This window comes from Melospiza melodia, chromosome 12 (assembly GCF_035770615.1).
Source record: "Melospiza melodia melodia isolate bMelMel2 chromosome 12, bMelMel2.pri, whole genome shotgun sequence".
Classification (NCBI taxonomy): domain Eukaryota; kingdom Metazoa; phylum Chordata; class Aves; order Passeriformes; family Passerellidae; genus Melospiza; species Melospiza melodia.
Window position 1 is genome coordinate 11,802,004 of NC_086205.1, and position 144,179 is coordinate 11,946,182.

At 43.8% G+C, this 144,179-nt stretch overlaps 3 protein-coding genes across 4 annotated transcripts in view; 1 reads left to right on the forward strand and 2 right to left on the reverse strand.

Annotated features, from left to right (window-relative positions):
- Positions 1-44,855: 44,855 nt before the first annotated feature.
- Positions 44,856-49,345, reverse strand: FAM124B (family with sequence similarity 124 member B). Its single transcript, XM_063167529.1, has 3 exons — positions 49,294-49,345; positions 47,069-48,370; positions 44,856-45,584 (listed from the first exon to the last, which is right to left on the reverse strand). Exons 2-3 carry the CDS (start codon positions 47,786-47,788, stop codon positions 44,856-44,858), a joined length of 1,449 nt encoding a protein of 482 aa, XP_063023599.1. The 5' UTR covers positions 47,789-48,370; positions 49,294-49,345.
- Positions 49,346-56,916: 7,571 nt separating this feature from the next.
- CUL3 (cullin 3) lies at positions 56,917-111,704 on the reverse strand. Its single transcript, XM_063166808.1, has 16 exons — positions 111,576-111,704; positions 92,922-93,119; positions 85,416-85,529; positions 78,597-78,757; positions 77,598-77,712; positions 76,108-76,336; positions 74,334-74,479; positions 71,311-71,487; positions 70,106-70,276; positions 68,616-68,723; positions 65,560-65,684; positions 65,106-65,202; positions 64,023-64,157; positions 58,916-59,102; positions 58,035-58,180; positions 56,917-57,397 (listed from the first exon to the last, which is right to left on the reverse strand). Exons 1-16 carry the CDS (start codon positions 111,639-111,641, stop codon positions 57,266-57,268), a joined length of 2,307 nt encoding a protein of 768 aa, XP_063022878.1. The 5' UTR covers positions 111,642-111,704; the 3' UTR covers positions 56,917-57,265.
- Positions 111,705-134,704: 23,000 nt separating this feature from the next.
- The window catches only part of LOC134423633 (guanylate cyclase soluble subunit beta-2-like), a 17,676-nt gene continuing 8,201 nt past the window's right edge, over positions 134,705-144,179 (forward strand). For both annotated transcript variants that reach the window (XR_010029158.1, XM_063166809.1), the window contains exons 1-9: positions 134,705-134,922; positions 135,867-135,961; positions 136,155-136,315; positions 136,731-136,830; positions 137,951-138,171; positions 138,259-138,364; positions 140,018-140,121; positions 141,621-141,837; positions 143,455-143,775. Coding sequence is in view for 1 of the 2 variants with exons in the window: in XM_063166809.1 (XP_063022879.1) it covers positions 134,720-134,922; positions 135,867-135,961; positions 136,155-136,315; positions 136,731-136,830; positions 137,951-138,171; positions 138,259-138,364; positions 140,018-140,121; positions 141,621-141,837; positions 143,455-143,775 (1,528 nt within the window). In the remaining variant the exon portion in view is untranslated. The remainder of the gene's footprint in view (positions 134,923-135,866; positions 135,962-136,154; positions 136,316-136,730; positions 136,831-137,950; positions 138,172-138,258; positions 138,365-140,017; positions 140,122-141,620; positions 141,838-143,454; positions 143,776-144,179) is intronic.

Below are 144,179 nucleotides of genomic sequence, written 5' to 3' on the forward strand. Positions count from 1 at the left end.
CTCTCACCCCTCTTTGGCAGGGGAACACAGGGCTGAGGCAAGCCAACATTTGCATTATTGGATGTGGGATTTTTGTTCTTCTTGGCCTATGAAAATGAGATGAGACAAAGCAGCAGGCAAGGAGGATTAGTTTTGTAATTCTATCTCAACCCACATCACACACAACAAAGAAAAGAGATACTTGCTCACCAAGCTGCTTCAAGGAAGGATAAAGTGCTCATGACCATGTGTGGGCTAAAGTAGCTTACATGTAACTTACCTTTCACAGAGAAGTTTAACTTCTTAACATGGTTATGCAGTCAGTAATTCATGGAAAACTGCATTATCTGGCATTCTACACCAGCCAAACTGATAGCCTGCTCTGTTTTATTAGTGCCAGCTTTCTTACTTCTAATTTATGGAGGAAAGCTTTTCAGGAAAGTCTAGAATTATGGTCCCTTCCAGCCCAGAGTGGCCTGGGTTGGAAGGGACCCTAAAGACCATCCAAATTCCAACCCCCTGGGTTTTTACACTTTTTACTAGCCCAGGTTGCTCAAAGAATATGGAGAGCATATTTCTTAGCTCACTTTATATCACTAGTAGCCTGACTTCTGCTAAGTATTTAGCTAAAATAGGTTTAATCAACTCATCAAAACAGAGGATTGTTCGAATCAAGACAGTTGGTGTGTCTCATAGACAAGCAGCATTCTCTTTTATTTAAACATGAGTGTGTGTAAGAATTTTTTTTTTTAATGCTGTGTTCTAAACAAATTTCAAGCAAGCAAAACCTACAGGAGACAGAAAAAATACCCTGTGGCTTGTTTCAATCTGAACCAAGAGAAATGCATTATGGCCTGAGTTTGTCAATGTGCTTATCCCAGGAAAGTCCATGTTTCATCCTAAGCTGCTCAGTGGAGGACAGCACTGAGATTGTGGACACAGGTGAAAGATAAAAGACGCAAAACCCCTGAACAATGGGCAGTGCTGGGGCAAACCCTGGTTCAGGGCTGGTGCTGAGCCACGGCTGCTCCACCAGCCTGGACGGGCTCCTGTGAGGCTGGAGGCAGGCAGCCCACTCATTTCCTGATGAGCAGGGCAGCATCTTCATCATCCCCATGCAACACAAGAGAGGGATGTCACAGACTAACCTGGAATGCAGAAACAATTTGTGCATCACTTAGCAGAGGGAAGGAAAGCAGTGCATGAGTGATGGCAGTCCTCGAGGAAGGGAAAACAGAGAGCAACGTTGTGAAAGCTTAAGTAAAACACAACTGAGAGTGTTTGTGTGTTCCCTGCTCTGCAGCCTCCGCTCTCCAGCCAGCTTACACAGGCTCACCCTCACCACGGCACAGAGACAGGAAAAATCATCTGCTCAGCTCAATATGCCATGATTTAATGCCCTAGAAATCAACTTAATTGTTAGTATTTTCTTTGTAGTTTGCAGTTTTAGTTGGACCCAGCTCACTTTTTCAAAAAGATCATCACAGTTTTACCTTTTCTAGTAACTGCAAAGTTATTATGGATGCAAATGATCACATTAGAGTCGTTGCCACGGAAATAAACTGCAGTGTTATAAGCACAAAATAAAGAGCCTGCTGCAAAAGAAGATGTGGCAGCCACTGCTTCAGGGAAGTGCTTTTTTGGTAGCAAATGACGAACCAATTGCTCCAAACCTCTTGAGCTACAGGAGGAAACACAGCAGCCCCATTTTGCAACTTTATAGGACTGTGCATAATGCCTCAAGTCATTTTAGAAACAGAGTGCCACCTACCTCATGGCTTGAGGTTAGTTTTGTCATACCAGGAACTCATGTGGGACCTTCTGAAGGGTTCTTGCACTACAGCCTGTTCCTCCCATGCTGAAACACAATCCCAGCAGCACAGGTGCCAATAAAAACAAGCCTCTTTTGCAGTGATAATGTCATTGGTGAGCATGACTAAGGCACCTTGAGCAAACCCAGCCTTTCAGGATTTCCCCTTAGGCAGGAAGATTTCTCCACTGGCATCTGCTTTGAGCCTGTAGCCATGTGACATCACAGAAATGTATAAGGGGGCCAGAGTCTGATGGGATTTAGGGACCCATTATAAAGGATGAAAGGAAAAACTCATTAAAATCAGCTCTACTTAGTTACTCTTGCATGTTGAAGGCAAAAAATGCATAGACAAAAGAACCTCACCACTAACTAAAGCTGGATTTTGAGAAGAGCCATCTCCTGATGCTGCTCAGAGGACCCAACAGAGCACTGGGAACACCAAGCCCCCCAGACAGGCTGAGTGTGGAGGCTGCTGTGGGGGCACAGGCCAGCTACTGGGGTGGGAAGCACAGGAGTGGGTGGGTGAGGAGAGCAACTCCCATTGCACAGAGTTCCTGGGTTGCATCTGTGGAGTCTGACTCCAGGGCACAGGGGGGAAGGAGCTGCTCTCTGCTCCCTGTTCACAGCCAGCAGCGGGTGCCTGGCATTTCCAAAGGGTGTGTCTGTGCCAGGGAGGGGACAGGGCACAGCAGAGTTAGACAGGACACAAGCCCACCGCTCTCACCACGAGCATCTTCCTTCAGTGAACACAAAGGTTTCTACAGAGACCCTCAATGTTTTATTTTCTAATCTGCTTTTCTAGCCCCAACAGAGGAATCTTGCAGTGTCTCCATGCCCATCCCTGCTTTCCCTGATGCCTACCCACCCTCTCCAGCTGGGGTTCTGCCTTGCCTGCTGCAAGCCACCGGCCCTGGCAGCTGTCTGTGCCCAACCTGCACGGTGCTGGGCTGCTGTTCAGCCCCACAGGCACCCTCCTGCAGGAGAACAGCCTCCCTGGGAGGCACAGGGCAGACCTGGCTCCTGGAACACCCAGGGGCTGTGCTGGCACTGCCAGAGCCCACCCGCTGCCCACGCTGTGTGCACACAAACTCTGCTGTGCCAGGCTCTGGCAGACTCATGCCACAAACAACAATTAGCTCTGTGAAGTTAAATAAACAAACAGAAAGGAGATTAAAACTGATTAACTGAAGGGTAGGAAACATGAGAAGCTGGTTTGCTAGAAAGAAAAGCTCTTGTGCTGAGATCTCCAGTAATTAGCAACAACAAGACCTACAGAAATTTATGAGGTAAAAAAAAAATCCGTGAACCCTTCCTGTTTAAATGTTCTCCTTGCACATGTTTTGCTTGGAAGGCGAACTTAAAACACAAACACAGACTGGGTCTCAAATATGGAACAGAGTCATGTTCTTCAGCAGTCATATACTTGGATTGCAAAGCAAATGAATGTGCATCAATGCAAGTCCTTTTTTTCCCCCTCCAAATGATGTATTTTGTTAACAACTATCACACTGACAGCTCTATCCCTCCCTCCCAGCACCTGGAAGGCAATTTGGTCACTGCTGGCAAATGCTGGAAGTGCTCCTTGGAGCACTGGAGAGCCCCTGGAGAGCCAAAGGCCTTTGTCAGGAGTGTACAGTGAGATTCAGCAATAATTCAGCAATTCCAGCTCAACAATAGCCTGTGTGAGCTGTTTGCAGTGGAGCTGCTGTTGGTTATGCAGGAGCCTACCTGCTTTCATCAGGCTCAGCAGTGTTGTACCCCTGCTCCTGGAGCAGCACAGTCAATGTAATGAAACCCCCAGGCAGGGCTGGAACCTTGACCTGCATTTCAATGGCACTCCAAGCTGTATTTATGCATCTTCAGCATGGCTGTGTTTACTCCCTTAAATAGCAGATTTAAAATGAAAGAGAGCCCTGCAGATCCATGTCTGCTTTGCTGTCCTGGCTTTGCCTTGCTCTGTTGGATAACTCAGAAGACAACTTGAATCAAGACTGAGACTTGCTCCAATTGGTTGCAAACCTCAGCATACACTCAGAAAAGCAGCATGAGCAGGGCACAGTAATTTCAATGGGAAGGGAGGTGGCAGGTCTGATCCTGGCTGAGAGCATGGAGCTCATTAGCATGCAGTCATTATCCTGCATTCTGGTGTGTCCCCAGTGCAATTACAGCTCCAGGATGCAGCTCTCTGCACATGGCTGAGGATGGTGATTACACTCCAATACAAAGGGGAAGGAAAGAACTAAAATACTATTCTATTTCCCTGACAGCAAATGGCAAAAAAACTCAAGATAAAGCTGTGTATCAATGTGAAGTTACATAAAGAAGCAGAGCTCTGTGGCCTGATAGCTCTGGATAGCCCATCAGCAACATTGCTGGGGTGTCCTGCCCCCCTTCCAGTACAGAGTTGCCCTTGGGTGTTTGGAGCTGGCTTCCAGAAATCACCAGCATCAGTCAGACACTTCCCAGTCAGGATAAGGCCACTGCAGAGGACTCTGAAAAACCTTCAAGCACAGGGCAGCCCTTCTTCCCCTGCCAAAAACAACCAACCACACATGTGGGGAAGAACCCACAGCCTGACCACGTTCCATTACACCATGTGATGGTTATTGCTGCTGGGGAGGTTTTACCACCCAGTAATATCTTGTGGGAAATGAGCAGAGCAGGGGGCTCCTACATTTCCTTTGCTAATTTGCCACTTTAGCAAGTGTGGAGCCCTTTTTCCAGGCTACAGCCACAGGAAGAGCTGTTTGACTCCTTGAGCAGTGATCTTGTAGCTGCTTAAAACCTGCCTGTGGACAAGCTGGAGGTCCCTGGGAGCTGGGGCTGCTCCAGGGCTGAGTGAATGTGGGTATCAATGTTCTTTGGAGCCTGCTAAAGGCTTGTTCACATTAAAAAGCAAATGAGTGGGTGTGTATTAAATGTACACAATTAAAGTGGTGTATATTTATATTTCTGTCTAAAAAGAGCTCTCCCACAATCCCACTCCACTTATTTCAGCAGAGTGCTGAACTGCCATTAATTTACAGCCACCAGAAGAGAGAAGAAATTAGAACATTTGACTTCTTTAAATAAATATTTTCTATTTTGGTGCCCAACACTGTGCACTTCCTCCACAACCCAGGCAAAAGGTAGCAGAGAAAGTTGACAGTACTTGCAATGGTAAAAATACATTTTGAGAAATCCCTGTCAATGGAGCTTCCCAGCACCCACCCTCATGGTGACACCAGTGGGAGGCTCAGATGCCACAGGTGTACATGAGAACTGGGCAAGAGCTCTGCCCTTCCCAGCCCATCAGTTTGCATTCACAATAATCTTGCTGACAAAAGGGCTGAAAGGTGGAGAAGAGTGACAAAATCAAGGCTCCTCCTGCACTTGGAGTCAGGCAGGGCTGGAGGAACTTTTAAGATGGAGAAGGGAATCCAAGTCAGGTTTGAATGCATGGGAAGGTGGAGGCAAAGTCTGAAGTTCCTTCTCACCTCTGGCTCTGTGTTTGTGAGGCACAGCTCTTCCCCAGGCTGCTCCTTGTGCACACCAATGGAGACCCCACTGAGCTCAGCTCAGCTCTGTGCTGTGCCCGGCACTAATCCTGGAATAAAGCCCTGCTCTGCTTTATGCAAAGTGAGAGAATGAGTGTTCAGCTGAGCAGGAGGTGCTGCTCCCCCCCTGCCCTGGGCTGCACCCTCAAAGCAGCCCCTTGGCCTCAGCAGGCCAGACTCTGCTCTCATTTGGCCAAAAGCCACCCCACAAAATGCTTTGGAGTGACACAGGGAGAGTGAGGGGAGCCAGCCCACCCTGCTCTACACAACAGCTCTGCCAGCCTGTGCAAAGCCCAAAGCTCCTCCTGCTGTGGGACAGGCTGTGAGCCTTTGCTGGAGCAGCCTCCTCTCCTCCTGGGCACGCCACTCCACAGCCAGCATCAGTCCAGCAGCCAGGCTGACACTGGCCAGGAGGAGCAGGGCTCTGTCCACCTGCTCCCAGAGGCAATGTTTGGGCAGTGGTCCCCCTAACAGGGGTTTTACCTTTCTGCTGTCCTGCAGAGCTTGTGAAAGGCAGGCACTGCCTGGCACAGCACTGCTGCAGCAGCTGGGGCCATTTCTGCTCTGGCCCTTCTCCCCACAGACACATTGATGAGATTACCTCTGCTCCAAGCCCATTGCTGGCCCTGCCTGTGCAGCCCAAACACCCAAACACTGCCCTGCTGTTTGCAGTCAGGGCTGTCAGTAACCCTTCTGCAGGATGAAGTCCCCATCTCTGAAGCACTGCCTCAGTGGCCTCTTCTGTTCATTGTTAATCTCCAGAGCATGACTGCACAATGATACAGTTGGTTAAATGAGGAAATCCATTTTTCCAGCCACCCTGATGGCACTTTCATGCTCTGCTGTGATTTGGCCTTACCTCACTGGTGTGACTTGCTGGTGGGGCTGTTTGCTGTGTCACCCACCCTGTCCCATGCCTCAGCTCCAGTTTGCTCCTCTGCTCCTCCATATGGCTCAAATGAGGGCTCTGATGCTGATTAAAAAGAGCTTTAAAATATATCTGGCTGAATTTACATCTTCAAAGGTCTCTGAGAAATGTTAGTCTGCATTTTGGAAAAAAGAAATAATTAAGAAGTACATTTTTGAAACAGCTCCTGTTTCAGCATATGTGATAAAAGGTGAGGAAATGGGACTGGAGAGATGAGTGAGGTGTGGGAACCCATTTTCCCTGGCTGGGGCAGGCACTGGGGGCTCAGGCATCTGTCCAGGCTTGGCCCTGCCTGCTGACCATGGGCAAGTCCAAATGTGGGGGAAGACACAGGATAAAAGTGAATTACAGGATGGGGGATGTGCCTGCAGAGCACCATGGCAGCACAGAGCAGCACACGGTGGCACAGAGAGGAACATACATGGTGGCACAGAGAGGGACATACATGGTGGCACAGAGAGGGACATACATGGTGGCACAGAGAGGGACATACATGGTGGCACAGAGCTGCACGTGTTGGCGCAGAGAGGAACACGGTGGCACAAATCAGCACAAAATGGCACAGAGAGGGACACGGTGGCACAGAGAGGGACACGGTGGCACAGAGAGGGACACGGTGGCACAGAGCAGCACACGGTGGCACAGAGCAGCTTGTCCCGGCAAGTCCACTGCTGGGGACTCAGCCTGCCCATCAGAGCTGCCTGAGAAAAGCAATATGAATGAACACCAAGTACCAACCAGCAGCACTTTGCAGGTGCCCCAAAGGTGATACAGGTTCTTTTATGCTCTCCTAAATTAGATTCATGGGAATTCATGTGGCAATGCCAATACTGCAGGCTCAGGAGCACTACATCATCCTTTATGGGCACATTAATGTGGGTTTCAGTCTCTGTCACATTTAGTATCAGCAATTATTTCACACACAGCTGTAGATCAGCTCCCTTTTGATCACAATCTGCCACCCTTTCCCACCATTCAAAATTACAGCAACATTAATAGTTCAAAAGTAATAGTGTTTACTGTGTACTGGGTTTCAATAAATGAGGGGGGAGCAACACTTCCTGAACAAAGACTCCAGAAAGCACCAGAGATGAACTGAATGTAAGCTTTTCACCCCCATTAACACATCCTTGTCTATTGGCAGAAAGTTTCATTGCAGCTGTGAGAAAGTAATTCCATGGATTATGTCACATCAATTCAAAGTGAAATTCAAAGCCAAAGAGAAAGCAGAAAAGTATTCCCTGTGTTCTTACAGAAAATATCACTGCTTCAATTAGGTGCTACAGATGCTTGGGGTAAACATATTTTCCAGTGGTTTTCTTAGAACCATACCCACTTAAATCTCCAAAATTCTTCTGCATGTTCATTTCTCATCCCAGTTTAATACCACGCCTCTGGGTGTTAGTGGTTAAGGGGATGCTGCCAAGCAATGGAAGCCAAGGAAAGCTGGGATAAGAAGGGAAAATATGGCCTTTGTATAGTAAATAAACTTTTCAGCCTTAATGTAATGGCTGCTGTCAGCATAACCCAGAGGAGAAAAAAATAACCCAGTGCCAGTTGTACTTTTCAGTTCTTGTTCCATGTGAATGTCCAGTTCTCCAGCTTTGAATCTGCTCCCAATCCAATGGAAATAATGCACACAACTGAGCATTCCAGCCTCTAATAAATCTCATCTTTGTGCAGAATCCCTGGGATTCAGAACAAAACCAAACTAGATAAGACTTCTCAATATGTCAGTAAACACCATCCCTCCAGTAAAATCTCGAATTGGAGGAAATCTATAGATCCTTTTGATATAAATATAAGGTTGGAATTGAAACACTGAGTAATTAGTACACATGAACTGCACATGAATACATGTCACACATCCATGGCTCTCTTCAAAACAACAACCACAGTTTGCAGCCTTGTTGCATCCAAAATATGAATGCTCTGAAGATACAAACCTCCTCTCCCACTAAAATCCTTCCCAGAAAATTTTCACCCCAAGTTACTGGCGTGTGTATCCTTCCCTTGTAGAAGCAGAGGAGAAGAGGGGAAGCGATCTCTGTTTATAGGTGTTAAACTGCAGCTTACTTTAGAGCTAAAACATCCTGGCAGATGGTACCCAGCATCTGGGAGAATGCAAATGCCCAGATATAAAACTTGTTTTCTTTATTCCTCTTTATTGGGACTCCATTTGGTTACAGTGTATTGTGCTAAGATCTATTTCCTATGCTTGTCTCTTAAATTTCAATCTCAAAGCAACGTTTATAAACATTACAACCTATCAGTTATTGCTCTAGTACAGAATCACTAATCTGAATTCAGATCAGCCACAGTGTGCATAAATATGTCACATAAAAATACATCTAACAACACTTTCCCAAACAAACATCTAAGATTTTTTTTTTAAAGAGATGGCTGAGGAAGAAGAAAAAATAGATTACATTAGCATACCTCATGAAAACAAATGGTTTGACCTTGTAGGAATAAAGGTAAGAACAGCTGCATTAGTCAAGTAAAACCCCCTAAAATGATAAAGGTGTGCTGTTTGGGGGGCAAGAACCATCCCTGCCCTTCCCTGTAATTAGCTGTGGGTAAGTGGGAAATCTGGGTTTACCTGCTCTGAGAGCTGCTGCAGCTCCCCCAGCCCCCAGGGATGCCATGCAGATTTTGCTTTTCATCAGTGGTGCTGGAAAACCACAGGACCTCTTTGAGCAGGATAGCAAGTCAAGGCTGCTCCCAGCTGAATACTGCAGGAGAAAACAACACTCAAATAAGACAGCTTCCTCCCAGCACCATGCTAAGAACCTTCTGTGCCAACCTTCCTGGGGCTGAGGGGAGTGAGCAGCTCTATTTTGCTTCTAAATTAGCAGCTAAGGGTATCAAGGGCTATCTGCAACAGCTGTACACCTGAAAAACCTAAAAAATATTCCCACCAGAGGCCTGGGAGTAAGAGACCCAGAGACATGTCTTTTAAAGGTTGGATCTCTCCTTAGCATTGCTCTCTTCTCCTGCCATAAACACAAGTGAGAGCAGACAGGCGACAGGAGGATGCTGCTAAACACAGCCTGCTGCAAAACCTGCAGACAATCCAGCTGTTACCAGAAATGTAGATGGAATGGGAATATTTTCTTCAAAATAAAGTAAAATCTATCCTAACAGCTTATTTCCACAGCCCAATCCCCTCTGCGGTGCATCAGCTCCAGCCCCTTCCCTCCCTCAGTGCCACATCCCTGTCCCGAGGTGTCTGTGAGGAGCAGCATCACTGCTGTGCACAGGCTGTCCCCTGCACAGGTTACAGGTCTCTCTCATGCACCTGAGGGCCTGTCCTCCCCTTCTCCTGCCTGCCTGGCCCAGCTGCCTGCTCCTGCCTCCCCCCTGCTCTGGCCAGCCCCCAGCTGCAGCTTTCACATCTGGGTGGCAATGCCAGTCCCACACAGCCAGACTCATGAGAACTCTTACCCATTCCAAAGCACGTGGAAATCAAGGTGCTGCACTATTTGTCTAATTCTGAGCACCTCAGTTATTAACTAGGTTATTTCCTTATTGCTGCCCTTGGTAGTAGCTGCAGATTTCCTTCCTGCCCCTCATAATGGGCTCTCTGCTCCCACAGTGGCATCTCTCTTGCCCATTGTCAGCTCCAACGCTGTGCTGGGGATGCCCAGCACCAGGCACAGAGACCCTGGGCCAGTGTGGAGGAGGAATCTGCAGCCCCCCAGGTGCTCCCTTGGGGCTGTCTCGGGGGTTTTGCTGTTCCCAAGGGTGTCACAAGCTGCAATATGCTAAAAGAGGGTTTTTTTCACTTCATACCCACAATTACTCTGCAGTGAGGTCAGGTGTTGTCCAAAAATTTTCCCTTATCTCTGGCCAAAGTAAATAGCTGCATGCATGGAAAAAAGAGAAGAGAGAAACTCCTTTTTGCAAGTGTTAGCGTGGTCTGCAAGAAATTCATAGGCTGACAAGATAAAATAAGAGTGTGCTTTTAATAGCAAAAATATGTTTTCTTTGGCCTGAATGCAACCCAGGGTTTTCCAGTGCTTCAGTGATATTAATTATTTAACAGGCACAAAAAGAGACGTGAGGAAATTATTCCTTCTTCCTCCTATTCAGTGTAAGGGCACAGCCAACCCTGGGTCTGGGATCACTGAGGGATTTTTCATCTGTTCTGAAAACACGATTCCTAATTTTCCCTTCATTTCCTTCCTGCTAATGACCTCCTTGTGCACAAAGCCTTGGAGTTGATCTATGCTCTGGGTGAGCCCAGTCTGGAGCCCATTGCCTGAAGATAAGCACTGACCCTCAGAGCTGCAGCTGGAGCCCACCAGAACCTGATGCCACAAGTTTCAGTTCTTTACCTGGTGTCAGGAGGGAGGTAGAATTTCTCTCTTCCCAATACCAGGTAAATGCCTGGAAGGGGCCACAAGGAGCAATGTCCATTGGGAATGATCTCCATCCCTGCTGTGTGCCCACACCCAGATCCTGGTGCTCATCCTCTCACACCTCTGGCCCTGCTGATTAGCAATACAGGCAATTCATCTCCTGCCTAAACTAACAGCAGATTCTTCCTGTCATGGCACAGGAACTGCTCCCAGGGATTGTCCTGGGAAATTAACAGCTGTAACAATTTCCAGAAGCCAGTGAGTGTACAGGCAGTTCCCAGGGCAGATGATTCAGTGGATTCATCTTGTGTTTTGTTCTCAGCCTCAGCCCCTGATACCAGAGCCCCCAGAAGAACCTTTTGCCCCAGCTTCTGCCCCACATTTTCCTGGCTTTACACCTGGCACGAGACAGACACACTGGGAACACACAGGGGAGTCACTGCACAGGGCAGGGAGCAGCACCCCTGAACAAACACCAACAGCAAACTGATGTAAACAGGATTTTACCATCACCACCATCAGCCTTGTGGATATTTGCTGACTGTGAAATTTAATGCTGCCTGCATTTTTTTCACAAGAGTTTGCACAAGCTGGGACTACTTTAACTCAATTCAAGAAACCAAAACCAAAACCCAAATGGTCAGAAATCATTCAGATGAGTCTTTTCTTATTCTCATTTCTCAGGCTGGGTTGAATAAGATTTTCTCCACACATAACTAGGATGGAAAAAATGCAGATTTGGGGAGGAGCCCTTAGATAAAGCTAAGATGTACTGCAAAAGACAGACTTTGCAGGAGAAAGGAGCTGAAGTAGGGCTGAATAATACAGGCAAAAGGGACAGGCTCTTCATCTATCCCATGATTTTATAGGATGCTGTAAGTGAAGTTAGTTTTAAGAGCTGTCTGCAGCTGGTCTTCCTGAGGAATTTTCAAGAGAAATCAGTAGGGCTTCAACTTGATGTTAACCCTCTATATGGGAACTTCATTTCTATTCATCCCTCCAAGTGGAATATGAGTGGGGTGATACTGGGGTCTTCTTTCCAGCCACTGGATCAAGTTTGTTATCTTTTATGACCCAGGTGTAGGATTACTACTAATGCAAAACAATCCAAATGTACCCTGTAGCCCAGCTCCTCTGGCTGCAGCAAACACCTCTGGGTTGTTTTGGAATACATCAGTGCTGCAAAGCCCCCAGTGAAACCTCACAACATTCACAGCCAACACAAGAGCAGCCCAGAAGAGCTACAGGGAAACAGTGAGGAGTCATTTTCTGCTTTTAGCCCTGGGCAGAGCAGCTCAGCGTTTTCCTACACCCAGCAGCAGCCCTGTCACACCCACAGCAAGGTGGGATGCCACTGCCTGACCCCTCACCTTCCCAAGCAAGTCAGTGATGTTCTGGTTCTGGTTCCGACACTCTTCCAAGGTTTAGCACGTGTTTCTCACCTGCCCCATCCCTGCTGCCCAGCCATGAGAGTGCAGGAGAGCAGGGCTGCACCAGCTGGAGCCCCAGGAAGGCCATGCTCGTGTTCAATACAGCTTTGTACTGCTCTGCAAGGGGGGAATGCTCTGCAGAGGAGAACCCAGAGCTGTGCTCTGTCCTTAGCCAGCACATTGAACTGCTCTGTCTCCCAGACCCTGTGTTTTCTCTTCATTTAAAATCACAGAGCTTCCTTTGAGGCAGGGCTGATGACAGAAGGAGAACAATCTGCCCTGGCCATTGCTGTTGCAACCCTTGGAAAATATTTTGGCTGTCTCTAGGGCCACTGTGTATCTGTGTAATTAAGGCTGACTTACAACACCTTAAGGTGGGCCACGGGTGATGGTTCAAGAATCCCTGGGTTTTCCCATCTGTGAAAACTCCATTTGGCTTTGTCCCAGATCAGAACATAAAAGGCCATGGTTTTGCAACCTCCCTTGAGGCGTGGGACCTCAGAACATTCTTGGCTTAAACTTTCCTTGTGGTGCACCAGCCCCATGTACCTGCTGAGATGGGCAGCTGTGGATTTGGCTCAGGGCAGAGCAGAGCACCTGCCCAGGGCAGGGAATCACTCCCAGGACACTGCTCAGCTCCTGGCCCAGAGCCACTGCTGGGAAAGCAGACAAGGACCAGCATTCCATCAGCATCTCCCAGAGGAAATGTCTCCTCCTGATTTCCTTGATAGAGAATTGAATTCCCCTGCTCCTCCAAATCAACTGCTGGACTTTTCTTTCTTAAAAAAAAAAAATAAAAATAAATCCCACTATGTGTTACTAAAACCACCTATTTATCTCAGGAAATAATGAGGGGTAGTGAGGGCAACCTCCCAGCCAGCTCAATGTTCTGTACAGCCTCTGCCACCAAGAGACACAGGCTTTCCAGTCAGGAGGTGCCTTTCCAGCCTGGTACACACCACACCACATCACACTGCCTGACTGTCAGCAGAGCCTCAGCTGGGAAAAACCATGGGGAACCAGCTACACAACCATGGGGGTATTTTTCTGTACCAAGGGAGGGCCATGACCACATTCAGAATATGAATGGTACAGAAGTTTCTCAGAATTTGTACAAAAACTTGTAAACAAAAAAACCCCCAAAAAATCCCAATCAACCAACCAAAAAAAAAAAAAACAAACCCCAAAAAACCAAAACACACCCTGAGTTTTGGTTCTTACTCAGTTTGGTCACAAGAGAGCAGATGTTTCAGGCTGATAGAGAACTCAATAGCAGGTTCAGGTCAGTGCTATGGACAAGACCACCTTGTATTTCTAGATTAGGTGATGGCTTGAACTCAATGGTTTTGCCACAGTTAAAAGCAGATCTTTTGGAAGAATGAAAGGCTAAAGCAAAGGGATATGGTGCTCATTCAGTTAGTACAGACTGTCCTTTTAATAAATTAACAGACCTAGATGAAAGATCTAATTAAAAGGCTCTGCACACAACAGCAGTTTAGGAAAAAACTTGAATGGAAAAAAACTTTGGGAAAGAACTTTTACTTGTGAGTTGAAAAACCCTTGACTGTTTGACAGGTATCATGATGACTTCCAGAGATCAGTGATGGATGCTGAATCATGGACACTTTGGCCAAAAAAGTGTTCTTACCAACAACTCTTCTGGGAAGCCAGGGCCTTTACACATCCACAAACCTGTTTTGTTCTGCTGCAGATATTGTCCTGCCACGTGCATAGACAGGTCTATGCCAAACCTCAACCACTCAGAACACAATGTGCCCTTTGAAAAAAGGTGATTTGAGGAGAAGTAACAAGGGAGATCATAGTTAGTATCTCCTTTGGAGCATATGGCACCAATGCCATAAAGCCTGGAAGCTGATCCTTGTACTGAGAGCAGGAGTTTTCATTGATAAAGGCAGAACAGAGCAGCAAAACAGAGCCTCACAGACTCGTACTCCTGGGAGTGATGTGTGTGAAACCTGTGCCTGCCCAAGCACAGCACATGCAGCCTGCTGAGCCAGACCCTCTAGGACATTCCTGTGACCTGTGCCTAAGAGCTGAACATGCAGAACATCGGTTTTGCAATATGTTAGTTGTGCTTATTAAATAACTTTCCGTAACGTGTACAGATATCTTCCGTCATGGCCTAAAAACACTTTAAACAACAGTTTCCTCAAAAATCAAACAGAAATTTATATCAAGCTGAGAGATGATGACAGACTTCTGTGGAATTAAGCAATTTCTCTCAGCATTTTTGTGGGCTTAACTAAACTGAGAGATTACAAGCAGAAAGGAAAGAACCACCCCCAGATTTTCCATTTAAAAAAATAGTGAGGAAACATTCTGAAAAAACTATAGAAAATAAACAACTGTTAGACATGACGTACCAGAGCCTTGACCTCCCATCAACAACTGTTATTGCCATTCAAATCAATTGCTGATATGGTTTTCTTCTCACCCAGCAGCTCCAGATGTTTCTTCCTGAACATTCCCGCTTGCCAAAGGAGAGCATTCACAGGGAGCAAAGGAGAACACAGTAAAAAAACCCAAAACCAGTAAAAGTTTGGCTCTCTGAGCACCAAGAGACAAACCACAAGTGCAGCATCCCGTCCAAGAGCTGCTCAGGGCCAAGGCTGGCCCAGGCCCATCTCCTGGGAGGGCTCAGCAGCTCACACCACTGCCTGTCCCTACAGCCAGGCTTAGGCCAAGCCAGGCAGGTACTGGCCCATCGCTCACCCTCTGAGAGGAACAAGCAGCACAGATAAGCAGGCTGCTGCTCCAGAGCACTTCAGGGAAGTTGCAGTGAGTCACTCCTAGTCACAGAGGGGGAAAAAACCCACACAGAGGTATTAAGAAGTCAGATGGATTGATTGCACCATCTTCATAGTGGGAATCTCAGATTAAAGCCCCTCACCTGCTGCTCCAGGAGCACTGTACAGCCCTGCAGACAGCAGAGTTGGTTATTTTGATGGCACAGATGTATGATTGATAGGAGAATAAACCTGAATCATGCTGGCTGCTGCTGTTAAAGCAGTTAGGATAAAGTGTAGTCCTCTGACAGAGAAAACCACATTGTAAAATTAGAGATGAAGTCTGCCAGGATGGGTTTAGCCGTATTTATGAAGTGCCCATAAGTGACGTGGGTACTATCCAAAAAAATTAAACAATGTGCTTGGTTTCTAGAGGAAGAACAAAGATCAGCTGAAGTTCACAGAGGAGCTTGTGCCTTTTCACACAGGCCACAGCCAAGGGGTTCATGGAATGCACACCCTGTACATAGGCTGAAACCTCTAATGGGGTTTTCTAACACATATGATTTTATCTTTTGAGGCATAAAAATGATGTAATAATTCACATTGCTGAGTGGAGCTGGGAATCCTCACCAGGTCTCCAGTTCTGACACAACTCCCTGGCTCCAGGTGCCCTCATCCCTCTGCCCTAGGATGCACAGGAGAGAAATGCTGCCCCAAGCCTGGACAGCCCAATCCCCCCTGCCATCCCCCAGCCTATTGGCAGACATGGCAGCACAGAGATGAGGGCACTTTTTAGCTTTTCTGTCACCTCTACTTGGTGACACAAGCCTGTGGATGTCTTTCATATTGCAGCAGGAGATCCTGTCAGCTGAGATAAATCTCACTGCAAATGCTGCTCACACACAACTCGTGATTCTGCAGGTTAATGCAGCAATTCTCCCAGCAAGTGTGTCCATGGCACAGTGTCTTCACACATCAATCCTTGCTAGGACCTGGAAACTGGTAACTCTCTAATGCAGCAAGCCATAATCTATTCATTCCAGGATATTTAAACTGAAATAGAGCAAAAAGAGGGAAGTAATCTTCTAATTAGGTACTGCATTAGGGCAGTACCTAACGCAGACAAGAAAAGATGTCTACACAGATTTTCTAGATGAGGCTGGGAAGGCTGATTTGACTTCTCTCTTAAGTCAGCAACAAAAGAGAAACATTCACATATTCACAGCTACGAGCTGCTTGTTCCATGATCACCAAAGAGTTAAGTACCCAAGGCCTGCAGTTTTTCCAGGGTGTTTTACATTTTTCAGGCCTTAGACTGAGAGCCATTGAGCAGTCACCACAGGCAAGCCTCTCTGCAAGCAGAGCTGGGAGGCTGGGGCACTGCTGGGCCTGCTCTGGAGAGCTGGGACAGCAGCCAAGGCACACAGAAAAGGACAAGTCAGGTAACTCCTTACAGCAGCACTTTTCTGCTCACTCCTGCTCTGCCTGCAAAGAGCACACGAACCCAAGGCAGCAGTGAGGCAAGGCTGGGTGTGTGGGAGGCCAGGCAGGGAGAGGGAATGGGCACAAGGAGCAGCCCCACAGAAGGAAGGGCTGAGTCACCTGGATTGGGGGCAGGGGGAAAGAGTGCAGGATGGGGTTGGGAAAGGCTTGGAACACAAATGCCCAGCCCTACTGCAGCCCAAGGACAAGGGGACAGCAAGGAGCTGCAAGGGACAATGCCCAAAGGAACACGGGGTCCCATCCACCTGGGCAGGCCTGGCCCTGCAGCAGCAGCAGTGTTCTGAGTTTCATCTGCAGAATGTTTGGTTGGTTATTTTCTATTAAAAATAAGGGAGCTGTACTCACTCTGTGCCCCTCAGACTGCTCTTCTGCACAGCACACTGAGCTGATTTAGAGGGCGAGAGAAACTGGGTTTGGAAACTCCAGCGTTCTGGGGTTTGGCAGCGTGACAGTTCCTGAGCAGAGGGATGCATGTGATGCCCTCTCCCTTGCTGCTCTCCTCAGCTCAGGCATCTGCAAGCACTTCTCCTCGATCAGCTGGAGTGACACATGGAAGAAGTTAGATATTAAATAGAGCTGACTCTGCTCAGGCGCAAGACTGTTGGTAGCCTGGATTAGAAGGGCCAGTTCTCTCTCTGTCCCCTGTGGAGGAATATTGAACAGATAAACTCTAATAGGTAACAAAAACACATGGGATTCACCAGCTTGGACAGTCCTTTACCCATCATCAACAACCTAATGCTACTCTGCTACTTCATCCTCTGCTACTACAGTTATGCTGAGTAACTGAAGAGAATAAATTGCTGTTGAAATACCTGTGCAAAAAAAGAACACATACCCAAAGACTGGATGTATTTTGCTACTAATAATGTATTTATCAACCTGATTTTGCACGGCTCTGATTTCCGATTATGCACAATCCAAGTGCCTAAACATATAATAGCAATTAGCAACTTGCACACAGCACAAAGGAAAGGTGCTCCCAGGGGCTTTGTGCCTGTCTCTGCTCTCTCTTTTAAGTGCTGAATGAGTTGCAAGTGGTGGCTGCTAAGAAAACAGGCAAACAGAGACCAGAACTCATCCAAACTGTGATCAGCATTGCACCACCCTGCCCTCGCCCTGTTTAGAGGAAAGGTTCATTATTCTCCCAAGGGAGCTATCCAGGCCAGCCCATGCCCCCCAGAGCAGGGCTGGGCAGTGAGGCAGGGGACAGGCTCTGAAATGCTAAAATCAAGGTTAAACCAGAGACTGAGTCCTGAACTGGACAGCTGGTGGCACACAGGCCTGACCATGCTGACTGCAGCAGAATCTCCTCTCTTTCCAGGCAAGTGCTCTGCTGTATTCAAAGATGCCTTTCCATTCCCCATCATCTCACTCTTTCCCAGGACAATGCTCTCCTGTCACACAGGCAGGACCCACCATGCCAAAGCAGGGAGCACAAAAAGCATCACTCTGCAGCCCCAGCACAGCAGTGACTCTCAGAGATGCCCAGACTGCACAGACCCAGCCATCTGCTGTGATATCTGCATGCACTGAAGGCTCTCTGCTCTGCCAAGGATTCCTGTGGCAAAGCCTTGGCAAGGCACAGAATATTCCCATTCATTTTCCTCTCTCCATAAATTGGCCAAAGCCCCCTCCTGCAGCTCAGGCTCAGCAGAGCTCCTGGGCACAGGGATTGTTTCTTCCCAGGATCCTACACACCCACAGCCCTCAGTGCTCTTTCCACTAACAAGGTTTAAAACCCCAAAAGCAAGCAAGGGTGAGAACCCAGCAGCAGCACATGATTGGGAATGCAGCCCTAGGCTCATGCCCATCTTTGTGTGCCTCTGTGCCAGTCCCACTGGAAGTTTGTGGGGTTTGCTCAGAAATGAAGTGCAGTCAGGCCTTGGCTCCTGCTTGAGTTGTTGAGGATGCAGAGGTACTTCTGCCTCATGGCACAGTCTTACCCCTTCCGCCTCTCCCTGAGTAATTTATACACTTATGCCCCAAAATACATGTTTTGGCATGAGAGTAAGAGCAGATATCAAAATACTGTTTAATAAAAGATTTTAAATGGTACTGCTGGCTGTCTACAGCTAATTCCCTGCCTGCATTTAAAATTTAACCTGAAGCAGAATAATTATAGCTTTCTTTTTAATGGTTTTGTGGAGAATTAAAGATATAGGTCAGCACCATGCAACTATGCAGGATGCCCCCTCAATCAGAAAGAGGAATTTAGACTCCATTTAACCCTGTGCTAGAGATTGCTGCGGCAAGGAGGAGGATGGCAAACTCACCACAGAGCAGCTGGGCAAGGGGGGGGGGACATGCAGACTCCTAAGGAGCTTCTCAGCATTTCAAAGCAGGGCTCTGAGGATGCAATAAAGCAAGGTGGGTGTTTCACATTCCCTGCTGGGTGAATTTTCTCACCATGAGAGCGTGAAGAAGCTCCAGCAGCAGCAGTGTCAAACACAGGCTTTCCTCAAACACAAGTTTTCCTTAAACACAAGTGTTCCAGGCTCACACACCATTACCCCTGGTGAAATACACCATGGACCTGGGCAGCAACTGAAACCTTCCTTCCCAAGTGCCCTGGCCACCCACAGGACTCCCAGAGACTGTGCTGAGGGCATTTGCACAGCACAGACAAGCCCTGACACGCTGAGCTTGAGGCTTGCTTATCTCCCTGGTGTCAGCAGCAGGACCCTCCCTGCTGGGCACTGAGAGTGCACTTTGCCAGCAAAAGGAGCACCTGGGAAGGAGCTCAGAGGCACTTTTCAAAGGCATTTCCTTGATATATTTTAAAGAAATTCAAGAGCTTCTTGCCCTCCAGAGGAACCCGAGAAGGGGATGTGCATGGGTGCCAGGGCATAACAAGCATTTATTTTTAAATACATTGCAGGTTTTGTCTGTGTTTGGAGGAGGAGGCATGCCTGGCAGACAGCAGAACAAGAACCACACTGGGGAAAGGGAATAATGTTCAAATTAGGTGGGAGGAGAGGGAGAGGAGGAAAAATAATTGATTTTCTGAAGTCTGAAGGTGCTTGGCCCAGAAACTACAAGCCTGAGAACAAGAAAACACTAATTACATTTTTAAATGCACATTTCAAAGTATTTGTCATTTCAACTCACCCAACATATTTATATTAAACTGCTTTTCTTTTCTTGGAGACTTGGACTTTAAAATGTTAATTGGTGACTAAAGAATACCCTTAAGGAAACAGATTTGCTGGCATTTCTGGCTGGGTATGTTCAGAATACAGCTTTGAAAGACTGGGGTCTTGGGGTGTTCGGTGTTTTTTCCTGTAAAAAGAAAGTAAAAAATAGCTTACAGTTTCATTGCTGAAACTGTTTCCTCTCAATACCTTCCCACCCCCATTATAAAGAAAAAGAGCAAGGTTTGAAAGTTTGAGAGTTGGGCTTTTCAGTGACCAAGGCTGGAAGGATTTCACAGGCTTCCAAGTTCAAACTGCAGTGGTTCCCAAATACCATATTAACATAAACTGCAGGTTTTGGCTTTCAGAAGAGTGGCTGCACTCCTGGTCCCTGTGCTGCAGGAAGCCACATTAATCCTTGTTATAAGGAGTGCCCCAAGAAATGAGGGTTTATGGAATAATCTCACCTGAAAAGCAGAAAGGACAGGTCTGACACACAAAGCTCTGTTGTGAGCTGCCCTTGGAGCTGCCCAGGGTGAGGTGCAGGAGCAACAGGGCAGGCAAAGGTCCTGCAGCAGAGGCTGCTTCACCAGCCACAGCCTGGAAAACTTCTATCTACAACTTTAATTTCCAGTTTGTTATGAGATCTGCTAAATGGCAGTTAGATTCATGCACACTGCAGCTCCTCATGCATTTTTGCAAGTGTAATTTACTCATTTTTCAGCTGACCTACTTCAAGTCAGGCCTGGTATTAAAGAAATCATTCAGAAGGCACTGCAAGCTATAAGTTAATGCTGTGATAATGGGCAATGCAGGCAGCCCAGGCAGGTGCAGAGGAGAGCCCTTCATTGCCAAAAACCTTTTGCAGCTTTTTAGCTGCTCATCAGTTCACACAACTGTAAGGCACAACAAGGCCAAGTCAACCAAGCACCAAACACCATGATGTGGACATGCAGCACCTCTTTCACATCTCTCCATCCCTATCCCAGCTCTCCCATAGCTCCCTTCTAAGCCTAAGCAACAGAACAGCCCCATGTTGCATGTTCCCTTCCCTTTTACAGCCTTGCCTGTTGGTAACAGCTGAACACTTACCTGTGAGTGCCCCCAAAAAGCAGGAATGCAAGCTCAGAATGACAGCATTCTGCTCTAATTCCTGATGGAGCTGCAGCCAAGCTGGCATGCAGGCAGCAGGTCTGGCTGGTGGCCCTGTGCTGGCCAGCTGCTCCCTCCCTGCTCTTCAGCCACAGCTGCCTCCTGCTTTCTGCCTCCCAACCTGCCCTTCCCAGGTGCCTCTAGAAGCTGCACAACTGAAATCAATCACCTTGGGATTTGTTTTTTTTTTTTCCCAAGCTAGATGTTTCCCTGAGGCTGAGCTTTTTCAAGATGTTAAGGGAAATGTTTGTGTCAGGAATAAGAGGGAAAAGGAAAAATCCTCATTTTGACTTAGTGAAAACCTGGCAGAAATTTATCCAGATGTGGAGCAATGCTTTGACATGATGGAAGGGTGGTGTCAGCGGCCTCCAGTGTCTTTGCTGCAGTTGGAGCATGTCCTGTGCCACTGCAGAGAGAACAACCATCCTGTGAGACAGGGGTGAGGAGGAGAAGTCAGGGATACAGAGATGAGCAGGAAAGAAGCACATCACAGCTGGGATGAGGGGTTTGAGAGGAGCCATCAGCACTGCAAATCTCCCCAAAGCCAGAGCCAGTTTTGGAAGTGGCTGTCTCACAGCACACAGCCCACCCTGCAGGAGAGCTCTGGGAGCCTGTGACTGCAGTCCTTGGAAGGATGGTGGGAAGAAACAAGATACACAGAGCACAGGAACTGCATTTCTGGCTGTGGGGTTGAGCTGTGCTGAGCAACACCCTGGGAAGGGAAGGAAGGGAAGGGAAGCGGAGCTGGGAGGCTCAGTGGAGCCTGGAGCTGGAGGAGAGCCTGCTGGACCCTGCTGTGGAAACTCAGCCCAGGCTCCTCAGAGGCACAGGCTCCCTCTGGCTCCTGTCCGGCCTGGCAGCTGCAGCAGAGCTGGGCTGGGGGAGCAGCCCAGAGCATGTGCTCAGTCCCTGCTGCAGTTTCCATCTGCCCTGCCCAGCTCTGCCTGGCACTGCCAGCAGCAGGGTCCAGCCAGGAGCTCTGGGGCAGGGAGGGCAGCTCTGTGCAGCCTGAGGGACGCTCCAAATCTGCAGGCAGGCAGCCCAGCAGCGAGTAGAGGGAGGGACCAGCCCTCTGCCATGGCTGTGCTCTCCTGCAAGCACAGCAAGGCCCTGCTGCCTGTGCCAGGCTTCACCATGAAGGTGATGGCAGCTCATGTTGGTACCCTCCTGCACTTTGTCCGTGCCCCTCAATCCTCAAGGCATTTACAGGAGAACAAAACCGCCAGTGGCATCCGAGGTCACAGCCTGCACGAGGTCCTAGGCTGCCTCTGATGCCCAAGTGTGCCCACAGCACTTCAGTGCTTTTATGCTGAGTGTGGAAATAATTCCAGTAACAGAGCTCCACACAGACTTACTGTGAGCACAGCTGCCTGCAAAAACACCTCCCTGAGCAGGACTGAATTGAGGGGATACCCCAGTCTAAACCTGGCAATCACTGGCCCTGAAGCATCAGGACAATTAGGGTCACATCAGCATCACAGCCCCGCTGGATGGCAGCTTGCCGGTCCCTCATTTCCTGGCTGCTGCTCTCAGGCTGGAGGGGGCTGTGTGCTGGACTGTGTCCCACAGGGAGAAGGAAGGGGAAGGCATGGCACAGCACAGCCCCCAGCACACCCACTGCAGCAGGGAGAGAACTGCAGCTCCTGCAGGCTGGGAGCCCTGGGACACACCAAGGGACACTGCAGAGAGCTGCTGGCCAGCTGCAAGGGCACAGGGACATCCCTTCCCTGCTGAGCTCTCCCAGGCAAAGCCACCAGCTGCCATTTGGACATTGGAAACCCTGTGCCTGCCAGCGATTCCCACCATCAGCTGCTGAGGGAGTGCAGGAGCACCTTGGCTGAGACAGCTCCCTGTGCCAGGCACAGCTCCTGCCATGTGCTGGTGGAGAGGTTTAAAATTTTTTCAACTCCTAGAAAAAGTATTTAAAAATCACAATATTCAGACTCACCTTTAGGAAAAAAAAAAAAAAAAAAAAAAAGTCTAAAAGGATTTTTGCAGCCCAGCATAAGTTAGGGCAATGGGTGTACTGCAACTTCACAGGCATGTATCAGCACTGTATTTCCAATAACTATTGTCCCAAAACCCTTTTAAAATGATAGGAGGTTTGCAATAACACTGTGACCCTGCTAACTGCAGGAGGGTTCCTCCCAGCTTCCCTTCAGAGAGCTGAGAAAGAAATTATCCTCACAGAAAGATCATTACTGTGAGCTCACATAATCCCAATTTTAATCAAATGATAATTTAAGTGTAAGTTCCACTTCATGCATTTAGAAAAACATTGGTGTAATAAACACTCCTATTAAATCCTCATCCTCAAAAAAGATCATTCCCACAGTTGCCATTTATAAGGCAGGAAAAAGAAACCAGTTCAGAATTTACACAGCTATTTCATCTCTTCCTCTGAAAGAGATGAGTTTCATATAACATTAGACTCTCATATAGTAGTTACAGAGCCCAAAAGGGAAACTATAGCAGATAAAGCTACACACAGATATTTAAGCCTGGCTTTTTTCCTTCTGCAAGATAAACCTACACCTGTTCTGGTAATAGCCTTCCTTGAGTAATGCATTAACAAAAAATTGCTTTGAAACCATAACTCCTGTGAAGTTTTAGGGACCTGATTTGCTCCTTACTGACAAAAATGTGAAAATTGGAATATTGAGAGGAACATCAAGAGAGCTGAGATTCATTAGCATGAAGCTCACATCAAAAGCAAGGAGCACAGTGAGATAAATGCCCTGGGAGGCCGAGCCATGGAAGGCACAGCTCACACAGGATGCGCTGGTGGCTGCAGAGGCCACTCCATCAGCTGGTGTGTCACAGCAGAGATGATGAGCTGGCTCCTTGTCCCTGCTAAATTATGCACACTGGATTGGGGAGGGAGGGGGGAGGGCTGGGTCAGGAGTGAAATCAGAAATCATTCCAGCTCATCGTGTGCCAGATCACTGGAAACGCCTCCATAGCTGCTGCTGGCAGCAGGGCAGGGCACAGGCAGTGCAGGCAGGCATTCCCACCACAGGAATTCCTTTCACCTGTGGCTGCCCTGCTGCTCAGCAGTAGGGATGGATCAGAATGATGCACCAGTGTCCTCTGCAGTGAGCTGGAGAAAGCCCTCTGTGCTATCCCACATTATCCCAGGGGTCCAGAATTCCTGGCTCAATCAGGAGCCAGCAAAGGCTCTGGGGCCCAGCAGAGCAGGAGCTCCCTCTGAGCAGCAGGAGTCTGCCTGCACCCAGCTGGGCACCAGGGGGAGGAGGACTCAATTCTCCTGTCATTTGGCATCCTCACATCAAAGTGAGTGAGGAAAAGGCACACGGGAAGGCTGGGCTGGCTCCTCCCTGCGCAGCCATAGTGCAGTGTTGGGAAAGCTTCAAAGCTGTGTGCTGCAGGGACAAACACAAACAACCCATACAGTTTATACATATATATGATGTTGCTCTGATTTATAAAAATGCACAAGTGTTCAAACCCTTGTAACAGCCTGACAGACAGGCTCTCACTCCCCATCCATCCCTAGCTTTGTGGTGAGGGATGCAGGGATTGCCATACTGAACTGGATATTCCAGTTCCTCTCAACAACAGCCCAATATAGATTTGAAGGCATTTGCTTGTTTTAATTCATATGCAAGTCCATCCCACAATGGAAATTCTTCCTTTTGGAGATGCTTATCTGGTGGCTGGCTGTTTAGTCTGAAAAGGACTGGTTCCCAGAGGAGCTGCTCCCAAATGTCTGGGATGCAGGGGCTCCCAGCAGCCCACCCACCCCAGTGCTGTGAGCAGGCTGGGTGGCAGGCACAGGAGCTGCTGGAAAGCCATTTGGTGATGTCCCATCCATTTTCCCAGCCCCACACGGTGCTGGCACACTCTGTTTGCCAGCAGGCCTGGGCAGCACAGCTGCAGAAGGTGCTGGCAGAGGTGGAGCCCCAGCCCTGGCAGAGCAGCCCATGGATCACTCACAGCAGGAGCTCACTCAGGCCCTGGGAACCCTGCCAGCAGCCCCAGGAGCTCTGCTCACCCCCGGGAATCTGTGACAGCAGCTGAGAGCTCCTTATCAGCGCTGGGAGATAGGGCAGGATGAGAGCAGAATAACAAAAGCCCTGGGACGTGATTTATGGAGGAAAAAATAAACTTAGTATTAGTTTCCAATGGCATTTAAGTTTGAGAGGCCAGCCAAAACTTCTTTTTTTTTACAAAAAAATCGACTTGACTGAAGTACTCTTTCCTACAGGGATTTCTGTGTGTTGTGCTTAGGCAGTGCTATAACAATAAACAGGCATCCTTGCCTTAAGGGACTGCAGATACTGCCAAAGCAGGCAACGTTTTAAACCTACAATAACCTTTCTCTAATTGCAGAAGTCAAGCCAGACAGCCCAAACAGGCACAGAGCTGGGAGAGCACTTCAAGGAAGAGTGACACAGCATGGGCTTTCACCCAGGCACTGCTGCCAACTGGCTTAGAGAGAAACTCTACATCACCCTAAAGCCCAGAAACTGCCTTCAAAAAACTAACTGGCTCCTCAAACGCCCATGCAGTGAATGCTCTGTGAACTGAAGGCAATGTGTCATTCCCAGCCTCCCCAACAAATGGTGGGGACCAAGGAGAACATGGAGATGCAGCCCCTGACATTGAGACAAATGTTTCTGCACTGAGCCCCAGGGAAAGCTGGGGGGAACCAGGGAAGGGGTTCCTCTGGCCCACAGCACACATGCTGAGAGCTGGTACCATAATGACAGGAAGGAAAAAGGTAAATATAATCAATAATAAACTCTAATCAATGCTCCCCTGAGAGCTGAGGTTAGCAGGGAACTGGGGTATGCTGGGGAGGCTGCTCAGCTTTGCTCCTTAGTTGCTTTTCACTGATAAAGATCCATGGTAGCTCACTGAGCACAGCCCTGTTGTGGGATAATAATGGTTCCAGTACAGCCACTGGAGTGTTTTAACTGGGCTGGAGAGGGATCAAAAGTCTCTAAGGAGGGTGATCCAAACAGTGGCACTGAATGCACTGAATGCTTTGCCAGAGCCCAGGACAAGGCCCTGTGGCTGGGAGGAGACCTGGGCTCCCTTCAGCTCCCCAGCAGCTCTGGGCTGAGACCAGGCACTAAATCCAAGCCTTCCTTCCCCAAAGCCTTCATGGGGCTATGAACCAAGGCCCTTTCCCCTGGCTCACACACCAGAGGGGCTCAGGCAGTTAACTGCAAACCAAGTCAATTTTTACTGTTATTGTTTATGAGCAAAGAGGATTTAATGTGAAATCCTACATTGTTGGGGGTTTTAAAATAAATTAAATTGAGAGCAGCCTCCCCCCAGCCTGGTCCACAGCACTTTCCTCAGTGATGCTCAGTTGGAAGGATCTGGAACTCATCACCACACCATCTGCTCCCTCTGCCAGGTGATCAATCATCCTGAAAGTTTAAACACCCACAGTGCCTACTCTATTATAGTGCTCAAATCCACCTATTTTAAACAGTGGAAGGGAGGACATGCTGTCCCCTCATGGCACAGCAGCCAAGCCCCAGATTCCACGTCTGCCAAGCTATAAAATCCCAATATTTCCTACTTTTCACAGTCAGCATTAAGACAGGGAATCTCCTTAGGATGGACAGGCAGACAGAGCTGTGTGTGACACCATCCTGTAACAGGGCTGCAGGAGCATCCCAACACAGCCCTGAGGAGGGAAGAGCACTCCCCAAAGCCACCTTCCCTCTGCCCACAGGCACAAACTTTGCTGGGAGTAAAGAGCAGAACCAATGCCTCATCCTGCTCTGGTGATCAGCTCTGGAGGTGCACAGAGGGCTCCTTCCCCATAGGACACAGGTAAATTCATAAACCAGGGAAACCAAACAGGCACTGATGGCTCCTTTCCCCTTTGCTAGGAGCAGGTACAAGGCTGGCCCAGACCTACCAGCTTTATCCATCCCAAAGGAACAGTGATCAATGTACAGAAAAAGCGTGTGGAAACTCATTTTCCTCGTGCTGTCTGCAGGAATTGCACAATGTGGGTGTTTTGGCCACATGCAATCACTGCCTGAGCACAGGAGTGGCCCCAGTGTCACTGAGGCTGGCTTTGCCCTGCCCTGCCTGGCTCAGGGCACAGGCTGGGTGCTGCCAAGGGAGGTGGCAGAGACCCCAGTTCTGGTCCCCTTGGGTGCCCTGTCCTGTGCAGCACTTTGTGCCTCAGAGGCATCACTGTCCTGTCAGGGTGGGGCTGCACAGAGCAGAGCCCAGCAGAGCTTGCCAGGAGAGCAGCAGCCAGCCCTGCAGTGCTGCTGGCTCCTCTGCCAACAGCAGCACAGGGCTCCCGTGCTCTGGGCTGGGGACACAGGGTGCAAGGCACCACTCTGCTGGGTGAAACTCCAGGGAAATGGCACACAGCATTTGCTGTCACGTCAGCTCCTAGCAGATCATTATACCCAGACTATTGACAGAGATCAATTGAATGCAGAGCTTCTTATAATGACCTCAGATGACACATGCTGTCAGCCCTGGCTTAGAACAAATCCTGATCAAAAAGTCTCTGTTTGTCCAGATTTGCAACAACTGTTTGTTTTCTTAAGCAAGAACACCAGGTAGTGCACAAGTTATGATTCATTCTTCACCACAAAGATCTCCACCCCAGGTTTGTATAACAGACAGCTACTTACTGACCTTCTAAAACCTTTTCCTTAGCTCACCTGGAGACACCAGCTTCACTGTGCTGATCTTCATCTACCAAGAAAAACAGCTGGAGCAGCTGAGGGCTCTGCTCATCACTTCACAGCTCCAGCTCCGGGATGTGGCTCTCCCATGCTAGAAATGAGCTGTAGCTGTGCAGGCTGCAAGTCCAGAGAACAGGTGGAGGTTCAAAAAAGCAACCCTGAATTGTCTCTATTGGCACTTGATAGGAAAGGAAGCAATTTATGGTACTGTTATGGAGTGCATGTGCAGAATTTCCAGGCACACTTACAGACAAACCTTCCCTAACTCCCTAACTGAATTAGGGAAGGCACAAAATAAGGAATAAAGGGATATCACAAGGGATTCCTTGTGATAGGGATAAAATAAGAAAATGGAGTGGCCAGGGGAGGAAGTAAAACAAAGTTGAAATATATGAGGATTTTCTAGATGAGTATGTGATTTATTTAGGGAATTCAGGGGAAAATTAGGTATTGAAGTTTTGTACTAAAACATCCTGGCTTTTCAGTGAAGATATCCAAGAGGCACCTGCACAGTGAACAATTGCCAAAGGGACACGGAGCCATACTGTCACTTCAGAGAGGCCACAGTAGGCACCACAGGATCCATGATAACAGAATAAATCTGACTGATGCACTACAGTTATGGATTGAAAGAGAAATTTCCCTGACAAACTCTGTACCCAAACCAGTTGTGCTGTGCTGCTGTGTGCTGACCACAGGGCAACCAAGGCATGAAATGCAGTGCCCAGCCCAGACCTTTAGAGCCTCCATGCAGCTGAGGTTCTCTCAGTCCTGGCCATTAGACAGAGCAGGACAGACCAGACCAGAACAGGGATGAATCCAAGCCTGGGTGTGAATCCCCTGCCAGAGCATTGCTGGGTAGGAAAGGACTTCCAGAAACACTCACCTGAGTAATAGCTCACTGTCACTGGGAGCCAAAGGTGGCAATTGTCCCTGTGCCACTGACCAGCCAGCCCTGCTATTCTCAGTTAGAATGACAAGGACAGCCCACAAGACCTGCTGCCCCTCAGGACTTTACCCACAGACCCAAGGAACTTGTCTTGAAGACAGGTTTCATGAAGAAAAAGGCTTTCTTGAGCTAACAAAGCCACATGAGGATAAGCCAAGACTGATAATTAAAAACTCTGGCAAATGATCCCAAAATTAAAAATACAGTTAAAGTGTGTGCTTTGGGAAAGAACACGAAGGGCCAGGATTTAATTTTCCTTAAGTCAGCACACAAAATAATTGGCTAATGACTGAGACACAGTGGTGCCCACTGAGATTTCTCTGGGATAGAGAGGAAGATAAATGTATTCAAGATATAAGTAGTGTGAGCTGAGGTGTTTTAATTCCCTCCTTCCCCATCCCCAGGTTTCACTCCAGTGTCACACACAATGCTGGGTCTTAGCAATGTCTACATCTGACACATTTTCAAAGCCCAGAAGTAAACAGCATTCACAACACAGTGCAAGCTGCTTGAAACAGCTTCCCAGCATTTATACAAACAACCTCGGGCCTTTGAAAACATCCCAAAGCCCCCGTGTCCCACAGAGACCCTCCCTCGGAGGAGGAGCTCTGCCTCTGGCCCTGAGCACAGGGAAAGGCTGAGCTGCTGCAGCAGAGGTTGGTCACATCTGCCTGAACATCTGGTGGCCATCAGCGCTCGGGGCGGGCGGGTGTATCCCGGCCTGGGCTGCTGCCATCTCTTACTAATGGACAACGCACAAACTCGTCATATGCCGGGCTGTTTGTTGGATCCTCCTCCTGTTTCCATGGGTTTCCTTTCCCAGCAGCCATGCTGCAGGAGGAGCAGTAATCACATCCAGCAGACACCCTGTGTGTACACGGCTCTGTCAGCAGCGGTGGCACTGCCACCCACCCTGCAGGGACAGCTCCACCTCGGCCTGGGAACACTCTGCTGCTGAGCCTGGGCCAGTGCAGGCTGTTCGCAGCACTCTAAATCAGCTCCAAGTTCCAATCACAGTGAAATGCTTATAGAGTTTGCAATTATAAAGAAAACATAGGCTGGCAATTGCATGTCCATCCCTGGCAGCAGAGACTCCCTCTCACCCTTGAAACCCAGACATTTTTGCCAGAAATGCCTTCTCTGAGGCAGCCACGCTGGAAAATCCTTGGCCAGAAATGTGTGAATTAGTCAGGAGCTCTGTGAGTAACAGGAAGGGAGGCTCAGACCAGATGAGTGCTGCCTCGTCACTCGGGCTCCACGGAAAATGGGAATGGCATTATTCATCCTGCCACTCACTGCAGGAGCACCTTTCCCCTGCAAGCCTGGGGCTGGTGTCACCTCAGGGACGTGTCTGGGCAGTGCCCAGCCTGGGGACACCACAGACACTGCCATGGGCCAAATGGGGAACAGGAGCTGTCCTTGTGCTGTGTCCCTGGGGACACCACGGACACTGCCATGGGCCAAATGGGGAACAGGAGCTGTCCTTGTGCTGTGTCACCACACTCACAATGCACGTGGGAACAGGAGATTTCTGTTCCTGAGAGACACAGAGACAGAGAGGAGATGATTTAGTGCAGCTGCATGGGGTGACAGCCCCAAAGCCAGCTGTTGTCAATAAGAGAGCAGCCCTGCCAGTGGACACTGTGTGCCTCATGGGCTGCCATGGGCTCCAGCAGCTCAGCCTGTGCCAGCACTGCTCCAGAGCCCAGAGCAGCACAGGGCACTGCTCCTCAGCTGTGAGAGCCTGCAGAGCCCAGAGCAGCACAGGACACTGCTCCTCAGCTGTGAGAGCCTGCAGAGCCCAGAGCAGCACAGGGCACTGCTCCTCAGCTGTGAGAGCCTGCAGAGCCCAGAGCAGCACAGGACACTGCTCCTCAGCTGTGAGAGTGAGAGCCTGCAGAGCCCAGAGCAGCACAGGGCACTGCTCCTCAGCTGTGAGAGCCTGCAGAGCCCAGAGCAGCACAGGACACTGCTCCTCAGCTGTGAGAGCCTGCAGAGCCCCATCACACCTCTGTGGGAGCTGCATGGTGCAGACCCCACCACCCCACAGAGAGCAGAAGAGCCAACCATGCCCAAACCCCTCAGAGAAGCACCTGAGGCTGAGCTGTGTCTCTGTGCACATCAGGCTCCCTCACAGCCTTTGTGCTGAGCCTGAAGGGATTCAGGGCAGAAATACTTGAGCACACACTTTCCTGAATCAAGGTCCCAGCTCCAGATTGTTTCTCTGTGCTCAAACAACCGGGTTAATAAATCAAAATAAGTTCTCAGAAGAGTCTTGTTCAAAAAGGATTAAAAACATCAGTGGTTTTGCCAGAAATAGATAGTAGGCTCAGCTACAGGGTTTGACCCCTCTTCTGCTGAACACACAGAAAACATCTGCTTTGTCAAGCAAAACTATGGAGTAAAACTGGATCAAGGTGATTCTGACCATGTTTGTGGTTTCTGAAATCCTTTCTTCAGATGGATAACAAGCTAATTCATATCCAAGTGTTATAAAGTCATGATATGCATCAATTTATGAGGGAGCTTTATGCTTCTAGGTAACAAAGCAATCTACAAAATGTTTAAAAGAGCACAAGACAGAATAGAAGCATTTCCACAGCACAGTGTGAGGCTCTCCATTGTTTGTTAGATTTAATGCACAAATAGAATAAAAAAAGGAAGTCATGCTGACAAACTAGCAAGTTTATGCCTGTTCAGCACTAGACACTAAAATTCCAGTATTCAGCCATCCCAGAGCAATATCACCAGCAAGTCACTGCCCCATTAAATGCAGAAACATGGCAGAACTGTGGGGCATAGCACTGCCCCACTAAATTCACAAACATAGCAGAAGACCCAGGTCTTGCCAAGAGAACTCACACTGATAAAAGCACATTGGGGCTTGGCTGATTTAGGCACAAAGGTCACCAATATCAAATTCCACTGAAACCAGGTACCTCCACTCAAGGTTCTCTTACCACTGCCTTTGCCCTAAATTGCCAAATATCCCATAAAATGTGATTTGGAGGTACTGACCTCAGTGGGCTAAGAGAAGCAGTATTTGTTTAGCTTCTCCCTGACCTGGATGAGGCTTTAGAAGGATGTCTGATGTCCCATTTCCCTGTGAGCTGCCTGCCTGGCCCACTGGGGCAGAGCCTGGGGCTCTCCATCAGCTCCTCTGCCCCAAAGGGAGAGCACAGCCTTCTGCAAGGATAAACTCACAGATGGTCACCACTGAGACTGTGCCACTAAGATCTTATCACCCTGGGAAACACTCTCAGAAGAGATTTAAACAATCACGGACACACCAAGCAGAGCAGAACATTGGGGCTAAAAGTGCATGGGTTGTTGGAGCAGCTCTGGCAATGCCCTTTGTGTACCTGGGCACAGCTTGTAGGATGAACCCTGCTCCTGAGCCCTGCAGAGCCCCAGCAATGCCCTGTGTGTCCCTGATCCTGCAGGATGAGCCCTGCTCCTGAGCCCCAGCAATGCCCTGTGTGTCCCTGATCCTGCAGGATGAGCCCTGCTCCTGAGCCCCAGCAATGCCCTGTGTGTCCCTGATCCTGCAGGATGAGCCCTGCTCCTGAGCCCTGCACAGCACAGCTGGCCTGGCTACACCAGCCAAGGGCGTGGGCAGGAGGGAAAGGGTGGCTTCAGGCTATCACTGACAGCTCCTAATTTCAGTGATTATTTACACAACCAGCCCTCTCCTGGACTCACCTTGCCTTCGGTACCGTGATGACAACAGCTAAGCCAGCTTGAAATGGTATGAGGTACTCCCATGTTTTAACTGGAACACTCTCATAACTGTTTAGCTCTTGGCTTCCCTCACTCAGTCAGGAGCACTTCTTACAGCACTGGGCCACCTTCCAGGCATAACATCTACCAAAGGTACTGAGTATGTCCCAGTTTTTCTCAGAAAACAGCCCAGAGCAAAGTGACTGCAATACAGCAAGTGCAGAAGAGAACCAGCAGTGAGGAGTCCAATACTAATTAAAACCAAACTGGGAAAAGAGCAAACCAAAACTGCCTAATCTCTGACCCCAGGAGAAAATTATTGCGAGCAACAAACAAAATCAGTTCCAGTCATGCTTTGCAGAACCAGCAGTACACAACTCACACAGCTCTGCAGGGCAGCACCATGTGAGCAGGGCCAGCCTCAGTGTTTCCAACACCCAAGGCTGCTGGACCTGCTTTCTGTCCCTGGCAGGAGCCTGGCAATGAGCACACACCGAGAGGGAACCCATGGATGGCTGTGGGGCTCTCCTGAAGGATGAGGCAAACCTCTGCAGATGTGTGACCTCTGAAAGGCAGCACCAGCCACAACTTGCCTGACTGACCCAACCCACAGGAAACCAGCACAGCAAAGAGCCCTCAGCATCTGGAATCCAAGGAATGCTCTGCACACAAGTGGAACAGCCACTTCTTGACTAGGGGAAGGGTGGACACTGCATGCTCTTAAGGACTTCATTTCCAAGCACAATCAATGCTCCTGCAAAGCAAGACTATCCTCTCCCCAAGATTTTCCAGCAGCCTGTAGTAATAAGCATGTCCAAAGACAGGGGGGGGAAAAAAGACAAGAGTAGTTCAATTAATGTAAACATGTAAGGAAAATGGAAATAAAACCAGTCATTAATTATTTCTGCTCCCACTCTGCACATCCCTCCAAGATACCCTCCTGTCTATGAGTGCCCAGATTCACCAAGAAGAGCCTTAACTTTAGCCTAGCTGGCCTCTCAACTCCTACTTCAGATGGAGAAAGACAAACTGAATAGATCACAACACTGAATATCTCACCACTGCTCCAAGCAAGAGTCATGTCTTCAACTGCCACCCCAAAGCCTCTTCTCCTCCTGCAGATATGCAAAGGCTTCCCTCCTTCCACCCACCACTGACCAGCCTCCACAGAGCCATCCCCAGCCCCCAGAATCTCCAAATAAAGGCATCACCATTGTTTCTACACATCCCTGACAAAGAGGAGTGCTAAAAACTGAAACAGGGAGTGATGGTGCAGCATAAGAAAACAGAGAATCCAGCCTGAGTGCCTGAAATCACTGCAGTTTGTACATATCCCATAACTCTGCATTCACCCTCTTCCTACTTGTCCTCATCTTTCTTTCTAAACAATAATGGGTTGTGTTTGTTTGTTTTTTTTCAAATAATAGACAGGGTTCCAACCTCTGGATGCCTGTTCAGGTGTAGAGTCTTGGCGTGCTGTTGAATTTATGTTAAGCCAGCTCATTACCACTGAACAATGGCCTGTGAATTGGCTATGGCTCAAAGAAATCACTTATCAAGGCCATGTCTATAAAAACAAACTGTTAGTGCAAAGTTTTGAAGTGTCTGAAAGAAGGATAAAGGAAGAAGGATGTCACTTTTAATCTGTAAGATTAGGAGATGAGAGATCTGTTTTTTGTTAAAGGGAGTCTCCCTGTGATGTTAGGCAAGCTACAAAAAAAATCCCTGTATTTTCATTTCCTTCTGGATAAAATGAGAATAATGCTATTTTCCTAACCAGTGGAGAGGTTTGGATAACTTCAGCCCTAATGCTCTCAATGCCGACCATCAAAATGTCTGTGAAGCGTGAGGTGAAAGAGAAAACAACTCAGCCAACCACATCTGATTGACTGAATTTTAAACTCAAATGAATTGACTTTCATCCAACTTCCAAACCCCAAACCAAGTACACCCGATTAGGCTAAGAATAAGCCTGAGGAATGGCACTCTGCAGGGTAGTTCTCTGCAGAGGCTGGGACGGGAGCAGCTCCTCAGCCGTGACCGGCCTGTGACAATCTCATTAATTTGGCGCGGCGGCTCCGCATCCCAGCGGCGTCTGGAGCTCGCTGCTCACCCTGCCAGCCCAGCTCTGCCCTCACCCACAGCCTGGTGGCTTCTGGGGCATCAAACTGCAGCTCTGCACCTGAGGGCAGCCCCACCGATGGCTGTCCTGCCCTCTGGAGCAGGCTGGGGCCTGCATCGCTCCAGCAGGAGCAGCTGTGAGTGTCCCTGAAGGAGGAACCAGAGGTTCTCAGAGTGGCTGTGCAGTGTCCCTGTAGATGAACCAGGTGTTCTGAGGAGAGTTGTGCAGTGTCCCTGCTGGATGAGACAGGGATTCTGAGGCCCGAAGCCAGGCCCCGTGAGCTGTACACACGCATTGGTATCAGCCCTGGGCACACCTGGCTGGGGAGGGGATGTGGTCGCTCCCCTGTCACCTTGCTGGACCAAAGGCCAGTTGCATCCCCACATTTCTGGGGGAATGACTGCACTGCTTCCCACGTGTTTTGCCAAAGGACCCAGCCCAGACCCTGCTGCCTCTGGAGCCAGATCCCACTTCCCCACGACACAGCACAGCTGGAGCTGCCAGCCACTGCTGGGAGAAAGGGCTTTCAATCACTAAAAGGGAGAAAAAGAACAGAAAAAAAACCACTTCAAGCTTGGCAAAACTTTGTGGTAAATTTTCACTGTTTCTCCCACATAGCCTCTGCATCAGCAAGGTTATTGTTATTATTGTTATCATAATTTAAGATTACAGGCAAATAGCTTTTAGAACATACAACGGGTGACTGCTTTCAAAACCCATCCAAAATGTCAATGTTAAAAGGGGCTGCTGCATGCCCAAAACATCTCCTTTCCCATTACCATCAGCAACCCTGTGCAATCCTCCATAAAGCAAAACCACATGCTGGAGCATTAATGATAACGGATGGACAGGCTGAGGCTGCCAAAGTGCATTGCTGGGTGTAGGTCAAGCAAGACAGAGCACAAAACAGACACAGATAGAGCAAATGCTTTCAAATAATCACCTTCTGAGCAGCAACCATGTGTTGAATCAAAACCATGATAGATTCTCCTGCACACAAATCCTACCTAGAGGAACAACTGAGAAATGCAGATGAGTTTCTAGGTGGCCACCAGGTGTGAGCAGCCAGCACTGCCATGCTCACCCACCTCTCAGAGGCCCAGGGTGTCCATGGTGGGTGTGGATCTCCATTCAACCTTTGCAATACTTGTGAAGTATTTCCATTGTCAGCACAGCTTCCCGCAAACTACTCACACCCAGGCTCTGGTGACGAGCCTGGTGTGAGGCTTGTCATTGCTCCTGCCATAAAAGCAGAGCAGAGCACAGGAAATACAGGAGTCCCTCAGATTTCACAGCTACATCAGAAAGCTCAAATTAAATCTGGACAAAAATCCTCTCCTGCCCTGGTTTTGGTAAATTGTGTCCAATCCAGCTGCAGAGAGTGGTACCTCGCCATGCAGCTCCAGCCTCCCTGAGGAGCACAGCCCATGGCAGCACCACCTTGCTGGCTCACCATGGATGGAATGAGGCACCAGGGGGGTGGAAGTGGTCTCCATGCTTCAAAAAGCCCCAGAACATGCTCTCATTAATCAAACAGCTGAAAATAAAACCCAGCAGCCAGATGAGTGGGGCAAGGGCTGTGAATCTGCAAGACATTAGAAGAAAGTGTTTTATGGGTTTTCCTTCCTTCCTCTCCTCCCTGGTTTTTTTTTTTTTTTTGGTTTTTTTTTTTTTTTTTTTTGCTAAAGGCTGCAGGTTTTCTCTGAACACAGCTCCCTACACACCCCATGAGTGGAAGTGACCCAGCTGGTGCCAGCAGCCTGGCTGGTACTGTGGGGGCTGCTGGCCTGGCAGCTCCCACTCTGGAACCTGAATGCCAGGAGCTCTCATGCTCCCAGCCCCTGAGTGCTGCCTAGGGTCACACAGGCTGCTGGCTTGGCGTGCTGCACTCCCCAGGCACGATCAGAGGGGACAGACTGTGCCAGCAGCACCACAGGGAGCAGCAGGAGCCCTTCCTCCTGCCCTGGGCATGTCCTCCCACAGCACCTGGCAGCCCCTCCACCTGAGCCTGCCTGCCAAGGGACTGCACCTCTGACACCTCCTGCTGCCACCTCTGCCTTGGCAGCAATTCCCTCTGTCCAGACTAAACCCAGGAACAAACACCACACAAGGCACAGATGGAGCAGGAGGGTCCTTCAGGATGCCCATGCCACAGTACCTGCCCTACCAATGCCAGCAAATTACAAACCAAATGCAACCTCTTAGAATAAGAGATGCCTGAGGGATGCCCTGAGTGAGGCACAGGCACAGCTCCAGGGCTGGGCTTGTTCACATCTCAGCTTCAGGGCAAGCAGAGGCAGGACAGAGAGCCCTGGGTGCTGATGGAGGCAGGCAAAGCCTTCCTCTGACACAGCAAGAATTAAATGCTGGGGAGGCTTCTGGCCTGTCATCACTTAGAACTTGTAAACACAACAGAGGTTATTACCAGAGCTGAACAATGAGACTGGAAAACAGAAGTCTCCACTGAAGCAATTGCTGAGTCCAAGCAGCTCAGAGAAGTAAAATTTTGCTCTTCCCCACCAGAACGTGCTTGGCTCCCATGGCACTTTAACCCTTTGTGCCAGGGGCTGCAGGGTGAGGTGGCTGAGCAGCCTGAGTGGGTGTCAGGGAGCTGCACCTCGGGGTGGCCACACTTCCCAGCTTGTGAGAAATCTGAACCTCCTGAAATCTGGTTTCACTCCAACTAGCAAAAAAAGCCAACACTTGTGAAATTTCTCATGACACAGAATGACTTTCCCATCCAGAAAGAATATCTGGTAAACATCAGCAGGAGGCATTTCTGCAATCAGCTGTTCCCTCCACAAAGCCCAGTAGCTCCAAATTAAAACAAGATGAGAAAACCACAGTCAAATTCTCAGGGAAACTCTGCTCTCATCCTCTCCCTTCCTCTGGTGTCCCAGCTCACAGAGCGCCTGGAAACCCTCACAGCCTGGCTTGGTTGTAGGTTTTGTAGAGGTGGGAGCCCAGTGCCCTCCTCAGTGTGAAACCCCTGAACATGCCAGTGAAAGCAGCTGTGGCCAAAGCAGCCACCAAGGCCAGTGGGACCCTCAGTGCAGCCCAGGCAGTGTCACTGCTCCACCAAGGCACTGCTGGTGGTGGCAGGAGCAGCCTGATCAGTCACCTTCCAACTGCTCACCTCTGGAGATGCAGCAACAGCTTCAAGAGCTGGCTGGACTGGCAGGAGGCCACACAGCAGCCACCATGCCCAGGGGACAAGGAAAGCCCAGGAAGTGGAATATCAGTGCCATGAAGTGCTGCATTTCATCTAGGGTTTCACAACACCCATTTATCCATGCCAGTTTTGTGCAGCCACCCCAGTGACCATTTCCAGTTCAGAGCTCTGCACCCAGAGGAAGCTGCTGCTGGTGCTGCTCCCAGCACACCTGGGCACCCTGAGAGGACACTTCTGTCTAACAAAGCCAACAAATGAGGGAGGGACAGGAACACAACCAAGGTCTGATTGCCTAATTCTGCTGCCAGAGTGGAAATAAAACTTCCAGCCACTGGAATGGCCAAAATACATTCCCTTTGTGCTCACTGCATACTCAGAATCCTTTGTGTTATCCTGGGAGAATCCTTTAGTATAATCTCACTTTTTTATCGTTTTAATTGAGAATCCCTGGCGCATTTAAAGCAAATTCTGGTAAAGCAAAAGCAAAACCACACTCCCACTTCAACCATCCACTGGTGAAGGTTCAGGTTCACAAAGCAGCGAGGGGCCAGGATGGCTCAGGTGAGTGAACTGCTCACACAGTCATCCTTGCCAGGAGGAGAGGGAAGCTGAGCAAGGACCAGGATGGGCTCTGATGGCCTGGGCTCCTGTGAGGGCCATGAGCATGGCAGCCCCAGCCTGAGGCAGATCCAGCCCTCCCGAGCAAGCAGCCCCACACCCAGCAGGGCCACCCCAGCTCCCAGCACAAGGGACAGTGTTGGAAGGGGTCATGCCTCCATCTCTCACAGCACTCCCAGGAGAGCAGCAGGGAGCCAAACCTAAGGCAGGAGCACAAGGAGGGACTTTCTCCTCTTTCTCCCCACCAAGGTGCTGAAACCCAGCAAGGCCAACAGGCAGGAGGCTGCTTCAGAGCAAGCATCTTTCAGTCAGCTGTCAGGGGATTTCACACCCTCTCCTCCCGTTTTGGGAAGGGAGGCTCAACCTCCACCAGCTGTGGCAGCTAACAGCAGCTCCTGCCTGCCAGGCTGCCCCCTGTGAGGCTTCCTCTGGTGCTGAGATGCTGCTGGAGATGGTCCCAATTAAAGAAGTGAGGCTGTCACAACTTCAGTGGCATGAGGGAGATGAGAAAATGAACAGTGTCACTGAGTGTCTGCAGGAACAAATTTACAAACCTAATCACCTCCCAGCACAGCCAGGCTGCCAGTGCCTGAAGAGGGGTGATAGGGGAGAAGAAAGCTTTTGGGACTCTTAAAGAATATAAATTCACCCTAATAGGAATTGGGTCTGTCCCTGCCTGTAATCAGCAGCAAAACTGGGATCCTGAGCTGGAATATTAATACAAGTGCTCAATGGGAGATTAAAACCTCTCAAAACCTCTCTGAAATAATAAGAATTAAACATTAGAAGCACAGTACAGCAAACTGCAATGCAGTTGTGCTGTTGGGAGGAGCCTGCTGAAATGGGAGGCTCAGAAATTCCATGGAAGATGAAACTGTCCCCTGGCAGTGCCTGGGACACAGATCCATCCTGAATGCTCCCTGGGACACTGATTCTCACCCCAGATACCCTCCCAAACCTGGTTGTGATCCCTGTTTCTCTTTTAAAAACAGGATAATTTAATTTTTAGTACAGGTTGATCAGGTGCATCCCCTGCACCTAAAGAAGACAAACACATGGGAACAGGAAAGAAGCTCTTACTGTAACACCTGCTGTGTTTTGTATTCTGTATTTCTGCTGTTAGGGTTTGGGGGTAGGGAACACTTCTGACACTTCAGTGAGGTACCAAGTGTTTGGGGTGTTTAATTTAGGATATTGGATTGCAAATGAGCAACTTTTGCTGGAAATAGAGTTGGTGGGGAGCAGCTGACACTGAGAAGGGCACAGTTTGGGACACAGCTGGCTGCTGAAGCCCAGGAGAGGGGCCTGACAGAGTGCGCACCCTGAGGAACACGCTGCAGGGGCAGGCAGCTCTTCAAAAGGCAATTTTGTTCTCTCACCTTTGGTTTCCCTCCATGTGCAGGGGTCACAGAGCAGCTCCAGCCCCCCGAGCCCTGCAGGGTGGGACACAGCCCCAGCAGCAGGCACAGGGCCAGGTGGAAGCACAACACCCCCAGGCTCCTTCCCAAGGCCCAGGGGGCACTCAGGCAATGGCATCTCATCCCATCCTCGGGAAGCTCCTGCTGCCAAGGCCTCCTTCCATGTTCCCTGGTGTCCATCCCTGGGACAGGGATGTGCCTTCACACTTACCATAGCAGGGCCCAGAAGACAAGGAAAAATGAGTTTTCATTTCCCAGAGGACAAAAGAAAGGTGCTGGCAAACAGGAAAACACAGTGCTGAGAAGGGGACAAGGCAGAGCTCCAACAGGAATATGCCCAGGCTGGGCAGCTCCATCCCAGCTGAGCCCCCTGCCCTAATCTGTGTGTGCTCCACTCCTGCATGTCCCACCCCAGCCTGTCTGTCAGAATGGCAGGACTGATATCTGGAGGCTCACTCAGCAAAATCCAGCAGCAAGACCTTACATCTTCAGCACACAGGCCCACAGAGCTGCTGCAAGGCTGAGTTTGAGTGCAGGAGAGCCAGGAAGGATGGGCAGGAGCTCCAGGCTGCAGTGGCAGCAGCACCATGGGCAGGAGGGATGCAGAGAATCCTCCTGACTGCCAACCTACATGAGTGATGGGAGGGAAGGGAAGGATGTGTGCCACACAGACAGGGCACCACAGGGAGACACCAGGCCCTCTGTGTCCCTCTCACAGCCCAGACCTCTCCTTTGGCATCCCTTGGGCTGCCACAGAAGTTTCCTGTTCCTGATTAGAGAAAAGCAAAGCCTCAGGGCCTTTGAGCTTCATAATCCACTTTGCAAACAAGGCACAGAGTGACAGACATGACCTGGAAAGCTCTGTATCTGCTCCTGCTCTGCCCTGCCAAAGCAAAGGCCCCACTCCTCACCTCATCCCTGCCCTGCTCCACCACATCTGAACTAGAGTGATCATGCAGTGCTCAACTATTGGTGAAAAGGAAGAACTCATAGCACTTTTTAGTAAAACATCTTTGTAGCAAGCTTGTCAGTACTATATCAACTATTCTCACACACAGCAGATGCACAGTAACCACTGCACCTGACATTTCACAGCATCACTGGCTGAGGCTGCCAAAAAACAATAAAACACATTAAGAAGAACTCTATTTCCCCTGTCACTTACATGACAGATCTCCCTGACTACTCTGCTGTCAGAGAAAATTAATGAATGAGAGAGAAATGGGCTTTCTTTGTTAATAGTACCTCTATTGCTTCCTAATCTATCAGGTTAATTTTGTGTTAATGAAAGTGAGGATTAAAAGCCCAGGTTGCTGGGAGGGTGGGGACAGGGACTGAAGCTCCATGAGGAGCTCAGACATGCAGGAGCACAGCTGGGCTGGGAGAGCTGCTGCTGCACATAGCAGTGCAGAGAAATGCCTTTCTGACACTTAATGTTCCTATTCTGGTCCTTTAAATAACGTCTTCTCTGATGACCAAATATTCTGATCTTTAATGTGATTAATCAGATTATATCCATGTGTGTGGGTGATGAATGATGACCAAACCTTTTTCAAATAAAAATATTAACTGAGCTTTAGTAGTTAATTGCTATAGAGTTAAAAAGGCTAAATTATTCTGATTATGCCAACTTGTAAAATAATCCAAGGAAAAGACTAAAAAAATGTGACTTATGCCAAAAATTTCAGAAAAATAACAAAAACTGATAGGGGCTAAAAGCTACTGCTTGTCCCTTTTGAATGTCTGCTTAGACACATTATGTAAAACAGCGCATTGTTTATCAAGAATAGGATCGGTTCTATAATGACATCTTCTGTTTGTGCCATTGGTATTGTTATAAGATAGACAAAAAATGAGTTTTGTTTAACCTCATGTTTTGTCATAGAAATTTTAGCAAAATCTTTTATGTTCGCTGTCCCTTTCCAAGAGCAATTCTCCGGTAAATTTTGAGCATCTAATAAATGATGGATGATCTCATCCCGAGTAAGGGACACGGCGGGGGAAGGATGCCGTGTGCGGGCAGCAGGCGGAGCTGCAGTGACAGGGACAGCGCGACCGGCCCCGCACCGCGACACTCGGGACAACGGAAACCCGACAGACATAACCGCAATAACAGCAATAATAACAGCAATAACACAAAGTAACAATAACAGCAGTAATCTGGAAATCTGCAAGAAACAAGAGGTGACAGCAGAGGAGGTGACCATCACTGCCCCAGCCCTGCACAGGTGACACAGGTGGGCACCAATTACACACAGCAGGGGCTGGAGCTGCCACACTCGCCTTCAGCAAAAGAGAATTTCTGGTTTGTGTTCCCGTCACAAACATGAGATTTCTGAAACATCTGTTCTCCCCTACCAAGCAGCTGCGAGGCTTTGTTTGTACTGGGTGCAGAGAAGAGAAGGGAAGGCACCAACACGGGTGGAGAGAAGGGAAGGCCCAGCCCAGCCCCACAGCGTCAATCTGGGAGCTTGGCTGTGCTCACAGAACTGCCTCAGGATTTACCGAGGCATTCATGAAAGCTGAATTTGGCCCAGAATTCAGGGAAAAGGACTTTCAGCATGTGCTTCCCCAAAGAATCAAGGCTGCCAGGTTCTTTTTAGCCCGAGAGGCCGAGCCTGTGCCCCCACTGACCACGGCAGGGGTTCCTGGCTCCTGCCCACGCCATGGCAGGAGTGGGGAGCAAGGGAGCCTCCCTGCCTTGGTGCTGGTATCCCGGCACCAGGGAGTGCTTCTGCTGCTCCCAGGCACCTCATCCCTCAGAAACACCACTGTGCTTGCCCCAGAGGGGACCAAAGACAAAATTACTGCTTCCAGGGGCTAAACAAAAAAAAGCAACAGCACTCACCCCTTCAGGTTGTATTAAAGTGACCCAGAGCAAGTTCTCCTGCATCTTGTGAGCCCAGTGTCACGGCTCGCTCTCTCAGCACACACCCTGCTCCTGCAAGGACAGGTTTCCTCCCTCCATCACCCAGGCTGTGCCAGGGACCCAGGAGAAAAGCCTTTCAGTTCAGATGGGCCTGTTCATCACCATCCCCTGTGGGTACATGGCAGCATCTGTGCCCCCTCTGGGGTCACCGTGGCTCACAGGAGTCCCCACGTCCCCACTCCTGGTATGGCACTGCCTGGAACAAAGCAGGATCCCACTGTCCCCCAAAAAGCACACACCTCAAAATTAGAATCTCGGTTACAGGGTGTTAATCAATGCTGCCCACCTTGCTGTCCATCAAAGGAATCAGCAGCTCAGCACCCACAGCACCATGACCCCAATGGTCACAGCCAGGTCACAGCCATTCTCACCCAAGTCCCTTATACCAAGCTCAACACACCAAAGGTAAAAATCCCACTGCATTTCCCTTCATCCAGTGTTGTGATGTTGTCATTATACTGCAAGAGTTCTATTGCCATTACATTGCAAGGGCTCCATATTGCTAGAGTTTCATACCTCCTTGATGTTTTCTGCAGGCAGCTCCTCCAGGCACTGACTCCAGTTCCCCACAACCAACCAATCCACTCTTTTATAACGCTCTTCTTTATTGGCTACAGCTGCGGCCTGTTAACATCAGGCCTGCTCCAATCCTTAATAACTGGCTCAGCTGCAACTCTTTAGGGGGTAAGATTACATTCTATACCACCTTTATTTCTTCTTTTTCTATCCCCCTACATTGTGATGCATGATCCTCTCAGCATAACTTGTCCAACTCCCTCCTCAGTTTCCCACCAGGGCTGTCTTCCCCTGTGTGCTTTGCTAGGACAGCACAGGGGATGGGCAGCCCTGGCCGAGCTCGCTGCCAGCCCCACACACCTCAGGCACCCATTCTCCCTGGCTCCTTATCAGGAAGCTCCTCTCTCTCAGGGTGCTTGGGACACTGATCTCCAGCACACCCTGCCAAGCCGTGCTCCTTGTTAGACTTTTTTTAAGTCCTGAAAGAAATGGCACAGTGTGCAAGGAAGTATAAAATAGAGGCTGCAGAGATATGAGCACTCTGGAAAATGGGAATCTTTGCCTTCCTCTACTGATTCTGTCCATGGAGAAATGTGCCCTCTGACCCTGCACACCTGCCTGTGTAACACTGAATTTGTACTGGATATATCCTGTGCTTAAAATACACAGATTTTACATGCTCACTGTTAGAAGCAGTATTTTCAGAGCCATTTTCCTTTGACTCGAGGCCCTTTTCCATGATCTCTTACAGGCAAGGTGAAACTTGTCCCATTTTTTTTCCCAATGATGAAGAATTTCCCCCAGGCTAGATACTGACCTTCTGCCTCTTTCTTTTAGGTAAAATAAAATTATGCTAAATAGTCACACTCAAGTACCTTGGCATGGGAAAATAGAGAGAAGGCCGTGAAATCTCTCTTTAAAGCTGTTTCTCCCAGGAATCCCGCTTCTGCCTTGATTCCCAGTTCATGATTATCCCATCCATAATTGTGAAAACCTGGGGGATGTTTGTAAGTGTCCAGTGAATGAAATGTCCTGTTCTGTAGGTTTTGGTCCCCAAATTGAAGGGTTCATGAGCATTACTTGGCAGGGCAGAACCAGCTAGAAGGGCTCAGAGCAGGGACTTCCCTATATCCTCTCCAGAATTCAGATACATTTAAGGGAGAAAATACCTCTTTGTGGTACTGTTTGGAAGGTAAGTATCCCCAGGTGGGGCTCTTCTTTGAATAATTTCATTCCTCCTTCATATTCTTCCCATCTCTTTCCCGCTGAGATTTATTTAATCCTACTTGAGAAAGCAAACTGATCAAGATGGGAGTTATTTCAGCATCTGTTGATGCTGAATCATGACTTCATTTCTCCCATCCTTTTAACTCTTGAGGATTTAACAATTCCCTGCAAGACTCTCAACTTCTCTTGTCTTCTGTTAATTAAAAACCAGCTAAGATTGCCTGCTAATTGCACACTGGTTTAACAAAGCCTGGCCTGTTGCTGTGTTTATTTTAAGTGTCAAATGAATAGGCAGCAGCAGGTTTTACTGGCACTTCTCTTCAAGTGTGTGGTTTTTGCATGTACTGTGCTGAGCTGGGAAAAAGGTCTCAATAGAAATATTTCAAAGAATATTCTTATGTTTCAAGTCTTGCATAAAAATGACAACACGGTTAGATTTTAAATACCAACAAAGGAAAACCAGCATGACCACTTGTGACCATGCCACGAGCTTGCTCCAGTTTGTCCCAGCAAGGGATTGTGAGTTCCCACAGCTGAGGACATCCAGCTGCTTGGGCAGCTCAGCCAAGCTGCACCTTCAAAACCCATCTGAAGACATCACTGTCTAATTTTTAGCATCTTAGAACAGCTGTAGGAGTCACGTGGCTTATTCCTATTCATTGCACAACATACCCCTCACCTATTGCGCATTAAAAAACCAAACCAAAACATCAGCTTTCTGTAAATACAGTGTTATTTTTTCCTGCAGCCTCCCTAGCATCTCTCCATGGAAATTCAGTGTCTGCCTCAGTGACCCCTAGTGGGATGTCACAGCGACAGAGCAGCAGCAGTCACAGCACTTCCCAAAGTGCTCCGCTGTCCTTTGCCAAGCACGAGTCCACCGGGCACGTTTGGTTTCGGTCATATATAGAATTCCTGCTCCTCGTCCGCTGCTGGCGGTGCCGGTGCTGGCGGGGGGCAGCCCGGGGCTCCGTGCGCGGCTCTGTCCTTGCAGCCCGGGGCTCCGTCTGGCCGGGCCGGGGCTCCGTGCGGGGCTCTGTCCGGCCGGGCCGGGGCTCCGTGCGGGGCTCTGTCCGGCCGGGCCGGGGCTCCGTGCGGGGCTCTGTCCCTGCAGCCCGGGGCTCCGTGCGCGGTGCCGTCGCTCCGGGCCGGGGCTCGCAGCGCCGGGCCGGGCAGGGCATTGCCGGTGCCGGCTCCCGGGTCTGTCAGCGGCCGGAGGCTGCTCCGCAGGGCCCCGGGGAACAGGCTCAGCGGGCAGCGGCCGCTCTCAGGGCTCGGCACGGCCAGCCCGGTGTCCACGTCGGTCTCGGTTCCCCGCGGCGCCCGGCCCGCCCGCCCGCGCAGCCACAGCGCTGCCCAGCCCTGCTGCGGGGCGGCCACGCCGGGGGCAGAGCGCAGGGGCCTCTGGAGGGCACTGCCCGCCCGCTCGGAGCCCAGGCATGCCTCACCTGGGGCACATTCGGTTTTACCCTGCGGAGCTGTGACCTCCCGGCTCCTCCGCCCAGGATCGCCCTGTTTTACAGCGAGAGGGGCCGGCACACTGTCCTGCGGGATTCTTCCACTGCCTGTGTTACCATGCTGCTGGGAAAGCCCGATGTTTGTCTCGAGGGTCCTGGAGCTGCTTTGAACCTGTTGAAAACGAGAGAAGCCAGTTATCTCATTTCTAGCTGGACTAATAAATGCTCTCGCCCAGCCCCACTGCGCTGGGGTCACCTGCAGCCTGAGTCAGCACACCTGGGGGAGTCCCTGCCGAAGGAGGCAGTGCGTACAAAAAATCCGCATGCACTCCAGGGAAACCTCGATAAACACTGGGAAAGGACAGCCACGGCCAGTTACCACAAGGGACTTCAGGGGGCAGTGAAAACTCCATGTGGAGTCTGTGAGGAGAGCCTGGGATTTAGTTTGCAGTATGGCAGGAGGTCAGGCCAGGGGGTAAATGCAGGTGCTCAAAAGAAAGATTTACAGTATGGGCTGAAGAGTTGCAGAGTAAAGCACTGGGCTGTCAGCCTGCTGTCTGGAGCTTGGACACAAGATACACCCTCGAGTTCAAGTGGATTACACCTTCCTTTGCGAGGAGCACAGTGCAGCACGGTCACAGCCCCAAAAAAGCTTCCAAATTTTCCTGCCAGTGAATTCGTGTACATCTGTCAGCTCAAAGACCTTGTATCTACAGCAGGAAGAAAGAGCCACAGAGTAATTTAGGAAGGGACCTCTGGAGCTCACCTGGCCCAGTCCCCTGCTCCAGGTAGGACCAACTTCAAAGCTATGTGAAGATACCCAGGGCCTTGACCACTCCAAGAGGGTGAAAACCACTTTATAAATTGATATTGAATGAGGCAGCAAGGGCTGCCCTAAGATTAGTGTTCAGAGCAGCACAAAAATAGGCTGAACCAAGCAATTAATTTTAACAGAGAACTTCTGGGAGGAAAAAGACAGGTCAAACAATTTAAAATCCAAATTACAAGAAAAATAACCAGAGGTGGGAGGGGTTATTAGAATGGAAAGAAAGCCAAACTTCCATTCTACTCACTTACGTAATTCACACTACATATGATCTCAGCACAGACTTTGTCTTTTTCTTTTTTTTTTTTAATTTGTATTCATATAACCTCTGGACTGCACATTTCAAAAGAAAGGCAGAGATTTCCTAGAGCACATCTCCTTGCCACTTTTGCCCGACTGCAACTCACTTGAGAGCTCACAACCTTAATTGCAGGCAGTGCTGCATCAACATTACACTTACAAAACTTCTGGTTTTGGATGCCAAAAATCTACTTTGAAAAACATTTATACAGCAATGACTTATCAGAAAAAGATTAGGCTGCTACAATCATTTTTTGAGGCAGAGGAGGGAAGATGTTAAGCTAGTGTGCCCTAGAAAACATCAATAATCTACATTTCAGGCAAGCAGTAATGATGTTAATTTAACTGTATAAAAACATTCCAAGGATCAGTGCTTATATTTATCAACAGCATCGCAGCACCGGCAGACACCGATTGCTGCATTCACAAATCCAAAAGAAAACATGAACAAACAAAATCGTTATTTCCATTTTGAACCAGCCCTGCTTCCCTTGGAAACAAGTGGATAAAAGAGCCCCACGGACACGTACCTTGAGCAGAATTGTGTTTCCTTCATAGTCCTGCGTTTGCCACCTGGTGCTGCTGATGGGCACGCAGGGGTTGGGCAGGAGGGGCACCAGCTGCCCGATCTCCTGCACCGTGAACTGCAGGGCCGCCGACTCGGGGGGCTCGGCCGCCACCCCGATGGGCAGCTGCTTCAGGCACAGCTGCACGGCCGCGTGTGGGCCGGAGTGCAGCACAAACACACACAGGGTGCCCTTCTGCACGCTGCCTTCCCTCCGCAGGATCAGCTCGTACAGCCTCACCGCGTCCTCGAAGTTGTCGAAGCTGCAGTGCAGGGTGACGCGCAGGATCTCGGGGCCACGGCGCACCCGCCTGATGCCCCACACGGGCAGCTGCTCCTCCAGCCCGTAGAATTCCTGCTGGGACGGGGCACAGCGGGAACTGGCGAACTGGGCACGCTGGCAGCGCCAGGGAGGGCGCTGGAACTGCTCGTGCACCTGGAAGATCCGCTCTTCTCCCAAGTCCTCGTGCAGGAAAAGGAGGATGGAGATCCCAGGAAAGCTGCAGCTCCTCCTGCGGTATCTCTCGTAGTATCTCAGCGGAGGAACTCGCTCTGACACCAGGAAAAGGCGAACGTCCAGGCAGAGCCACTCCAGAAGCCTATCCAGAGTTTGCTGCAGAGGGATTGAGCGTCCCAAATGGGTGAGGAGATGCACGGTCATCAGAGACTCTGCTCCATCATCCATTGCAAACACTCCGGGCAAAAAAATCAAACCAGACAAATTGGTGCTTTCCTTTTACTCTGCCTCGGGAGCACAAGGGTGTACTCTGAGCCTTGAAGAGAATGAGCCTGGACTCCTGCAGGCTTTGCAGTAACCAGATGAAACACGTGGGTGAGCACAGTGTGCCCCAGAGGGGCCAGGTGCAGGGTGACAAGGCCTTAAGCGAGCGGTCCCAGGTCACATCCCAGCGGAGCTCGGCTCAAGGCTCACTCCCAGCTCTGGAGCTCTGGGCACTGAGTACCTGCCACCCAAGTGTCCAGGAGCAGCACTGCATCCTCCTGCCGTTCACAACACAGGACAGCAGAGTCACCAGCAGCGATTTCCCAGGGTGAGGTGATGCTCACTTGTCTCCCGGCAGTGGAAGTGGCCGCTCCGGACCCAGCCCAGTCCCACCGCGGCAATCACTGCCTTTTGCAAAGCCCATGTGGCACTCATGGCTGAAACGCTCAGCAAATTTCCTTGTAGTCGGCAGGCTGGCTCTGGCTCATTGTAAAAAGCCTGTGATCTCTTGAGTCCCACCCTTCTGGGGCACACAGATAAGCTGTTCTTTGAAAACAAGGAAGGAAAACAAAATAACAAAAGAAAAAACCCAACCGTGTGAACATAACAGATAACAATAAGGGCAGATATAAATCAGGAAAGAGGAGCTTTGGGAAAAAGCCTTGATTCCCAGTTACACCCTTCACAACACAGGTAACTTCCTGCCTAACTGGAAACCAGGTCCTGGGTTACTGTACATAGCCCATAAAAGCTGGGCACCAGGCTTCCCATTCTCAGTGCCCTCTGCTTCTTTTTCCCCCTTTACTTTTTTTTTTCCTGAGATACCCATGTAATCAGCAGCCTTAGTCAAAGTCTAAGGGTTTTTTTCTTGCTCCTTGGGTTTACATATTGGTAATTAACTTACTGCATAAGCTACAATAGGAATGCTGAAAATACACTTCTTTCCAGCTCTCTTCTGGTGTGAACAATAAATCACACTGTCCTTTCATCCCCCTATTTGCCAGCCCAGCAGCAGCACAATACAGGTCAGGCCAAACCCACTTCCTGTGCAGAGCTGTCCCACTGTAGCCAGTATTTAAATCAAACCGGGGGCCTCTGGTGATCTGTCCAGCCCCATCTAATTAAGGGCAGCACATCTCTCTCTGCTGACGTGCCAGCTTCCCTCCAAACAGCCAAGCACACAAAGCACTGGTTCACTGTTAAGAAATCCCAGCATCAATAAATCTGTTATTCAAAATGCTGAAAATTCAGAACTATTTTTTTTTAATATGACCCTAACTTTATATTCAACTAAGTAAAATCTCCAAGGTCTAAAGGTATAAGCAGCAGTGCCTTGGTTTGCTTTAGGGAGATCTCTCCCACTGGTAGAAACACACATTCATGCTTTAAAAGCTACACTGACACCTATGTACAATAAAAATTAAAAAAGACTGTCTAGAAAATGAGGAAAAAGATTCTTTTGCACCCACCTGCAACACTTCAAGCAAGTAACTGCTGTTGGGAGGGAGACAAAAACAAAATCCAGCCTTCAGACAATTGCAGGAAGAGAGTGAAGAGTGCAAGTGCTGAAAACATTAAAATGCTCTAGATGAGCTCTGAACTACACAATTTCACTAAAATATGGAAAAGGAAATGATTCATCAACTCCTTGCTACAGGGCAGGGGCAGGCAGTCATCTGCCTTCCTGCCTGTGAAGAACAGGGGAATTTGCCTGTACAGGAAAACACTGAAACACAAAAAAGCCCTGAAGAAAGTCAATTCATCAGGCCTTGGGTTGTGTCTGGAAGCAGCTCCCGTGAGCAGGGTCCCCCATTCCCAGCCCAGGTGAAGATCCTTGGGCTGCTACAGCCCCACAGCCCCCTCTCTGGGAGCAGGACCCCCACTCCTGCCCTGCAGGCTGCTCCCACTCAGGGCACAGGAGAGCAAGGCTCTCCTGGTGCAGAGCCATCACTGCTGCCTGGCAGCTCTCAGCCCCAGCCCTGCTCCAGCCTGCTGGGTAGAATCTGCTGGGCAGCTGCAGCTCTGGGGTGAAGGTGACAGAGGATGAGAATTCTTGCAGAGCAGGTGGAGAGCAAGGGCTGGTTAGGGAATGATGCAGAAACCTCGGCCCTCTCCAGCTCCTGCTGTGGCCAGGGGGAGCCAAATTGTTTTCCAGATGGGTAGGTGCCTCCCACAGAGGCTGCTGAAGGCATGCAGCATCTCTCCTGTTTTCCCAGCAGCCAAAAACCCGAGCCTTACTCACAAAAAGGGCCAAATCCTGAATCCTCCACCATGTGTTTCTGCTGTGCTTGCAGGGGTGAGACAGGGAAACAATCTCAGCTCTGAAATGAAGCTGTCTGGAGAACAGTTTTAGGGCTGGTTCTCAGCTCCCCAGCAGCTCTGGGTCAGGAGCGCCCACCAATCCTCCTGCAAGGAGCATGGGAGTGAAGCTCAGCCTTTGTTTGACCCTGTTCCTCAGAGGAGGGCAGCCCCACCACCCAGCTGAACCTTCCCGTTCTCTTCCCCTTGCTCTGACAACTCAATATCCTTGGGGAAGAGCCCAAACCAGGCTCCTCAGCCCTTTGGGCCCAGGATATCCTCATGCCCTCCCTTTGTGTCCAATGTACTGCCCCCAAGCCTTGGGACAAAGCCTGGGTGCAATGGCCCTCCCTGCTGCAGCTGCTGAGCTAAGAGCTTCATCCACTGCTGGGCTCAGGGGAGCAGGGATGGCTGCCACCAGAACAGTGCTGCCTTTTGCTGGGTCATCTAAGAAAAGCAAAGTGCTGATTTCACTCTGCTCCTGAATGGAATGAGTCCTTGCCTTCCTCTCTGCCTCCCCTTCCCCCAGCTTCCCAGTCTGGCTGCCAAAGGGAAAAGCACATTTTTCACAGTGACCTACTGAACGTGCCAAGAAAGATCTCTTCAAGAGATTAGAAAAATAGCAGTTCAATGGTATGTGAAAAGTGGCTTTGCTGAGGGGAGGAGGGGTGAACAATTCTGATATGGGACTCAAAAATCAGGGCCCCATTCCCACCTGGAAGTGACTGGTAACACAGCAGAACATAGAGGAAGCTGAGGGGCACTCCAGCTGTGTGTAAGAGCAGGACAAATATGAACTGGCACTAATGCACACACTGGTAAGCCCTGCACAAATTAAAGTCCAAACATAAACAACTAATAAACACTTTATGGTATGAAACCTCAGAGAATACTGCCTGCTGGAAGTCTAAAATTCTACAGTGGAAAGGCTTTTAATTAATTTAATTAAAAATTCCTTTTCATAATCAATTCCTGAGTTGTGTCTAGTCCTCTGCACTGTTCCAAAGGGCAAAGAGCCCTTTGCTCCAGCTGACACCACCAAAACTGATGATGCATCACAGGATTTAATAAAGTCAGAGCAACATCTGTAAGGAAGGTACTTTACAAAGATTATTAGAACATAATTAACTGGAGAGAGACTGAGTATGTATTACCTAAGCACCTCGGGAGAAGGCCTCATTAAATACATGACTCAGGCTTCCTAATTTCTTTTAAAAACTTTCATTTTTTGTTTTACACCAATCTCAAGCTCTGCCTATAACAAGGACAAAACTACTAAATTAACCTGTAGATGACAGTTATATACAGCACACACAGTACTGAGATAAAAATCAAGATTAAGGCCTTACTTGAATACAAAAGTCTTCTCAGAGGTTGTCTCTGGCTTCAAACCCTGTGACTCCAATCCATCACCGCTTTGGAGGAACTAAAGACCCAATGACCAAAAGTATTTATTTAAGTAGCCTTCTTTCCCAAGCTATTCTTATTTCTTCTTTTTAGCTATCAGAAAGTAGTGATCCAGCAAGGGTCTGTCAGCAGGTGATGCAGGCTTTGGGGCAAGGGCAAGGCTGAAAGCAGCACTGAGACACAGAGGTGAGCTTCCCAGTAGTAACAAATGTGCTGCAGAAAGGCACTGCATGGCCTTGGCTGGTTGTCATACTCAACTCACCAGGTTATGTGTCCTCAGCCAGTTACAGGGCACTTGCAGACAGTTCTATTTTAACTCAGTTTTCAGTTTGTCTAAAATACTTTTTAAAAAAGCCGAGACACTCCGTGCACCCAAAACAAGACCCACTAAACGTAATGAGCCAATTGGAGGTTACAGCAGAATCAAGTATCTGTAACAAAGATCGGGGAGGGGCCAGGTTGGAAGGGATTTCCATGGAACATCTGGTCCAACCTCCCTCCCTGGGCATCAGTTTTTACCATTGCCTCTTGTCCTATTGCTTCACACACAGAGCACAGCCTGGTCCATTCTCTTGACACCCTCCCTTCAGTCCCTTGTAGACATTGATTTGATCCCCTCAGCCTTCCTGAGACTGAACAAGCCCAACTCTCTCAGCTTTTCCTGTGGTGTCCTGACTTTGAAGAGCCAGCATTTAGCACTGACCCACTGATCCTGGCATCTCCAGGATGCCTCTGCCACATCCCCAGTGTCACACTCCCACAGGTCAGAGTGGGACAAGGGGGAGGTCAGCTTGCTACATGTGAATTTACATGCCCAGCTCCAGGGACTCTTTTCTGAAAGATTTAATGTTTATATACATTACACCTCAATTAAAAATCTTCCAGCAAAAGAACTCCGGCAGATCTGAACAAACCCAAGACTTGCAGGGCCCAGCGAAGTGTTTGTTTAACCAGCTCACATTTGGCATTGTGGAAGGGCACTCAGAGCAGGATTCTTGGAAGGCCAGCAGCAGCCCGGGTGTGACTGCTCCCTGCCGAGTGCTAATAAGAGCCAGTCCCCAGGAGGTGCTGACCCCGCCAGCCAGGCCAGCTCCAGCTCAAGGAACAACACAGACCCACGCACTGTGAAGGCTTCTAATTACTCCCTTTCCTGAAGACAGCCTTCCTGAGATACAGAATAATACACACAACCTTCTAATTAAAAGAGCCTTGGCCTGGATCTCACATTATTCTGGAATTGCGGATTTGCATAATTAAGTTGATACCAAATGCTGTGACAGACAAACTGCAGGAGATTATTAGCCTCATCTTTAACAGAATTTCAAAAGAAGCAAGATCCAAACAGCCAACAAATATTAACAGAAGTAGCTCTTAAGGTCTAGGAAACTCAGGCATTACTGGGATTTGGGGCATGTTCTGGTAACTTTGCAAAGGAAAATCTGCACATGAACTCCAAAGCCATTGTAAAGCACCACCAGGCTCTAATGTAGCATCACTCTGAGGCTCTGGACTTCTTATTGTGAATTTTTCCTCCCAAAACCAGGACTGCTAAAATGAACTCTATTCATAAACAGAGGCTGGAAGTTGCACTTTCTCGTGGATCCCCATTTTCTCCCTCCAGTCTTACTCAGGCAAACAGGAGCTCTCCAGACAATTTCCTTGTCCTGTCTGCAGCTAGTCCAGCTCAGCAGTTCCAGGACTGGGGAGGTGAATCAGGCCTTTCCCTTCTGGGCAGCAATTTGGTTCTTGCTTTAGGACAAACAGCTGCTGAGAGCAGGCAGACTATCAGGCTGGCTCCAGACCCAGGCAGATATTGATGTGAGGTATTAAATTAATATTAAATGTAGTTTGGGGACACAGTCTACAAACACTTCCCTGCACAGCAAAGGACAGAAAAGTGGGTGAACTATTGTCCTGTACCTTTATCCAGCTTTCAGCTGGATATGTAAGTTCTGCATTTTACAGTCTTTTCAAATGAACCTTCCAGAGGACAGGGGAACCATTAAACTCATACTTCAAACTGAGCACAGCCGTTATTGCAGTTACTGTCCAAGCTATCAAAATGCGAGCTTCAACAGAAATTCACCTTTGTCCCAGACACACACAAGATGATGCCTGCTGTGCACATTATTTAGTCCAGTTCTAGGCTGTCAAAGCAACCCTTGCTCTACAGGGCTCCGTGGAAGGGGGAGCTCAGGATCAGAGTGCAGCTCCCCCTAAGCACCACAAGGAACAAAGCAGAGCCACAGGGTTGGATTGAGCTACAGAGGTTCTGACCAGTTTTGGACATGCAGAGGCCACAAGTAGTTCCAGTTTTTGGTACTTCTGGAAAGACTGGAACCCCATCTCTGTGCAAGCTTGTCCCAACTCTGCATTATGAAATACTCTATTACCATATGTATATACATGTAAGTGCCACCCATCAGGTACTACACAATTTGATTGCAATACATGTGAATAAAAACACTTCAGCCACTCAGCGTATTTAGTGCAAAGTTTCTGTTCCCACTGTGTGAGGGAAAGTAAATCTGACACCAGTGGCTGATTCTAAATGAGCAGCAGCAAGTGGAACAAATTGTGTTGCATTGGAAGCTTCAGGGTCAACAGAGCAAAGTTGGTCTTTGGAAAACAGGAAAGACATTGCATTCAGGAGTAGTTTAACATCACAGACTTAGTCTGCTTGGCATTCATTTATTCTGTGAATTGCCAGTGGGGAATTTGTATGGATTAATTCCAGGGGACACAAAGAGTAAACCAAAGCTGTAAAGGTAGTGAACATGGAAAAGAACAAGAACTGCACCATGGATCCATAGGATCATCACATTTGTTATGACAGTAAATGAGGAATACTCTAAATCCCTTTAAATAAGCTCATGTACAAGGAAAGTACATGCCTACACATCTTCAAACAGCTACAAAACTAAAATCCTACTTTTAATTAAAAAATTCCAAAGAATTCAACTCCATGTTTATTAAGTCTTGTTACTGCTTTCAGCTGCACATTAATGCAAAGAAAACAAACATTAATAATTGCACTCACACATGTAACTACAATCCTACTAATGAAATTTTAACAAAATTACAAAGAAGCTTTAAGTAGAAATTAAGAAGGAACTGAAATTAGATAAGGCTTAGCAGAATTCTACTATAGATTGTAAATGAAATCCCACTAAGATCAAACATGTAAACATTAAACTCACCTTAAGCACATCTTAGTGATGTCTTCTTGTCTCTTACTGGAACTTTCACATTCTCCATTTTTCAATCCTCTACCTCATGTTCAATGGTAAAGGGCATATTTTTGAAATCTGACTTCAGCAGAAGTCTCTTCCTGAATAGTGTCTTCAAAACTCTATTAAAATGGAAACTATGCTCTTAATACTTTTTACTGAAAACAGCCATCACCACCTGCTGTTCTTCTGGCAAACACTCTTGCCCACACAGCTTTTAAAAAGACACTCTTCAACACCTAATTATACAGTCATTCACACAACATTCAGCCTCCCAAAAGCCACCAGAAGTAGCAAACTTCAGCTGATGTACAACAGAAGTACAGAGGCAACGCACAGGACAAAGACCTCCTGTCCCAAATCACAACACACACATCTCTGTAAACTTCACAGGGAAAAGGACTTGAACCCGTTCCTCCCTGCAAAGCACATGGGAAAACATTAACATGCAATATCACAACATTGATGCTAATAAAGAGTCAGTTATACATTAAAGAAAACCTTCATATTGGTACATGGAAGAGTGATTTACATTTTGAGGAAGATGTTTCTGATGACTTTAAACAAAATCAAAACCGCAGATCAGCTCGCTGTGTTTAGTACTGTTGTACTGGCTAAACAATGACACATCTCTACTGAAGAATTGCATACCCTGTGCAGAGACAGAGGTGTCTTAGTAACAGCCAGCAAACACCTTTCCAATAGGGCCAATGGCCCAGCTGTTTTCATTTGGGGCTAAATTCCTGATGGACAAGGCAAGAAAGTTCTTCAGCCACCACCTCCTTCTGCTGATTCAAAAACTACTCTGTGTGTGTGCGTGTAGGTGTGATGGGGGTGTGCAGTAAACTTAAAGCTTCATAAAAAAAGCTTCCAAATAGTCAAGCTAAAATATCATCCTAATTCCAGTCCCTCTCTTTAGAAGAAATATCCTACTCTTGAACAACAGCCAGGACTTGTACTTAACAGGCTGGAGAGGGGTAAAATTGTGGACACATTGCAAAAAACACCCTCCAGTCACACTGAAATGTTGCACCAGCACCATGCACTTGTTTAGCACAGCCCATCAAGAACTGCTCTGGCAGATGCTCTACAATTTTCATTTTGCTTCATTTCCAGCTCTTCCTATTGGAAAGCCCATCCCAACTATATTTATCAAGATCTATGGGTGAAAGTAATGTGAACCACGCCAAAAAATACTGTTTTGAATTAAAGTAGAAAAATAGTTATGGCTGGGAAAGCACAGAATATGTGCATTGGAATGTCAGAAATATGGTTTAATAAAAGCTGCAGTACAATGCACACTCAAAAATTTCTAACTGTGAGAAGAATGATGCCACCAAACTCCTATTTTTAATCTATTTTTGCAGCATACTGTCAAGAAGAAAAAAAGTTTTAGGGTAAGAACTAAAAATTTCATTACAGTAACAGTTTTTTATTGCATGTTTAAAATGCATTTTTAAAAACAAATAGTGCACGCTGACTTCACTTTAATCTCCTGAAATATGCATTTATGATGGGAAGCCCTGGGGCTACAGCTCCATCTATGATGTTTATTAACAAAATACAATCCCAGTACATCCCCAGGGGACAGTATTTAGTTCCAAAGATTGTCAACCCTGTACTCTAACACACTTGAATTAGTTGTTTGTGTACACTAAATCCATTTATTTTAAATTTATTTTGTCTACATTTAGTGAAATAAAAACATCGCCCTGTACAATCCACCATCAGCAGTGAGTACAACAGCAAAAATTATTATACAGTTTATACACACTAAAATCTTGTCCTTTTTCCTATAAAGAAACCAGAAAAAAACTAATCAATATAGAGTTTAATTTAGAAGAACTCAAATTACAGAAGGGAAAGCCAAAATTATTACGGTCTTTTCTGAGCCCCCAGAAGTTCCTGATTCATGTTGTTGGAACAGTGAGTGCAGCTGGAAGAGTGAAGCATGCTCAAGTTGTCTTCTTGGGTCTTCAAAAAATTAGCAAGTATTTAAATTAAACATGTCTAGTTAAAAAAAAAACAAACATTTGAAGCAGAGCAAGGTAAGTGGGAATTTTGCCTTACCACTCGTGGTTTCTTTTAAACCCAACTTATACAATGCGCGAAGTGCTAAGCAACACTACAGAAACACATTTACATCAACACTGAAGATCTGGGGAAATGAAATTCCAACAAATTTATTTTTTTAAATGAGCTGTATTTTCTAAAGTCATTTTTATTTCTCTGTTTTCATACAGTATTGAAAACAAACGCGGCACATTCACATTTTCCCGAAGAATTGTAAGGATGATCTCTACAGGGATAACGTTGAAAAGCCTGAAGCTCAATTAATTCATGTCAAAAACTCTCAAAAGGAGTAAAAGGCTTGATCTGAATGGTCTAGAACATGTACTGTAATTTAATAGAGAAGATGGTCGTCTTAATATTAATGATTTAAAAGAACTTCCCAGTTCATGCGAAGAGTATAGTCCAAGAATAAATCAAATTTTCTGAACGCATTTTATGCTACGTAAGTGTATACTTTGCGATCCTCAGGTGTTCGTGCCAAATATTCTCTCTCAATAAGTCCTTCAATACGTTTTTTAATAACAACTGGACTTGGTAAGAATCGGGCCTTCAGCTGCTGAGTTACCTAAAACAAAATAAACCCAACAATATAAAATCACAGCGCAAGGAAGATCTTGATGTACCCCAACAGAACACAACAACCAGAAAAAGGTATTAAGACAGAGATGGTGACAGCTACAGAGCATAAAAAGCAGCTTGCAGACTTCTGACAGTCCCTCCACTTGCTTGCTCACGTTGGGGTATGATTCAAAGCTCCACAGAGGCATGGTCACAACCTGAGAATGCTCCCAGTTTCACAGCTCTAAGGGAGTTCAGGAGTGCAAAATGTGTCCTGTCCTGGAGCTGTGTGAGCTTAGCAGTGAAAAGCAGCAGGACTGCTTCTCTGCTAAGAGCTCAAATCTGTCTAACCTGGACCCAACAGTCAGTAACATGATCAAAGCCAAAAATAATGTAAAGCACACTGGTTGGCTTTTCAAGCAATTTAACATCACAACAGCACCAAAAGTAGGAAGGAAAATTAGATACACCCATGAGTACATGCTAAAGTGAAAGGTAACAATTTAGGTGTCTTCAGACAGACATGGAGAAAAGAAAGGATGGGTTAAACACAGCATCTCTCAAAAGCCTTTCAGAATCATGTCAGTTAGAGCTGCGTAACTTTATTGAGATAATAGCAAAAGCAAAACTCTGTACCAGCATACCTCTGCTACTAGCACATTGTGTTGCATCTTCTTTCTAGATTTCATTATCCGAACTATAGCAGCTTCTATCTCATGTTTTCTGTCATCATCTACTTTCTGCCTTGTTTCTTTCCTTTCTGGATCAGATTCTCCTTGTTTGGCAGCAACTTAAAAAAAATAGAGAATGTAAATTATGTTAGCAAAATTAAAATGTGTTTCATTGTGTGTTAGCTTCACTATTTATTTCATCTAGACATCAAGTTATATTTTCCTGAGTTTTGACATTTTCAAAGTTGATTTTTTTTTTAAATGAAAAGCAGCCACAAGAACATGCTAACACTTTCTGGCATATTTTGATAGCAACTGACAAGATAACAAACTGTTATTTAATTACAACTATGATAAAATTTGAACAGTACTCAAATCTGCTTACAGGCACAAGCAGCAGCACTTCTATAAGCTAATGAAGTGGTTATTATACACTCAGCTTCCCTTATTTGTTAAACCCAAATCACTGCCCAAAACCATTATAAGCTACCTGGTACTTGAAAATGACTGTTGTATCATGGGCTAAAAAAATCACTCATTTCACTGCAGTACAGCAACTTATGAGGCAATTTTCCTATTTCTGAATCAATCAGTAGCATATTTTTCATTTTATTATTTAATTTGAATTTTATTTTTCTTTCAGTATTTCCTGTAAGAGATAATTACAGATTTTGTAAAGTAAAAGGCTTAACTGACTTCCACACTCTTCTTGGCATTTGAATTTTCATTTTGATGCAACTAATCACCAAGAAAAAAAAATTCTCTCCTTTTACCTCTATGGACATCAATCCTGCAAAAGATAATTTGAAGTTTTAAGGCAGACTGCGAGAGAATAGAATATAAAGCTGACTTACCCGTCTGAATCTTGACTCTGTGTAGTTTGGATGTGAACTGATCATTCACTGTAAATATGTGACCATTTTCTATTTCTTTTGACTTGGGCTCTTTTGTGAGGACACGTTGTGTTGGTTTGCCACATGCAAGGGACTGTAGGGCTCTAACCAGTTCTCTTTCAGGGATATCAGTTTCTTGCTGAATTTCCTAAAGAAGAATACTTTGTTAGCTCATGGCTGTGGCAGAAGTATTGTGTGTTGCACACAACATCAGGGATTGCTTAAAGTAATACTGTGACAGTTGTGGCACTTGAAAGGTCAGAACTCATTCAGCAGCAAGGTCTCAGTGGGTACTGTGCCAAATGATCCACCTGGGTCAGCACTCAGTGAATTCTGTCACATGAACAGTCACCATGAGCTGAAGGAGAAGAATGAATAACCAGCTGTTCCATTTCCCTGCAATTTCTGAGAGGGCTGAAAGGATTTGTTAACTGTTTCCAGGGTTTGTTGAACAGAAGGGTGAAACCAAACCTTCTGACTAACTCAGTGATGGAAAACATCCATGATGGCTCATGACCATTCCTGACCAAGAGATGCACAAACACTTTTGGGTTCAGCCATGCTGTTAAAAAGATTTTTACAAATGGAACAAACAATGTCTGGTTTCACTGTAGCGTACAAATACTCTAGATCATCAAACCTCTCCCTTCTGAATAGCTCCAACAATTTATTTACAGCCCAGATGCCTTTGGCTAGGACTGCTGCAGGTGAAATACAAAAAGAGCCCATTATAGTGCAGCAAATATATGAATTTTGAAGAAGACAGTTTGTAAAACATGTAAATAACCTTGTGTACCTCTGTCAGTGCTCTCAAGAGGCAGCTGAGAGATGGATGTTAGGCAAGTCAACAGCGGTCATGAGCTAGTAAATAAATTACACTGGATGCAGAATGATGCCTTAATATGCTCTAGGAGAAGGCCAACTATGCTGCTCTCTCAGACCTAATGTGTTTACTGAGCTGTCTTCAGTAAAAGTTCATTTCTTCTCATCTCTTTTCTTCCTATTTCTAGCCTGAGGAAACTGCAGACACTTCTGATTTCACATTCCTATTCAGACTCTTGAGGGACTTGTAGCAGCTAAAAAGAAAAAACAACCCTTGCAGACATGCAGCTGTCCCCAAGAGCCATCCCTTTCTCAGCTTCCCCAACTCTGGTTCCAAGGGCAGTATCAAGCCCTTGCACTGTCCCCATAAATTCCTGATTCTCGTGGCACACAGGTCCGTGTGATGACCTTAGCCTAAAAACAGCAGTAACACCTCCAAGTGATCAAAATGCTAAGATTTGTAGAGAACTATAAACAACTTGTTAAAAGTTTAGAGTGGCCAGAAAAACCAAACTAAATTCTATCAAATAATATTATTTCTTGAGTATACTCAAGTTATTTCTTAAATCAACCCAGGAAAAACAGCCACTTTTCTGTCTTCAGGCACCACTGACAACATACAATAAAAATGATTTGGATGTAGTGGCTTTGACTCAGATTTTTATCAGGAACTAGACTGCACCTCATGCACAGCACCTCACTACCAGCTCTCTGTGATGCCAAGGCTCAGACAAAATGGGCATTATTTTTCACCTTGACACTACACACAGAGTGGTGACTTTACATGAAGCCACATAAAACTGTTTTTTGACATAAGGTCAAGTGAACTGGAATGAGGTAAAAAGAACAAAATCACCCAGTCAAAATTTTTTTAAAAATCGGGGGTTTTGCTACCTTCTGCTGATAGATGATTAGGAAATACTATAATGTTCCTGAGAGTATTCTTAGAATAATGCATTCAGAAATACTTATACCATTTGAACCACATATTTTAACTATTTCCTAGTATCAAACAGTTTCTTCCCAAGCTGCTCATAGAAAGTTACTATTTCTTCCTTTGCTGCTTTATTTAAAACACAGTTGTCACCTTCACACATTTTTTTTCAGATTCAGTACAAAGTAGTATTAAAAAAAAATCCCAAGCAGCTATAATCCTTTAATTACATGGTCACAACAAACAAACTTTATTGAAATGGACTGATCAGCATAAAATTTACCAAACCAAGGGAAGGTGAAAGATTTTAGAGCTTAGATAAATAAAAAGCCCTAAAGGCTACAAACCAAACCCAGCTTATTAATGATGTAATGCCAGTGACATGTAGGCTCCCAAACTTTGATTTTTGATAAATAGTTAAAACTGATCCTTTAAAAACAACATCAGTTCTACAAGGCCATATATACAAATACTCTGCTTTTAACAAAAATGAAACAAAGAGCAAAAGGGAATTTGAGGGGGTTTCATGCTACCCATCCTTATACAAACCACTATTTGCTGTTGTACTTCACACTGAGCTATGAACACACTTGAACTATTTCACTTTTAGAATTTATAACCCAGCATTAAAGTAAGGACCACAAAGAATTGCACTGCAATATGCTGCCTCAGAAGGAGCCAAAAATTTCAAGCTGAATAAAAAAAAAAAACAACGCAGCTATGAATGTAAATTGGAATAACAGATGTTCCTGTGCTCTCTTTCCCTCAGCCTGTAGCATAATGTTTTCCTGAACATATTTTTATGTAGATATTTGATGTAGCAGTGAGAAATGTATACTCCTTCCTCATCTCCACAAATGCCTTATTTTAAAGAACACATTAGATTTGTGCACAGGAGTAGTACTGATTAGACAATCTCAGTGCTAAAATATTACCAAGTGAGAGCTCTAGCTGGGGGCTACAAAAGAGCTAATTCTAGGTATGGAACTCTGTCCATTCTATACAAGAACACAGATTATTAGAAGGAAAATGTGCAGGAAAAAAAAGGAAAATAATTTAATCATTTTTATAATAAAAAGTATTTTTAGTTTTATTTACAGACTGCAACTTGTGTGCCTTCCAGAGCATATAGCAAAAGAGGGAATCTTGTTTACAGTTCTAATATCTAGTTTATAGTTCTAATCTCTCATTTTTGTGGAATTATTCCACAACTTCTACTATGGTCACATCTGTATTTCCTGTTTGTTAAACATAAAGAACCATGCTTATTTCTGATGCCATTACAAAAAGTGAGGATTTCACCTTTTAAAATACTGAGCTGTAATGTAAATCAAATCAAAAATATGTTGAGTACTATATAAGACTTGATTAATAAAACTGAATTTACAGAAAAAATTAGCATTCTTTGAAGGCCTGCATGAAGATTCTTCCTCTTCCACTTCAGAAGCATTAACCTACACCTATAAGGTCAGTAGATATCTGGCATATACAATTAAAAGTTGCTGTGCAGGAATACAATAAATGTATACATTTTTTGTGAAGAAATTTTTCTATGCAATGATTTACATTTCCAGGGTATTTTATGGATAATTTTTGCATTATCAGTATCCCATTTTTCCCCTCAATCACGTGGCCTAATGGTTATTAGGATTATTATGAGGATCTTATCAAATTTGCAATTAATAATCACACTGAATGCAAAATAAAACAGCAAAGTCTGTTCAGCTGTGAAGGCAACTTCAGAGGAATCTGTTGAGCTGTGAATCTGCAGAAACACTTTGTGTATCAGACAGCTTTGGATACACCAGCACACACAAGTCAGCTGACGTGCTCTGCTGCACTGAAAGCACCCATCTGACACAAGAGAGAAGGAATGGGAGCCCAGCACTCAGCAGTCCATCAGGGTATCCAATAATCAATGAACAAAGATAAAATGCATTCTCCTCTGAAGTTTTCATAAGCTTTCCTGGCTGGGGTTAAAGACAACTCCCACACACTTCACCCAAGAAACCAAGCAACACAAATATGCCTCCTTAACGTTTTAGTTCAAGTGGGACACAAAGCAAGAGCTTAAGAACTCCCAAACCAGAAATAAACAAAACATACAGCCTAAAAGCAGATGGACATATTTCTCTATCATCTGGTCTTGGTAAAATAAAGTATAATTTAGAGCATGTATTAAAAACTGTATTTTTCACTGCTCTCCCAAATGTTATTTATTCATATATGGGTAAGGCTCTACTACTCATTAAGACTGCAATTTGGTGGAAAAAGGCATCTACCAGCCCAATTTCAAAATCAGCTTCAAGAAAAAAAGAGAGCTGTTAAGTTCCCCTTCTTGTTTTCACTCCCTCAAATATTCTGCAAAGTACTCAAAGCTCTAATGCTCCTGCAATGGATTTCATAACACACAGGACTTTGTGTTCTATAATAACGTTCTAAATTATCAGTAGTTTATTAAGAGTACCTTATCAAATCCTGCCTTCCTTAATCACTACTGAGACCCTTTCAAAGAAACTTACTTTATTAACAGGCTAGAAGTATGCCAAATAAGCTGAAAACACAATCCAAACAAAAAGGCAGATGATTACTATGCATAGCACAGTCAAAAGCAGATGAGAAAACCTGGAAATCAACTGTTTCAAACTGCACCCATATTGCTTTTCAAGGCTGCCAATGCTCTCTCAAACAGAAGATAATGTCCAAAACAAAACTATCAATTTATCTTAACAATAAAGTGCTCACACAACAAAGCACATGATCCTCCTCCTCTCCTAAAGCCTTCATCATCATCTCTCAGCTGACATTTCAACCTTTCCCAGCAACACCCCTCTGGTCTCCTTGTTAAGAATCTATCCAGACCCTTTTTCACTGTCCTTTCTGGCTGACCAGCTCAGAGAAGGGCTGGAAGTTCTTTGATTCATCCTCCAAGCTCGGTCCAGCCTGCCAATTTGACTTAGGTATTCAAGAAGCCAGGATACAAACCCTTCTCCACCCTTTGGCCTCTAAATCCAGCTTCTCAAAGACAAAATGAGGAAATGGAGCCACCTGCTGCATTTCAACTTCAGCTTTTCTACAGCTCAATGGCTTAGAACAACCACACTCACAATTCTCAAGCATTTCTGGAACCTTCAGCTCCTAAATAATTTCCTCCCCCAGAACTGCTTCCCAGGTGCATTGCTAGTGATCTGCTTGGCCTGATCCATACTCAAATAAAATGAGAGGCACCTGATCTTCAAATGCCTAACTCAAGAGGACAAGGAAGTGCCCAAACCACTTATTTAGAATCAGGTGAGAAACCCACACACTTACCTCAAAGGTATATTTTTCTCTGTTGTTAAATAGCATTAATATTGTCATCTGGAAAGTGGAGACTTGCAATATGTGCTTCCGTGTGTTCGAGCCAGTTACTTGGGCACCTCCCACACCGACTTCTGAGCCATCTTCCTATTTTAAAATTCCAAAACTACTGTTAGATTATTCTTCACTGAAAAATGTTTTATCTTGATAAGATGAAAGTTTCATGTGAAACATTTCTTTAGAGGATCAGCCTACAGAGGTGACAGAAAAGCAAACACCTGGGGGCATGGCCAGGATGCTGCTCCAGCAGCTGCCTTACAGTGCCAGGGAGACTGAGCTCCATACAGAGCCCAGGCCAGGCCATCTACAGCCACCAGTCAAACACTGACCATTGCTAAGGATGGAGACTTCACCACCTCTGAGGCCCCTGTTCCATTATTTGTCCACCCTTCAAGTTTTCTTAAGCTTCCCACAGCAACACAATTTCAACATCCTCACAAGTGCATGTTATTAATACTTTGTTCTAAGAATTTTGCTTTCAATTTGCATTGCCTCCCACATCTCCAAGCCTGTTGCCATTACTAGTTCTAGCTTAGCATTTTAGTACTGGTCTAATCACGATAAAATTCCTTTCTTGTACATATAGAAATTATGCACTGTACTTCTATAAACTCTGCTAGAGTCTTGTTTTTGAAAAGATGTTGTCTGCATTGCACTCTGCATGTGAAAAGCAGGCTAAACTTGACTTAGCAAAAATAAGTAACAAGTTCCTTTTCACTTTTCAATGACAGTCAAAAAAATCTAAACCACTCAAATGATTGAGGTCCCTTCAAGATCACATTTATTACTTTTCTACAAGTAAAAGATGATGCTGAGTGATGCATTCAAATTAAATTCAGAGGGGAAAAATGTCAAAGCAAAACTACTGCACAGAAAGAATCAGACTATAAGGCTGATGGAAAGCATATTTTCCTTACTCTTACATTCTCAATGGGTTTGCTTTCATTTTACAAAAGTCTGGAGTTACCAAAAAAAAAAAAGCATTTGCTTACTTTTAACAAAAGATACAATATTTATATAATCTTGATTCTCTACCTTTTTAACAGGCCCATAGAAAGTGGCATTGAGATCTGCAGACCCCATGTGATGCTGGAGTGTCAGCTGTCGCCCACTGTGTTTGGCTAAATAAAATCTGTAATAGAATTAAAATGAAAACAACATATAGCTCACATTTTGTATTGAAGAGGAAATACATTTTTAAAGTTACATAGCCTTTTGGAGCTATTGAGGACATTCTTAGAACATTTTTGCTGTTTCAAAACATTAACTTTTGTCAGAATTTTGTTTAAAATCTCCCAAAACCACAAGCATCATAATGCAAGCATTGCATTCTCTAATTTTCACATGAGCTGAAAAAGAACAGTTTGCCAGCACATCTTTAACAGCAAAGCTGATAAAAAACATCTGTACAGGTAAAAAAAATCTGTACAGGTTAAGTTTAGAAAGTTTCTTCTTAAACCTCTACCTAAAAATCTGTAGTAATACATACCTTCTAAATATTTCAAAAGCATGTCTGGGAGCTGGAGGGATGTTGCACTTTGGTGTGGCTGACTGGGTAGGCCAGTAACCTGTTGTGAGGACACGCACTGTGAGATCAACACCTCCTAGTGAGACCTAGGGTAGTTGGAAGAAAACATACACTATTTTAAAACAAGACCATGTTTCGCTTTGTATCAGTGTAAAATATTTAGAATTTTGTCTAGCTACAAAAGAAACAGACATATCTGTAAACATTCTTTTTGCAAAACCAGACAAATACATTGATTCATCACTATCAGAGTAGATGGTACAGCAAAAATCCTCTACATTATTCCCCTCTGGCATTTAAGAGCATACAGAATTGAACAAAAGGAATTCTTAATCAAGAACTAAGTGTCTGTGATCATAAACAGAACTTGTGATACGTACAACAAATCTTTGTAAATGGGTTTTTTGATGACATGCAATAAAGCCGGGTTGCATGAAATGTGTCAGTTTCCAAATAACTCTTTCTAAATGTATTCTCTGCAAGAAGGGAGGAGATACTGCTTATCTAATATTAAACCATAGGGAGCTTATCTCTGGACTGCCATGCCAACAGTTACTCACTTTTGCACAGCCCACCTACTCTCTCTCCCTAAGGACAGCCATGACTCTGAATATTCAGCACTGGTGAGGAAACATTCCCCAGCTAAGCTGAGCATTATTAAGCTTAAAATGGACTACTTTCAGCTTTAGGAGGTAGAACCAATACCTTCAAAGAACACACATTATATGTGTGTTCTTTGAAGGTAAAAAACTAAAGCAAACAATATTCAACTTACATAAATCCACTTCACAGAAATAGAACACATTATGTTTCAGAAGGTCAAAAACTGCCACCTGAACTCTAACTTTCACTATTCAATAGCAGAGCAGCATTCCCATGCACTACAGAAGAGTTTTTGTATTGTGTGTACTGAATGCCTGTGTGCACCAACCAGCTTGTGCCCAGGAAACTTCTGACAAACCTAAACAAGCTTCAACAGTTTTCTTCCTCCAGACAAAGTGTGGGAAAAGGCCATCAGTGCAGACAGAAGGATACAGAAAATATATTTATCTGGAACTGAAACATTTGAGCTGAGATGGCAACAATTTCCCAAATTTTTTTGGTCTTTGCCAGATCAGAACACAGCACTAATTCAGAATGTCTCCCATCCTACATTATAAGCAGTTGGTACAAAGTTTTGGCAGCACTTTATTTTACAACATGTCTTTTCAGCATGAAAATGGTATGAACTAGTGGAAAGTACCCTGAAGTGACCCATTCTTTACAGAACTCCTTGGAATGTTCCAAGATCCCAGTTACAGAAATTTCTCAATGTCAAAGCCTGGACTTCCCCTGGTGCTGAGCTTTCCACTTTCTGAGAGCAAATCAATCATCTACACAGACCCTGGCACTGCCTCTATCTCAGGACAGAGGATCCAGAAGGAAACTTTGCAGGCAGGATTATTTAGAGAAAAGCAGATGCCTGACACCTCTAGGAGGCACTGTACACATTCAAGGTACTGAAACGGTTTAAAAAGGAGCAGAACAAACTACTTCATATGAAACACGGCATCACCAGCAATTTAGCAGTAACAAAATCCCCCAAATCTTCCTGTATTTCCTAAATAGTACTTCTGGAAATTTCATTAAAAGGCCACAATTAGGCTGACCACAAGGAAACCATCACATGAACTGCTGGTGTTTTGCCAAGAGAAAGATGAAGTTTCAAATAAAGCCTAACAAAACATCTGTTAACATTTTAAATTCATCTTCTTAGCTGTATATAGCTAAAAAGAAGATAGAGATATCATTTATTAACTCACTTATTTTGAGATTGTCACATAAAGTACATGTATCTTTAAGCACAACTCCCTCTTTCCCACCATGTCCAAGCCTGCTATGCTACCAAAAAAGGGAATGCTCCAACAAATTTTAATTGAAATTTATATTTCAGGCATTCCAGAAGCAAAACATGACTAGTCTCTAAAGCAGAGAAACCAAACAAACCAGTAATAAAGCTGCCTGTCCAAAAACACCTTTATCCAATTCCTCTCCATCCTTTTCTGAATCCCATTAGAGAACATGCTGTTCTCCTACTCATGATGAGTCACAGAATGCTGATGAGGAGGATTTCAGCCAACTGCTTCAAGACAACAAAGATTTCATATCACCTTGCACAACCAGGGACACTGGACAGAGTATATCCATGAAAATACTCCTAGCATTTAGATTTCTGAAACTGACTCAAACAGGTTTGATGTACTGACCTTACTCACCTGCACACAGGGAACTACTTGGCTCTTTATAATATGCTAATAAGTGCTACTGAGCATCAGTACAGAAAAATAATGTTTTAGAGCAAGTAAACTCATATCTTGAAAAGAATGATGTCTCCCTAAAATATTCCAGGGGCCTACTTTTACAAGGCAGTGCAATTTTTCTAATTAAACAACTACATCAATATTTGACAATTTTCAAGAAAACATCAAAACCCAAATTTTGAAATCTGCAATAAAACAGCAGATTTAGCAAAGGCATTAAGTGTGCCAGGAAAGCTTAACATGAGATGGTGTGCTTTGAAAATACCTGCAGCACGCAGCATTTTTCTTGCTCTTAGCAAAAAATACACATCACAACTGACCATTAACGTTGAAGAATGGGAGGCTGTGCTGGGAAACCCTCATGGGCACAACGCTGGGGCGGGCACAGCTGGCAGCCGGGGCCGGGCACAGGGCGCCCCCTGGCGGTGCCGCCCGGCAGAGCCGCTGAGCCGGCAGCCACGGCCCAGCCCTGCAGACTCTCAGATTTTATGGAATGGAACCCGCACTTCTTGAGCTGTGCATGGAAGTCCCAGCTGACTCTGGCATTTCAGGAAATTCGGATATAGTTTATAAGATAAGACACACAGTGAAAAAAGGAACAGGCTGTACAAGCTGACCAAGTCCTCAGCACACGCATTTACCAACAAATGAAGAACCACAAGCGTGGACACAGGTGTACTGAAGCAGGAAGTCAAGCACACAGACCCCAGCACTTACCCCTGTTGCCTGAAGATGTTGCCTGAACTCATCCATCGTTGTGTTTGAGATGCTCATGTCCCTGAACATTCCTTCCAGTTTCGACGTGAATTGACATCCACATTCAGTCTAAAACCACACAAAATCATTTGTTGTACCAGCACAGTGATAACAAAGCTTCTGATAGGCAAACTGCAAGACTAAAGTTAGCTTATAAATCCCCAAAATTACATTTCTACACTTTTGGTTACTGGAATTTCCATTTCCATTACATTCAGATCTCAGAAAAGATTCCTATCTTTATATAAAGATCTAACCCTACACAGATCTTAACGTGCTTTCCTTCTCTTTTCTCTATTATTGTATTTTTGTCTTAGATTTATATATAATATTAAAAAAACTGTGAAAGCTTATCAAATCACGACATGCACTTTCACCTGCTTTTAGCACTATTCTGTAAAGGGGAATGAACCTTATTTATATCACAAGGAAACTCTTTTGTCCTAGGAGTGTTTTATTGTGAAGGCTGACTGCAGATTACCCAGCAAGATTCCTAGGCCTTGTGAGAATCAGGAACACCTGCACAGGGACAGATGTGCACAGGCAGGGCTGTGTGCCTGTTTCTAACACATACTGTGACTATATGGCAAAGAAAGCCTGCTAGATTCAGCATCCTGACCACTCTGCAGCTCTGTAAGAAAAGAGAAGAGAGCACTTCATGTGCACTGATTCACTTTGCAAATGCGTGTGTGCCCTGTGCTTTCTGAATCACCAGGCTCAAAGTGGTGGAGAGGTAACTGAGAAGGAATTAATAATGAGAAATTTGGAGAAATCTGATACAAACAGGCTTGGCTCACTGATAGAATATGAAGTTCAAAAATAAGCATCAGTGCAGTTTCATTTTAGGATCCCTCTGCTTCAGAAGTGCTCTAATCATTTATCATGCAACTTGAGAAGAAGCTGCAGTATAACTTTAAGGTCTGTTCAACTTTAGGCCTTACCTTCTACTCCATCTCTTGGTCTATTTAATTAGTATTTACCCAACTAAGGAAAATGTGTTTCTAAAGACTGATATGAAGATTTTTTTTTTCAAACCACTTAATCAAAAAGGAATTGAGCACTATCACCAGTCTGCTGATGGAGACAACTAAAAAACAGCAACACAAGCAATAACAAAATTGTACTGTGAATAGCAGAAAATCCAGGACAATACACAGTCTTCAAATTAAATCACTGCAGTTGTCCTATTATTTAAAAACTTAGAAAAAAATTGTTTTCTAGATTGCATTCTCATCACAGGGGCTTTTCAGTACTTCCTTCCTTTTATTTTAATGAAAATATTTGAAAAACCTTTTGTTGTTTCTCTTGGGGCTTTCAAAATCAGTTCTGTATTTAGCAGCCAGCAAGATTATATTATCTATATGTCTCATGTAAAACCAGAAGAAGAAACCATATTTATGAAAAACAAAAAAGAAAGAAAAACCCTAAAAATTATGCAAGTACTGTCTTACCTTTAATTTGGAGATCATATTTTTCTCAGAGTCATCTGAAACACTCTTATTTGTGAGAAGCCTTCTTGCCAAGTGCTGCTTGTAATAGCGTTCAAAAACATCTTTCTCTTGCATAAACCTGAATAAAACCATTGCCTTATCCAATATAGTTTCTACTTCTTGCTCTGTTAGCTGTAAAAGAAATAATTTGCTGGTTTTAATTTTCCAGCACAAGTGTCTTACACAACCTAAGTACTTCAAGTAATTCACAGCAGCAGATGGTCTAACAGTAACCAACAAAACTGGTCCAATATATGATTGACAGCCTAGAGAACAGAGCACTAACTCAATAAAGTGGAGTAAGAAACAGATCTAAAATGAAGGGAAAGGCAAGAGCAAGGGAATAGGGAAACAATGAATGGCTGGAATTTGATAAATACAGTAATAGTTCCTGGGTAAGTTTAAAACAGCATGAGGGAAAGCAGTATTAGGAGTAGAAAAGTTAGTTGGAATTAAAGCTTTTTTCTGTTAAGACATCCTTTGCAAAGCCTGTCTAGTGCCACACAAATAAAATGATTATTTGTTTTATAAAAAAACCAGAATTTACTATTTGATTCCCAAAGTCCTAGTTGTATGCTCTAATACTAAGTTTCATTTAGAGTAACTGAAGCCTCAGCTGAACCATCCTGGCCAGTCTGGATTCAGTACCTCAGAAATGTCATGAAAGAAGTTAAGACTGAAGGCAACAGATCTACTCAGAACTAGAAGACAGATATGGTAATAGTTCTCTAATATGCAAAAACAGTAAAAAGCAGCAAAGACAAACCCTTTTCTCTAACCAAATTAATTTTCAAAAGAAATTATTAGATTATGAGAATAGCTGCTAAACTATAAATATACTTAAGGAAATGATATATAAGGTTTCAAAAGAAGAGAGCTGCAGAATCTACCACAACCTAATTGCTTTTTTGAGACATATTTGCTATAAGGAGTTCAGGTATGCTGCTGCAGAGGTAGGTGACAAGCCACACAGATCTCCTTATGCCCAATTTTTCTGTAAGTTTAGATCTAAAGTGTTATGAGCTCAGACATGTTACACACACCTTTTCAAGGTAAAATTCTAATTTCTCTTAATATAAAAATAATTCTGCAAAAAGTAGCTTAGTTTAATTCCATCCAAGTTTACAGCATAAAAAGCATGACATTTTGAGCTAGTTTATACTTACCCCCTTGACTCCCTTTTTCAGCTTATCATCAATAAATAAGGAGAGGTACTCTGGAGACCTGGAGTTGAGGTTGAGGAAGTACTCGAAGTCCCCCGCGATCGTCTGCTTGAAGAGCCGGTCGTTATTGAAAGATTCCTGGAGGAAGCGATCAAACCTACTCTTCAAGTCCAGCAAACCCTGTCAAAAATGAGAGGAAAGCAAAGCCATTTTCACTGATGTGAAGCTGTAAGCTGGGAAACAATAATAATAGATGAGGCCATAGAGAAGACCAGATCTACAGTCAGAGGTTCTGCAGTGCTCTCTGTTCAGAATTGTTAGAAGGTATCTGAAATGTCATTTGCCTTTTCAAATTTCTATTGCTGCCATGAATCTCTTACAGAAGCAATTTTCACATAAACTGGCTAAAGCATTGGTGTCAGACACTGGTGCAGTTTGTTATAATGCCCTTCTCAGATTAAGAAAGCTTTTTAAACATCCTTGTTAAACAGGTTGACTTCCTGTATTTTTGAATCAACAACTCAAAGGAGGTATTTGTTGTACTCATTAAGCCTTTTCTATTCCAACAACATAGACAAAGTCAGTATCATAAACACAGCATATGGGAAAGCTGAGGCTGAGCACCCATTAAGTGCATCCCTAAAGCTACTGAACAAGTTTGAGGAGAAAAGACACTGCAACAACAGGTCTAAACTTGTCAGTGTTTGTGTTTCCCTCTAATTTAATCCAGGGACATGTTCTGCATTATTCAGTTGTGTGTTTCTTGCTGATCATTAGGAGTCACTGGGAGCATATGAAAATTAGATACATGCATCAGGGTCCTGAACCGAACCACCTCTTCTGAACTAAACCATTGGACTCTCAGCATCATTTTTAGATCTTCAGCCAAGGTTAAAGCAACTGAGTATAGAAGGGGGAAGCATCTTAAAATCACCTGAGCACCTCGCTAAATAAATATGATACACACAGGTTTTAACTGAGACAGCATTTGGCAGGCAGGTGGAGAGAATTTTACTTGAGTTAGATTTGTCAGGGACAATCACTGCCTGCAAAAACTCTAAGTTAAGTGATATTTACGTCTTCAAGTTCTTAAGAAATTATTCATATGAGGTTACTTAAAGAAGCCATTCAAGAATTACTCAAAGAAGTAGTAATATTTCTTAGGAACTCACCATCTCACTTAAAGGAATGATCTTTAGACAGGCTAATTAATGCGTATTAGAAATTTTAAATTCAAAGTAAATCCCACTATCTCTCTGTTTACCAAGGTTAGCTCATGTCTCCTCTCCAGGAGTACACCATCTGAACAACCTGGTGTTAAACAGGAGAAACTGTTAGTACCTTGAATTACAAAAGCATTTCAACATCCCTTCAAACTATTATACAGAGTTTTAAATCTAATCCCCTGGCAATGCTGTTGCAAGCATCTCACCAATTATGCTCAGGGTGATGTCATGTTGTGGAAGCAGTGCTGGGCTATGATGGACATTTTTTTCTTGATGGTTTAATGCAGCTTCCACGTCTGTCTCCTTAGTGCTATTGTCCTTGACAGATTCACATGAACACGGCTGAGATGAAAAGAGCAAGGTGCTTTCTCAATTCATAGATATTCCTCTCTGCTTTAAACCTTTCTGGGGGTGGATAAACCTTTCCAGGGGTTTTTCAGCCTGAATGTCAGTCCCTGCCCCAGGACATCTTCATGAGATGCTGGAGTCCATACTGAGGGGCTGAGCTCTGCCAGAGCACATGGGCAAGTCTTCCTCAGCCTCATTTTCCCTTCCACATTTGTGACAGAAAACCTTGATACTATCTTTATAATTAAGTTTTTAGATCTGTCTTTCTCAGTTAAATTTTTTACGATACCTCTTTAGGCCCATCAGGAGCTAAAATTACTTCAAAGTAATCCAGACCCCTATTTTCCACATAATTTCCACACATTCCTCTTCCCATGTTTTATTTTTTTCTAAATCACACCACCACAAATGCAAGAGTCCTTAATCATTAAAGCTAATAATTTTTCAAGGGCATTCTCTCTTTTTTTTACCAGGCCTTGAAGAGGTGATTATTGTGCAAGCCTGGTAAGAAGTTTGCTTCAGCATTGCCAGAAAATTAATAATCCAATCAAAAATGTTTTTATACTCAAATGGCTTCTTCAAAGAGTAACCAGTTCTAGCACAGTTATTGTCTTCAAACAAAACAGCAGATTGACAGACATACATTAAATGTTTCTCATGAAGAACAGACACAAGGACTTGAACCACACATTTTAAAAAACCGCAATGTTTAATGAATACACACTTTCACAAGAAATATAAAACATCTTCCAGCTATAGAAACACAGCTTTAAGGTTCAATAAACTCTAAAGGTTTTATATGCAAGTTCCAAACCATCTTCTCAGAGACGATGGAAAAGATGACAAATAATACTGAAGCATATTTTGTGATCTTGATAAATTAATGGTACACATCACTTGGTGAGAGAGAACAAGAACACTCACATCTTTTAACATGCAGAGCTGTTCTGTTTCTTATGGAGACAGAGAATGGAATGAGTAATTTGTTATGACTGATAAACACATTCCCCTCTCAGTCACAGCTAAGCCTGCCATGAAATATTGCCATGTGATTTTTGCCTCAATAAACACTGATAGCTAATGTTACATAAAATTCAACAAAGTGGACACTATAAAGCTATTTGTCAGACATACAAACCACTCTGGAGGCACAGCATTTAGGGAAATCCAAGAAGTTTCCAGCTGTTAGATAATTAGGCTGAGTAAGTTTTTTATTAAAAGCAAGTACTAAAAGCACAAAAACTTAGTATGTGCTTGCCAATCAATTTCAGTAAAAGTTCTAAACATGTCTGAAGATACACAGAACATACATTAAAAAGAATTTATAAATTTACCTTATTAATAACAACCCCTTTTAAATCAATACTACGGTATACCTTATAAATTGTGTATGTGGTGAACTGCTAATGTGGGGGATGTGAGAAAGAAAAGGAAGTTAAAGTATTTCACTACCTGAATGTAGTCAACTGGATTCTTTCCTTCTCCCTCTTCAGAAACCAGTGCTTTGCCTTGCTCTCTCAGGTATGAGCTCATGCACTCACACATTGTCTTCAGACCATTTGGCACACGGCTGAACAACTTGTACATGCAAGCAAGGTCTGCAAGGAAGAGTGAGACATTATGCAGGACACCTCTGTGTGCTACACTTCTGTAAGTCATTCACCTCACAGCTAAAGCTGACAGCTGCAGTTCAGCCTCTTGAGCCACAGAAAGCATCCTGTAACAGCTCAGGCACCAGATTCTTCTGATCTCCTCTTTCCTTTAGCTGCTGATTGCAGCAGCATCAAAATGAAAACCAAAGACTGTGTTCAATTATTCTAGGTTGTCTGCAGCAGGAATGCTGTCATTGCTGACCTCCAGACCAGCAAAAGATGATGCTAATTCTAAAGGATAGTGAACCTATTAGACCTTCAGCAAGATTATGCTTTCCAGGGTTACTTAAGAAAGTAGCTTCCAAGACTGTCATTCCCAAAATCAAGCATTGCATCCAACTTTTTTTTTTGAAAGCAAGTTAAACCAAATAGGACAGCACTAATGAGATGCTTGTTTCTGTATTAAAAGCAAAAACTGGTAAAAACTTAAGAGTTTAATTTATATTTGTCTTAAAGCCAGTCATACACTTTTACACTACTACATTTCATCCACCTAAAATAATGACAAGTGGCTTAGGCTGAACATTGCTTTCCAAAAGAACAATCCATCTTTGTACCTTTGTGAAAAATCTCATCTTCACAAAGCAGCATTTCCACTCTACTAGTTACTTGGATAAAACCAAGGCCTATAAAAGTTAAACAAATTCCTGTATTTTATGAATACCCTTCAAGATCCTTGCACCCTCAGCCTGAAGGTTATCTAAACTGGATATTAAAGACGAAAGTGTTAAGTATAATATTATAATTTTCTTTTTAAGCAGAGTAATTCCTTTTTAGAGCTAGGAAATGTGCTCACTTTGTGCTCTATCACCTAGTAATTGTGAAGCTGCTTTAATGAACAAAGGCCATTAATCAGAGCAGCAAGGCTGCTCCCCATTCTCATGGCTTTAGAGTGAGCACTGATTTCTAAATATAGATACTACAATCCCTCTCTTCGTTATGCTGCTTTAGAAACTTAGCTTCTATTTCCATAATAACTTTCATTCACTCTGTCCCACATTAACCTCTATTAGGGAAAAGATAATCAAGCCAAGCCCTTGTGTTTCAACCACTTCAATAAGCTGCTTCTCATCCTCAGAAAGAGCCAACTCCTTTCTGTAACAACACCCTCTCCCCAAGAATTGGTCCTGCAATGCTTCTGTTTAAGTCTTTTACACAAGTACTTTTTAAATAACTGCCTGTGGGCCAAAAGAATGTGATACATTTTCACAAATACATATTGGAGGAATGGAAATAATAAAATAAAATGGCTCAATGGTCAACTGCTTACAAAAACCACAATAGTATTCAATATTCAATTCAATAGTATTCAGTAGTATCTCATATTTCTTATGAGATACTTGGTTTACCAAAAAACTACCTGTATCTGGTACTAAACAGAAACAAGTTAAGTGTATGGGCTCTGTTTTAAGAGCCATCTAATAGTCACTGAATATTCTCAGATGTTTGTGAAACAGTTACTAACTGTTTCCATGATTACACAGAAACACAGATGTTAAGCTTGACTTATCCCATGTTTAAAAACAATAAGCAGTATCAGAGGCATTTGTGTTTCACAAATGCTGCAGTCTTACCTTCTGTCTTCCCATTTTTCAGCATATGAACTAGCCCGGAGTTCTCCATTTCCACTATAGTTTTCATATGCTTGGAAATAAGCTCCCTCTCAACAACTTTCACAATGGGTTCTTCTGTTGATTTATCCAGACAGTGCATCACCCGCTCTATTTCTTCATTAATTCTAGCTTCTACTTTCTTTATATATACAGAAGCACTGTTTTCAGCTAAAAATTTCTGACTTTCCATCTGTGATTAACAAAAATTAATACTTCAGACTTTTTTGTAAAGGGTAAAAAGAAAACATGTCAGATCAGCGTTTATAATCAAGTTCAAATCAAACACAGCATGTCCAACATATCAAAGATTCACATACACACCTAACACAAAATAAAGGTTCTATTATACCGAATGTGTTACATAAGGGGGTACATGAAATATAAACAATGTATTTTTCATAGTAAAACAACCCAAGCCAACTTAAGTTTCCAGTTACCAATTACAGTTTTAGCCACAGGTTCAAAGAAAACAAAGATGGGGAAAGGGAAGGATCAAAAATGCCTTCCAAATACCAGTTGATGGTAGTTCTCTTTATTCTGAGCATGTTATTTCATGTCCAATTGTTTTTATTCCTACTGGTCAGCAGAGTCTTTGGAGAAAAGATGTCTTGTTTTTCAGGCAAAGCTAAGTAATAGAACTTAAATGAAAGTAGTTCTTTCTCTTAATTTTATATAAACACCAATGAAAAACAGAACACTGACATTTAAATAGCTGTGCAACATATGCTTCTGTTTTTCTAGGAAGTTAGGAGATGAGAGCATATGACAATTGATCCTGCATAAGAACTGGGAGACTCACAAATTACCTTATCTAGATATTTTTAACATGATTTTAAAATTTCTATCAATTTCCAGCAATAGATGATCATGATTACACTCAACAAGCACTTAATTGGCTTTCCTCCTCCAAGTATCTCACAAAAGAACCCCTCAGAGAATATTTGGAATGTATTATTTGGTGTCTGATCAACAACTGGAGAGCCACTTGGTTATGCTTAGTTCCTTGACTTGGATTATTTTATTACAAAAAAACCTCACAAATGTGGAAACTATGAAGGTATCAAAGTTTCCTCAAAGGGAGTTTGACAGGTTTCCAAGCCTGAAACAGCTTGAACCTTTCATGCTACTGGCATTTCAAAAAGACTGCAGGGCAAAGCAGATGCAGACTAAGTTACATGAAATAATCTGAAGCAGGCACAAGATTAGCATGATTATTACTGTACATGTCATTGACACCCATAGCTCAAAACTACAGTCAAATCATGCTAATTCTCTAAAATCTTTGTTACTTTTTCCTTCCAAATTAGTGATTATTTTTCTTATTTCATTTAATGGACATGGACATACTCATCAAAAAAGCACCAAGTATGTAAAATACCACCAAATCTGACAGTTCAGAGATCTGAGAGTTATAACAGCATTCCAAATTTGGCAATAGAATATTGCTGTACCTGAAAAAATTCTGCAGACATCTCCAAAAACGGAGCCTCGAAGTCTTCTTCATAGACTGACCTTCCTTCAAGACCTAGAATCATTAACATCTGGCAAGCATTTCTTATTGCGCCTCTGCCAAAAAGTAAGTTGTTAACAACTTGAGAAATCTACGTGGTTGTAAGACAGAGTACACAGCAGAATAACAACTCATAACACAATATTAACTTTAATAAAATGTAGCAATAGAAAGTCCATTCTAATCTGTTTGGTGCATGGCATTTTGGCATTTTCAGGAACACTACACAAGCACGGTTGTTTGGTTTTGTTCAAAACTAAAGAGCTGACAATGTTTATTAAGTATTTTAAATGCAATGACAGGGAAAAATGGCTCAAGTTCCACTAAGCCATACAATTACAAAGAATATATATTAATATATAAGAAATTAACCCAAAATAGTACTTCAAAGAAAACTGCACACAGAACTGAGCAACTGCAACTTCAAAACAACTGCACATGTGGAAGTTGCTATGCTAAGTCTGAGGTTTTTGGATGGCTGGCTGTTTAAAAAAAAAAACAACCACACAAGAATCTAAAAAAATGAAAAAAACCCCAGCTGAACACAAAATAAATGCCACCAAAATTTAAATGTATCAGCAAGTTAATGAAAACAAAAGAACTGCATCTAGAAAAAGATTCCACTTTCTGGCAGTAGGGGACAATACACAGCTGTAGCTGGGGAGTCTTTTTCTTTTCCTGAATTGCATGTTGGGCAATCTTAGTCACAGCAATGCAGGCAGAGTAGCAAGGTAAATATTGAAAATTATATTAGCAAGCTTCCCTGTTTACCATTATGCTAAAATATAATACACAAAGAAATGTGACTCCAGAATTGAAGAAATTTTAGTCACAAATGTGATCTTAAATAATCAATTAAATTTGTATATGTTCTTGAGTCACTCTTCAAAAACTGACAGCTGTTATTTACAACAAAAGACTCCACTTACAAACATCTTACCTGTCTACAACTTCTCCTTTCCTCTCCCTTGCAATCATATCCAGCAGAGTTTGCCTCAGGTGATCCCTGATGCAGCCATAACGCACAACCTGATCTCGAAAAATGATCAGGCCCAAGTTGTAGACATTCTCCACGTTGTTCTGCTGCACATACACCCGGTCCTGCAGCAAGGGCAGCAATGACACTGTGAATTCACTGCATCAATGCTATTCCAAAATACAAGAGATTGATTGCTTCTCCACAGTGGAAATATGACCAAATGTATCTTTTCTCTTAACAGAAGGAAATTATGTATACCCTTCAAAATTCAAAATCAGTCCTATTTTCCAAAACTTCATTTACACTGGAAGTTCTGTTTGGCTTAGGAGTATAAGCACAGCATTTATGACTCAAGCAGATCTACAGCCTTCCCACTTTTTAGTCTGAGTGCAGAGGAGTCTCCAAGCACTGACTAAATGCATAGCACTATTTGCAAGAGGTTTTACTTACCTACTCAAATCCTTCCATCTCTTTCTGATCTTTTAAGAAAAATAATTTAACTTCCCCCTCCCCTCCATGCATCTTCCTACCACTCCTTTTAGGTAAAAGATATTCAATATTTAGTGAAATTTCCTGAAATAGCATCATTAGATAAAGAGCAGCAAATATAGAGCCAAACCAAAAAGAGTTACAATCAAAATCTTTATGGATTAGTACTGCAAAATTTTACATAAGACTTCTGTAGGCATCCCTCCCTCCACCTTCCCCAAATTCACTTTCATTCCACTAGAGCAATTTTTCAAAATTTTGTTATGTTTCATTATAATCTCACCCATACACCACCTCCTCCTCAAAAAAAGAAGAGGGAGAAAAGAAAATATTTTTTACGTTTCCATATATGTTTAAATTCTATCTCCCAATATAATCTCTGTCTATGGGAAGGATCAAGCTCCTCAACGACCCATTTTTATGCACCTACATTTAAAAACCAACACTGATCCTCAGATCAGCATTTTTAAAACTGCACAGTTCCAAAATCCATCGTACAGATTTGACTGGGAATGCTAAGCAGAACCTGAGTCTCTTACTGCTACCCAAAGAAATGCTCCAAAAATTTCTCTTCTTTCCTATTCCTCTCTCCCAACTTAACTCTGAAAAAAGGAAGGCTATTACTAAAGTCCCTAGCAGACAGAAAATGTATGTATTTGATTAACAGCCACTACTGGGTCAGGCCACTTAAAACAATATTAAGAATAGAAAAACTGTGAGTTTTTACAGCCCCTTTCTGAGATGAACAATCATTATTTTTGTTAGTTTCTGTCAGGGCATGATCCATTTCTCTTATATCATAGTTTGGGCAATTACAAAAAATATTGCTTTGCTACCATTTAAGCATCAGGACAATGACATTAGAAAAAGCTAGGAGTTTTGTACCCACTCACAAATCTGACTAGGATGAGGTTTTGTAAGAATGTATATAGCTATAACAAAACCAGTAATACTAAAATCAATCAAATTCTATAAAGGATGATGTTTAATTTATGAAAATGAGTATAAAGATTAGCCTCTCCACTGGTTCCATCACTATCATAAGTGCTTTATCACACACAGAATTAAAGAGCAAAGCTACTCAAACACCTGGAAAATGAAACCATTAAAAGAACAGATGTTATGCTTCAGACTATGGAAAAAATATTTCAACCTGGCAAGTTTACATACATTCCACAATTTCAAAGACAAGAAGGAAGAGACAGCCCAGCATTTAGCACCTGTATTCACATGGCAAAATTATTCCTAGACTAATTATATGCCAGATTGGCACTTGGTGACCAAAGGAAAGCAAATCACTGGGTTCAGCAACTAATTTGTGATTTCCCACTCTCTGCCTTCAGACAGGCAGCCCTGAATTTAGATGAAAAAACAAGATGGGAACATGTCAGATATGCCTCCTCTGTGGCTCCTGAAGCAAGCTCAGCTGTCTCAAAGCACAACATTTACTAACTGCTCTCATGAAGTCAGTTCAGAGATGTGTGGTGGGTTAAGTCTTTGGAATAGGTCACTTTTGCTTTTCTGTTTTTAGAAACAGGGTTGTTTATTTCACTTCCTTATTTACACACATCAAGAATAGAAGTAAACGTGATTCTCAAGTAAGACAAACTTAAAATACATTTTCAAACAGATGAAAAAGCAAATTAAAACGTTGTGTATAGTACTATAACTTGAAGAGAAAAGAGTATAATTAGTATTTCAAAAGAATATTCAGGCCTCTGAAGCACAGGCAGCAGGGTATCTAAAAGGATTAAAGCCACGGCCATGACTCATCTGCATAGCTTCTGTTGTGGCAGTGCTGAACGCTGCCATTGTGAAAGAGTGACTCCTCTCAGTTTATCAGCAGCCTCTGTAGTAAGCCAGACCTCTCAACAATACCCAAACCAGAGCAGCAACATTAACATTTCTGATCCTGCCGATTTGCTCACCCTTGGTAACAGATCACGTGTACTGGAAGCTCTCCCAGCCTAAAAAAGAAAATCCCAGAGAGCCCTGTTTGGGAACAGGTTTGACTGACAAGGCTACACACCACTATACAGAAATCACTTCCCATGGGGAGAAGCAGTGGGTGCTTAAAGGTAGGAGTAACTTTCAGGAGGCAAGGATGAGTTTCAGACAGCAATTATTGTTGAATCACAATCTGCTTACACTCCAGAATAATTCTGAATTGAAGTCACTGTAAGGTACCAGTAGCCACATTTTACCCATCTCTGCATGGATGCACTACCTGGATGATGCAGCAGCCTTCAGACACCCTTGTGTATGCACTAAGTGTCTTTGAGCCTAGTTCTGGAAATAAAAACAACACTTCTCTCTATTTCCTTGTGTGTAAGCCATGGACAATGAGAGTCATTCGTCAAAACTCCCATATCCAACCTGTCAGTGCTGGCCTAAAAAAAAGACACCAGCTTTGTGCACAGCAAGATGAGAAGGAGCAATTGTTCACTTCTGACAGTGTGTAACTGGCACTACCCATAGGCCTGTAATGCAGCCAGGGGTGTGACTGCTGCACTTGCATACCTGAAATTGCTTTAAATTTAGCAAGCACAAGTAATAGAGACACGACAGAATCCAGTTTAACTCGGTTTCCATTTGACATTCTAAGAATACGCACATCCACACTGCTTGGAGAAAAGCCCAAACACTCCACCTGCATTGCTCCTATTCCATACAGCAGCTAAATAAAGCCCACTGTATGTTTACCTGCACTGCCACTGTCAGGCTGAATTCCAGATGTGCCCAAATGTACTTTGTACTTCAACCTGTCTTAGCACCTGATTTGACTCAGCAAAGATGCTGTTTAGCACAGGGCTTGACTGCTTCAGTGCCTCACTGCTTGTCACAGACAGTGCCAGAATTTACAGGGTATTACATCTACTCTGGCACCAATTACTGCAGCCTAAACATGTAAAAAGGAAGAGAGCTCGTGCTATATCAAACAAAATCCAGTGGAACTACATAAACTTGAAATTCAGTCAGGGAACCTGGAATGTCTCAAAATAATCAAGACAAAACTTGCACAATAAGTGCAAAAGATTGCAAAAACCTCATCCTACACCTGCAACAGAAATGAAAGCAACAGACTTTTCCCAAAGAGCAATCACAAGAGACAAGGCAATACACATTTTTAAAAGCATATAAGGCAAACTTGAGAGTGTTTTGTGGAGGGTGTTCTGCATGAACAATGAAATCCTGCCATAACCTCAAACAGTAAGTGTTCTAGTCATTAAGCACCATAATGCACAAATCCCACTGTACAAAACACATAACTTCCTAAAAAAGATTTGTTTGTATTGATTTTTATTTTAAAAATGGAAAAATTAAACAAAGGAAAGAAATTAAGGTGGGTTGAAAAGGTGTTTGTTTTGACTTAAATCATAAGGCAGCTAATGGGTGAAACAAAGTTGGAAAAAAAATGTGGCATTAAAACAGATACAATTTGGTTTAAGATGTTCAAGATGTAAAATCACTCGGCTGAAGCAGGAATTCAAGAGAGTAAGACCAGAATTCAAGAGGGTATTAAATGTTTTACTTTCACTGATGTCACAGTGTGGCCTGTTGGGCAATAGGTACATTTCCTGAAACTGATGTGTAATCGAGATGGCCTACAAAACAAGAGAAGGATTGGGTCATGCTTTACTTATTAACATAAGATAATTGCAGATACTTCTCCTGCTAGAACACAAGCATATTAATTTACAATGCCAGGTGACTCAGGTTATACAGTGTTTGGTGCTGTTTTTAGATAAAATATTTTTAATGTCATTATATTAGATTTGCTTGAATAGAAGTGTATAAATCATTTCTGACATAAGCATATCATTATAAACCTACATGTCAGTCAGACTCAACTCAGAAAGTAAGGACAAATCATTCTTTATTTTATAAAATTCTTCAAAATTGTTTCTTTGAAAAGCAGACAGGTCTGATCTTTCACAGGTGCTTTATAATTCTGTGGTACTGGCAGCTTTCCCAAACTTTTTGAATGAACACATGTTCAAGACAGGGATGTTTTTTAGTCTTTTGTGAATGAAGAAAATTATGTCTGACTCAAGAGGACATGCCAGTTACAAAGGTGAAATTGCAAATCTTTCAAAGTAGTCCTGTTTTAAGTAATTGATTATTCTTTAATTTGTAATCAAAACATGTATTACTGACAATTTGTCTTATGTCCATCCAAGTCAAAGGAGAGAGACTGCCCATTGTATTAGACCTTCACACTAGATAATTCTACCTAATAAAAATTAAAATTTTAACTATAAACCCCATATTACATTAGAGGTTTAACAAACAAACATCAGTGCCCCTAAGTTTATATAAGCATTTTGAAAGAAAATTTTGTTCTATTTTTACTACTATACTATAAATATATTTTATTGTGGATAGGTTTTTTTCTGGTTCTGTGGTAAAAGGAAAAAAAAATCTGTGGGAGTCAAATAATTAGTCAAGCAGAGGGCTCAATTGAACACCCACTTGAAATAATTAGGAACTGTCAACAGCACACAGAAGGCTACACAGTCCAGAGGTATTCAAGCTTATTTATTATTCTGTTTTCAATCTAAAAGAGAGCCAATGAAGTTCAATTTACACTTGAAGGAATGCTGCAGTTTTCCCTTTCCTGGAATCTTGGTGGAAAGGAGAAGGCTGGCTGGATGTTTGAACAGCACTCCCAGGCTTCAAAACAAAGTCAAGGCATTGCTCTTCTGACTGCAAATACTGCTCAGGAAACAGCTCTCCTGCTCCCCCAGGAGTGGTAACTGAAGCAGGCAACCCTTCCTCAAAGAGAAAAGGTTTTGGCCTTTAATATACTGGTCAAGCCACTAAAACAAGGAAAGCTTATAAGTTTTCTCTGCCTCTGTTTGAAAAATCAGAAATTTATTGACTTTAAGAGCAGCAGATAACCTTGCATTATCTATTACTTTGGACAATCCAGCACCTCCTGTGCTGAAATAATATATAATATAATATAATCTGCTCTCCTAGAAAGCTCTGGATTCCATCTTCTAACCTTTCTGAAAATTCACCACTGCCTTTAGTAGGTTAATATAATCATTAAATACTCTTGAATATGCCTAGATGCAGCTAGCAGCAATTGATTTGTATTTTTCCTTCACAAACAAATTAGGGAGTCCAGGATCTCTCACAGCAAGGACAGTACATCTTGAAAACAATCTGTCCATCTTCCTTTTGGCACACAAATCACTCAGGGTCACTGATGGCATGTTATCCAGCACTCTGTTTTTTGATATGTGGTCTTTTCCCTACTGAAATAAACCAATTCCTCAACATGAAGGCCAGTAAATCAGTTAAAAATAATTGTTTGTGATTCTGTAATTACTTCAAATTCTTTAACTTGTAGTAGCTTATTGACCAAAGATAACTTCACAGCTAAAACAAACACTGTCAATGTCACAGCAGGAGATCTTTAACAGCTACAAGACAAGATCTTAACTCCTGTTGTTTAGCAGATAGACTACAATTCCAGTTCATCTGCTTTTTGGACCAAAAAGTCCATTATTGTCTGTCCTTCACTGTCAAGTACTGCATCCATTATTATATTTAGGATACTTTGAAGGGAAAAAAATTACACAAAAAAACCAGCATCTCAACACTTCCTTTTGAAGTCAAAACCTTTGTCTAGAAGCTAAGCAAAAAATACTCTCTTGCATCCTAAAACATCTCCAATTCCCAATATTATGGGAATTTTAAAGCAGAACACAATCCAGACACAAAAATGTTAGGACCTCTCTCTTAAAAAAAAACCATCTCTTTTCTGTTGGCTATAGGTGAGAAACATCAAGCATGCAACGAAAAATCACATTCTATGTACACTGCTTAATCTGCTACACAAGTTCTTCATGAACAGCAAAGGATCCAACTACAATTTCACATTAAAGGACACACACACTGTACCTAAGCAAATTATCCTCTTTGAATTCTAAAGCTTAAAGAACAACCACACTGGAATTTTCAGGAGGCTTTACACCATAGTGCTTTCCACAGTAAGAAAACACCATTACCTGAACTAACATCTAAAATCTGTCAGAATGGGTCTGAATAGCTTATTTTTTAAGAACTGCAAAGTTCAAATATTTCTTAGATCAAATTTTCAGGTGCTAATGAGATAATCTAAAACACAAATCCAATTACAATTTGTCAAACACCTGTAGCAGTCTTGCATGCACACAGAAAATTGAAAACAAGGGACAGAGAGTAGTCTTTGGAAGAAGACTGGTAAGCAAGAGGACAATTTACTACACTGCTAAATGTGTGAAATAGCAGAATACCCACCATGTACATCAGGATGTCTCTAATCATCACCATTGCTGTTTGATGATCATTCCATGCTTGGTTTAGTGTTTGTAGAAAGTTGTTATTCAAGGAGTTTAACACATCTTCTCGCACCTGAAGTGAAAAAAATGAAAGATATTTCTCCATAAACTCAAGTCAGTTTCTCCTGCAGCATTTAAATCCTAAACTTAGCTTCAGCACAAGAATTCTCGCTCTTCCACGGACCTGAATTTTACAGGTTGTTACTTTTCCTGGGAGCTGACTATCCCTACCTTGAATTTCCCTTCTGTGGAAAAATAAGTAAGAAAAATTATGCTAGAAACAAGAGAAACAAAATAAACATGGGTTTTAAATTTCAAAGGAATTCCTGAAGTTTCAAATGTTAAAAATAGTCTTTGACGACTCCTCATAGCTTTTATTTCCTGTGCTATAATGTTTCAATTGCTGGTAATTTTACTATCACAAGTCATTTCAGAACATTGGGTAGCAGCAGTAAATGCTACAAATAGGAACAAGTACAGGTGGAAAATTGGCCATGATGACATTTAGAGAGACAAGCTGAGATACCATAAAGATACAAACAACAGTTCTGAAAGGAAGCAATTGCTTGGTAAAGATCAGACTCCTACATTAATACCAACAATAAGACTTCATAGAAAAAAAGAAAGTCATCTTCTTTTTTTATGAATGTATTTGCAATTTGCAAGTTTATCTGTCTCATCAACTTCAGGTTTTATGCCTCTTTGCCACTACCCTCCCTACTAATAAAAAAGCCCATCCAGTTTCATATTTTGATTTTTTCCAGTAGGCATATACAGCAGTGCTCAAACTTGAAACTAAAGTCAAAGAGAAACTTATGGGAATGTAAAAAAACTGTTCCAGAGTCAATAAAATGTGGGAATCGACTTTTTACATCAACATGCAAAACATATTCTGCCCTGTGTTGTAACCAAACAGGATGTTCACATTCATTGATTTGGACTGACACCTGGCTGATAGTGTAAATTTCTGTACAGAGACTCAAACAGGAAAGCAAAACACACAAGCCAGGCAGCCACAAGCTGCAGCATCTCATACACTCACCTGACAGGCTGCACTCTGCCATTCCAGTTTATGAAGTTATTAGGCCAAACCAGGGTAACAGAATCCTGTCTGCTACACTACTGTACACACTCACTAACTCAGATGAGCAAACCAGAGACACAGTGTGGAACACCATCCAACACAATGCTCTCAAGGAGGGGTGGGATGAAGGAGAAAAGGAGAGGAATGAAGGAGCAGGTAGAGGAAGAAGAGAGGGAAGAAGGAGGAGAAAGAGGAGAAAGAGGAGAGGGAGGAAGGAAGAGGGGAAAGACGAAGGAAGGGAAACTTATCCCAATAATTTTCACCTTGTTACTGCATCTAGGGAATATAGGTATGCATAGGTTGTTCAAACCTTTCTTACATCTTCAAACACCTACTCTGCACACCTGAGCAAGGCCTCTCCTCCTTGCTTTTGGAAAACATAATATGCAGGTATGAGCACTGCTTAGCTGCATCACTCTTTCTGATCATGATCATCATTTACCCTTTGGTCTCCCAAATGTGTGCTCTGTTGTCACCCAGTCCAGGTAGTTTTTTAGCCAACACACTAAAAACTTCAGCAGACATACTTGTGAAGAATATGCAGAATCTCCCAGAACAAGAGAAACAAACATGACATGGTTGCTTTCACTTCTTTGGTGAGTATGGAAAAGCTTTATAAACATTATTTGGTAGTCCATTCATCCACACTGATAAAATTTACCAAAGCCTGATTAGATTATAAGCACAAATAATCAAGGGTAGTTACTGATCAATTTTATGACACCCTGTACTTTGACAACACAGAGGCAGTGTGCCCTTGTAACTGCACACATCCCACATCCCTCACACTAACCCTGCCAGTGCCAAGTCACACACAAGGGGGTGGACACCTGCCACCAGGTAGCAGTGACAACTTGCTTCCAAGCAGACACATTCTGGCACATTCTGCAGTAGTGGCACCTCTGCTCCACATGGTGTGCCACGTGGATTTCTGGAAATGGGCCTGAAACTCAGAAATGGGTGCTGTACAACAGAGCTACCTTCAGAGTTTCCCTGTGAAGCTCCTCAATTACATTCTTCTAGGTTTATTTAAAACTGCAGAAGAGGTTTAGAAAGCCATTCTTTCAGCTGCTGCAAAAGCCAACCAAACTACTGCCAAGAAAATTATCATTTATAGCAACTTTACAGTTGACAAGTGTTCAACACATTCTTTGTATGGGCCATTAATTCAGCAAAACAACAGTGAAACTGCTATAATGCACAAAACATCTTAGCCATGCAAAGGTGCAGAGTCACACCACTTTGGTAGAATAAATGATCTCAAGTAAAAAAATGTGCATACTCCCACTCTTTGAACAAAGAGGACACACAGCTGCTGCTCTGCCACAGCCTTAGAAAATTTCAAATCTCAAACATTTTTATCAGCAGAATGTTACTTTAAATTAGCTGAGCTTGTGGTGATTTCTGTGACAGTGTTTGCAGTTATGAAGTAAACAGCAGGGAAAGCCAGCTTAAGTGGGACTGTCATATACAGAGGGACTTGAAAATAAATTAGCAACTTTGTAATACATGTAAGGTCTTCTGATAGTTACAAGGATGAGGTTTTGTGTATAACTTCAGGCCCAACTGTATTTTCTACTGGATACAGGTCTTCAGGAAATACAGAAACCTTCCCCCAATAATAGTAGTTTATTGGCATAAGCTTTCAATACCATTAAATAACTCTTGATTAAGTGTACATAAAGAAGACTTATGGCCTACTATTTCTATCTTACAGTGCCTGGCCTGATGCAGCAGCACAAATAGTCCAATTATGTAATTTCCACTACTGTAAAGACAGCCAGAACATCCTGAGGGGAGGAGCAGTACAGAACAGCACTTTCTGAACCAAGGCCTCAAGCTCTCAGAACTTTTATTATAGAGTTTCTTTTAGAAAAATCCAAGTAGTCTACAAGATAGTATTCTAACATCTTAGGAGTCCCAAGCAGGTTAATGGACTGACTTCCAGAAATGTCTGTTCACCCCTGCAGCTGCTATCCTACTGCTAAAAGGAAAAAACAAACACTGCAGAATACTGGGGATTCTCAACAGTCATGTACTTTCAAGCAATTCCCTCATATCCTTTTGCCCTCCACATAATAGCAGACTTGCTCAAGATCATCTGAAAACATCATTAAGAAAATATAAAGGCAGATAACACTCATACATTGCCAGTCAGGCTCACTCTAATGCTCAGGAGGTAATTTGCCTCCTACACAACTTCGCGTGTCATTCCTCCCTATTTCATTGATATTATGGAAACAATTTCAAACTCCCTGATGGAGATGACTCTTATCTCTCCCTTTTCTCTGCAACACTAAGACAGCAAATTTTAAAGCTTACAAAGGACCCCAGACATAACTTTCTAAGCCCCAGAGTAGACACACTTCTTTCAGCCTATACCTGGACCAGTACCCCACTCCTGCACTGAGGCAGCTCTGTGCCCCCCTGAGCAAAGGTGCTCTCAGTGCCTGTACTGTTCCTCTGACACAGCAGGTACTGGACAGACCCTGAGGGGCACCACTTGTCACTGATGGCCATCAGGACTCTGAGCCATGGACCACATCCAATGGGTGTGACCACCCAACCAATTTCATATCCATTGAACTCCACTCATTGAATCCATCTCTTCCCAATTTAGACACAAGAAGGTTATGGGGGACCTTGTCAAAATCTCTACAGACATCCAGAGAAATGACATCTGTAGCTCTTCCTTTGTTCACTGATGTGGTCACTCCTTCACAGAAGGCCACTGGATTGGCCAGGCAGGACTCACCCTTGGTGAAACTGTGCTGGCTGTCCCAAATCACCTCCCTGTCATCCATGTACCTCAGCATAGCTCCTAGGAGGATCTGCTCCACAATACTCCCAGACACAGAGGTGAGGCTGACAGGTTGGAGCTCCCAGGGTGCTCCTTTCTACACTTCTGAAGGATGGGTACAAAAAATTCCCCTTTCCCAGTCACCTGGAACTTCACCTGGCTGCCATGACTTCTCAAGTATCAGGAGAGTGGCTTGGCCACTACATCAGCCAATTCCCTCAGGTCTCTGGGATGCCCCTTACTGGGCCCCACTGACTTATACATAAAATGAACATTAAAAATATTATCCTGTAAACTTTTTAACTTTAACTTGTTTTTACTGTAACACAAATGATGTTGCTTATCACCACATGGCTTAGAGAGCTGTAAACTAAGCTCTGTGTATTTTAAAAACACTTAACAACATTTGTGTGATGTAATAATAGACTAGGCTTGAGAAGTGTGAAGGAGGACCATCCACATCAAGCTACAAGATTGTCAGTGGGCAAGAAAGGCAGAAATTAGTGAAGTATCAGAGGGACTGGAATTAAATACTTGAATTAAGATGAAAGGTTTCAGTACTTTCAAAATTCAAGAGTATTTTTAAATAGCTCTACACGTACCATACTTAAATAATGATGTCAATACACAGGTAAAGACAAGTTTTATCATGTTCCTACCCTATGGTAAAAGCAAGGTAGCTCAAGAAAGCTGACTTGTCTCAGTGATGCAGAGCACCTGGCTTACTACAGCCTTTATCCCACAGCCAGAAGAGGCTGATTTAGAACTGCACACCACTGGGGTCTGCAAGTCTGAAACAAAGCATTCTTGGTAATAACTTGCTTGCACACACCTTGTATTGAGCATATATGTAACTATTATTTTATTTACAATTAAGCTGTCAAGACAGTGCATTGTACTGTTTTCTTGTTGAGAAGCTAAATACTTTTCTCATTAGGGTTTGATTGCTAATTAAAATGCTGAATAAGCACAACTTTTACCTGGCAATTAAATTAGCATAAATCATAAATACAGTTCTTAACCATGCCTCACCAAAAATGAAGGAATGCTTTCCAAGCTTTAAAACTATCTGTAAAAAAACCTGAAAATATACACTGCCTCTACCTAGTCTCTTAAATCTACTCCTAATCAACCAGCATGACTGGAATACCACAAGAATGCAGCTTTTCCTAAAAAGATAACCTGGAGATGTGGGCAGCAAATGACAGTTATACCTCAAGGATTAATGCAGTTTCAAACGTGGGGTAGGCTCCTCAGCAGTGCTCCCCGAACTGAGTACAGTGCTTCAGCAAAATCTAATTATCTGTGAACTTTTCCATTTTTATAAAAGTTAAAGAATTTAATGAACAATATTTCAGTTGGCATAATCCCCCTCTTCTAAATTCTAGCATCCACCACTGAATCTCTGAATACAAGTTTTACAAAGACTTGTGATGAGTTAATTTATCATGCATTAGCTACTTAAAATTTACAGAGAATTGCTCTTGGAAAGGGACAGCAAACATAAAAGATTTTGCTAAAATTTCTATGACAAAATGTGAGGTTAAACAAAATTATTTTTAATCTGTCTTACAAGTACTAATGGCTCAAACAGAAGATGTCATTATAGAACTGATCCTATTCTTGATAAACAATGCACTATTTTTTCCATGCTTCCATCTATATATGCCTCAACATAATGTGTCTAAGCAAACATTCAAAAGAGACAAGCAGTAGCTTTTAGCCCCTATCAGTTTTTGTTATTTTTCTGAAATTTTTGGCATAAGTCACATTTTTTTAGTCTTTTCCTTGGACTATTTTACAAGCTGGCATAATCAGAATAATTTAGCCTTTAACTACTAAAACTCAGTTAACCTTTTTATTTGAAAAAGCTTTGGTCATCATTTATCACCCACACACATGGATATAATTTGATTAATCACATTAACGATCAGAATATTTGGTCATTGGAGAAGATTTTATTTAAAGGACCAGATACAGGAATATTAAGTGTCAGAAAGGCATTTTCTGCACTGCTATCTGTGCAGCCCTCTCAGCCTCTGCACTGAAATTACAAACTCAGAACTTTCTGCTCTTTTGTCAGCCTGCCACAATCAGCACTTCAGAATAATTAATTCTGCAAATGCATAGTTTTTAATATGCAAAATAGCTAGGAACTAAGATAAGTGGCAAAATACCTAGGAACAAAGATAAAAAGACACCCATCAAATTAAACCAGGATAAACTAAAGCCTAGGAATAATAAAAGTTTAGTGTCACGATTATTAAGTGCATAGACATATGCAAGAACAAGGCAAAAAAAAAAGCCTCAGCCATTTGCCACATTTTATATGAATAGTACAGATTATGAATGCACAGATAATGAAACCAGAAGTTTTAGAGAGTCACAGATGTGCTACAATTATAGAAAAGAACTGCAAATTATTTAACCACTTCAGAGAGGATGTCTCCTCTGGTGCACACAGTAAAAAAGCCCCACATTCAAAGCAGTTTTAGACTACACTTATCTGGATCACACCTTTGAAAACTAGGATTTTAGAAAAGAAATAACACATTTCTCTGCCACAGCAGTAACTCCACTTGGAACACACAAAATAAGTCCCCAAGCATCCTGCATTATTTAGCCATAAATCTCCCATCAATTCTCCGTGATTCAGCCAGAAGTAATCATCCAAGACACATGATGGTCTCTGACTTTCCTTTTCATATCTTGTAAACACAGGATAAAAATCTGATACTCCATCTGAAACATGGCCAGAACATGGGATCAAAGCAGACAAGAACCTCTCTGCTATGGATGTTACCATGGCATCTCCCACAGCCTTAGAATCCTATTGCCATGAAATATTATCTGGAGTCCTAAAAAGTGACTTCCAACGTTTTCCCACTTAGACATTTATTAATCAATTCTAAACTTCTCTCAAAGACTAAAGAAGTGGCTCCATGGTTTAACACAAGACCTGAAGATTCCTTTTCTCAGATGACAGATGTTCAGAAAGTTTCTGCATGTCATTTTGACTGACCTACATGGTTTTGCAAAGGCTGACATGGCAGAATGTGAGCTACTCAGGAGTTTTGCTATTGCTGAGTTGTTGTTTCCACCTCTTTAAAGAGCATAATCCCAGCACAACTGTCTCATTAACCTGGGAATTAGTTCATTAGCCTACAGAAAACAAGTTCTTACATTGGTATTTATTTGTTCCACAGATTAAAAAACCGAGTGGCAAACAAGACAAAATGTGGCCTAAGAAAGTCACAAAATGCCGCCAAAAATGACACAAACCATTAAAAAAAATTATCAGCTCTTGACAGTTATTCTTCAAAAAAAAGTTGTTGTTTCCTGTTACACTCTTTCAAATGCTTCCTATGGTCTGCCTTCCATCAGTAATTTACCAGAAACAGTCCCAGGAACATGAAATCATCTGATTTCATCTGATGTTAGCTCTATGCTACCATTTTTGAGAGAAGCTACACAACTGCAACACAAGGGAACATAATAAAGTTAGATTTTCTGTCATTTAAATAACTATTCAGAATTCTTTCACATAAGACACTTCTATTTTAATACACAAATGGACAAACCTTATTTATTAGATGCTCAGTGACCACTTCTCTTAGTCCAGTGTAGAGTTTTTCACCATGTTTATGCAACACCATTGTATAAGCATTTCTATACAGCTCCTCAAAACTGAGACCACTATTGTTCTTACGCTGAATCTCCTGGATTGCATTTTTCAGAAGATCCCAAATGCTGTTCACATATTTCTCATCCATAGTCATCTGTAAAAATAAAACATTACGTTATTGTTTTGAACAAAAAAAAGAATATAGATAATATGAGGTAATTGCTCTGCCCCATCTTGTTGATTCCATTATCATAAGATTTCTCAAACTGCATCAAAAGAAAACCAGTATTTATGAGACTAGTACAGATTTCAAGAAATATTTATGAAAACTGTAATTTGCAAAAGTTTAATGCTTTTTTTGTTTCAGAATGCAAATGCCCAGAATCCAATCCCAGAGCCTTTGGGGGTGGAAAGGCAGGTAATTGTGGATAAAAGGAAAGGCAGGTAATTGTGGATAAAAGTCTCTTCCCCACTCTTCTTCCACAGGTTAACAGTGATAGATGGTTAACTCCCATTCCATATTAACACATTGTTTGACACCTCATAAATTGTACTGCAATACTGATCTGCCTCACCAGACCTGTACAACAAAAGATAATAATGTCTGACACAGATTTAGGAAACTTGGTCATCTGCTTGAGCTAACTAGGGACTAACAGCTAAAGAATTACATACCCACAACACTGTACCTACAATTTAAATAATTATAGGTACCACTGAAAACCCACAAATGCCCAACATAAACACCTGCATTGAAGATATTCCCTCTGCACAAATACAATTAAATACTTTTCTAAATGACATGTACCAAGCACTAAGCATCTGCTTGATCTGTTATTCAGATGCTATAAACATCAGCAAATACACAGAAAGAAAGAAAAAAAAAGATTCAGAGAAGGAGAAAAACTCTTAATAGTCTCAATACTTCTACCTAGTACCTAGTGTGAATCATTTCACACTTGTGCTTTACCAATGCAAAGGTGCTTCAATATATGATGCTTCACAGATAAAGCAGTATCTGGGATTGCAAGTCAGCATAGCAAAAAATATCAGATGCCAGTGCTGCTTAAAGTCTGTGATTCAGCCAAGTTTTATCACCCAAACGGAAAAAAAAAAAAAACCCCAAACACTTTTAAACTGAACCAATTTTATGTAAAGTTAAGCTTGGTTTAGTTTATACAAAATCAGGAACAGATTTAGCATTTTATAACTACAGAAAAGGGCAGAAGAGAGAAGGGAAAAAAGCTGCTATTCCCAGAATTACTATGGGAAGTGAAAATATCCCAGAGTCTATCAAAACTGTCAAAGTAGTCTTGAAAATAGGAACTGAAAGTATTAAAAGAGTAAAGAATAATGGTAGGACAGTATAGAGAAAAATCACAACCAGCACTAATCCACCTCTCCTTCTCCTTCCAACAAAACCCACTAAGTGAATAGAGGAAAGACATGAAGACTAGATTTGACTGCATTTGTAATCAAAATGCAATTATTTAGCAGAATCTTTTTACTCCAAGTATATTTTTACATGTATTTTCAAAATAGCATATCAAGTTTCCTAGGCATGATAAATAACAACAGAGGTCACAATAAAGAGAAGCCATGCACTCCCTTGGGAGGGAATGGGCTGCTGAATAAAATGAAAACAAGACATGCAATCTTCTATCCTGTGCATCTTTTGGAGTTTTGGTTAAATACAAGGATTTTTATTATAAAAATAATCCTGTAGTCACTTTTTCCACTCCTCTGATACCAGATCCACTTGACTTCTACATTTCATGTACCCCAAACTTAAGATGTCTCATTATATATTTAAAAGCAAAAACAAGATAAAATCACAAACATGTTGAAAAATTTGTAGCTCCCTATCTCCTAAATGCAAAGCCTCAAAGTAACAGAGGAATGGTGGATGGAATGTCACAGGTCCCTCCACACTTCCTTTTTCTGCTATGTACACCACTCAAAGGTCAGTAGTTTTGTTTTTAATTTGCATTTGCTACATTGGTGCTCCTTCAGGGAAGTTATTTTCTACAGCCTTCCTGAAGCAGCAATTTCACAAGTACTGATAATGAAGGCAACTATTTAGATTTGCAGACAGCAATCCAAGTAAAAGCTTTTCAGCTTTCCTTTCACAAACCCAAAGTTTTGTTTTCAAACAAAGGAGAGGCTCCCCCTGCTAATTAAAAAACTCTCAGCCAACACAACCTTTTTATCTTAACTGCAATTTAATTGCACTTGTATTCTGAGCAGAGGTATGATCTGTATAAACCAGGCAAATCACTGGGCACCAGTGTGCAGAAGTATTACAGGGCTCCTGTCCCTGGGTTGGTCACAGGGAACATCTCAGTACATGACATTCAGAGATAAAGGGAATTCAGATCCCTTCAGCAAAAAGCTAAAAGCAAACTGTTAATTCTTGTACTTTTAATCCAAATGCTATAAAATAGAAAGAATAATTGCAACATTATTTGCTCCAAAGTCCCTGAATACAAACAAGAACACAGAGCTTTTTGTCACTTAATAACTGACACACCACAAGCTATTCTGACAGCGCAAGAAAGGTCAATAGAAGGTAATTTTAAGGAGTACACATCTCCACGAGGTAAATATTTGAAAAAGTACTATACAATTATCTTATTACCTTTTAGGATTAAGCATTAAAAACTCTGCTTTTCAATGCAGCTTCTTATTCTGTTTCTGACTCAGATTAACACCAGTGAGGTTTCATGGGAACAGGTTTGCTCAAGTTCTAGAATATCACATTAGAAGAGCACTGTCTTCCAAAAAGATCTAGCACAGCTAACTTGTTTGCAGCAGTGTTTTCTAACAAAGCAAAGACTCCTAATACTTTAAATAATCCCATTCTATTTGGCAGTAAGTCACTGCAGTGAAGTTTGAGCAAATATGTATTATTTCCTCCCTGCTGCTGAAAAGTTGTTCAGCACTTGAGTAGAAGAGATCTTCCTGTATTCTCAAGGGTATGTAAGAATTGCAATGACTAAATCTATTCTTGGATTATTTAACTCACAGGTTCATGTCTTTTCATCCCATTTCTCAAGTCAGGCTTGTATGCAGATTTAAAACCCAAACAAATAACCAGTAAGTTGTTGATGCTACTAGAATTCTTCAGAATTCTCTACAAAAGCATCTCTGACAACACAACTGAAATCCCAATCCCCCAGTGTGACCCACCAATGAAGATTTATACAACTCTCAAGATCCCTAGCAACAAAGTCTGTAAGAGATCTTCTTCCACAAACACAGGATCAGAGCCAAGATGCTTTTCCCAGATTTCTTCTAATGGTTATATTTTAGAGCTAAAATCCACAGCTAGAATGCAGTTGCCTTGCTTGTGTCTTTGTATTCTCGCAGATTTAAGCAGAACGCAGATTGCTGCTTCTGCTGGTCTTTGAAAAAAAACCACACAAGTTTGGAAAGGCTTTCAGAAGCAAAATCCCAGTGATTTCAGTAGTGTCTACACCCAGATTCACCAAGATAGCAATAAGGCAGTGTCCAAGCAGAGGAAACGTGTTAATGCACTCACGCTTATCTGAACATTACCTTTCTTGGGGAATGGGAAAGCGACCAAGGCTGTCATTGGCAGCAGAGAGAGCTGTTTATAAGAAGCCGCTGGCTGGAAACCTTCCACACACTGCTGCCCAAATGCTAACGATTCAAAGATGCAACTCGAGCACAAACATCTGAACTCTGAGTGTAACACAAGTACATCTTGAGGAAATTAGACTGAAATGTCAGTGTACATGAAAGTACAGTCATTTCACAAAAAAGAAACTACAAAGGACTCGAAAGATCCTTTATTCCACAGTGTGGGATCAGATACACTCAAGCCCCTTCCTTTAACAATGTCTGTCTACCCTATTAAAATCATCAAGTCAAATAAATAAATCACTGTCAGCAATCTATTGCCCTTATCACCTGTAAAGCAGGTAAAGCTGGCAACAATCCTGAAGGCCTCTCCCTCCAGAAGCTTACAGGCACCACCTGTTCCAAATAACCTACCACAGCATTCAATGAGAATGAGCAAACAGCTCGATTCTTGTTATTTTCTAATCAACACGTAACTTCATACAAAATGTTATCAGCCCCTTCTAGTCATGCAGCTCAAAGAGAAGTGCAACATCCCATCCCTGGGGGGAAGGAACAACCCCAGGCATTAATGCCTGCTGGGGCAAATGGCTGGAAAGCACATTTGGCAGGAAAGAACCCAAGGCTCTTGGTGGACATCAAGCTGATGACAAATCAATGGGCCCTTGAGGCAAGGAAGATTAATGGTATCCTAGGCTGCATATGGAAGAGTTGCCAGCAGGCCAAGGGCTTTATCAGCACTGGAAAGCCACATGTAGAGCACTGTGCCCAGTTCTGGGTTCCCCAGTACAAGAGAGACACAAACACACTGGAGACAGTCCAGTGAAGGGCCAGTAACAACCCTCTGGAGCACCTCTCATAGGAAGGACAGAGTCAGCCTCTAGAGCCAGCCTAGAGAAACCCTGCAGGGATCAAATCAGAATGTGTAAAATCCAAAGGGAGGGTGTACTGAAGGGGGAACCACCTCTGCAGTGGTGCAAGAGACAAGAGCAGATACAGCAGGAACAAACACAGGAGATTCCTCGTGATCGTCACAAAAACTTTTTGTTGTGTGGGTGACCAAGCGCTGGCACAGGTTGCCCAGAGAGGCTGCACAGTTCTCCATCCTTAGGGACATTCAGAAGCCATCTGGACACAGTCCTGAGGGACCAGCTCCAGGTGACCCTGCCTGAGCAGGAGCAGTGGGGCAGGAACAGGATGACTTCCCAAAGTGCCTTCCAGCCTGAACCACTGGGTGATCTGGTGACACACATCACAGCTGGAGGCTGAGGAAGCTGGAAAACCAGGGCTCCCTGGAAATGTGACCTTTTCAAACTGTCTGTACCAGCCTTCCAATGGAAGTGCACTGTATGGTAACAAAGGTGTGCAACAAATACTTGAGGTCACCAGTGGAACCTGGTGTTTGCTCCCTAGCTTCTACCAACTACAGTCAAAAAAACCCACTAAAACTCCCAGATCCAGGAACACCCAACATATCTGTTGCTGGAAATCCAGATTACTTTGCAAAGAAATAAATGTTTTGGGGTCTAATTTCCATTCTATTTACTTTAAATTCTACAGCAGTTTCCTCTGAACACAACTTCACATTTGTCATTTTTTAACTCGTCATCATCTTGCCCTTAACACTACACAGCTCACTCCTCTTACATAACCATGCTTGAAATGCTGTGAATTGCAAGGAAAAATTACAGAAGTAAACTGCTAGGAGCCTGCTGACATCTTGATAGTTTATACCAGCTTTAAGTAGCTATTTAATCTTCTAAACAAGAGGGGGTTAAGAAAGAAGCAAGGAAGAGGTAAGCAGATGTCCTACAGTGCCAGCAGGAGGATCCCCAGAAGTCCACTAGCAGCAACAGGAGACACACAAACCAGTACTCTCAAGATTAGTGACCAGACACAGCTTCTTATCCTGCATGCAGAAGAAACTTCTAGACAAGTTCTACAAAGTTCACACAAAGATCTCAGACCAAACTTGTTACATCTCACGAGTTTTAATAGACTGTCAACACATTTGCAGGACGTTTTTACTCAAAAATGTTACAAACACTACTACTCAGTTTTTCTACAGCACAGCTGGAGAGTGTTTACCACAATTCTACACATTAGCAGGTGAAACACGTCAGTCTGGAAGTGATTACTGCAGAACAAGGCTTCTCAAAGCTTTCAAAAAAAGCAACCATCTGCCTCATTCCTTCCCATGACATCCTTCACATGTCTAACACCACAGAGCACTGGGACAAGAACCAAGTGGAATTACAGAATACAGGTGTTTATGCTCTCTACCTTGAAGGAAGTGAGTGGGTACCAACAATTAAAGTTACTTACCAGTGCTGGGAGTAACATTTGCACCTAATAATTGCCACCTATTCTCACTCCCCCATTTCCTATCCCTCGCAGAAAAAATGAACAAGGTCCAACTGCTGTCATCTAAAACTGCCACCACAGGGGCACAGTCCTTGAGGACAAGGAGACTGTCACCAGCACTGTTCCCTTCCACTGCAAGACATGACATTCATCAAGATGGTATTAAATAGTCTGTCACACAGTAACTCAGTACCCTGAGCCTGTATCCTTCATTCTGGATGAAGTTTGGCTGAGGTTATCCAGAAAAGGGCAAGAGCAGCACATTTCCTGCCTCAGAACCTAATCACTATTTGAATTTTTATAAACCCTTTGAATATTGTTAATTTAAAGGACAAGAATTTACAATGACAGAGATACATTGTCTAGCATTTGCTCCAAGAATATCTCTGAAAAATGGCATATTAAGATATGGAACTATATTTTTTTTCAACTACAGAGCAGATAAAATGTACTCCTATTAATGTCAAATGGAGAGTTCAATGTCCACACTTCTGAGTTCTTAAGTTTTCCTCACCATGTAACATCTGGAAGAGGATGCATGGGCTATACACACTCTCCCACAAATAAAAACAACTGATCTCTGAACAACCAAAACCACCACAAAGCTCCACAAAGTTCCCCAACTGTGTTATCTGAACAGGTAGGCTGTGACACACCAAAAGCACGACTGAAGGCTAAGAGAAGGAGCATGAAGAAAGTTAGGGGCACCCTGTCCCCCTGCTCTTGTCCTGCATCTGGGCTATTCATCTCAGGACATCTGTCAAGAGTCACAGGGAAGTCCTAGAAATGCTCTACCAAAACTGTCCTAATAAGTAGGACACCTTTTGCTCCTAGGTGACCTTTAGCAACAATCAAAGATGACAATCCAGTATTATCCACATCTCCTAAGGAGTGTCAGGAAATGCCTATTACAGTATTACACTCCCTCAGAGGGTGTGTGTGGTGGGGGGAACCAATGCCTATAACATGCTTATGACATCTGCCAGTTGTCATTTACAAGATTAAACACTGACACAAATTTTAACATCTGTGTTTTGTTCTTCACTCTTCCCTTGATATTCAAGCATTGCCCTTGTTTGGGTGGGCAAACCCTACACTAAAGTTCCCCAGATTCCTCCTGCAAGGAATGTTCCCAGCCTGCATTGTGCTCCATTCCAGGCTCAGCAGATCAGTAACCAGTGCTGAGAGAAATCTTCTGAAGGCCAAGGGAAGAATCAACTCTGGTCTCATCCTCAGAAAGGCTCGAGCCCCTGCAGGCAGGGCTCCACGACAACACTCATTTAGTGACAGAAATGCAGGAATTGCAATATCCACCTCTCCTTCCCAGGCTTTGCTCAGCAGAAGCAAGCAGAACATGCAATGAAATCAAAGAGGAGTCCTCCTTCTTGACTGAAACATCCAAGAGCTGCAGTGTTTTAGATGAAACTCCTTCCCCTCTCCACTTGGCTGGACTGGGTTCTGCAGCACTGAAAAGCTGCTCTGCCAGCACAGAGCAGTTGGGTTAAGCAGCCTCAAAAGTGATGGCTCCTTAAAGCAGGAGTCACTCCTGCACCAGGACTGACATCTGGTTCACTCCAAGGCACTGTCTCAGAGCATGCTGCTCTGGGGCAGCTCTGGGGCAGCAGCTTGAAGAGGAAGGCTTGCCTGGCTGCTTTTGAGCTTTACAGCAAAATGCAATATGCTCCAAGAACTTCCTTTTCTAGTAAGTCCCAGGAAAAAGGATTCGTTTCTTCTCTCAAAATGTAACACTTGCCTGCACTATAGCTAGGCCTGACAGGAGTTTCACTACACAACAGCAAAATTTAACAGCCTACATGAAAAGTTTCAAACAAGTCTTTATTAGAACATGTAATACTGCAGCAACAGTTTTGACATGTTTAGGCATCTGAACAAAATTAAGGATCAGATACTCATTTATCTGTCATATTTCAGGAACCAAATCAGAAGGATGAGACTAATCTTGAACTACCAACATACCTCTCTTACTCTACATTTCAACTTCAATTTAGTACAATTTCTTTGTTTTTCCCAAACGCCCTTCCTCATCTTTAGTCTTGCAAATCTATGGAACATAAAATGCTGAAGAGGAGAAAATTGAGAAAAAAACCTGCCAAACACCTGCTTCATCTGAACTGAGACTATGAACTATGTAATTGTGAGCAGCCATCATTTACCAGATAAACACAAGGCAAAAGATAATCATAAAGTTTGTTTCATTTCTTTAAAAAATGCAAGAAACAGAGACATTCTGAAGAGGCAAACAAACTGAAACATGAAGTTACACAGTGGTGATTCTGTGAACAAAGACAACTTTCTTCTTACAGACCTTTGCACACTTTCCCAACACTATCTCATACTAATGGGCAACTACAAACTTATACTCCTCAAAAATCAACTTATGGTTCACTTTGCAATTTATGATGCTCAACTTACAAAAGGCTCCTTCAGTCACTCTATTATTACAGATAAAAAAGAACTCTTATTAATACAGACAAAGGCAAGAACGCTGCTTGTCTGAGTGGGCCAATGAAAAATGAATGCAGTCTCATTTTTCATCCATTTATTGGTGCCTATATATGGATGTACACAGACCAGTCCTCAAGGCTCTCTCTAAAATCTCTATCAGCAGGTTAAGTAACAAGAGGGGATAAGTTGGGAGCACCTACATCTGTGGTCATTTATACCAAACTTAACTCTGTCTCTTCCTCACTCATCTGCCTTGCTACTTATTTCCCACAAGACTCAAATTGCTTGATAAAAGCATATGCTTTATTCAGCATGGATTAATGGATGCTGTCCTCCAAAAGGGCTGAATACAGAGGAAGAACAAAGAAAACACACCAAAATAAACACACTTATTTTCAACCTGAACTTTCTAAGGTGCTACTATTTACACTCAAGACTTTATTCTACAGTTGCATGTTTTGCCCAAAGAAGACACCAGAATAATATTAATTAAAATACAGAAATCCAAGTTTATAAATAACATCATTTTTCCCCCAGCATGTGCAGACAAATCTAAATGCCTTTCAAATATCAAAAGGCATTTGCTATGAATGAGTAAATCTCTCCTGGAATGATGCAAGTTTCTGCCCACCTGACATTACATTATGAAACTTCTTTAAAAAGTTGTGTTTAAAAAAACCAATTAATTGGTTTTGTTCAAGCTTCTAGAAGAACTGAACTGCTAAGAAGCTAAATCTAGGAAGTTCCAGCTCAAAAGATAGTTGTCACTGATACAGAATGGAAGTGCTTAAACAGCCAAAAGTGACATTATTAACCAAGGCTCTTTTCAAAAACATTCAGTGACATTTCTACAGTACCTGAAAACAGAGGAGGATTATAAAACACCTGCAATGAAAGTATTGATTTCCCAAGAGCACTTCAAACTAACAAGGGTAAAGAAGAGCTGTCTATACTGCTGTATATACACTCTCCATGTACACTCTATACTGCTATACACTGTCTACACTCTTCTGTGCAAACCCAGAGCTGAAGTCCAGATCTAAGCCACAGTTCACTAAAGTCTGATCTTTCCCTTTTTGCTTTGGAAATTAACAGAAGCATTTTCAGACCTGAAGTAAGTTGTGGACTAGTTTTAGTAAATGTACTGTCACTTATGGTGCAGATAACACATGGGGGGAAAAAAGAGTGCATCGTGTCAGGATTGCTTAACTCAAGAAAAATCCATTCTGAATGAAACAGAGGAAGAAATACAAGGATTTGACACCAAAGATCTACTTCCTGTGTCTTACCCAATACAATATTTTTTATCGTCAGTATTTTGAAAACTAATGAGAAGTTTAGAGTCCTCCTGACTCACTTCAGAAGTAGTAATCCTAAAACAACTTTCCTCAAACTAAAACTATGGAAAAAAAATGTAAAAGGCTTGTGTAACATGTTCCTGAAAGAAATACAATAGCTTTGTTTCTATGTTAAACAAAGTTGGTGTTAAAAGAAAATATTTGAACCTAATTAGAACAGCAGAATATTGAACAAAGAAAACCTGGATTTCTGGCAGTGAATCATCCCTCTCACTTGCCAGCAGGATCCTGGAGGTCTGTAAGTGTGGGGAGGGACAGGTACAGCTCAGCTGTGTCTGTGGCTGTCTAACAGGCTCTTGGCAAAGGTGAAATGACAAGACTGCAAACAGTGGCACAAAATGTATCAATTATTGGGAATGCCTTTTCCCATATACAAACAGGGCCAAATTCTAAAAATTTCATTCAAGCCATTTAGCATCCTAGTGCAATAAAAGCTTGTAAGAGCCAAGGACAAGCTCTTCAAAACCTGAGGACTGTGAGCAAACTACAAAAATTACACTCACCTGCAATTTCCTCAAAGCTGTTTACGTGGGATAAGGGCCATGTGCAGGCTCTTACACTGCAGGAGAAGGAAGGTGGCTCCTTCCTCTCCCACTGGAGCTACTTCCAATTTACCACAGACTTGAAAGCAGAAAGGGAAGGTTTGCTTACATATAACCTAAGATGTACTAGCAAACACTGAAGATAGCTGGAAATCTCAATTTTTAGTGGGACTTAGGTCCCTGACTCCCTTCATTTCCTTTTACAACAGTGGGAGCTCAGAACTGCAGGTGAGGAGCAGCAGGTTGTCCTGAGAGTGCAACACCTGACAGCAGGTCACTGTCAGCAGAAGCAGCAGCACTATACCCCAGACTGCTCAGATCATTCCTAACTCTAGATTAACAGAAATATTGTTTTTAACCTAGTCAGACTAAAACTTTGATTCAATATGTGATCATATGTCCATTTAACTTTAAGACCATCACCTAACAAACATTAAAAAGAAGAAATAAAAAAAAATCTTAATAAGGGATTAATAGGTTTTTTTGGCAAATCTTTTGTATTGGTGACTTCTATAATATTAACATTATAATAACCTTAAAAAATGACAGATGCTGCATGCCTCAATCCCAGTTAAGAAGTGCCAAAGGAAAGAGCAATGCTGTTCTGCCCATCCATACCTCCTGTGGAAGGCACGGAGTCTCCTCAGGGCTATCATCTCTCCAAGTGAAAAAATCTATTAGTTCATTAACTTTCCAGCTTTGATGACCTGAATTCAGAGAGCTTTCCTGAACCACAAATAGCCCATTCCTCACCTACTCAACATTGAAGGCAAATCCCACAGGAATTGTTTCTGGCTTTTTTCAATTAACCTACAAGTAGCTCAGTATTTTACAATTGTCCAAAAATCAACACTGTGTAAAGAGGAAATCTGTGAAATACACAGCAGCTTATAGAGATTGCAGACACATTTCCTGTGGTCATTCCAAAACAAGGAACACAATGAATGATGAGGGGGATGAAGGAAGAAAGGGAGATGGTGGGGCTGAGGGGCTTTGAGGGTTTGATGAAAACTCCTCCTCCATAATAACAGCAGCAGAACAATTTGGGAACTTGCATAGGAACAGAAAGATAAAATTTTATGGTAAACAGAGGCCAACACAGGATGATTCTTTTTACCTCCTCAGCTTCAGGTAGAAGAAGGATGACACAATTAATAAATCTCTTACAAATTTACAGATAATCAATGCCACTGTGTCCTGACAATAACCTCTCTCTGGGGCATTTTTGTACCACATGGTGCAAACCCCATGATCAAATGCACAGATCAGCAGTGCCTGCAACACTTAAGACTAACACTGAAATTTCTGCAAAAGAAAAAAATTCACACTATACAGAAACTTAAATCCATGTATATAATATATAAAAAACAGGTCCACTCAGATGCTATCAACACTTTAAAAACAAAACTAGTGTGGAAGTAAAATGTTCATTTCAAGAAAGATTTTTCACTTACAAAATGTAAGAAAAAGACATGCACAGCCTATGCTCAGACCACATGCAATCCAAGACATTCGTGTTATGAATTTATTATATAAGCTTGTCCAATTTTGTATCATTCACATGTATAATTTAAGTTATTGCCTTAATTTATGTTTATTCTCAATAGCATTAAACAAAAATTGTCTTTTCCACAAATGCACCTCATTCATAACCATACACCAATAAAGCAAGTTATCTGCTCACATTTTGCATAGTATTAGACCTTATTTAAACTACAAGCAAGACATTTTCAGCCCTCAAACACTGATTTTATACACAGCTAATTAAAGAACTGAGGCCACTCCACTGCAAACACCATCCACACATAAGTGTTTATTACAGTTTTGCCCTCCTTGCAGCACTCATGCATTAAGTGCACTTTTTACCTTTCTAAAATGTAGAAGTCAATAGGGAAGATCTTTTGTTAAGCCATCTAACAGTATTTACTTATGCTGAGATGCCAGTACTTGCACTTTCAGAAAAGAAACATCAGTCATTTAAAAATTCTACTGGCTTTAACTGACCTTGGAAAAATAAAATAATCATGTGATTAAAAGTGTGCCTGGCTGTGCTGCAGTTTCTACAATGCTACTTTCCTGCTCTGTGTTTCCACAAAACCTGACTCAGAATGAAAAGCATGACCTTACTTCTCAAGAGCTGCTTTTCCACTTGTACAGCTACTAGAAATCAAAGATAAGATCCAGTGAGCATATGTACAAGGTCAAGAACCTATTACACATTGTAACACAATCACTCTGTTTTATGAATGGACTCACTCAAACTATCTTAAGAAAAATCTGTCCCAGTCTATCACAAAATGTTTTCACCACATACAGAGACACTGACACTGCACATCAGTCGTGGTGATGGAAATTTAAAAGCATCTGCACTTGGACTACCTGCCCTACAGATCAAAGCCCAAGACCTCAGAATACTTGCTTGAAGTTCTGAAAAATGGGGTCACTTATGCTGTGTGTACCTGTCCAGAACAGACTAAAAGGAAAATTTTGAGAAATTTTACTATCTTTTACAGAAAAAAGCCTAATTTTATGTTACATACTGCTATTACAATCATTCATGTAGAATATCAAAAACTCTTCATCAGTTTTATAGTACTCTCATAGAGTTCCTTTACCTAACACTACCAGGGAAAAATAGTAATTCCTGTTTGATAATGCATTACTACACAACTTGAGTGAAGAACCCTAATGAAGCCACTTGAAAAAGCTCAGATTGAAATAGCCAGTAAAAAAATCCTAACAGATCAGATTGAAGTAGCCAGTACAAAAATCCTAACAGATCACTTCAGCTTTAGCCTTGCAGCCCTGTGCAAAATCAAGCAATTTCAAATACAGCAAGATTCATAAATGGCACTGCTCCTTCCTGAGCCACGCAAAGGCACTGGCTCAAAACTCTCTAACAACACAAATGATGATTGCTCAGAACTTAAGATCCAGTTAACAAGGAAAATCAAGAAAATTTGTAACTGAAACCTGAACATCTACAGAACTGAGGATTGCTAACGAGATGCTAACAAAAACTAAATGATAATATGCACCATGTGTTACAAATAAAACAACCAAATAAAAACCCACCTACAACTAACTACTCAGACTGCCCTGCAATTAGTGCTCTCACCTTCTAAAAATTCTAAATGTTTTATCAGGACATTCAATTTGCTCACAGGATTTCATTAAAAAAAAAATAAATTGTGAAAACTGGAAGGATTTCATAAGCTTAACTGTCCAGTAAGCAAGTATTTCCATGTTTTTCTTAATTTGCACAAACCCCTTACCTTTGAATGTTTTAGTGTTTTGGTCTGTTTTATTCCTAGTTTTTAAGCCTACCAAATTTCAGGTTCTGAATGTGAACTCATGACTGTGAATGCTACATGGGTTTAGCCAAGATGCTTTCATAAATATGTCTGAGAACACAGAGCAGTCAAGATTCACAAGACAAGCATGTAAAACATGGAGTTACCAGGTGATCTCACAGCACTTGGTATGTTCACATTATTTCATTCAGAGCAGAAAAAGGCTGCAGTAAAGCACCCCCCACTGCACTCTTTTCCCACATTCCCTGCCTCTCCCTGCTCTCCCCAACACCTCACACAGGCTCGGAGGGTTACACGCCACAGCAGATCCTCTTACATAACCTGAATGCTTCAAAATTTAACCACACTTCAGTGTTTTTTCTAGGGGCTATCTGCTCTGAGATGCTCAAGATGGACCAAATTTACACCAACTTGTGGAACTGATAGATCTTCATGTTGTAGGCTGAAGCATAAATTTAACAAAGCTCATCTCAACTTGCATCATCAATTCCCCAAGACTCAAAACAAACCACAGAAGCAGTTGGTGCTCCCTGAAAAAAAAAAAAGCTTTCTGCCTACACAAAGCCTAGAACAAGTGGCTGTTAGATGGAGGAGAAAGGAGTGCTGAAAATGAAAATATGAGTCTTAATACTTTCTCATGGAAGAGCTGGAGTTCTTTACTTCTAAGTTTACATAACTTCATTTGATAAATAGTTGAAGGATGCCTAAGGTTGTCTGTCTTTCTGCACAAGATTGATCAAAATGAGAATTTCCTTGGGCACAAGTATTTCAAATAAAACTAGTCATAAGCTTCCACATTTTTTAAAGACTTGTTCTATTCCAAGTGCACGTGTAGAATCTCTCTCTAAATGCTGTGCAGAATTCATAATGTAACTGTGTAACACTGATCCACCAAAATAGTTCTGAGAACAGGCAAAACACTACTTTGTAGCACTGCTCTAGAGAAGAAAGATATCTCTGCAGGAAAGGAAAATTATTGGAAGCATTCAAAAAAACCCCTCCAACTGTAATGATCAAACCAAATAACCTACACTGGGTCATGCTGGCTTTCAGAAAGATCTGTCCAACCAATTTATGGTGACACTGCAATGAGAGACAAATGAGCACTTCCAAAAAAAGTTCATTCAACACAGTTTAATGCTGCTTGTTTAAAATTTGAAAATTAATTCCCCAAATGCTTTCTGAATTCCCACATTCTAATTATTTCTGTAAGAAATGTCAAATTTTTTTTTACTATGTACAACTTTTCAGTCAAAATACATTTAAGGCTACAGTTTTCCACTAGCTAACCAGTCACAGCAAAACAGCTCAAATACACTTGCAGGAAACATAATTTACACATTCTAGATCTCCCTTACAGAAATCACATCTCTCCCAAAGTTTTAAGTGCAAACATACCATTTTTGGCAGCATTTTTGACAGATCAACTAAATCATCTTAAAATCAGATTTGCTGCAAACTTGTTTGAGAGCTTTGAAAGTATTCCTGCAGCCAGCAGTAATGGGCTCACTGAGAGTTAAGGAGTGAGAGCCAATTTGAGACCCTGAGAGCACCTTTAAACCTGGAAGAAAACAACCCCCAACACTTCAAAACAGGTGCAATTCATGTTCTGTAGATGCATCAAGCCTGCATTTTCATATAATGCACATGAAATCAGTAAACCACTGCACTCTTCCAAATAATTTAAAAAAACCCAACTTACTAACTGCAGTCAACATATTTCATGGACAATTACATGACATTTCTCATATATTGTTATTTTTAGCATCCATATTCCTATCTCTTGCAGTGTGTATGAATTTGAAACACCAAAGCTTGAAGACTGCTTTAGAAAAAGGAAGTTTCTGTCTTTTGCAAGCCCTCTTGCACTGTTCCATCTCTGGCATTAACATCACCCTGAATGCTCTCTGGATAGACCTTAGGTAAATGTGGAACAGCTACATTTTATGGAGGTGTTAAAAGCACCAGAAGTGGATCCTGAAAGTAGCACACTGGAAGTCTTCTGTGGTGGTACATAAGGATAACTGCACAAGCTTAACCTCATGATTTGCTTTCCTGAATATACAACAAACTGTCTCAGAAATTTATTTCTGTTATTCTTTCTAGGTTTGGAATATGCTCAAGTCTGAAGTCTCAGAGAATGCATCCTCATCTGGACTACCTCTGACAAAAATATTATCACCATCTTTAAGTCAGGATGAACAAGAGAGTGCAAAGTTCTTTGTAGTAAGATAGTTTATAAATTAGGCAAAGAACAACTGGTTAAACACACAGAGAAACTTTCTTCTCAGTTATTTTTGATTACTCTACAACCCATTTGTGTACAGGCAAAACAGTGTACCCCATGCCACTGCCCTGAGGTAAGAAAAAGCACATCACAGCATGCACCAGGAGCTGGCAAATCTTAATGGATCCTTGGGATGACAGATAATCTGGCACCAATTACAAGAATAATAAAAAAGAAATCTAGAATGAAACTGACTCCTAAGTATTAAGATCTCCAGGTGGAAGACTGGTGCTTTTCCAATGTTTTGGCCCACTTCTATCAAATTTTTCATAGGGCAGAAAAGATAAACTTTGGTAATGTTTGGCAAATGACTATTACTCAATTCCTTTAGCTATTATAAAACATAATAACAGAAGTATGAAGAACATTATAAAAATGTAAAATATTAAAGAACCCAGAACCTGCATGAAGGAAGTTATGCTAATATTGCTCCAGGAACACCACCATTCCAATGTGGCTGTTTCTAACCTCGTGCAATAGTAAACAGCTGCCTCCATGCATGGAACAAACCAATCTAAAACAGAAAGACCTCCTGAGGAAAGATGATCAATAAGAAGACAAATTGAAGCAGCCTACAAAACCACCTCTGGAAGCACTCTTAATTGAGAGCCAAAGAGCAGAACCACCACACCTGGGACAAAGGAGCCAGGGTCCATAGCTGCTGCATGAGTACCACATTTTCTAAACACAGACTCCACTCCCCACGAAAATGCAGCCCAGTGACACAAACAATCCCACTGCAGTCTGCAGCACCAAGTCATTTCCTGGACCAAGCTGCACAACCACTTAGACTTACACAAAATGTGTGCTAAGATTTTTGCATCAACTGCAGCTGCTGAGTTCTGCAATTAACAAAGGGACACCCCTCCAAATCTCTCAACAAAGTACATGCCTTGATCAACAACAGGATTGTCAACAAAATGTCTTAGGTAAAAACCAGTATCTGAGGGGACACCTGGAAAGTTGCTATCAACAGATGTCCCCATACAGTTGCAAGCCTTGATGACTTGTGACTTACTGAGTTATTTTAGGAAGAAGACACTTTGTTTTTCACATTTTAACCTAGATATTCTATAGCAACTGAAAAGAAAGACTATGCTAGTAAAAACAGGTATAAAAAACTTGACAATGTTTAACTGTACGTAACAACAGGGCTCCATTAGAGTATTTCTCACCACTACAAAACAAATTTCACAAACAGAAGAGGTGAAATACACAAACTTCAGCTTATCACACTGCCAAGTCTGCCTTTGTTGTCTGACCCATAGCTACATATTCACAGTAGGAATATATGGATCTGTTTATCAAATTAAAATACTGCTATCTCAGATGCAGCTTCCTACAAGACACAAACATTGCTTTTCTCGTGGTTTATTTTTGTACAGGTTTTCCTACTGCTTGTTAGTAAAACCGTGGCCACATGGCAGGAAGTCTTCTCCTTTATTTCTATAATCCAAACTGACATTGTTGGAAAAGGCTTTTTATAGAAATAAATGAAATATGGAGATGAAAAACCTATCATCAGCTCAAATTCCTCATCTCATAGTCCACTTTTTCTTTTTCCTTATACCACTAAATGCAACTATCAGTGATTAAAAGTAGAGGAAAGAGCAAAACAGTGTAACTCAGATTGCTGTAAAGCTGCTGCTGAGACTATAAGGAATCTTCTAATTTCATCAGCAAGAGTTTGGATGAAGCAAATATATTGATATATGCCTTGCCAGTGAAATGAGATAAACAGGTATGTCCAGTTTCTCTGTAAAGGCACAGCACATTAGTTCTACACCACTGCCTACTGGGATCAGACAGAGCATTGAAAAGTTCACACTAAACCTGAGAAGCCACCGCTAAGCCTTAAAAGCCAGAGACTCAACTAAGTATCTTCTTTTTAACACACCCCCCGCTGCACACACACGCACAGACGCTTCCTGGTCATCCTCGGGCAGCCCGAACCTTTCCTATTCCTCTCGTTCCCCAACGCCATTACTCGTGCTGTAGTTGCTATTCTGTTGTAAGCTTTAATTGAGCCGACTGTCAAAACACAGCAGCGTTATGGCACTGCAAATTAATAATCTGGCTCCTTCCCCTGTGCAACTCAAAGCTAAGGAACGCTCACGACTCCAGCGAACCTGCAGAAGTTACCTATGCCTACATGTTTATAGTAGCACCTTCTCCACAGCTGGCATTGTGCCACCTAAATTTTATAATCGTACGACTTAGAGCCTCTGCTACGGAGCGGAGAGATAAATTCAGCAAGAGGAAGCTCCGCAGAAGACATAAATAAATATTCCCCCCCTCACCTTCCGGGGCTAACTAATTTTGTTGATGAAGGCGCATAACCTTCGGCTCCCTCTTTGAGGCCTTTTCCTTGAAAACAAAGAAATCGGTGCCCACTGCCCCCCTCCCCAGTGCCGTCCGTGGATTTCCATAATTGATTTGTTCGATGAGGGAGGCGATAATCGCAGGGAGCAGTTCCTGCGCCTCCCACTCTCCGTGCGGCACCGCTTCCCCGAGGAGCGCCTTCCCTTCCGCCCGCTCCTCCCGGGGCCGCGCCGGGCCGGGGGCGCCCAGGCCGGCTGACAGCTCCGGCTGCCCCCGCTGCCCGCGGCCCCGCCGCACAGCGCGGCCCACGGGGCCTGCGGAGGCCGCTCGGCCCGGCCCGGGCCCGGTACTCACGGGGAAGGCGCGGATCCGCATCTTGGTGTCCTTCCGGCTGCCCGTCCCCTTGCTCAGGTTCGACATCTTCGGGGCCGGCGGCGCCTCCGGCGCGGGGCGGCAGAGCCGGGGGACGCGCGGCGGGGCGGTGCGCCCGGGAACGGGGCCGGGGGAGGCCGCTGGCGACCTTCGCTGCGAGCGCGGCCCCCGGGGGGGCGCGGAGGGCGCGGGGGCCGGGCCGACCGGGCCGGGCCGGGCGGGAGAGGCGGCGGCGCGGGCCCCTCGCTCCGCTGGCGGCGCTTCCTTCAGCCTCCGCCGCGATGGCGGACAAACATCGCTCACTGCGCAGGGCCGGGCGCCCCCCCTTCCCTTCCTTCCCTTCTCTTCCTTCCCTTGCTCTCGTTCCCTTCCTTCCCTCCCCTCCCACCGCCCGGCACACTCGGATCCGGCCGCGGCGGGGCGGGGGCGGCGGGAGGGCCGGGGGCGGGGGCGGAGGGGGGCCTCGCCGCTCTCGCGAGCTTTCCGCCGCTCTCGCGAGACGTCCTGTCTCCGGCGGGCGGACACGGCCGCGGCGGGCGGGGAGCGGAGGGCGGGGAAGGCGCGCGGGCGGGGAGGGCGCCGCTGATTGGCGGAAAGCGGCGCCGCGCGAGGGGGGCGGGGCCAAGGCGGGCGGGCGGCGCGTCCCCTGAGGGGCGGCGGGGCCGCGGCTGCCCGGGAGGGTTTGCAGCCCCTCCGGTGCCACGGGAATCACGGCGGCGTCGGGGGCGGAAGAGAGCTGTAAAATCATAAAATCCAACCGGCCACTCAGCGCTGCCCCGTAACCCCTAAGCAACTGAACACACACCCAGCGCCAGACCCAGACGCCTCTTAAACACCTCCAGGAATGGCGACTCCACCGCCTGCTCCACATCCCACTCGTCGGGCTTGTGGCAGTTGTTTTATTAGGTCTAAAGCGCAGGTTTTGGTGCCACCACAGAGTTGTGCCAGTGGGCTCTTCGCAGCTGCTGCAGCCCCGCGGGCAAACGGGGCACGGCCCGGCCGGGCAGCACCTGCCCCTGCCTGGTACCGGGTGTCAGCCTGGCACCTGCCTGGTACCGGGTGTCAGCCTGGTACCGGGTGTCAGCCTGGCACCTGCCTGGTACCTGCTGTCAGCCTGGTACCGGGTGTCAGCCTGGCACCGCGGCTCTTTTCGTGTTCCTAGCCCTTGGAAATCTCCCGGCTGCCAGTGCTGCCCCTGTGAATCATGCCAGTGGCAGGCGGGTCCTGCCACAGAGAGCCGTGATGTAAGGCAGGTGTATACAGAGATACTCTGTGGCTGCACAGTGCCAGATGTATCTGGCAATGCCCCCTGTCTGCACAGTGCCAGGTGATTCACCCATGCTCTGTGTCTGCACAGTGCCAGGTGTATTCAGTGATTCCCTGTGGCTGCACAATGCCAGGTGTATCCAGTGATGCCCCCTGTCTGCACTGTGCCAGGTGTATCCAGTGATGCCCCCTGTCTGCACAGTGCCAGGTGTATCCAGTGATTCTCTCTGGCTGCACAATGCCAGGTGTATTCACCAATGCTCTGTGTCTGCCTTGCAATGCATGCTTGGGAAATGAGGGTGCCACCTGAGGCAACACTTATATGTGCCCAGAGTTAAATATAGGTCGTTCAGCAAAGGGCAGTTGCTGTAGAATGGTTAGAAAATGTCAGATTCTGTCAGTTAACAGAGGGGCACTTCTGGAAGTTAGGCTGGTCAGCCAGAAAGAATCTAGGTCCCAGATGCCAGGGGGTTGACTGGAAAGTTAGTGGGTTTTGGAGTGAAATGTGCGTCAAAACATGTCTTGCTCAAGATTCCCCAAAGGAAGGAGGTGCCATAGCCAGGAAGAGAATTTCTTTGGGGTGACTCTTGAAGTGGACTCTGAATACCACGGCATTGTGTGATGCACAATTTGTAATCCATCATCCGTGTTTTCCACAGGTGCCTGTACACTGCACCTGCTCACAGGGCACACAAACAGCTTTCCTTCTCTGAGCTAGTTTACCTTCTGTCCCACTGATTTCACCAGTTTTGTCTCTTGGAGTTGGTTACAAACACTTCCTATTGAGACTGTGCATGTTCTTATATGACATATTTTTTTAATCTCCTAATCAGAATTAAGTATATACGCCTAGAGTAGGTGTTATATAAGAGCAACACAATCAACAATGATTGCAACATGACTATGCAATAGGAACCAGTCCTTTTCAAAATTACAGTATAGTCAAAATGCAGATCAAAGATGAGATGAGAAGGGAAAGATTACTGGCTGTTAATGTGAAGAATATGGCTTACACATTGTTTCAATATAATTTCAATGTCATTTCTCCTCCTAAGTATTTTTTTTGCCAAATGAGGACAACCTCTTATGTTAATGCAGGTTTTTTCCCCAGTCCATAACAGTTAGGATAAAAAAATTTGAAAATGTTTGACTCTTGAAAAAACAGTTTGCAGAACTAAAATAAAAGTAAATTTATATTAAAACACAGATTTTTTTTTCATTTTAAAAAATGCTGCAAGAACGCTTTTCAACAAATTTAGTGCACTTTTCAAAACTCAAAACTTCCCCCACAAACCATTTTTGAAGAACTGGCATTTCTTCTTTCAAGAAAGAAAAAAAAAAAAACCTAACTTTTACTGTCCCCAGTACTGCAGTGAGTTTGGAATTAAATTCTCTAATGATTGTTTCTGTGCTTCCTGCCACTGGCCTTATGCTTATGGCAGCCCTGGACAACCAGCCTTTTGCCTTCTAAGTTAATGCACATTTTTTATCTAAAAGTGGAAGAGTGCTGACTCACCCTCAGACACTCTTCAGGCTGGCACATAACACCCAACAAAAAATAAAATATTCTCCTACCAAGTAATCTCAATTCTCACATCAAATAGCTTTCTTTTACACATGAGTTTCTAGCTACCACACACTAGCACAAGTGTAATGATAGCTCTGATTTTATTACCTAATGCTGAATTTGGAGCCTGAGCCTTCTTTTGGTGCAGATTTACGACCCAGTGTGTCACATCTGCTAGCACAGATTCCTCTGGAGCTCCTCCTTTCATGTCTGAGCTCTGTGACTGTCCAAGGTGCAGACAATTATTTTTTAGTGCCAATTTTCTATTTCCATGCATAATATACAAAAGGAGGTTTCACTAAAAGTTAGCCTTTGAGCTTACACAGGGAACTAATTGAGGTGTTTGTTAAGTGCTTATAGTGTTAATTCCAGGTGGGTCAAACCAGAAGGAGGACAGGCAGGTGGTGGAGAACAGATCAGCACAGGAAGCATGATGCAGCCTGTGGCTTCCCAGGTCACCCCAGCTGTGTCCCAAACATCTCATGTCCTTCTGTGGTCCAGCCATGAGGGAATGGTTCTTGTGCACAGGAGGGTCACCCTGTTGGAAAATTCACATCTGGGCTCTGAGCAGCCTTAAATCCAGCTTACAGCAACCACAATATGCAGAGATATGAACAGCCCCAGAATCATTTACCCTAGTGCAGAGAACAGCTCAGCATGATCCTAAGTCATTTACAGTCTGGGTTTTACGTTTTCCTGAAGTCCTATCAGTCCTCTGATTTTAGATACTGATAATCTCACAAATGACAGGGGACATTGGTTAGGTGCTCACCAGTCCACACAGAATATCTCCACCTGAATAACACATCACCTCCTTGCTGTCAGCACCAGAAAGATGGCCCTTTGCATCGACCTGGATGTCTTGAAGGTCACAGCAAATCTTTAATTATTTAAGTACTGGGTTTATAATCTGATTTATAGCTTAACATAAAATCTTAATCATGTGAAAGGCATCAGAAATTTTAGAAGAATGTAAAGAGCACATTGTATTGGAATTGATCTAAATTTACATTTTTATAATTAGGCCTTTAGGCAGAACATAGCTTGTGCTAACTTCCAGAAAAATATTCAACATATACCTGTGCAAATATGATTTCTTTATTTCAAATCATGAATTTCTGCTTGGTAAGGCTCGTGTTTCACCAAAGCCAAGAACTGTGACTTTTTTTTTTAAGTAATCATCCTTTCCAAGAATCATACATTCATATTCTCAGGTCTTCCTTATGCAGGGGTGAGGGATTGAAATACAAAAACATAAAGAAAAAAGCATTTCTATCACAGAAGGATGCAGAATGACCACATCCTGGTCTGCAGAGCACTAAATGCCTGACTGCAAACTAGGGACAAACATTGTAGGGCTTGAACTCACTGTAAGGTGGAAAAAAAAAAATTCTTTGTTTGGTGGGAAAAATTGAGATCCCTCCCTGTAAAGCCCAGATTCAGCAGGAGGGCTTTTCTCACCCCAAATCTTTATTTTTTTTCCACTTTTGTTTCTGTGAGTGCCTGCATCAGTTTGCACACAATGGTTGCTGTCAGATTTGCATAATTGATATGTGACACAGTAACCATACACAAGACAGTTCAAGCATCCAATGAATGAACACAGACTGGCTTTTAATTGATTATATTGAGGATTCTGCCAAAAGCAGAATCTTATTCTGAGTCACTGAAAGAACAAAAAAAAAACCCGCTCAGGACAACCTGATAAATGTATACTTGTAGTGCTTTAATCCCTTCCCTGCAAATCACATCCAACTGACTGATTTGTGTTCAGGGTTCTTAGATTTCAGTAGGTACAGGGACAATAGCTTCCTGTAGAAACGGGATCAATATTTAGAAATATGATTTACCAGGACATTATTACATTTCTCTTTGAAGAAACAGAACCATTTCAAGGCATAACGTTTCACATTATTATTTCTCTATCCATTTAGAGACTTTTTTTCCCTTTCATGTATGTCCTGGATAAAGAAAAACTTGTTTTTATCTTCCTCAATCACTATTTCAGAGAAGTTTAGGCAAAGGTATAATTCACTGTAATAAAGCTACTTACATTTCAGGAAGATCTGTACGTTTGGAGTTGTTTATTTTTTCCCTTATTTCTTCCTTCTCTGGAATAAAGTACAAAATATTTTGTTTGCTTTAACAAGGATCACCGTTGGGTTTTATTTTTTGTTTTGTTTGGGGTCTTTTTGACATGGTAGAGGTGGCTGAGAGGCCTGGAGGAGCAGTGAAAGGCTGTGGAGTGGCAAGACAAGAAGAAAAACAAGCAGCATAAAGTTATTTGCTTGCTCGCTCATGGAAACTTGTTGCTTGGAACATTTAGCAAGGATGTGTTTAAATTTAATTTCTGTTGCATTTAAATGCCACCACAAACACAGTAAATGCTAAAATATGACAGTCTAAATAACTCAACAGTTTCAAAATTAAAACAGACTAAATTACTTTTAAATATTTTTGCAAGCAGGAAGAGATGTGGAGGTACTGTCTCAAGCCAGTTTTCTCTGTTCCTGCCCTGACTTTCGGACAGAGCCCTGGCTGCTGGGCACAGCAGAAGGCAGGCTGTCCCTCAGAGCTCTGAGCATGGCTCTGCACACCAGCAGCAGCAGCAGCAGCAGGCTCAGCAGCACAGGTTGCACAAGAGCTGCCTGCAGCGCCGGCCGGCTCACAGTGGGCTGTTTACAGCACGGTGCTGAGCATGGGCAGGAGGAGATGATGAGGCTGCCCTAATGAGCACATCATGTAGTGGCACATTTCAAAAACAGGTCTAACCAGACAATGCACATAATAACCAGAATTAATGCTGTCCAAACACCACTGGCTTCCCTTTCAGTACCTGACCCACTTCAAGTTCTTTGGAATAACACTGCAGTCCTTAACAGGCTAAGTCAAGTGTCAGTCCCAGTGCAGACTCCCATCTCTGATGCGGGTCGTTGGCAGTGATCTTGCACAATGTGGCTGCAGAAGACACGAGCAAACCATGGCCTGTAATTCCTGTAATTCCCCAGCACTGCAGCTTCCCTGATGGCAGCAATCCACGCCCTGCCTGGGTCTGTGTCAAGCAGGGGCTGCAGCAGCACCATGGGTCAGTGTGTCTGCGTGTCCGTGTGTCCTCACTGCAAGAGGAGAGGCTGTCCCATTGCCTGGCTTACTGCCCCAGCTTTGAGCTGTGAAACCACTGCTTCACCATCGAGGGCAGAGTGTAAACAGGCTTCCAGCAGTGTGACAGGAGATGTAGTTGGAGCACATTGTTTGTGCAAGGCTCACATTAGAAAAAAAAATCATGCTACAGAGTTCCAGCCAAGGGTGAAAGCTGCAGTGGCGCGGTCAGACAGATGGTTCAGGTTCAGATATCTTCCCTATCACATCACAACAATCTGCTCTTAAGAGGTGAACAAATGTGAATATATTGTGTCAGAAGATAGCCTCAAAGAGCCAGATGCTTCAAAACACTCAAGGCAACCTTTCAGGAAAAAAAACCAACCTGTTTTCTGTGACAAACCACAGAAGAAAATACTGTGCACCAACCCAAGTAGAATTTAGAAAGCTGCACCAGTACCATCACACTACACAAACACCCACCAAAAGGTTAGGAGTAACTTGTTCTTGGTGCATAAAACACCCACCTGAGTAAATGGTTTCTGCCATTTACATCTAGTAGGAAGAGAGAGCCCAACAAATTGGTTGGAAACTGAAGCAAGATCAAAAACAATGCAACACCAAAAATAATTATTCCTTACAACTATTTACTTACATATGTGACAGATGCCTCATTATTCAACCTGTCAAATGAAGCTTAGTAACCTGCTAAATACCAAGTCAGAGTCCAAATGGGGTGAGTTCTGTCAGGAGTAGTCACTAATGCTACATTCATCCAGAACCTCTGGGTTTATTCACTTCAGTAGTAATAGCAGCAACAGCTCTTGGCAAAATCTGCAGATGCATGTGTGTAATGTAGACTTTTGGGAGCATTTACCTGCTGCTTTGTGTGGCACAGACAGGGCTGATGGAGAATGTCTGAGATAGCTCACAAATCTTTCTTCTTATGAGATCTAGTGTCTTAGTACCAATTCAGTTTCTGTAGGACTGGAGGAAGTTACTTTGAAGCTTGAGGGAAAAACACATTTCACATTTTTCATGGTTACACTCACCAAAGATTACTTTATTTGTGGCTGTTACTGACTTTCACGCCTCAGCTATTCTGACGTTTCCTGTTTGCTAGGTGACAGAGAATTGCTTGTCTTGCATACTTAAAATGCCTGTACATTTGTGGCCTTTTCACATTCTCTAAACCTAGGCAAAACTCTAGGTTTCCCACATGTACATTTCTTCTAAAATGTACACGTTGTTCTCAAAGTTACCTCTGCATGGGAGAAGGCTCTACCCAGGTGCAGTTTGCATCCTTTGCAGGTCCTTTACACTGCCACAACAAGCCTTGTGCTGTAAAGTGATTAATGTTCAGTCCCACATCATGCATTTCGTGGCCAAGCAGCTGTGCCAGTTTAAGATGTGACCAACACTCAGGTGTTTGTCATCACTCTGCAGCAGCTGTACAGTCAACCCAGAGTATAAAAAGCTATGTAAAAAAATCACTGTTTAAATTCCAGCAGAAGAGTCAGGTGGGTGAACTCACATCACTCCTACCAGCACTTACTAACCTGCTGTCTTTGCACTAAAACCCATGATGAGAGCCCAGATGATTTATTCTGACATCTCAGCTGCAGCAGGAAGAAGGTAATTTTCAGCTTATGGCTGGAGATGGACATCTTCAAGTGCCACAAAGCCATTTCTACAGTGACCATGTGACTGAAGCCTCAGAAAACAGTCATTATTTTACAGACAGCTGGTAAACATCCTCTTCCAGACCTGGTTCTGCAGGCTAAAGATGCCAGGCATCTGGAATGGGCATTCCCAGGAACCAGGGCTCTCCCTGGAATGAACTGGAATTGTGCTGCAGTTTTCCTGATCTGCCTGACACAAAGCATGCTGGTTAGCCAAGCTTGCCTTTGGCAGCTGTTTGATCTAACCCAGCAGAACTTGCCTGAAACAGAGGAGTTAGTGAGCGTTAATTGCACTGCTTACACCTTTTTGGCAGAGTTGTGCTGTTGGTAACTCCTGGTTGTGATGAAAATGCAAAACTGGAGGCAGAGAGAGCAAGATTTCAGCAGTCAAAGGTAATGGCACATAACCATCAAGAAGTCAAGCAAATTGCATAGTACAACTGTCCATTTTTTTTTTCTAGTTCTGATTAAAAAATACAAAACATCAATGAAAAGCACAACTGTCTTTCAGCCCTTAAACTGCTCTCAAATCACAAGGCTGGGTTCAATGCAAGAAATGATCTTTTAATAGCTTTTATTCCATGACAGTGAATTCAGACAAGATGCCTCTTTAAACCACAAGATTATTGCTGCTATCTTCACTACACTGTCATCTGAGAGCCAGCAAACAGTACTTTTATCTGGCACTAGACAAGCACAAAAAATAGATAATTTCTGCAAAAAGATTTGCAAATCATGCAGATAAGGCAGGTTATGGGAAAGGTGTGGTGGGAAGGAAGATGTGTTTTCAGGAATGGGATTATGGTCCTTGGCTTGCATTTTGAAAGGAGGCCTAAAGCAAGGGAGAAAAAGAAAAAGATCCCGTAGTAGATAAACTGAACCTGGTGTGAACATGCATGAGATCACCTTGGTGTGCATCTGTCTCTTGGGCAGAGTCCTGTGGGTTTGGCAAAGCAGGCCCACATGTGCTGAGCCTGGCTTTTGGAACAGCCATGACACAGATGCAAGGTAAAAAAAACAACTTTGGATTCCAATGTGTTATTTATTTGATCTTAGAGAAGTACCTAAATAAATAATGTCCTCCTGAGAGAGCATGGTGTGTTGGTAGTGCAGACCCATTCCTGTGAAACTGCTACAGTTTCTCAAGGCATTAAAAGATGAAGTGCAGAAAAAAGAAGAGCTACATACACCTAAATAAAAATCTATATGCAAGACCATCTTCCTCAGATGGATGTATCAGATGCATGGCAAAATTTTCCTAATATAAAACAATGTATCAAGAAAAGTTCATTGGTACTGATGTACTTTACACAAGCCTCCTGTGCTGATAAAAAGAAAATAAATATTTGATCAAATAGTGACTCCTTTTCAAGGTGATGCTCAGGTTGGCAATCACATTTCTTAGTGTCTCTCTCTGACCCAAATTCTTTCTAGGGATTTAAATCAGCTGTGGCCAGATCTCAAGGCTTATTTGGCTCCAGCTTCATGGCTAGGGGATGTTTTATTCATGTCATTACTAAAATCACTACTTCAATTTAAAATGCTGTCAGACAGTCTGCAGATTCTGCCCATAGAGGATAAGCCAAGCAATATTCCTCAAATGAGCTGTATTGTACATAGCACTCTTGAAAATCAATTTTTATTGCATATACCATTGATATTTCTTAATTTGAGCAAACAGCAAGTTCAATACCACTGTAAAAAATGTGACTCTGTAAAACACTTCTGGTTTAATATAGAGAGAGAATACTAGTAGCACTATTAAGACAGACAATAAGACTTGTTTCTGGGAGATAGTTTTCTTCTTCTCTGTTTAATGGGATCCTTCCAATATCTAACTGGGAGTGGAGGAATTAAACAAAAAATTCTACAAATTTCTTAACCATCATCTCCCTCACCAACTTTTCTGGTTCTTCTAATTGAGAAATTATAACAGCTAGGAATAGACACATGTTATTATCAGAAACCCTTTGCAACTGGTAACATGGATCCAGTTATGTGCTTCACTACTTTTTATTGGTTTCATGAGTGTAGTATAAAAAAAAAAAAAAAGGATGTGAAAACAAAAGAACCCCAATATTCTGGCATTTTTAAAATACCACAATTTCATTTTTTGTCAACATTACTACAAATTTTTTCCTATTTTACTTTAAAGGCCATTGTAAGGGATATTTCTGACATCTGCATTATGCAGGACAACTGTGTATGCAGATTTATTGGAAACCCCATCAATCCGCCTGTCTTTAAAAATGCTCTTAATTAACTTGCAAGGGTTTGGGTTCACATTAGCTAAAGACCCTCAGAAATTCTCCTTCTCAAAGATTTCCAATCTTATTTTATTTTTTAAGCAAAGCAGGCATCTTAGCAGAACATGAATTTAACAAATGTGTGTATTAATGAAGTGAATGTGGGATGAATGTTAATTGCAAATCTTGTCTCTAGTACCAGATTGTTCAGGAAAATAGAATAAGTAAATTCTAGGGTAGTCTTGAGGTGTTTTAGAAATAAGAGGAACAACACTTGTGCTATTTTAGCCATTTTGTTGTTGAAATGCTATCACTGTTTAGCAACTCCTAGACATCAGGCAACAGCTCAGCAAACCTAGATTTGCAGATTTCTTCAAACCAGGAACGTCAAAGAGTTTTCTTCTGCCAAATGAGACAAAGTCAGCCAAATGGAAAGGTGTAAATCCTGTCCTCTTGTGCCCTGAGCATCTCTAGCCCCCTTCAGGGCCTGGCAGAGGTCGAAGCTCTCAGCTCTTAGCAGCTGTAAAGAGCATGGGGCATCATGCCAGCTTTTAAATTAAACAAACAAAAATACTTTTCTTGTTGACTTTTAAAGGCATGTATATTTCTTTCACACTTAGTGCTCAGTACATGGTCTTATTTAAGTGAGTGGCTGGAAAAGTACCAAAGACTTTTATATGCTTTCATTGCCAAAAAGAAGACTGCAGGATTTTGAATGCAGGATCTAGGAGGACATCCTCCGCTCCATCTCTGGGCCAGCTGGACTATTAGGAGCTGGGAAGATTTTTGACCAGATTGGAAAGTCCTGAAGGTCATCTCACAAGCCCCATCAATCAGCCTAATGCTGGGCCAGTTGCCATAGCAGAGAGATGTTTAAAGAATTTTTGATTAGTTAAAAGGGCGATCCATTTAATTGTAGATTTTTACCTAGGAAGAGTGGCATGTATTTGTTTTTTAATTTATTTTATTCATTTTATTTTTTTTTTTAATTTAATGCTGCTTTCACATTTCAGAACTACCCTGACTTAAAGGATTTATCCTAATAAATAGACATATCTTATTCAAATACAAATATTACCCTTAATAAAATATTCCAAACCTTCTTCACCATGGGTAAGAGAAAACATATTTAAATGCTTTTCCAAAAGGGGGAGAAATGATTAAAAGTGATTCACTTACTGGAGTTTTGTGTAAGGAATAGCTGGTACATCATATACAGGAGTGGTGTTGTTATTTAGCACACACACGTGGGTTCCAGTGCTGGGCTGTGGAAAGAGTGACATACAGTGCTTACTAACAAGAAAATATGTTCAGTTGCCTATGAGAAGAAATGCTAAGATATTCTAGAGTTACTTTTTTCCCTACAGCTTCCCAGATGTTGGAAAGCATCCAGAAAAAAAGAGAGTAACTTCAAAGTCTGACTCTGTGTACCTTCTGCCAAACTTCAGAAATACTCATATGATCTAAAGAGGGCTAAATAGCTGAAAAAAACATGTGGTGGTACAGGTGCAATTCTTTCCAGAGGGAACATAAATTTTCTAGTTTCCAGAGCACAAACCATTAGCACTCTGTCTCTCTCTTCATGTCCTTTTCCATTTCTTGTCTCTTTCCTAGATACTCCTCACCAAAAAGCCCCAACTAAGCCAGCCTTTCCTACATAGAAATCTACACCATACCAGTGTATGGTGTAGTCCTCTACATAACTCTGCCAAGCTCTTTCCACACATTTCAGCACATTAGCTTGTGACATTATTTTTAGGCTTTTTCTTTCTGATTAAAACTCTTTGCACCACCAGGAGTCTGGGACTCCTCCTGCAAGGTTCCAAAGCCACCACTGTGAAACTGCTGCAGCACTGAATGCAACCAGAGCAAGGCAAGAGGCTTGCATTCATTGCTGCAGAGGTGTTAATGGGCCTGATGTCTTGCTTTACAAACATTTACATTGTATACATACACATATGTGTATATTTCTTCTCACTGGGGAAGGACCTCCCTACTCATTCATAGCATTGTACATATTACCAACACATACTGAGGAGGCCTTCTAAACCTGAAAGTCAAACATTTAATTAATTCAATTAATTAAATGTTAATTAAACAATTCCTATGCCTTTCAGGCCTCCTTGCACATGGGGGCCCAGCTGCTGTGTGGTGAGGCAGTGCCAGGCTGGCTCTCAGGTGCACAGGGCTTGGTCAGACCCAGTGCTGAGAGGGAACTCATCCAAGGTCCAGTTTCTGCAACCAAAAGGAAAAAAGGTATCTACTTTTGGCTGGCAGGAATTTAATGATTCAAGCAAGATTTGTACTCACAGTGTTTTCTTCTCAGTATTACACAGTGGGGGGAATGCAGAGGACTTTGCTCTGTGTTTTAATGAAGACCTGTAGCAATGGCAGAATTTTTCATTCAGTGATTTTTTCCAGGCCTACAAGAATGACTTGGCTTGAAGGATTGGATGTCCAAACACACAGATTACCCAACACAGTCTAATATTTTCCTGGTGTTCATTAGTCCAAGTGAATCAAGAGCTCTGTTGGGTAATCCTGCATGCACTCTGATGACATCCACGGATTCACAAGATTCTTCAGGATTACTTTATGTACCAAGTGCTCTCATACTGGATGGCTGTTGGATAGCTCTGCCTTGTCTTCCCTTCTTTTAAAAACTGTGCAAGGAAATATTTGCAATGCACAGAAGACACAGGAACCACAGAAAATCCTGAATGTAGCATGGGTTTTCAGACCATGACATCAAAAGCATTACTTGTCAGAAGAGCCCAAAGCATGGCAGTTTCCATGACAGGAGGATGTTAGCCTATGTTAGAAAAACAGCCACAAAAAGTACTCTAATGTTTCTTACCAATTAACAATTCTCTCACTTTCAGGCATGGAAGCAGGAAATGACATCTTCTCTTTAATCCCATTAAAGGGATCACTCTTCCACGTGAGAAAAGAGGTGTTGCCTAGAACCCTGGTAAATCTCAGAAATAAAGCACCATTAGAAATTTTGGTAGCTGGATATTGCCATAGGGCAAACAAGGAATTAAACTGTTGGCTTATGGGCAGCAAATGGAAGTCTAGGAAGCAGTGGAAGCCCATGTAACTTAGATTCTGTCATCCTAATGGCCAATCCTTGAAAATACTTGTTGCTGTAAATTTGGGTTGGCTATACCTGTGATATTCATTCCTGCATCTCTGCATCCAGCTGCAGTTCAGACTCTAGTAACTAGCCTGTACCTGTTACTGGACAGCAGGATTATTGTTGTTTTTAATGTATTACACCATCAGGCAAGCTGTTAGGACAGAACAGCTGTACAAGTTGGAGCTAGCCTCCTCCCAATTAACTGCATGGTGGTTCTGCTTCTTAGTTAGAAGCTCACATCTCACCACCTATGCATTTGTATTTGCTTATTTCAGTTAATTAATCAGGTCCAGAGTACAGGTCTGATGGCCAGCAGCTCTGGAGTTACATGCTGGATCATCAGCCCTGTGTCCCATTGCACATTGCACTGCTCCTCTGTTTTCCCCCTGGGAAAATGTGGACATCACCATTCCCCTGCATTACAAGCACCACTTGTGCTTTGAAGAGAGACACATCATACTCTGGTATCTGATGTTGACTTTATACAGTACTCATACTTATCAAACATGGATAAAATTAACATTTAAGAGCTAATTCACAAATTAGTTTAAATCTGTTTTCTCACAAACACTTTCACTGTCAAAGAACTGAGGTCCTTCAGGCTGTTCACCTGCCTGGCAGTCTTTCCTTGCAGCTCACACAAACTGTGATGGCCACACTGTGCAGCACAGATTTTCCCAGTCAAGGTTCAATTGGAGCTGTTTGTTTGCATTGCAGTGCTTCAGGAACAGCCTGCTTTGCCTTCCCCACAAGGCTACTCTGTCAGAGTAAGGAAAAGAAGGGAGAAAAGAAATGGAAACTAGCAAAGCAGCACGAAAGGAGGGGAGCAAAGCCCCAGCACGCTCCTTGAGGGGCTACAGGCACAGCTGTGTATGCTGCAGAGAAGACAAATTACTCCTGCATGCTTTGAAATGGTTCCATGCACACACACACCCTGCAGCATGCTTGCTGGCCACACAGACACATGCAGGGCTGTGCTGAGCCCTGTAACTCCATGCAGCCAGAGACAGCACTGCACCTCTGAGCTGTGGTTGGTGCTGCAGTGGAGCTCCGGTTTTCATGTGCACACATCATCCCACTGCACTGATTGCACAGCCAGCTCCCACACTCACACATGTCCCTCCACCTCCATGGAAGACCAGGATTTGGATTCTCCTTCTTTCAGCAGGGAAATCCAGTCCTGGTCACGACAGAAAACAGAGCAAAGCTGGCATCCACACAGCAATAAGAAGTTAGTTGTACTTGCAAACCGTGTTTGTAAAGGCCAGTGATGTCCAGATTTGGGCAGCTCTCTGCTACGCCCATGGTGAGGTCAGTGCCAGTTTCCCAGTGTGTGACACATCTACACTGGAGCATGGCACGCACTTACATTTATTGTCTGCTTCTGATCCTACTGGTGGCCCAAAGATGAGCAATTCATCTTGCTTCTTGGACAGATCTTACACTCTTTGGCAAGTTCTTTGTCCTTCATCTGTCTGGGGCAGAACTAGTTCAAGCAGACTAGACAGGGGTGCAGATATATGTTCTTATTCTAAAAAAAAATATAGCCTTTCGACACAGCTGCTCCCTAGCCCCAGAGACACACTATAAAAAACCAGTTTTGATGAAACCAAGATGGTCCAAGTCAAGAAAGGAAAACACTGGTTTTGGCAAAACAAATTATCAGAGGAAAAATCAATCTCAAGGGAAATGCTGGAGATCTCAAATAGTCCTAGCTCCACATTTACATTAAAACCCTCAAAAATCTCAATTTTAGTATATCTACTGTTCATATCAGTACAATGCCAAGCACAAAACCAAAACCAGAATGAACATCACTATTGTCCCTAAATTAATCCACAAGGGTTATTAGATGTCCACAGCAGAGGTGAGAAAGGTGCAGTGCATTTTTGGTAGCTAGCCTAAGCTAAAAAGGCTTTTTAAATTATTGATAGTTTACAGAAAGGTATTTTCTGTTCCTGAGGATGAGTGTAACTAGCTGCAGCAGAAGTCAGAGCAATAATTGAAATTGTGTGGTGAATCTGTTTAAACATCTAATACTGGCTGGTTTGGCTCTATTGTTTTGATTGGAGAGGGAGGGACGGACCTTCCTGCATTCCAAAATAAATCAAATACAAATACACAGGGAAGTCAGAAGACAGAATAATCATCAGCAAGCACCAAAGGGATAAGTTCTCAGGTTTTCTTGGTAGTATAGAAAACCTTGTCCTCTCTGCTCAGCTGCTCAACACACTGGGCCTTTCAGCAATGAAGTTTGTTCATTGCTGGTTGGATAGAAGTGGGTGGTTTAAGGCTAAAAGGCAAATGACAGAGATTTTGGGGTGATCCTCTGAAGGGATTTGACAGGGTGACAGCCACTCCCCCACCACATGATCCAGCTGCCCTCCAAGTACAAATGTTTGGCTAGTCAGGTGCTGGTTAGATCATCACCAACACCTCCAGTTTCGAAAGCAGAGATCAGAAAGGAGATGGCAGTTGTAGGCAGAGACAGAGGAAACACAGGGCTACCTCCATCTACTTCTTACTATTTGCTCTCAGCTGGTCTGTGAGTTTCTCAATCCCCTCAGCTCACCCTACCAGACACAGGTGTGTCACTTTAATTGTCCAGCTAAGCCCTTATCCCTTGTAGAGTCCATTACAAGAAATAAAGCTGCTCTAACATCCAGCAAGCACCTGCCATCTTCCTCACTCCTGATCACAGCATCTCTCCCTGTGCAGGAAGAGTAGGAACCAACCAAGTTGACACACACTGGTCACAGAGGCAAGCCCTTCATGCTTTCAATCTTCTTTTTCTTTTCACTTCAACAGAATTTAAATTTCTTCCTTAGAACTGGAATTTTTTTAAAGTCATTAACCATTCTGGCTTTAACATTTATAAACTCCTGGCTAAGAACCCTGCTACTTGACAAATCAACAGGGATTCCTCAGAACTTCAGCCTTTGGACCTCTCTTGTATTACCATCACAGATCTCCACTTTGACTTTCCAGCAGAATTTACTGCTCCCAATTTAGCATTCCCTACTAAATTACAAATTTTGTTTCTCTTGCTTAAATAAGGGAATTGTTTTTTGTATACTTCCTCCTTTTCATAGGGTGCTTTGCTGTCAAAGCTCAGGTCCAGTTCTTGGGGATCATGGGAGCTGTTGTCCTCTGGAAACTCAGAGCTAAAGCTGTAGAACAGCTTGTCCCTAGTGACAGAAAAGGATATTAAACTTCACCTTTGTATAGAATAGATCCAAGTATTTTTCAAAGATACCCCATGGGATATAGTTCCCAGATTGAGTTCAAACAAGGAAAGCTAGAGTAAACATGTGTTTGCTAATAATGGTATGAGAAATCTAAACATGCTGTGTAAGTAATATTATTGCAAAATGTTACTTGGAGGAGTACAAGCAACAAGGAAGCAGATTGTTACCTCTGAAGCACCAAGAGAGCATCAGTGGTAGGTGGTTCAGTGGGAGAGGACAGCCAAGCAGAAAGCTCACTGGATCACCAACATACCAAATACAATTTGCAATTTAACAGTTGGAGGTCTTAATACCCACAGGCACAGGAAACCTGGGCCCACCTCTTAAGCACAAACCCCAGATATTTATCATGCCACGATGGAGGATATCTAGATTATAATTTCCAAAAGTAAAGGAGCAATCTCACAATATAAAAGACAAATAAAGCTACAGCCAGCATTTACCATTTGTTAGTTTGACTTTAACAGGGATGTGCTGCTAAACTGCTTTGGGTTCTCGAACTGGGCCTTTGGAGATGTTGAGTTACATGGCAGATGATTGGTGACATTATATTGAATGTCAGTATATATATGAATATTCCAGGAAAGGCCCTCTCTTCCAACCACAGGGGAGGGACACTGCTGAGGTGGAAGGGAAATACACCACAGAGCCCTCAGATACTCCCTATTTAGCAGCACCTCCTGCACAGGCTGGTACTACACTATTTCTCATTTGGCACAGGTGCCTTGTCATTTGGAGCTACATTTCCAAAGGAACAAGATGCCAAACAGCTCCACAGGCTGCAGTGCTGGAGCTACGAGGCTGGAGTACAATACAGATACAACAGCAAAGCACCAAAGATTGATGAGCCTCAGCTTTTCCCCATTTTTACATTATTCTTGACTGCATTCTTCCAGTCTCCTGGATAGCTGTGCCATCTGTGAGCTGTAGCTGAAATGAGCCTGGCCCAGGCAGTTGAGACAAGTGACTCTTTGTAGCTCATTGCTACAGTGATGGTACAGCTGGAGCCAATTTCATTAACTAGCAATCAGAGGGGAAAATACAAGCAATGAGCCATTTTCTTTGCAGAAAACAAAGATATCAGATGCTAGCTCTTGAATGTGAGTGGCCATACGAGAAGTGAGAGAAAGAAAATACCCAGAGGAACGTGCGCAATGACTTTAACCAGAAAGTTTCATGCAAATGTACCTCCAGGGCCTGTTTCTCCTTGGCATGAGACATGTTCAGGGGTGCAGCCCTGAATCCCATGGATCAGAGTGCTGAGGAAGGGAAACCTCAAGTGGGTCACACACGGGGAGAGCAGAGCTCAATGGCAGCAGACATGGGAGAGGGAGCTGTGCCACTGCCCATCCAGCTCTTGGAGGAATCATTAATTTCCTCAGCTCCCTCCCCATCTGTGTGCTCAAGAGCACCTGTGGATAGGTTTTGGACCTGAGCTGGTGGCTTTTTCCAGCTTAATTCCTGTTTAAAATATTATTGACAGCCTCGTATCTCCAGCTTAGCTTAACAGATAACCTGAGGAGCTGGGGTTTTGAAAGCTTTCTTGAGGACAAAGCCTGCCCTTGTGCAGTTTCACTGCTGTTGAGTTAGTCTGCATTAGTGTCATTTAAATTTTGCCCAGGGTCTTTAATAAGAATTCAAATATAACTGCTGGGGGTTTAAAATATGTGTTTTGAAAATTGGAGCCATCCAAACTATGCAGGACAGCACATCTCTTGTGTTTATTTTTATTCCTGATCTAGACTCTGCATCAGCTGTCTTCATGGTTTGGTAGTGTGAAGTACTGGAAGCCTACCAATGCATATATATATATATAAAACTTCCTTTTTGGTTTGCAGCAGTAGAAGGACAGATTCTTTTTCACTTTGAGTCACTAAAAAGTCACTGTGCAGGCTAATTTAAGACAAATGTGAACACATGATATCTGAACAACGGATGTGAGGCTGTGTTTGAAGGAAGTATGCTGAAAAGCCCTGCATCCTTAGAGGTCTTGGGTAGGAGACAGTGCTGGCAACCACTTGCAGAAAGGATTCTGTTACTGCCGTGGTATTTTGGGCTCCAGGGTGCAACATTTAGAATGTGCTCTGCTCAGACAGTCATGGAAGGAGCCCCTCCACCATGGCAGCTCACATCTGACTTTGCATTGTTGGTAATGATCACACAGCAGAGAGAAAAAGAAGAAAAAGGAGGATGGCCTTGCATACGCAGACCATGACAGTCTGTGACTGCATTCTCCAAGGTTGTAACCAGGAGTTATAAATTGCTATATTGCCTATTTTCACCTCTCATCTAATTGAAGAAACAGTGTAGACAGCTTTGCAGATGGCCCATTTATTTTGCTGAACTACCAAGGCCTCAAGGATGCTGTTTAGAACTAACTGGGTACAAGCACAACAAAGGCCAGGGGAAATTGGCACTTGAAAAAATCAATTGTCAGGTATGGATGAACATCTTTTTTGCAAGGCCACAGCACCTCCCTTCTGAATTAATGAACCTTTTGCCACACAGGCAGAAAAAATATAAGGCACACTTACTCACAAACTGCCAGGAATGTTGCAGAAGTTTACAGAATTTCACAGAGCACAGTCCTCACTCAGGCTGCTGTTTGGACATGAGCACTGGATGCTGAGTGGGCCATAGGAGGAAGGAATGGGCATGTGCAGGTGCAGCCCCTGGAGGCCTTTTCAGACACATTCACCTGAAGGTATCCTGTACCCTTTGCAAGAGGCTCAGCCTCTCAGGAGAATTCCAGTGGGCAGCTCTATCTGAGCCTATGCCTACCCACCCTGTGTGTTGTGGGAGGCAAGAAACCCTCTGAAACCAAAGGCATCCTGCCCCAGCCTCCCCTCTGCACCCCAGACACACCTGCTCTGCTGCAGCCAGGGGCAGGTGGGGCCAGTGCCAGAGCTCTGCACTGAGGGCCAGAATGGGCTGGGAGACCTGACTGTGCTGTGCCAAGAGAGACCAGAGTCACCATCCCCAGAGCACAGCAACTGATTGGAAAGGGGAGTATTGTTTCCTTCATTTCACACAGAGTGGGCTGAGATACAGAAACATGTTGGATGTTGTCTTTGATTACAGGCTGGGGGTTATACACAGAAATAGCTGCTGATTTCAAAATTCTAGGAAGTGTTGATTACATTGTGCCAAAGGAATAAAGAATCCCCAGTGACACCAGAAGTGTATTATAATTCTTTTACCTCTTGATTTCTGTTCTTTTACTTGGAAGGTTTCTGTTCTCTCACTTGAGATGACCGAGGACACATTATGGGCCAGGGGATGTGAAGGATGAACAGCCTAATGACCCACAAAAACCAATCCTGACATGAATATTCTTTATCCAGATTTCTCTCATAATCACAAATGGACCAGAAAAGACAAATAGAATCAATTTACCAACCAAAGAAGGGCTAAAACAATAATAAATTCAATTACAGTAGGACTTACCTTGTACAATATAGGTGTAGTATATAGGTGTTGTATTTGCAGGGATACCCGTGGCAGGGAGGAATGATGAATCTGACTCCATGTTCTCAGAAGGCTCATTTATTATTTTATGATACTATATTATATTAAAGAATACTATACTAAAAAATACAAAAAGGATGCTTATAGAATGCTAAAAAGATAATAGTGAAAACTTGTGACTCTTTCCATTGAGCTTGGCACTGATTGGCCAAAGAGTGAAAACAACTCACACCAGAATCCAATGAAACAATCACTTGTGGGTAAACAATCTCCAAACACATTCCACATGAGCACAACACAGGAGAAGCAAATGAGATAATATATTTTTTCCTTTTCCTCTGAGGCTTCTCAGCTTCCCAGGGGAAAAATCCTGGGCAAAGGGATTTTTTCAGAGAATGTGAATGCCACATATAGGTACTAATGTGAGTTTTGGATAACTTACCTGAATTGCATCTCCAAATATTTTTGATAGTTGCTAATCTTTGCTACTAAAATCACTGTGTTGCTTATTTAGGTGTCATACAATGAGAAAAAGAAAAGATACTAAAGCACTAGAAGAGATGATACTAAAGTTCTTACTGTAATTCAAATCACACCAGTGACTCAAGTTTTATAAACCTTAAAATGAGTTTAATTTCTGTTTAATATAAATTAATTTACACATGGCAGGCAGTCAGCACACCCATACAATTGTTAGATGACATGGTGTAAATTCCCCTCAGATACTGCTGCCTGGCTGAGCTGTGGGGCAAATCTGTGGGCCCAGGACCATCTCGTGCCCTGCAGCAGGCAGGGGTGCTCCTTGCAATCCCAGCAGGGAGAGAAAACAGGAGATAGGCCATCTGTTGTGCTGGCCAACAGGTGCGTGCTTGAACAAATATTTGATATTGTGCAGGAAATACACAGGGGTTTGTGTACATGTTTCTGTGCTAAACTTGTCCTCTGCACACAGCCCTGGGAATACAGCAGGGCACAGACTTCTGTCAGTTCTCTTACCCTGGGCCTGGCTCTGACCAGGCTTTGGCTCACGAGGCAGCTTTTGAGAAGAGACCTGGTTTATTATCCGTGTGTTCGCTGGTGATGTGGGACAGAAAGGCTGTGGGTAGTTTAGAAGAGGCTGTGGGAGGGCAGAGACAGCACAGGATGGTGGGAGGGCTGTGATTGCCAAAATTGCAGCAGTTCTGTAGCCTGGTGTGGGGCTTTGGCCCAGATTTTGCTGTGCCTGCTGAACACACTCAGCAGTGGAGGGCTGAGGATCAGAGACAGAGCCACAAGGACAGTGCCTTAGAACCACCACACCAAGAGCAAAACCCTCCCTGCCAGACAGGCGCCGAGCCCTGGCTCAATGCACAGTGCCCTGCAGCAGGCAGCAGCAATGAGGTGGTGGCACAGGGCTTCAGCATCCACTGCCCCTGCCAGTTTGGCTGATGGAGGGCAGAAGTTCCTCTTTATCAAGGGGAGAGGGCTTTTCCCCAAACAGTTCCTCATTCTGTTCCCTCAGGACTCTCAAACCACTCAAATCTCTCACTCTACAAATAATTATTAAAAAAATAAACCTAGGAAATGAGATAACTCAGCCAAGAACCAAACCCCATTAATTCATTGCACCTAACACCAATCACTGTGTTCCTGTTAACATCCCTCTGCTGTCCTTCCCTCTCAGACAGGCTGGGTGGCTGCAGACACAGCCTGGATGATGGCAGCCACATGCAGGGAGCTTCACCCCTGCTTCTTGTCAGGCCTCTGGCAGGAGCTCCCGGCTCGGTGGCAGTGGAATGGAAAGTGCTGCTTCTCCCCACACACCTCCTGTCCCTGGCTGAGGGTGGCTATCGACTCCACCATTCCTGCTCCGCTAAGGGCAGGTTTAAGAACCCCTTGGCAAGGAACCTGCTCCGTTCTTGTCGCTGTCCCGGCTCCCTGCCCTCCGAGGTCGGCACCCGCTGATCCCGGCCGTGCCTGGCAGTGTCCGGCCGGGCTCAGCAGCGGCAGGCGGGACGGGGACCTGCCGTGAGCCGCCGTCGTGCGGGCGATGCCGCGGCCCCGGGATGCTCCTCGGCATCGCTCGGAATTCCCGGCACAGCCGCAGCTGCGGGGAGCGCGCTGCTCCTGCGGAGAGCAGCCGGGCCCGCGGGGGAACCGGCACCGGGATCGCACCGCACCGCCCGGGGCCGCTCCGAGCGCCGCCGGCGCGTCCCTGATTGCGGCCACCGTGTGCCACCGAGTGCTACCGGCTGTCACCGGCTGTCACCGCCGCGGGCGAGCGCAGCGGGGCCGGGCCTGGCCGGGCCGCCGCCCCCCGGGCCGGCAGCGGGCGGCGCGGCGGGACCGGCGGCAGCGGCAGGATGGTGAGCGGGGCGGCGGGGCGGGCCGGGACGGACAGACACACGGACAGACAGACAGACAGACAGATCCTGGCAGGGAACGACAGATAGACAGGTAGCTCCTGCTGGGGACAGATACGCAGACAGGTAGCTCCGGTCGTGCACAAACAGCTGCGGCTGGGGACAGACAGGCAGCCCCTGCTGGGGACGGACGGACAGACAGACGGGCAGCCTCTGCCGCGGACGGACAGCCAGACGGACGGGCAGCCCCTGCCAGGGACGGATAGAAAGACGGGCAACCCCTGCCGGGGACGGACGAACGGACGGACAGACAGACGGGCAGCCCCTGCCGCTGGCCCCCAGCCCGAGAGCCGGGCCTGAGCGCCGTGCCGGGCGGGCTGCGGGGCACTCGGGCGCACCGAGCGGGGCTGTTGCGCTGTGTTTCCCGGGCCGCGCTCCCGGCGCTGTCCCGGTCCCAGCGGGGCTGGCGGTGCGGACGCGGCAGCCGCAGCCGTGCCGGGATGCTGTGCCCGGGCCGGGATGCTGTGCCCAGGGCAGGATGCTGTGTCCGGGCCGGGATGCTGTGCCGGTGCCGGGATGCTGTGCCGGTGCCGGGATGCTGTGCCGGTGCCGGGATGCTGTGCCCGGGCCGGGATGCTGTGCCGGTGCCGGGATGCTGTGCCCGGGCCGGGATGCCGTGCCCGGGCCGGGATGCTGTGCCCGGGCCGGGATGCTGTGCCCGGGCCGGGATGCTGTGCCGGTGCCGGGATGCTGTGCCCGGGCCGGGATGCTGTGCCGGTGCCGGGATGCTGTGCCCGGGCCGGGATGCTGTGCCCGGGCCGGGATGCCGTGCCGGTGCCGGGATGCCGTGCCCAGGGCAGGATGCTGTGCCCGGGCCGGGATGCTGTGCCCGGGCCGCCCTCCCAGCTCCGGCCGCAGCCGCACAGGGCACCCCCGGCCGGCCCGGCCCCGGCCCTTCCCTGCTGCTCTCCCGGGCCGGATGCTTGTGGGAAACGCTGAGGGAAACGCTGCGCTGTTTACTGAGAGACATAATGGCTGTCCAACATTATTACCTTCTCTTTAGGCCGTCATGCATTATTACTTCTTCTCTTGCAATATAAAATTAGCAGACGAATCTGAAATACAAAGAGATGGTGTGTTGGGGCAGCGTTTGAAAAACCAGTACATCTTTTCCATGTTCATATATTTGCTTTTGCAGTATGGATTTATAAACACGTGCCTGAAGTCTTTGGTGGTTGAAAAGTATGGAGAAGAAACATGGGAAAAATTAAGGTAATGTGTTCCCAATAAATGTAGTGCATTGAAAGAAGTGCTCAGGAATTCAGCAGCAGGGGTTGTAATTTCTTATTGGTAAATGGTAGCTGATGTGTATCTCAAGTAATAATTAGGAGTAACTAAAAGGGCAAAAGCAAGATTTTCTTGCCTTGTAACACTTCATCCTCTGATACTAATTTGTCCCAATTAATTTGTCATATCAGATAATTAAAGATGACATTTAGTCTTATAGACAATTTTGCAATAGACTTGCTGGCTCACATGATAATATTGAGAAGTAATTACACTGAAAAGATGTTATCCTTAATATAAAGTCAGTTTAATTCCAGTACTCAGAAAAGCAGCTAAATCATAGAATCATAGATTGTCTGGTTCCAATCCCCCTGCCATGAGCAGGGAACCTGCCACTAGACCAGATTGCTCAAAGTCCCATTTAATCTGGCCTTGTTATGATCTCTGGTTTTTGTCTTGTTTTTATGAGCTATATGGTACTTCCAAAATACATAAATGATACTTAGATGCCATATAATCCATCCATGATATATTATCATCCATTGAAGCCAATATAAAAAAATCAGCAGGTTTGGGGAGCCCCAAGAGCTTGATATTGTGGCCACATTGAACAACAAACCAGCAGACAAACTAAGACTCCACTTGCTCTAGCACCCCACAGTATGATATCCTAATCCTTGAAAGAGTTTACTGTAATACCATAAAGTGAAATAGCAGAAATGGTGAAGTGGACACCACCATTCAACCATGTTTAAGCAATTTAATTAATTTAAAGCACTTTAATATTAAACTTACATCATTAGGTGAAGCTTGAGGGAGTTGAGGAGTGCATTCACAGCAAGCAGTCCTTGAGAAATGCTAGCTGGGTCACCCAAGCATATTGTATTTACAGCACTGCTGAGACAGGAATACTGTCTTCTCTGTTGTAGGCTACAGGCTGGAGTCCAGGATTCTTTCTTGACTTTTGAGGTTTACAAAGATGAGATCACAATGCAGCTTGTCGACAAAGCCTGCAAAGTATTAGGTATGTGTTAGCATGCCTCAAAAATGGATCAGCCTGGGTCAGCCCTGAGACTGCAGCCCAGCTTTTGTCTCCTGTGCCCTTGGGAATGCCTTCCCTATGTTGCAAATTTTCTGCCTTCAGTCTTAATCCACCTCACAGCATTGCAAGAACTCCCAAACCTTTCTTATTCCTTAAGGTACCTTTATTTTGCCAGGTGTCCCTGCTGACATTGTTCTGAGGGAGTTTGGAAAGTATTTCTTTGAATTCTGCAAGCGCTCGGGCTACGACCACATGCTGAGGACCCTGGGTGGAAATCTCTATGAGTTCATAGAGAACCTGGATGCACTGCACAGCTACCTGTCCCTTTCTTACCAGGCAAGTCTGATAGCAACTGCTGAGCAGGTATGGATGGATGGATGGACTCTGCCAGAATCCTTAACACAAGGAACAGCATCTCATAGGTGTGAATAAATAATCACCAAAGCATGTTCTCTTCTGCTATGTTCTGAAACAGATTACTCCAAATGTTAGGATAATTTCTAAAAATGATTGTGTTTGACTAGTCCTCAACATTAGGTATTATTTACTACATTGGCTCTAATGCATAGCAGATTTTTCTTCACAGGTGAGAATATTTAATTTTCTGGGTTTTAGCTTATTTATATTACAGTTTATATTATAAAGGCATGAGATGCTTTTTTACAAGTTGAATTCATCAGTCTACTTTCTGAAAAAGTAGACTTTTCCAGAAAAAAAGATATTGAGGTTTTGGTTTTGTTTTTTTCCTCAGGAGATGAATGCACCATCTTTTAGAGTAGAAAAGAATGAAGATGGGTCAATGCATTTACATTATTATTCAGACAGAAGAGGTCTATGCCATATTGTGCCAGGTAATGAGACTTAATGCAGAGTACAGATCTGTGCAATATACATGCAGGGTAATCATATATTTGCAGCTGCACTCAGAGTTCAGTATCTTTTTTCAGATGAGGCCTGGCCATGGAGCTGAAGCCTGGTAGAGTTCAGTGTCCAGACTCTGAACTCATTATTTCCCTACTGCCTGATACCTCCTAGCTCCCAATAAATTCTATCAAAATTTGATGAAATTTTGGGTATGACAACTCAGGCCATAAATGTCCATCCTTGCTATAGAATTCCCTCCCTGGAAGAAGAACTCAAGTTCGTGGTGTGTATTGTGCCTAACTGTTCATTAATTCTCAGTGACTCGTGCTTTTTAAATTCCCGTGAAGTAGAAATTCTAGTTGAGTTGAAGATATTCATCCACCCTGTAGTACATCCAATCTGTGAAACTCCTACTGAACCCTGCTCCAAACGGAATCTTTTACCAGCATTTACCAGCATCTCCAGAGCTGTGCTTGTGCAAGCATTAGAGAGCTATAGGTCTGTAAGAGATGACCATATTCCTTTCTTTCATAAATGATGCTGAATTTAGAAGTTCAAAACATCCCCCTTTGTCAAAACTTATTTGATATTGAAAGCACAGAATTATTTGGAATTTCAGACAGAGCTTTTGATGTCATTTTGATGTCCAGTATTTTGCCTAATACCTGACCAGAAATGAGAGAACTGATTGTGCATCTGCATGAAAGAAATTTCCTTCCTTTCAAAATACAGTATTCTTCAATGACTGAAATAGCTTGTATAGCAGAATCTCTTTAGACTCCCTGCACTCTTTGGGTTGATGGAAATTCATATTATTGCTCTATGGCTACTTGAACACATTCTTCAGCTATCCTGCTGAGCTGCTCCTGGTGAAAACCAGCATTTGTCCTCAGCCAAGGCAAAAGCAGCAGCAACTTTGAAGCTGACCTCCTGTGAGCATATTCTCATCATGGCAGCTGCAGCAAGGACGACACGCGTTGCTTTCTTCTTCCAGAGTTCTTTGGGAAAGTGATTTCTGAAACAGTGAAATTCCACTGGGGGCCCTCTAAAAGGGGAATTGAAAAGGTTTTGTTCTTGGCAATACCTTGTCTTTTGTTTCCCCTTCAGGAATCATCGGTGCAGCAGCCCTGGATTTTTTTAACATTGAGATTTCAATGAAAATAGTCAATCAAACAGAAGAAGAAGAAAGAACTGGGAAAAAGGAACATATTGTTTTTCTTGTCACTCAAAACCCTCTATTTCCATGCAAGGAAAGAAATGAATTTTCTTCCTCATCTCAATGTCTTGTTGACTCTGAAAAGCAAATTGAGAACCAACTGAATAAAGAGGTATTTTAATATTCATTATCACCATGTTGCTAAAATATATTTAAAATAAAAACACCCTTGAATTTCCCTTTGGATTTATTTCAACAGGACCTTGAAAAAGCCAAGAATACGAATGGAGACAGAGGAAACTCTGTTTGTCCTGTTAAGAAAAGTCACTGGAAAACATTGAGAGGAATAATCACATTAGGAAAAGGTGAGAGATCATTCAGAGGGAGCTCATCATCATTTCTGAGTCTCTTCAGCTAGAAAGTCAGTAAGCCTCCCTATCCCCACCCACCCGTCCATTTTGAAGTTACCATTTATATTTCCTCTGCAACTTTTCAAAATGTTTCTGGTTAAGTTTCTTTCAGTTTGACATTGATGCTCAAAGAAAAATTGCAGATAATAAGCATGCTTAGTAATGACAGATACTTAAGTGGGATATGACCTGTCACTTTTGTCTCTTAAACAGGGCTTTCATCTGAAAAGTGTTCTCCTGTAAAATGCCATTGTGTGGTGAATTTGATTCTTCATTCTCTTGTCACTTGGTTTAAGATGCTGAATTTAAAAGTGTGTTTTTTAACTTGGTAGATACTACTCCTTTCCAAAATTGTCAACTGTAGTAAATTTTGTAAGCCAAATTACATCCTCCACTACCAACAGTCTACTGCTAATCTCTAAATCTCTGTTCTTGCCTCTATGTATTAGATGTTTTTATCTGTTTATAAAATGGAAGGAATTTTCCAGTTAGGATCTTTTGATTCCCCAAAAGGAATGAGAATCTAGCTCAGCATTGCCAAGATGTCTTCATTCTGGGATGAGTGAAAAATTGAACCTGGTATCACCTGGTGCAGTGTCACATGCATTACAAGGGCAGATATACTAAGTAAGACATTAATATATATTCAAAATAAAATTTTAGACTAGCATTATTGTTAAAAAAATATATATAATTCTTTAGCTATAAGTGTGAGTTATCAAGAGCCAGACTGTGATAAAATTAAAAATCCACACTGACTTCCCCTGAAGCAGTAAGAGGTCTAAAAGCTAGGTTCTAAGTGTGCAATATTTTGCACCAATCTCCTGAGTGACTTGAACATTTGTTCTCAGCAGAACTTACTGGAGTATCTATCATAGCCACCTTCAGGGGGAAAGAGATCACTGGAAGTAATCATCATTTTGATTCTGGTGGGTTACTGGGAATCCAAGTTTACACCATGAAGATCAATGGTTTTGGGTGCTTCACTCAAAAGATGAGCTGTTTTGATATTTTACCCATTGTATTCCTTTTACAAAAGTATCTGCTAGTAAGCACAAACTGTTCTGTAGATTTGTGACCATTTTGTAAAAATCTCAGGGTAAGTAAAATAGAAATCCAACAGTAATTCTGCCTCTGTGCTATGGACATTGTACATATGGTTTATTGTACAGGAGACTAAAACTCATGTCACACTGTTTTTTTTTTCCCTTAGTGCTCCTTAGTAGCTGGCAAAGTGTATTAAATCCACTCCTGTGCACGTTTTTGTGGGATTGGCATGTGTTATATTGCTATGGCACCTGCAGATTCATAGAGAAGTAACATCTACAGTTGTTCATTATTCTTATTTTTTTCAACATAATTTCATGCATCTAGTGCTCTTTGGTGTTTGTGTGCTTAAGTTTTAAACACTCAGCCAACTCAGATTAGCTGCGGATTGCACTGCAGAGCATTTAGCACAGATGGGGGCACATTTCTGGGCCCACACACTGTTTGCTTTGTCTTCCCTCACTATGATATAGGGACCTGTCTCACTGAGTGATAAAGTCATGCTGATTGGTTTTATGAAGTGCAGCCTGATTTAAAAATGACACATTTATCTCACCACAGGTAAGCTCCTGAGAGGATTTGATCCTGTTTATCCCAAGAGCCTCTGGATTGACACAAAAACATTTTGCAATGGACTTCCTTTTCATATGGTTTTTGACAAAGAGGTAGGACAAGCATGTGGGCAGGGCCCTTGGTTTGCATAAACCTCAGAGTAATTTCCCTTTGTTTTGGCTGTGCTACAGTTCCCTGCTACATGTACTCTGTGTGCAGCGCACACTCACTCACAGGATTTGCAGAAATACTCTGTACAGAGACATGCTCTCTATCAGTGCAGATAGGAATCTCCTTTGAATTCATTGAGTTTCCATAACTGAAACACCTGCAGATATGCCAGCAAAGTATATTGCAGCAGTCTCTGTTACCAAACAGTGAGCAGAATTTTTTGAGGTTTCTGGTCACCTTCGTGTCTTTGCACATACCAGAGCCATGTCCCATCCTTTAAAGTGGATTTATATTTACAGTTTCCCTCTCTCCTCCCAGTTACTGATCTATCCCAAGGCTGGAGAGCTTTGCTGGCAGCTCCATGTGCTGCCTGAGCCTGCCCCTACCTGCTTCTGGGAAAGCCCAGCCACCTGCTGCACCAGGCAGCCCCTCAGGGACCCCAGATTCTCTGTCCCTCCTGGGGCAGGGTTCAGTCTCCTCTGCTGGGCACACCCCCTCTGCAGCCCCCTGGCAGGGCTGTCCCTGGCTGCTCCCCTGGGCCCCCACCAAGGCACAGGTACTCCTGCTCTGAACCTGTGGGGAGAACATTGGCTTGGACAGGAGCAAAGAAAGGAGAAGCTGAGGGTGGGACAGCAGAAGAACACTGAATGCATCGCCCTCAAGGAACATGTTTTGGCATTGTGCTGATTGAGATACCAGAACGTATAATCTGCTTCATGCCACTGCCCACATCAGCCAAAATACAGAGTCTTAAACCTTTAACCTTAAACCTAAAACCTTAAGCCTAAACCTTTCTTTTATTGGCCTAAAAAGAAGACCAGTATACATAATTTAATATACTAGTGTGCAAAGAATAAAAGTCACACATCCATTAATGGTAGCCAGGTCAGAGCTTCAATAACCAATGACAAGCAGAGAAGAACGTTTCTGCAGAATTTAGGAGCTCATGTATGGTCAGCAAATAAAGGAAAATTACTAAACCTTTATACTTCATGAAGAGAAAGTAACCCATGGCATCTATTAGAAAATTAATATTTGCCAAGGCATTATATGCCACAGTTATTTTCATTTTGGAATACAAGACACTCCAGTATCTCAAACTTTCTCCTGCAAATTCTCAAATTTTGTCCTCTAAGGCTGTTTGTGAGGCCTGCATAAATGCAAGCAGGGATAATAGCAAGTTAAAAGCTAGTTTTGGGGTTTTTTACACAATTGACAGGAAGGAGAATTTTAATATCAGCATTCCTTTCTTGGGGCTTTGCCTTGCTATGAAGGGCATGCATTCAGGGCTGGGTAGAACTACACTGACAAGGTAGGAACTTTGCTCAGAAATAAGCCATGTGCTCTAGGAAGGCTAAGTGTGTGGAAATGTATGAACAATTGCTTGGTCTGAACCCAAAGGGACAGGAATTTTAACATTGGTCCATGTTTTCTTTTTAAGCTCAAAGTGAAGCAAGCTGGGGTGAGCATTCAAAAGATTGTACCTGGCCTTCAGACCATGGGCATCTCCTTGGATCAGTATTTCAGGATCGTTCACCCAGAAGTGCCCTTCACCATCTCCAGCATTCAGAAATTCATCAACAGCCAATTTGTGTTCCAGACTAGAAGAGAGATGATGCCTGAGTCATGGAGAGAGCGGCCAATGCTGGAGCTGAGAGGTACTTCAGTGTTTGCAATGGCCCAAGTGCTGATATCGAATCAGGAGTCAGGCTGAGCTGCACTCCTGACCTCTCTCCACTCCTATAAATAGCCTTTGGCCAGTGAGGAGATTGGATGGTTCTGTTTAGAGGAGCAGTAGATGCTTGTGCACAAATTCTGCTATCACCTCACCAGATTTTGAAGGCTTTCACTCAGAAGCAACTACTCTGCTCCTATTTGAAAGGCTTAGAAATATGGTGATTTTCTGATGCTGCAAAACCCACATGTGGATACATGGCTTGTTCTTAATTTACGCCTTTGAGGGGAGTTATTTGCTACTGGCTGGGTTTCCAATGTGATTAAAAATAGATTAGTTCTCTGTGCTTTTATTTTTTGTAACACATTTTCAGGCTCTCTCTTCACACACCCCCCCAAAGCCACGTCAGAGAGTTTACCAGTTAAAATTACCTCAGCAAAAAAATTATTGTATTTGCTTTATTTTTACTGAGAGGACTGAAGATGGGATGATCCTCTGCTTGGTGTAATTAACCATAATGGCATTTGGTTTAATTGTTCTATGACTTCAGTTTTTCTTTTCTGAACTATGTAATATGACCTAATTTTCTCTTGTCTCCTCTCACCTTTATGTAATGAGTGTCAAATCTTGTTTTCCTGGGATTCAGAAAAAGATTAAGGGTTTAGGGACAACCTTGAAAAAAGTAATGCTACCAAAATTTTAATTGTACAATTGTACTTCCTCTTATGCTCTAGGGGTTAATTCACACGTACTTCTGATGTTTCAGTCCTCTTAGTTTTAAAGCTGTTCATCCAATAGCCCTGGGGATGGGGTGAGGGAGAAAGAAAGAAATAGGAATTCCTAGATTGCTATTTAGAAAACAATGATACTTATGAAGTAAGATAACAACAATAATAACAGTCAGAATCAGAATCAAACGCCAACCAAAACCCCAAAAAAATCCAGATTCCCCACCAAAACCAAAAATCCCTTTTACCTTTCAGGCATTTTTGTTACTGCTTATTTAGATTATGATAGTCACTGAGAGCTCCAATTTCCTGGGAGGAAAGTGCCACTGACTTTACTGGGACACAAACTATGCACTGTGAAATTAAACTTCAAATGTTTTGCTTAATCACTGTGAGTCTCAGTTCCCCTGTGCCTGATTCTGACAGACTGGCTTTGGGAACAGCCTGAGAATAGGAGGAGGGGAAGGGAAAATACGGAGAGGAGCAGAAAAGAGAGGGGAGATGTTGTGAGCACTGGGGTTCCTCATGAGGAGGAGGGACTTGAATCCTAGCTGTACTCTGCCTGCAACAGCTGAGGGAATGGCTGCTTTCTGGGTTCTGAAATTTTATTACTGGCTCCTCTGAACAAGTTCACCTCGAATTCCTAGGAAATAAATTCCTGTGATCACCCAGATGCTACAGAAACCCCCTGACCTTAGAACTCATCCCTAGCACTGACACCAGTAATGCAGAGCCCCCTGTGAGAGGCCCCCTGCAGCAAAGCCTTGCCCACGCTGTGTCCCCAGAGCAGATGATGTGGATGGAGCCCCTGCAGTGCATGCTGTACCTGTGCTCGCCCCTGCTGCAAAGCCTTGCCCATGCTGTGTCCCCAGGGCAGATGATGTGGATGGAGCCCCTGCAGTGCATGCTGTACCTGTGCTCACCCCTGCTGCGCTCCCTGCACGAGCTGGAGGAGCGGCAGATGCACATCGCCGACATCGCGCCCCACGACGTCACCAGGGACCTGATCCTCCTCAACCAGCAGCGGCTGGCGGAGATGGAGCTCTCCAGCCAGCTGGAGAGGAAGAAGGAGGAGCTGAGGATCCTCTCCAAGCACCTGGAGGAGGAGAAGAAGAAGACTGAAGCGCTGCTCTACGCCATGCTGCCCCAGCACGTGGCCAACCAGCTGAAAGAGGGCAAGAGAGTTGAGGCAGGTGAATGAACAGGGTGCATTTGGGGTGTGAGATTTGTGCATGGGGATGGGGATAGAGACCCTGGGGTGCTGGCACAGCCCCTTTGCCACTGCCCTGGAGTCCATTTCTGCTTGGTGACATCCATGGGTAGGGAGATGGTCACAGACCCTTAATTTCACTGCTAATAAAAATTAAGCTGTTCTTTCAAAGAAAGCTTTGGAAGCTCTTTGCCAAAATTGTTCCTTAGGTGGTGAAAGGTGGTAGTGCTGCCCATTCAGTGAACAAAATTCAGTAATCTGAGATTTTGGTTTTAACATGGGTATACAGGAAAACGAGGACTCAGAAGTGAAGGGAGTAAGGAAGGAGGTCTTTGCTAGAAAATTCTCTTAGTACCTTTATGCTATTTATAAATGTAGAATCATGAT

What these genes read in the sequence shown, in the direction of transcription:
- CUL3 (XM_063166808.1), bottom strand. Translation starts at nt 111,641, where the DNA reads ATGTCGAACCTGAGCAAGGGGACGGGCAGCCGGAAGGACACCAAGATG. An exon ending in AACATCTTCAGGCAACAGGG is followed by an intron (nt 65,685 to 68,615) that starts GTAAGTGCTGGG and finishes CAACTACCCTAG; the next exon opens with GTCTCACTAGGAGGTGTTGA. An exon ending in GAGAAAAATATACCTTTGAG is followed by an intron (nt 59,103 to 64,022) that starts GTAAGTGTGTGG and finishes ATTCTTCTTTAG; the next exon opens with GAAATTCAGCAAGAAACTGA.
- FAM124B (XM_063167529.1), bottom strand. Translation starts at nt 47,788, where the DNA reads ATGGATGATGGAGCAGAGTCTCTGATGACCGTGCATCTCCTCACCCAT. An exon ending in GAAACACAATTCTGCTCAAG is followed by an intron (nt 45,585 to 47,068) that starts GTACGTGTCCGT and finishes CGTTTTCAACAG; the next exon opens with GTTCAAAGCAGCTCCAGGAC.